Here is a 144,179-nt window from a genome sequence, read left to right on the forward strand (position 1 = left end):
TGGAGGCATCATCATGAACTCCCACAGCACTCAACAACCCTGTGATTTGTTTGAGGTCAGCTTGTGAGCATCCTTCAGGAGGATGAACCTGTGGAAAGCATGCAGCCCAGACACAGTACCTGTCTGAGTACTGAAGGCCTGTGCTGATCAACCAGCTGGAGTGTTTGTTGATATCTCTTATTTCAGCAGTCAGAGGTACCTAACTGCTTCTATTATATCGATCCCTAGGAATGTCCTAACCTGCCTAAATATCTCTCGTCCAGCAGCACTTACATCCATTATGGTGAAGTGTCTTGAGGAGGCTGGTAATGAAACATATCGATAAATAATGCAGTCCAGATCAAAGTGCACCAAGACCTTGACAAGTAACATTTGCACTATACAAGTGCCAGGCACAGACTGCAAACACAATTTAACTTTTGTTTCCACCTCCTGAACTGCATACATTGTAATGCATCGTAGGAAAGTGCTGAAGATGAGGTAGCTGTTTACAAAGGCTGTTGAGGACAAAATTGCTGTCAACAGGATGAGCAATGTAAATGGCACACAAAATCAAAAGGAGTGAATACAGGACTGAAGGTGTTATATTTGAATGTGCGCACTATATTGAATAAGGTAGATGAACTTGCAGCACCATTTGCAGTTTGGCATGTAGTATCTTGTAGGCAGTACTGAATCATGGCTGAAAGATTATAGATGGGAGCTTAATATCCAAGGATACACATTGTATTGAAAGGACAAGCAGGAAGGCAGAGGGGATAGCGTGGCTCTGTTTGTTAAAAAATGAACTCAAATCATTAGAAAGAGGTGACATAGGGCCAGGCAACACACATCAAAGTTGCTGCTGCGTCCACCAGCAACTTTGATGTGTGTTACAATAGTCATGGGGGTTTTAATATGCAGGTAGATTGGGAAAATCAGGTTGGTGCTAGATTCCAAGAAGAGGAATATCTAGAATGCCTACAAGATTTTTTTTTTAAAAAGAGCAGACTGTGGTTGAGCCTACTAAGGGATTGGGTGTCACACAATGAACCAGAATTGATTAGAGAGCTTAAGGTAACAGAACCCTCAGGGGTAAATGATCATAATATGCTGGAGAAGTTGTAATGGGGTCAAGGAAATGGCAGACAAACTGACACGAGCAGAATGGTGGAAGTTCCAGGTTTCAAGGGTCATGAAGTGTATGAAGTTACCATTACTAGTGAGATGGGAGAGAGACAGAATAAAGGAAATATAGGCCAGTTACACTGACCTCAGAGAAGGGGAAGATGTTGGAGTCAATTATTAAGGATAAGGTCTCAGGGTGTTTGCAGGCCATCAGCTTAGTTTCCTCAAGGGAAAATCTTGCCAGACAAATCTAAGGATTTTTAAAAGTATTATCAAGCAGGATAGACAAAGGAGTATTTGTTGTTGAGTACTTGGATTTTCAGGCCTTTGACAAGGTGCCACATGAGGCTGTTTAACAAGCTATGAGCCAATGGTATTACAGGGAAAATTCTAGCATGGATAAAGCAGTTTGACTGGCAGCAGAAAAAGTGGGAATAAACAAATTCTTTTCTAGTTGGCTGCCAGCGACTAGTGGTGTTTCACAGGGGTCCATCTTGGGACCAATTCTTTTTACGTTATATGTCAATCATTCGGATGATGGCTTTGTTGTAAAATTTGTAGATGATATGAAGATAGGTGGAATGACAGGTAGGTTTGAGGAAGTAGAGGCTACAGGAATAGGCAAAGAAATGGCAGATGGCATACAGCGCCGGGAGGTGTATGATCATGCACTTTGGTATAAGAAATGAGAGGATTGACTATTTTCTAAATGGAGAGAAAAATCACAAATCTGAATCGCAAGGGGACTTGTGTAGGATTCCCTAAAGGTTAATTTGCAGATTGAGTCTGTGGTGAGGAAGGCAAGGGCAATATTAGCATTTTTTCCCCCAAGAGGGCTAGAATACAAAAGCAGGGATGTAATATTGAGACTTTATAAAGCACTGGTGAAGCCTCATTTGGAGTATTGAGAGCAGTTTTGGGCCATTTATATTAGAAAGGATGTGCTGAAACTGGAGAGGTTTCAAAGGAGGTTCATGAAAATGATTCCAGGATTGAATGGCTTGTCATAGGAAGAGTGTTTAATGGCTTATGGGCCTGAGTTCACTGGAATACAAAAGAATGAGTGGTGACCTCATTGAAACCTACCAAATGGTCAAAGGCCTTAATAGAGCGGATGTGGAGGAGGAGGCTGGTTGAGTCTAAGACCAGAGGACCCAGCCTCAGAATACAGGGGCATCCTTTCAGAACGTAGATAAGGTGGAATTTTTTTTTAGCCAAAGAGTGGTGACTGTGGATTTTTTTTGCCCCAGGCAGCTCTGGAGACCAAGTCTATGTATAAAGAAGGCAGAGGTTGATAAGATTCTTGATTAGTCAGGGCATGTAGGAATAGAGAGAGAAGGCAGGAGACTGTGGCTGAGAGGAAAATTGGATCAGCCACTATGAAATAGCAGAGCAGACTCAATGGGCCAAGTGGCTTAATTCTGTTCCTTTATCTTATGCCATACTTCTGCCACAAAGCAACAAATTTCACAATACAACAGTGATTATAAACCTGATTCAGATTTATTGGTGTTATTTCCTACTTCTTCAGCAAAATGGAAACATTTCCTCAACTTCTTTTGTAATTCAAACAATGCCAATGGAAAGTAAGTTTTTCTTTTGGTGGTGGGGGGGGGCAGGGCAGTGGAATCAAAGGAGTCATTAAACAAAGAAAACTGCGCCTTTAAATTCTCAAATGCTATATTAACAGCTGTTTGAAGGGGCTCATACATACAACATAAACATAGAAAGATGGCAGAATCCTGACCTGTTTGCTACTACCAACAGCTGCACATTTTACAACTTTTACCAAGTTTGTTTTCACTAAGTTGCCTCATTTATGAAGTAGATTACTTCTTAAAAAAATGTACAATTAATGCAACTCTAGCCTCACCTCATTGAGGATATTCTTTTTATTCTATCCACCCTTCTCCCACACTGAAACATAAAATTTTGTTGTTTCTTTCTAGCTGTACCAAATCTGCCCATCTTTGGCCTGAAATATTTACTGTTTCTCTTTCAATAGATGCTGCGTGATTTACGGAGTGTTTCTACTACTTTGTTTCAATTGGTGCCCAAAATCTGGTCTCTCAAGTTTGAAGTGGCACTGAAGATCTACATGTAAGCAACCGTAATGTGGCCTTTTATAGAACCAACCGATAACTTCACCAGGGATAGTTATTGTTCTGTTCATCAATGAGGTTAACAATAAGCTAAAATGTCATCTTTTTGACAGGCAAAACTGATGGATTTCCCAAAAAGCCAATATCCAAAAGATAACCTTATTGTAATTATACAGAACAAAGTTTAACTAATAAAAATGTGGATGGAATTAGAATAGATGCTCCTTAAGGCTATTCATAAAACATTTACCTAAGCATACACAAACAATGCATTCATCACACCATGTCCAAGAATCACTAATATACAATACTGTGCAGAAGTCTTAAGCACTAAGTTTTTTAATATAAATTTTGTTTTATATTTTGGTTGTCAGTAAAAAAAAGAGCAAATATTAGGTTTCCAAACATTTATTTAAAAAAAAATTAAATGTTAGAATTTTGGTATTTCATTAAAGAAAATAACATCTAGTAATAGATCACTTTTTAAATAAAAACTTGATTACTCTATAGGTATATAGACCAGTGCATGATTAAATAAACAGGATGCTAATTATCAATGATAATGAGTTGAATGAACTAAGCTAATTAATTGAAACACAAACAGGTGAGAAAGAATCAAACTGGGCAAAAGGCAACCAAACTAAAAAGTGAGCAGATGTGTCAGTTTAACCTTCAAATCATTAATTCTTGCACCACGGCAAGAGTAGCGTAGCAACAAGATACAAGGTGGTCATCCTGCATCAGCAAGGCCTCTCCCAAGCAGAAAGGAGTTTCAAAATGTGCTATCCAAGCTCTTCTGAAGAACAAAGAAATGGGCAAGATTGAGGACCAGAAATGCAGTGGTCAGACACAGACATGATGTACATCAAACTAATATCCCTTCTAAATCAGAAGTCCAGCACTGTTATCAGCAATGAACTTACAGAAACCACTGGAACCGAAGTACACCCCGCTACAGTCCAGAGAAATCTTGTCAGAAGTGATCTTTGTGGATGAGTTGCTACTAAAAAGTCATCCCTCAAGTGGAAACAAAGCCAAGAGACTCACCTATGCACAAAAACACCAAAGACCAGGGTGCTGAACAATGGCAGCAAGTTTTCGGGACTGACAAGTCAAAATGTGAAATTTTTGGCTCAGACAGGAGGAAATTTGTCCACAGAAGAGCTGGATAGTGCTATATGGATGAGTGTCTGCAGCCAATGGTGAAGCACAGCGGAGGTTCCCTGGAGGTTTGGGGCTGCATTTCTGCAAATGGAGTTGGTGATTCAGTCAAAATTAATGGAATCCTCAATGCTGAGAATTACAAACAGAATCTCATCCATCAAACAATACCATCAGGGAGTGTCTGGTTCCAACTTCATTCTGCAGCAGGACAATCACTCCAAACACACGGCCAAGGTAATAAAGAACTATCTTCAGTGAAAAGTAGAACAAGGAGTTCTTTAACAGAATGTGTGGACTCCACAAAGTCCTGATCTCAACATCGAGTCTGCCTGGGATTACCTGGAGAAAACGAAGCAGGCGAGACAGCCAAAGTCTGCAGAAGACCTGTGGCAAGTTCTCCAAGATGCCTGGAACAACCTACCAACCTATTTTCTTATAGATTAGCCGTGTACCTAAGAGAATTGATGCAGTCTTAAAGGCAAAGGACAATCACACCAAATAGTGATTATATAAGGAGTTTTAAAAAAAACTAACTCTTTATAGTTTTTTTGATACTTAGAAACATTTAGTTTCATTATTTTTGAAAGCATCTTCACTTTACAGAATTTTTTTTTACATGTGCCCAAGACATTTGCATAATACTGTAGATTGTAGCCAAGTCCCTTATTTTCTACTTGGGTGACCATGGACCTTTAAACATATGAACATAATTCTTATACAAGAATAAAATGGACAGTATTAATTTATAAACATTTAAAAGTAGAGCAGCTTAAGATATTAATTTCAATCAAATTTATTCTGAACAACCCAGCATTTCCAACTATTTTACATTGGAAAAATATGCTTCTTTTCATTTCTATTCACTAATAGGAAGAATACTGTAATCACTTTACACCAATGAGGCATTGATTTACAAATGTATTGTATATCCTTGCAAATCTGCAACATCAGGATAACCAAAAGGGAAATCATATATTTCGCAACTAAAAACATTTCAAGAATGTGAGAATAAACATTTGTTTGCTAATTAATACTTCTCATGTTCATATATACTAAACACATTAGTGCTTTGTAGAATTCTCCTAGAGTGGAAGAATGTAAAGACTGAGCACAATTATCCATTTAACAATCAAGAGTGAGCATGGAGGAGTGACAGAGTTGATGAAGTGGTACAAGAAACTAGCCCAGTTTACCTTCCCAAAATTTCTAGTGCCCCAGATGAAAACCAGAACTCAACTGTCAGCTTTAAGGTGATTTATTTTGAACATACATTTCCTAGCAGTGGTTAACATTAACATCTACTAGTTCACTACAATTTACAAACTAACATTTATCATTACAAAAACTACATATCAATACAATATATATTCTCTGCATGATCCAAAATATTTGGTGGCCCCAAAAACTTTCTTCAAAATTCAGCAGCTTATCAAAAATTAAAAGCATGTTTCTATTCCAAATGAAGTTTTATCAAGTTTACACAGAAGCAGACATCCAAGAAATGTTGCTTATATTCATTGAAGGGGTTGCAGGAGAAGATTTCAAGGACACATTCTAACATCACATTACTTGTGAGTGAAGCTCTTTAAAAAAAATCCTTTGGTCATTAAAATTCAGAAAACTCCCATGCACAGTTGCAATTACTTTTCAATTCTAAAACTTACCATGATAGCTACATGTCTGTCAACACCTCTGACTAGCCCACAGAGTGTGACTACAGAAGTTCAAGAGACTACTGTCATCTCAAGTTGTTAGTTGTAGCAGGGAGTGAAGACCAAAGTGCCACTAAGCCATTACTGCACTTGTTTTGATACAAATATCATGGGACATTTACAGTATTATACTTCATAAATGTCACATTCAGCTGTAATAATGACAAATTATCCACAGTATGACCCCGTCTCATTCATCACAGGTCCCAATTACAATGAGGTAATACATAATTCAAGTTTACGTATATACTGACAAAACAGTTGAATGCTAATCTTTATGCAGTTTTTAGTTTAAAATCCATAAAGCTTTGTAGCTGCAGAATAGAACGTGTGGGAAATGTGTAAGTGAACACAACACCAAGTTCCATTTCAGGCTATGACCATATTTTCACAAAGTAAAATCATGTGAATTGACACAGTGGTATAAAAGAAAATTGACTTGAATCACCTATCATTGCTAAATAATGTACTGTTAGAACCATTCAAGGGGGAAGCTCAACCAGGAAAGAAAGGTAAAAGGCTTATATAAAAAGTTAATGCTGACCTGAGATTTCTACAACCAAAATATTCAAGTAGAAAAGCTACATCAATAGCAGCGGCTGTTTCTGCAAAGACAGCACACAAACAGCACTCCATTCAGTGTGAGGAGCAGACAAACTAAGCCGTGCTTTAGCATGCCAAGAAGGCAGATACACTGGAATGTGACAGACTAATTCTCATGACTCCCAACATTCTTCCTACACTCAAAAACCATATGGAACATCTACAGAACAAGCAACCATAATGTGCTGTATATCCCATGATGCATTTAGTTTGTGCAAAAAATGTATTTTTAAAAAACTTTTGATTAGAGTAAGGAACTATTCTGACAGAATCTATTTGTTCCTTTCAATTCCTCAGCAATATGAATGAAATTGAAGCTTTGTTTTACACCCATAAAAGGGTGGCTAAAATCAATCTTAATCATACATCAACAATGCACTGTGCATGCATATTTGAAAGTACTTCAGCCATTTCATTTTCAGTTTTTAAGTTTCTCCAGGAAGTTCACAAATTGACTTAAATCAGGGAGAGAAAAGGGAAATAAATATGTAATTCCATTTTCTATGTTAATGGGTGAGGAAGGTGGATATAATTCAACATTTAAAATATTTTGCATTCACTGTCTCCATTACAAGGTACAAACATACTCTTCAAAAAAATTCAAAACTTTAATACAAGCTACAAGAATAAAACTAATTTAAATGAATAGCATGATTCAGTGAATTAAATTTCACTGCACAAAGTATTTTTCTTACAAATATCTAACTGGATACTAAAATTAAAATGTTACAAATTCTTTGTTACAATATCTGATCAGCAGTTTTCAACATCACACATCTTAACAAGCTTCTCAAAACTCTTAATTTTAAATTGGTCACAAATAAAACTTTGCAACATCAACATAGAGAGAACATTTTCTGTAATGTTCTACATGTGGAGAGTGATTCAGCTGAGAGAACCAGGTGGCTACTACATCACCTGCTTTGATTTAACATCAGGTGCTTGAATGGCAAGAAACATTTCTCAACATGAAACATGAATTTGGTTTCCCTCTGCAGATGTTGCCTAACCTGAGCTTTTCCAGCATTCTCTGTTAAGTAATAGTTTATCAGAAGCTCAGTTAAGTGTGATATTGTAAAGTGCCACTCAGGCTCCTAATTTATTTTAGAAAAAACACATGATATTATATTTAGAAAAGATCAGACAAATGAATGAATGTTGCCAGCAAATTGTCCATTCACTCAAATAGGATTTTTGGCTTTTTATTACAATGGCATACCAGATAGGAGACCAGAGAAAAATATTACAATCATTTGCCATTTCCACACAAACACCAGAATGAGAAACAAGTAGTAATTCATGTAAATTTTCATTATGGGCTCAATTTTTAAATGAAGAAACAACAAAACTAAAATTGAAAACAAAATGCAAGGAGCAACACACTGTTTCCCCTAAGGTGCTGGAACGATTTGTAATTTAGGATACTACAAGCCAATTATGTAGAAGTTATATGCAAATAGAATTGGAGTTTTCAAACATTCAGATAAAGGTCAATAGGACAAATACATTTAAAGTATCAGACATAAGACTGTTCAGTATGTTTACACAAAATTATTGAATGAGGAAATAAATTTTTCATATCATTAGCTGTGGATTTCCACTCTATTAAAATGTATTAGCCCTAGCTGGACCTTAACAAAGATGCCTTAGTCTTTGAAATACTGCATTTAGATTAGTTATACTATTGTTCAAATTTGAATACTGCTAGTAAATGCAAAAAAATTATGCAAAATGTGCTTTGTGGGCATTACAGGTTGCCTGTCCAAAACACAGCATACTTCAACAGTAATTATCCAAGATTAGTGTATCTCATTGAAGTACCTCCTTGGATAAAAATTCATCCAACTGTTAGTGGATTCTCATGTAACAAGACGTTTTATGAACTTGCATGTTATTTTGGGTCTTTATAACTGACAAATATTTATTTAATTTCTCATGTAGGTCGTCTTATCAGCAGGTTAAAACTGTTAATAATTTTGTACTAAAGCATTTGAAAAGGTGTTTTAGCATGAAAATTATTCTTGGGTGTTAGAAACAAAAATTTGGAAGAACAGGGATAAAGGGAGAACAACAAGCAAAAACAAAATACTTCATTTTAGCAGGTATAGTTTAATATTACAATAATAAAATTACTCCTGATATTTCAAGAGCTACATTACTGTAATATTATAGTGTTTTCTTCAGCAAAATGACTGCCAGAGTGCCTGGAATTAAAGAATCTCAATTACCTAAATCTAATCGTTACTTTGTCTTCTCAAAAAAACCTTTATCCATGTATTTATAAATCTACAAAAACTGTTACAATTATGTAACTTGTATTCCTTACACCTGAACATTGAAGTGACTTAAGTCCAATTGGAGTTTTGTTAATGTTATATAAAGCAACACAAATCCAGTAGGAAATATTATATTCTTATTTAGGCAATATCTGACCTGAAGAAAATACTCTTTCATACCAGAAGCACATTATGCACTTTTTGGAATCAACTGAAGGTAGTGAGCAGAGAAAATTCTTTTGGTTGAAACCTATGAACAACATGCAAGTACATTTCTCTTAGAGTAGCTTCTAGTAGCAGCTAAGGAGCTGTTTTGTAATAACCTGAGCAATTATAAAAATCATTTATGAATTAATTGGCAATTAAAGTTCATTACATGCAAGTTTTTGAATCTGGCACTTCTGGAAATGGCCATGCAAGTTGATGGGAGCTTGTTCTACGGTTCAATTAACCAGCATAATAAAGGATTTGTATACACTAAGCAATCATTATGTCAAATTTGTCCAATCAATTTCCAAACTATGCAAAGGAATGTATAAATGGCATTCTTCATGCAAAGTTTTAAGGAAATGATAATCCACAATGCAATGCGAAGCACACCATAACTACAAAATTCCTTGCCACAATTTCAGTCACACACACACACACACACACACACACATTCATAAACATACACAGAAAGCCTGTGTTTTTCAGTGCATTAGTTATCCCAGTCATTGCACACAAAAACTTAAAAGCAAGCAGCAAAACAAAAAACAGCCAAACATTCAGTCTTGTGTAGCAAAATATGCAATGGAGGAAAACCTAAAAATATTTTTAAAAAAAGCTGTCAGGGCTTTTAAAGCATTAAAGTCATTTGCTGTATATCTTAATCTAGCCTTGCAGCCTCCAGAAGTAGTGCAGGGCTCCATACTCTGACCAGCAGAGCTGCTAATTTCCCTGGGGGGAGGGTATGTCCCATCTGAAAAAAAATTCTAACCATCACGGGATCAGACAGTTAACATATTACAAAAGACTCACACATAACAAAGGTCAAGTGTACCAGTTGGTTTTGTTTTCCACATTCACAGTACATAATAAAAAAATAAAAAAGATTTACAACAAAATACACATTATGGGGAAGGGGCAGAATTCAATGTAAAAGGATTTATTTACACAAAGGAGTATAGAAAGCAACATAAAGTGGAACAAATTAAAGGAAAACGGATCCATTCCTTTTGTACTCCTGCAGCTTTAATGGCACAAAGGGCCACCAATGTGCCAATTTTTGTTTCAAATATTTCAGATTGAAATTTTGACCTATCTCACTTAAGGACAGCTAAGCATCTCATGAGATCATGCTTTGAACAAAAATATTACCAATCAAGTCTGATTAAAACACTAAATAAAGCAAACCTTTCTTTTACACTTGTACATTTTCTTTATATGTTATATAATTATGCAGCTTTCAATTGCCTTACTACATAATTCTTTTAAGGAGGTTCTATAATTTCAATAGTATATAACCATGCAAGAAGCACATCACACTGACAGCACAGAGGCAACAGATTTGCATGGAGATTTCAACTTTCCACATTGTGCAGGTTACACACAATACAATAACAATCTTAACCCTAGTGGATCCTAACGATACTTCAAATCCTTATAAACTGGTTATACCTATGAATAACCTTAACAGAAATTAAAATCCTATATGAAAAGCCTTGGGGTATTTTACACAAAATCTATTCAGTAATATTGCTGAGCTGTACCACTAAAAAAAAATTCTTAGTGGGAAAGAAACCTTACCACTTCCACTCTCTATGATGCACGCATGCTAGCTCAATGTCTCACTAAACAAAGCAACCTTACTGCTAACCACAGTGAACCAAGTTACATGCCTGTACCTTAACTAGAACATGTACACTACAAAGATGTTGCTTAGAAAGAAAATTTGAACTAAGGCATTTTAACCAGTTACTTGTACTATCCTTTGTGTTTCTAAACTGCAAAACTATTTCAAAAGATATGTCAAACTTTAACCAATATGCACGTACCATCCAATGAAAAAAAAAACGTATTTTAGGATTTCCCAAGCTATTTTAGGTTGTTACCAATCACTTGTCATTCACCGTGACTGAAAATATTACTTAATCAGAAACTTACATTTTCATAGCTATGATTTTATGTAGGTGTTCACTATCTTGGAAACAAGCTGCTCTTCTGAATTGCCCTAACACTGTCATTTTTAGCTCTCCTAAAATCATGCATAAACCTATTAATCCCCAAGTGTTTCCTTAATTCTTACCTTCAGCCTTAGTTTGAATGCAAAACCCCTATGTCTCTGGCTGTCGACTTTTAACCTAATGATTATGATTTTCTCTCTGCAATTAAACCCACTTTTGAAGCCTACATTACTGCATTTGCTGCAGTTTCCCTTTGTCAGAACATGATGTTTATGGGTCAGATGTCTTCCTTTGTTTCTTCTCTTCTGGTGAAAAGCTCTAAAAAGAAGAGACAAATGTCCATCGAAAAAGACTTCAGGGTTTAACTTTCCCCAATGTCGACTGAACAGTGCGACGGCTAAACATCTCCCTCCCACCTGTCCCAGTAGGGTTGGGATTGTACTATATGTCCCACTGGTTTACCCTTCCCCCCCCCGTAAAGGGTAACTTTTTCCCTGGGTGCAGAGGCTCCCTATGGACTTCCCAGCTTGAATGACCTGTAAAGACAAAGAAAACTATTTTACCACATTTGACAAATACAAACATCAAATACTGTTCAAAGAACACATTTCAGAAATTACCACCAATATAGGTTGACAACAGCATACACAGCTAGACTCCATAATATGCTGCAAGGCGTTCCTTCAAAGGAGGTGGGAACTGGTCTGAAAAACGGCTCCAATTCTCATCCCCAATTTGATTTTTAAAGCCATGAAGTATCTAAAATGAGGAAAAAAATTTTGGAAAAGCAGATTTTAATAGTACAGGACCAAGTTCAGTAACAGATGTATTAAGAATTTGAGAGCAATATTTTGTTAGCCTCCCCAGCATCGAGGACATCTTCAAAAGGTAATGCCTCAAAAAGGAGGCATCCGTCATTAAGGACCCCCATCACCTAGGACATGTACTCTTCTCATTGCTATGATCAAAGTGGTGGTATAGGAACATGAGGACACACTCAATGTTTTAGGAACAGCTTCTTTCTCTCTGCCATCAGATTTCTGAATGAACAATGAACTCATGTACACTACCTAAATATTTCTCTTTTTCGCACTATATTTCTTATTGTAATTTAGTTTTTGTGTATTCTAATGTAGTGCTGCCACAAATTTCACGACATATGCTAGTGAGATTAAATCTGATTTATGACTGTTGGCGCGTGGCCAAGTGGTTAAGGCATTCGCCTAGTGATCTGAAGGTTGCTAGTTCGAGCCTTGGCTAAGGCAGCGTGTTGTGTCCTTGAGCAAGGCACTTAACCACACATTGCTCTGCGACCACACCGGTGCCAAGCTGTATGGGTCCTAATGCCCTTCCCTTGGACAACATCGGTGGTGTGGAGAGGGGAGACTTACAGCATGTGCAACTGCCAGTCTTCCACACAACCTTGCCCAGGCCTGCGCCCTGGAAAACTTCCAAGGTGCAAATCCATGGTCTCATGAGACTAACAGATGCCTATAGTCTATAGATTATGGCTAGCACAAGTTAGCAACCAGGGTTCAATCATACAATGAAGGTAGTTTCCTCTAAATGCCCTAGTTTCTTTCCACCACCTATTCCCAATGCCCACATATCAAAAAGACATACAAGTTGTATTCTAAGTGACCTATGTAAACTACCGTGATTGTGTATCTAAGTGGTACAATCTGAGCTGGTTAATGGGAAAGTGGAAGAATGAAAATAGGATTAGTGTTCAATAGTCAGTACAGACTCTGAAGTACTATTTCCCATCATGTATGGCTTTGATTTAAACAGATTAATTTGTCATTAACATAATGCTGAAATTTTGCTTCATGCAAGTTGGTTGTTACTTTTTCTCATAACACTTCAAAAGCATTCTTCCACTCTTTACAAAAGCTATTACATAGATTACCGTAAAATGTATTTTAAAATGTTTTCTTCAGTAAATGTCAACAACTTCCAAGTACCAAACAAAAAAAAACTGATTACCTTGTAGAACATATCACGGAGGTCATCTTTTGGACTAATCCAAGATGCCACTGCATCACAGAAAAAAATGAAGTCCTACAAGAAAAAGAAGAGAATAATTGTGAGCTTACAAACACAAATACTTATTTTTAAACTCATGGAAGACAAGTGTCCTTGGCAAAGTTAGCATTTACATCTGAGAGCAAACTAATTTTCTGGAATGGATGACACAACTTGTGTGGTGAAGATACTTTCCCACTGCCAATATAAAGTGCGTTTCCAATTAACTTGCTTTTCTTCCTATGTGCCTTGCTATAATGTCTCAAATAAAACTGATACAAATATATGTTTAATCAATCTGCCATCTTTTCACTTTACATTAAACACTCAGACTTGCTTCCAGTGGTTCATTACTCCCTTTGTGAACACATTATCTACGTAAACTAATCATCTCTTTTTTAATCTTTTAGTCAATTTTTCTTTTACATAAATTGGGAAAATACTCAATTTTCCTACAGCATTTCTGTTTGTGCAATTATATGCAATCTACAAATATTCAATCTACAAATGTTCTGCTGGGGGTTGTGAATCACCCCCCCCCCCACTGAATTAGATTTCTTGCTGGAAGGTATTTATCCAGGGCATTCTGAAGAATCTCTTTAAAATGTTTGCTGCTACACCTTGACTGACTGATTCCCCAACCTAAATTAACAGTTCCCTTTAGCTAGTTTAGTTCTCAGACCATCAAAATTGTTCAAATTTCAGCCTAGAATGCTAACTTTAGACCAGTATTTTCTCATTTAAAATGTGGTTTATATTGAACACTGCTATCTGGAGAAGTCTTAATGATTAGATAATCTCAGCACATTTCCAGGTCTAATACAGCTTCTTTCTGACTGGCCTCAGAATGTGTCGTTCTATCGAGATTTTACTAAAAACACAATAAATTCCTTAAATAAGGCCACCATGCCTACTTAATCCTTCCAATCTAATAACATTACCCCATCATTATTACTATATGATGTCCTAGGGCTGACAGGATTTGCCACATATTATCAGATTTCTTCTGGCCTTGCACTCTCACTGTCTTTTGTACTTTGATCAAATATTGGGTTAGGTGTTGCAAGGTCAATTATACACCCTCTCATTTCTGCTCTAGAATTTAGTTATTTTACTTAGACCAGGCTGTAGTAAGGTTTGAAACAAGTTGGTTAGAATCCAGCACGATCATAGTGAGTATGTATTAATTATGCTATCAACTAAGTATCAAAAATGCACTAAATTAAAACAAATAGGCAACTGGAGAGATCAATATTCAAAAATGTTTCCTCAAATCGTTTTGTACAAAGACCAAATTCAAACAGGACTAACAGCAATCAAATGCTCATTTTTGGTGTAAAACTAATTTCCTTGCAGACTGCAAATTAGGCTATTTTTATTCATATGATTGGAGCTGAAATATCAGTATTGATGTTGAAACCCACCAACTTCATCCAATAAAAAAGATAGCTTTTAGCATTCTTTTGGAAGTTTCAGGAAATCTACACGTTGATCCATTCAAGATCGGAATAAATGGATTTTAAGTCTAAGAGATCCACTACGCATCTTATAGAATCAGCCCATGATCTTTCTTCCCAAATGTGTTCACAACTTTTTTTTAAAACAAGCAACACTGCAATTGAAGAAATTGTGTAATTATACTACTTCTATTGTTGTGGTATGCCACCCACTTTTAATCTTATTTTACTGAAAACAGAACTTGGATTGCTACATTTCAAGGGTAAAGGCACTTTTAATTACCTACTAAGCTTGTGATACACCTTAAGTTCAAAAAGATCGAGTAAACATCTGCTGTAAAACCAGCATCTTTTTTTAAACTGCAAAAGCTTTTTTTCAATAAAATTGAGGGGTCCATGGTGGGGGGGGGGTGATTCGACATGACTTCTTTCACATCCCCTTCCAGTGGTGCTGTCACCTTCCTAGACCCATAATTATTAATTCTGCTATTAACAAAGGAGCTAGTTGTGGATTACAGGAGGAATGGAGACAGGCTAACCCCTATTGACATCAATGGATCTGGGGTTGAGAGGGTGAATAGCTTCAAGTTCCTCAGCATCCACATCACCAAGGATCTCCCATGGTCTGTAAATACTGGCTGTGTGGTGAAAAGGGCACAACAGTGCCTCTTTCACCTCAGACGGCTGAAGTTTGGTATGGGTCACCAAATCCTAAGAACGTTCTACAGGGGCACAATTGAGAGCATCCTGACTGACTGCATCACTGCCAGGTATGGGAACTGTACTTCCCTCAATCGCAGGACTCTGTAGAGTGGTGCGGACAGCCCAGCACATCTGTAGATGTGAAAAAAGGGCCCCCAAGGATCACTGGGGACCTGAGTCACCCCAACCACAAACTGTTCCAGATGCTACCATCAGGGAAATGGTACCACAGCATAAAAGCCAGGACCTACAGGCTCCAGGACAGCTTCTTCCACCAGGCCATCAGACTGATTAATTCACACTGATACAATTGTATTTCTATGTTATAATCGACTTCCTAGTGTACATACTATTTATTACAAATTACTACCAATTGCACATCGCACATTTAGACGGAAACAAAGATTTTTGCTCATGTGAATGATGTAAGTAACAAAGTCAACTCAGTTCTTCAGATTGCACTATGATCTTTGCAGCATTCTGTTCTTTAGCACATGCTGTATTTATTGTTCTATGTACACTGTTTATTCCAAGCCTTACATTAGCAAGAAATTTCTTTGTATCCTGATCTATAACAATAAACTAAGCTGAATCTGAACAATGCATCACTAATGTCTACTTCCTTCTGCTTTTTTCTTAGCATTTTAGTTTCAGTTTCTGTGGTAAATTATCTTGCTCTGGAAGCCACAAAAAAATGGCAAATCCATAAGTGTATGCAGGCTGGCTTAGGCTCTCCTTCATTCTCTTACAACATTGTGAACAAGTTTTATCATCCCATTTTCATCCCCACTCTTACTCTTCGGACCAACTAATGTCACACCATTAAGCATTGCATCCCACATACAAAATCTGATAAACATACTCAATTTCCATATTTCAAAACATATGTGTAATATCCTTTAAGGATATTGCAGAAATAAGTAAATTCACACGCATTGCTAGCAAATAGTTTTAAAACCAAAGAAAAAAAAAATTCCCAGGAAAACTGCTTATTGGGTTTTTAAAGTTGCTGGTGAACGCAGCAGGCCAGACAGCATCTCTAGGAAGAGGTACAGTCGACGTTTCGGGCCGAGACCCTTCGTCAGGGTGAAGGGTCTTGACCCGAAATGTCGACTGTACCTCTTCCTAGAGATGCTGCCTGGCCTGCTGTATACACCAGCAACTTTAATGTGTGTTGCTTGGATTTCCAGCATCTGCAGAATTCCTCATGTTTATGTATTGATTTTTAAAATCAGCCAAAATAACAGAAATTTGAGCCTTCCATGTGCAACACGAAACAACTTTAAAAAAATTTGCAGAAATATTGAATGCCACATTTAAGTGAACATGGCTTTAAACTCTATTGTAGATTCTCAGATGGCACCATGAACATCAAATCTATCTGTCTAACTTGAATACTTCTATTGCAGCGGTCCCCAACCACCGGGCCGCAAAGCATGTGCTACTGGGCCGTGAGGAAACTATGAGTCAGCTGCACCTTTCTTCATTCTCTGTCACGCACTGTTGAACTTGAACATGAACATAGGGTTGCCAACTGTCCCATATTTGCCGGGACAGCCCGTATATTGGGCTAAATTGGTTTGTCCCATATGGAACCGCCCTTGTCCCGTAATTCCCCGCCAAGGTAGAGCGTTCCTATGAAACCTTTCGTGCCGAAATGGCGTGAAGCGAAGAAGCAATTACCATTGATTTATATGGGAAAAATTTTTGAGCGTTCCCAGACCCAAAGAAACCTAACAAATCATACCAAATAACACATAAAACCGAAAATAAGTAACACTAACCTATAGTAAAAGCAGGAATGATATGATAAATACACAGCCTATATAAAGTAAAAATAATGTATGTACAGTAGTCGGGAAGATGAAGGCACAACCGATTTGTGGGGGAAAAAAAAATCAGCACGTAAGCACATGCGCACACATGTGCCCGTGCAAGGCTTCATGGTCATGGTAGTCTCTCCTGGGGTAAAGTATCCCGGGACTTGACTGCTACTTTTGTCCCTTATTTCGGAGTGAGAAAGTTGGCAACCCTAACTGTAAAAGACATGTTGAGGTGAGTTTAACCCTACTTGAACACCTCCCGGGTCGGCCGGTCCACAAGAATATTGTCAATATTAAACTGATCCACGGTGCAAAAAAGGTTGGGGACCCCTGTTCTATTGTATGTTCAGTGCACTGACAACAATATCACCCAAAACTTGATTTCTGCGAGGGCGAAAGAGAGAACAAATCAGACCCCATCTCTTATGCACCCCCACACAAAACCACCTCTCATTCAATCTCACTTTGACAGGACCTTCTTATCTAGATCTTCACACATCTTCCCTTTCAAGTTCTACAAAAGAAAACTATGCTTGTGTAAACCTAACAGGTATGCATCACCAAGCTACTGGATCTGGTCCAGGTCCGGTTGCCAATAGTGGTATTAAGACAATAGGAGATGTACACAAGGATAGAGCAACAAGGCTATAGAACTAGACGGTGTTACAAATATCCAAATATCTCTGGGCTAAATTTAAAAGTCTCTTATTCAAATGTCTGTGGGGTGTTTGCCATAACTGTAACACCATCTTAGGTCAATAACCTTGTTGCTCTATCTTCATGCATATCCCCTATTCAAGCACAGACATTTCCAGTGAAATCAAAGGCTGACATATATTTCACTTGGAGAAAAAGTAGCAGTGTTTTGTTACTAGCACATAAAATTATGATTAATCTTAAAAGTTTCGTATTTGCTCAAATCAAATATAGCATTCAAAATTATCAGCAAACCATTATGTAAACAACTTAAATCTTCATGAAATGAGGATACTACATAAAACATGTATTTTGAACATAATTTCACTTTATGTTCAAGGAAGAAGTTGCAACTTCAAATATACAAACTTAATGTTAATACTTTTAACGTCAATTTTTAAATCTTCATCAGAAACACCTCTGAAAAGTTTGTAACTTAACATTAGGTTTGTAATAATTAATTTCTCACCTGCACAACTCCTCCTGGGTTGACACCTATCATACTGCAAATGCCACGGAAAGCAGAATCCTTCTCTTCATTATCTCTTATGTTTCGTAGTGAAGTACACCTGTTCAATAGTTTTTAAAAAGGTCGTATGTAAACAGAGGTTAAGTATAGATTTTTCAATGCACAAAGGCACTGCATGTGACAAATCCAGGGCATTTAATGGAATTATGTTTATGGTCCTATTAATTTAACAGCTGAATTCCCTACATTACAAATGTGACAGTTGTCATCAGGAGAATAATGGCACTTTGTGAACACAATCTGATCTCTTAAGTTTTCCTGGGAATAGTAAATCAATGAAATTATAATTCTCAGTCTTGAAAAATTGTTGGAATTTCATTTCATTTTGGAAATATATACTTAGTCAATTCATTAATAAATTCACAAATGAACAGACAAGTTATTGAATTAAAATAATATAAAAATGAGATTGTGTTATGTACTATGCAACTTAATTATTCCATCAAACACCTTCAGACAAATTCCATTTTATAGAATTTCATACCTCAGTTAATCCATCATTGCAACAATGCCCCCTCTGTCAGAACTCAATTTTTCACTTATACAAGATTTATTTTAGCCATTCAATTCTAAGCAGCGTGTGAAAGACAAATGACTGACCAAACGACAAGGTGGAACACAAGCAGGTATTCATACAAGCTGTATTATATGTTTTATAATACAACATAGACTTTCACAGTTTGCAAGCATAAGATTTGACCTTAAAATTAATAAATTCAGAACACATTTCTCAGCCAACTGAGATTTATTTTTTTAAACAAAATTTTTGCATGCATTTATCATTCTGGTGAATAAATTTAAAATGCTTTTTAAATGTTCATAATCAAGCTTCTCAACACAGCAAGCATGTGACAATCTTATCCCATGCATCAGATAGTTGTTAGCCACAAAAAACTATACATATGACAGTGCTACTGAAAAAATCACAAACCTGATAGGACAAGATTAGTCACATGGTTGGCAATGGTTAAGGATTGTGAATTTGCAATCAACTGAAAACTATTGCTATAAGTGAAAAGAGATAGAGAAAGAGTGAAGAGGAAAATGAATTAAATAAAGATTGAATAATACACACCAGGGTCTTATAAACTGCTGTAGCATGGGGGCCACCTCTTGAGGACAAACGTAACCAAGACGACCAATTGTTATTGCTACGGTAACGCAATCACGGTTATACACCACCAAACGCCAACCAAGACATGAGCAAATGAGGGGGAGGAGAAAAATAAAGAAAAAACAACAAATAACTCAGAAACAGAAATCAACAGAATCTGTGTATGATAACAAAATTAAGATCATCTTTTTGTGTTGATTATTAGATTAACTACCACCCAGTAAAGGGAGGCAGGTTATGGTGCAATCTTTAAAAAAAAATAAAAAAAACACGTTAGAGGAACACTCCCAAAACACACCTGAATTTTAAACTAATCCTCAACTGCGCAAAGAGTAACCACCTAAATAAAAAGTTTAATCTTACTCATAAAAAATAGGCTATTTTAGCAAATAGTTAAGATTTAAGTGCACATCATTTACAATAATTTTAAATGTTACTGGACATCCTTCAAGCTTTCCTTACTATTAAGTCAGAGGTCTGCTACCATCTTGAAACCTGACTAACTCATTTCAACATACTCAGCTCTTTCTATTATACTACGAATTTCACTCAATACATACTGAAACTTTACTTAACTGAAAGGTAAATGTACACCATCATCAAATCTTGTCCCCAAGCTTCATGCTATTAAACACTTACTCGATCTATTCTAAACTAAGCAGGGAAAACACTGAAACTTAAGTAGCAATGAATGATTAATTAATTTTTTGATATTCCAATGAAAAAATAGTTTTCAAATTAGAAATTACATTATTGGTAATAGTATTTAATATATTGTTGCAAATAAATGTACCTACCCCTAAAAAATGATGTGAAGACTACAATAAAACTGATATTTACTGGTGGTAAATATTTTTACTCAAAACAGCATAAAAATTTGAAAACACGATTTTTTTCTTCAATGCAAACTCTTATATCCTTTTAAAAAGACCCTACAGTATCCATTTACATAATTCCAAAATAAATAAAAAAGAAAAAGTGTTTTAGAAGTGTTCCCCTTCAAACTCACGTAAAGTTATCATTTCGAAAGAAAAAAGTAATGGTTTAAGGATTAATCCAAGCTAACTACAAGGACATTACAAAAATCCAGCAGATTCATATAAAGCAGAGGAGGGAAACCTATGTTTAAGAGACACAAACTATGCAACATTCTCATTAAAACAAGCAATCATGAACAGTCTGATGAGACATGCAGAGAAGCAGATGAATGTTCATTCAAAAATAAAGTTCAATGTAGGATATACTGATCAAACCAAGTGGTATGCCAATTGAAATTAAACTTGCATTGTGCAAAATAGACATTGCACATGTAAGATTGTATATTTTACTGGACTTAGCAATCAAATTGTGTACACTGTCACATTCCACCAAAAAAAAACCCAAAACTGTATGGAGATGGTCTTTACAAAACTCAGTCTGATTTAAACAGTTAAAAAATATCTTTCTTAAGATTATGAACTTATAAAAATTACTTTATCATTGAAAGGATGAATTAGATTCTTTAATGTATTTTTAAGAAATGCAGGAATATGCGAAAGAAAGCAGTGACAGCTGATATATTTTATGATTGGCTGGTACATCAAAAATAATTTAAAATTTGATAATGCAACCCCATGTTATGGCTATTTTGGTAACGAAAATTTACTTTTGCAGAATTCACAAATCATGCCTAAATATTTGAGATACAAAATAAAATTTCCTTTTGTGAAATGTGTATAAAAGTAAATAAAACAACACAAAAGTTTATTTTTCTTTTCCAACTCTCACTGCTTGATCCATGTTCAAATGAATCACCTTCACATTATAGAAAAATCACAACATGGACTGTTTTCTAGGAATGAACCACCCCGCCCCCCCCTCCCATATTTACACAAAAAGTTGTGGGGAAAAATATTATTTTACTTTGAAACAAACTGTATATTTACGTAAAGAATTGATCAGTTATCCTTCATTAAACATACAACATTTTGTTCACATTTACTGCTGTGAAATGTGCAAATACTGTGTCTTACAGCACACCCCCATCTACTAATTTGAAGAACCCAAATAATGCATATATGCCAAGAGGAACAAACTTATAAATCAACTCCCCTATTCTAGGAACTCTAAACATCAATGAAGTCGGAAGTGTCAACATAACTGTCAAAAGATATATGCTAAAGGAGTCAAATGAACTCCATGTCAGATGTAAGTTCTGTACAAAACAAATGCAAATAGATTAATTACATTTCAACAATATCTACACTTCAAAATACTTAATTGGTATTAAATTGCTTTTGGGAGATACTAAGGTTTTTAAATGTGCCACGCAAGTTTAAGCTTTCTCTCCCCACTACCCCCCACACCGTTGCCAAAAAATGCAGGTTATTTTAAACATAGGAAATTTAGATACATATATTCTAATTGCATTTAATCACAAATTGTTCCACCTAATAAATGCAGATTACAATTATAGCTGAAATATCAAGTGCATACATAGCAGCTTCCCTAATACAGGAAAAATCATAAACTGGAAACATCCTAGCCCATAGTCCTAATGATACAATTTGCCGTTGAAAACCCAACAGTATATGGAAATTAATGTATGGCCTTTGGGAAAAATAATACTGAGATATTAGTTCAAATTTTGCCCAAGAGATCTGGGAACTTCGTTATTAAATCTGGAATTTAAACTAGATATTAATGTTAATGGATTTAAAAAACCTACCTCGTTCACTAGTATTCATTAAAAATCTGCTGTGCTTACTGCATCTAGCTAGCCTTTGTGACTCTCAGCATCATATTTAAAAATGGCTACACAACTGTTACAATCACCTTAAGGCAAATAAGGAATAATAAATGCTGGCCTTGCATAAAATGCCTGCACCTTGCACATAAAAACGTTTTGTATCTTAGGAAATAATTATGTCTTACATAGGTTGATATTCAAATCCAAAATGTCTCCACATAGCTTTCTATTATAATTTGGTTTTATTGTAATCGCAGACTATGAACCAGACTATAAATCTGCAAGGTTATTCTAATAACCATGTCCTCACAAGCCTCAATCTAATGTAATATTTCTAAGTATCTGAATTTAATCAAATTTGGTATGCTATTTAGGCAGTAAAATATTCAGCTACAATTTCCCCCGGAACAGATTAGAAAATTTTATAACAACTTTTGACACTTATTTCTAAATCTGATGCTTGTAATGATTCATTTCACCATCTATTAAATAGTGAAATTGTAATTAATGATAGATTCAAAGAACCCTCATCTATAGGATAACCCTGTTATGAATAATTAAACAAAGTGATCAAACTAAGTCTGGGATGTTACCAACAGATTGACATTTTCTTCACAATAGACGTGGTTAATGCTCATTTGTCCACCATAAAAATATTTACAGTCTCTTACAATATACTTGCTGATCAATCTACCTCACAAGTTATGCTACAAAATCATTACTTGAGTTACCTGTATTTTCCAGTAATGTTTTTGGTGTGTTAGGCCTATTGATGATCTCCACCAGCTGGGGCAAGACCAATGGAACATAAGGCTGCATTTCAATCCCTAGTAAAAAAAATAGTTGAATGAAGAGCTAACAGGCTAATTGATATTCAACACAGTTGTTTCAGGAGATGGCATTTGAAGGACAAAAGGAAGAAAAATATGTGTATGTCAATTCAACTGGAACAGCTCAGGGTAATTACATGTTTTCCAAAAGAAAAACATAAAAAGCCACACAGTTGCAATAAACACACTACTGCACATAAATATCCTACTGGGAGTATTTAAAAATCAGTCATCTAGTCCTCTTGATTATTCAGTTTCTAAACATCATTGTAAAAAGGGAGAAATATTAGTTTTTGATAACAAGGATGTGCCATTCCACAGAGAGAATACGGACTAAAGAACAATTCAAGAAAAAGAAATAAAAGCAAAGGAAAAAAGAGCTTTGGTCAGCCTCAGCAAGGACTGAAAATAGGGTCTCCAAAGGCCACGGTGAACCATAATTTACGCTCACTTAGGTATTTGTTACAACACAGGAATTAGTTACAGCAGTATACTGTTCAACCCCACATACCTGCTCCTCCATTCAAAAAAATTACTGACTTTTCCACATAAACCCAAATCCCTGAATGCTATATAACTTCAATAGGTTATATGTTATTACATGCAGTCCCAGTTAACATAAGGGTTCCATCCTGGAGAATTATCTGTAAATTTTCCCCGTCAGAAACAATTTCAATGAGCATTGATTAATATGAACATTTATCATCTTCCCAGATAGTTACAATGGTAGAAACAGAGTGTTCCACATCTCACTGCTAGCAGAATCTGATTCAAGTTCCTAGGTGTAACTATCACCAAACATTTGTCCTGGTCCTGCCACGAGGACACGACTGCCAAAAAAGCATATCAACACCCTGCTTCCTCAGAAAGCTAAGCAAATTCAGCATGTCCCTGAAGACTCTTACCAGCTTTTACAGATACACCATAAAAAGCATCTGATCCAGATGCATCACACTTAGTATGGACATTGCTCTGTCCAAGACCACGAACCTGCAGACAGACGTCCATCACACGAACCAGTCTCCCCTCTATTATACTTCCTAGTGCCTTGGAACAGCAGCCAATATAACAAAGACCCCTCCCACCTCAGTTATCCTCTTTTCTCCTCCCCCCGCACCCCCCCCACCCCCCGGCCATCAAGCCAGATACAAATGCATGAAAGCACATACCACCAGGCTCAAGGACAGCTCTCACACCGTTGTTATAAGGCTCTTGAATCAACCACTTTTGCATTAAAACTAATTCAATCTCTCATTCTACCTCACCATGACCTTTGCCCTTTATTTGTCTACCTGAACTATATTTTCTCTGCAATTGCAACACTTATTCTACATTTGCCTTTTCCCTTTTACTACCTGTCTGGGAGGAATTCAAACAAGCTTTTCACAAATATGAGAAAATCTGCAGATGCTGGAAATCCTGCAAAATACTGGAGGAACTCAGCAGGCCAGGCAGCATCTATGGAAAAGAGTAAACTGTTGACATTTCAGACAGACACCCTTCATCAGAAGTTTTTCACTATACTTTGGTACATGTGACAATAATAAACTAATTACCTTTTTTTTGACATAGCTCTGTCATTAGTTCCCACAAGGGTCATGACAACTTGCACTCTAATGCCCTCTCCAACCCTGAGAAGTCAACCTTTCTTTTGAACGTGCTCAGTTACGGAAAATATTAAACTTAAATATAAACAAATGTGGGCACTCATAGGGAACACGGAATCAAAGTTGACTAACCACTAATAATTGAGTTATTATCACTGTTATTCAAGGGCAACAGGTGGATAAATTGATCGAAGGGAAGTCTAATGAAAGTAGATCCATCTGGGTTTTGGAAGAACAACAAAATGGGAACACATACATCGGAAAAGTACTAAGGACATGGGTGAGTACGGAGAATGGCAGTCCCAAATAACCAATTCCATTAAAGCTTAATGCAGTGAGCTGAATGTGTACAATACCAATAGCATTCAGATCCACCTGGAACAAGTAAATTAGTGATGATAAAGTAAAGCAACTTTACCCTCACACATTGCTAAACCACTGATCAACAGCTTAACCAAGACTAAGAAAGGTTCGCCACTGGTCATACTGCCATTGAAGTTTTTTAAAATCCAAAATACACTCACATCTCATGCAAATAGTTCTTTCAGGTGGCATTCAACATAGCGATAACTGATTCACTAATCCAGAAGAGATGGGAGATGACAATCATTTGCTTTCTCATACATAGGTTTATCAAGAAACTATGGTGTTTCAAAGAGTGGGATTAATTTAAGCATCTGAATTATCAATGTTATGACCATCAACATTTTGTATCCAGTAAATTCTGTAAGACAATATGGAGGAGATACTATAATTTTGGAAGCATCACTGATGCAGAGGTGATTAAAATTTTATTATGCAATTTGTCCGCAAAATAAAGCATTTAATTAGGTAATATTAAAATTATGTTATCAAAGAATCAAAAGCATCAGTTTAAAATAGAGGATAGTTCAGAGAAATTTAAATGAAGTAAAAAAAGTAGTACAGATTCTGGAGATCCGAAACAGAAAGTGCCAGAAATACTAAGCAAACCTTAGCTGATGAAGTAACAGTGACCTAAAATGTGCCTACACAGATGCTACATGACCTCCTTTAGTGGTTCTGGTATTTGTTTTTAAGTGTAACTTATTTATTCACACAATGGCAACATCACAGTTGTAACAGTACATTTTGCCAATTATCAGCAAATACACCATATAATGAAAAATCAAAAACTGAAGCAGAAGAAAATGCAATACTAAATGGAAGGAATATGGTGATTACTTTTGGATTCCTCTTCCAGAAACATTACAGAAAGGTTTAATAATTTCTGAGTTACAACTCTACAAATACATTTCTTACCAAATCCACAGTTCAATGTGTATACATCAAATACTAACCCATTTGAATGGAAATCTCTCCAATTGCCCATGTAGCATTATTGCACACTGAAATAAACTCTGGATTCAAATTAGTTCCAAGAACTGGCATGAAGTCAGCTGCAAAAGGTTAAAGTCAAAATATATATGTAAGTTATTTTCTGTAATAGTTTTCCAATTGAAATTTCATATTATTCAGCACTGAAAAAGATATACAATCAAAAGTATGACATACCAATGCATGGTTTCACATGCTGAAAGCAAGCCTTGGTTAAGTCACCCAACAAAGCAAATGAACTCTGCCGTACTTCTGGCATTTTATCCTGTAATTAAAAGAAAACTTATGCTTCAGTTTCTCTTTGGGTATTATGATTAGTTCTGTTGCAATGAAATAATACTAACCTGCATACACTGATACATTAATGATAAAATATTACTCCGTGCTACTAGTTGCTCAATACTTCCTCCAAGACCTTCAGCGAGGCCACTCAATAAATCAAGTGCAACGATCATGAAATCTTTATCTGGGGCCTCACACTGATCAGGTTGAGAGCCATGCAACTGCAATACAACAAAATAATTTGGGTCAGAACAATGAATTTGTTTGCTTAAAATGCTAGATGCAATCCAAGCACTACGCACAAATACAAAATTAATTTAACCTTTTTGTCAAAATTCATTCAACTTCAACCGTGACCATGTTCTAAACCATAGGTCAAAAGACCTTGATTAACAATTTGCAAATTCCAAAGAAAATAATAATTCCCATCAGATCAAATTAAAGACAACATTAAATAAAGATGAGGAGGCCAAATACAAAAACATTTCAATGTTTGCTGACCACAGCTTTAAGTTAAAAGGTAGCCATTATTCATTCTAAATCAATTTAATATGTTCAAGTATTTATGGAGCATAAATTAAATTAGAGCATTTTCCATTCAGAATGGAGCATAGTAAAATGCTATTGAGTTTAAACTGCCTGCCTTGTTGATAACATTTTACATTTTTCCATCAACTACAGGTTGAGTATCCCTTATCCTAAATTCCAAAATCCGAAAACCTGCTGAGCACTGACATGATGTCACAAATGGAAAATTCCACAATGGACTGGGAAGGTTCCCAGGTGATGCAAGGTCTCTCAGTAAACATATGCTGCAAGTGAAACAAGCAAAAATTTTCACGATGAACGGAAAATGGAAGGTAATTGTGAATATTCAGCAAGCTGAAGTTTGCAGAAATTTAAGAAAAGGCATGGCATTAGATTCTTAGAAACTTAAACATAAAGCATCTGCTGATCACAAAGCAGCAGAGTAATTCATTGATGAGTTTCGAACATCATCGTTGATGAAAATCTAATACCAGGACAAGTCTGATGTTAATTGTTGATCAGGTTTTATGCAAGGTATAAGAACAAAAAAACCCCTAAAAAACAAGTAAAATACAAATATAGTACAGCAAATAATAGCCTGTAACTCCGCTATGCACTTGAAGGCAGTTTGATGTGGCAGAACTGAGGCAAGGCAGTGGACTTGTAGCTGAGAGTGAAGAAGACATGAGATTTGATCAATTTAAGCACTGGGCCAAATTAGAAAGGTCAGGTACAGGCAAATCAATGTGGCAGGATCCAGGCTCCAGAGCATACCAAAGCAACTGAACCAGAGATCTGGATGACGATTTAAGCGCCACACTGAATGGGAAAGTTCAGGTACAGACCGAATCAAAGCAGTGGGAGCCAGGCCCCAGAGCATATTGAGGCAACTGAACCCAATGTTTGGATGCTGATTTAGGTGTGGGGCCAGATTGAAAATGTCAGGGGTCAGGGCCAGAGGTGAGGGATGAACATAAGGACTAGGAGCAGGAATAGTCATCTGGCCCATCGAGCCTGCTCTGCCATTCAATAAAATCATGGTTGATCTGGCCATGGACTCATCTCCACCTACCTGCCTTTTCCTCATAACCCTTAATTCCCCTACTATGCAAAGATCTATCCAACCTAGTCTTAGATACATTTACTGAGGTAACCTCCACTGCTTCATTGGGCAGGGAATTCCACAGATTCATCACTCTCTGGGAAAAGCAATTCCTCCTCATCTCCGTCCTAAATCTATTCTCCCGAATCTTGAGGCTATGTCCCCTAGTTCTAGTCTCACCTACCAGTGGAAACAGCTTTCCTGCCTCTATCTTATCTATCCCACTCATAATTTTATATGTTTCTATAAGTTCTCCTCTCATTCTTCTGAATTCCAGCAAATACAGACCCAGACAACTCAATCTCTCCTCATAGTCTAACCCCGTCATCTCTGGAATCAACCTGGTGAACCTCCTCCAAAGCCAGTATATCATTCCTCAAGTAAGGAGACCAGAACTGCACGCAGTACTCCAGGTGCAGCCTCTACCCATGCTTATGGGTCACCCCCAACTCTATGCATCCTTATCTTATGGATAAGTCTTTTATGCAGCACCTTATCGAATGCCTTCTGGAGATAATGTCCATCTGTTCCCCTCTATCCACTGTGCTCATTACATCCTCAAAGAACTCCAGTCAATTTGTCAAACAGGATCTGGCTTTGCTGAATCCATGCTGAATCTGCCTGATGGACCCATTTCTTTCCAGATGCCTTGCTATTTCTTCTTTAATGATAGCTTCAAGCATCTTCCCAACCACAAATGTTAAACTAACTGGCCTAACGTTACCTGCCTTTTGCCTATCATTGCATCCATAATATCTCTCTTTGGCATTTTGGCCGTGTCTTCCACCATGAAGACCGGCACAAAATAGCCATTTAAAGCCTCCGCTGTTTCCTCATTACCCAATATTAATTCCCCCTTCTCGTCTTCCAAGGCACCTACATTCACTTTAACCACCCTTTTCCACTTTATACAATAATAAAAACTTTTACTATCCATTTTTATATTTTGTGCTAGTTTATTTCATAATCTGTCTTCCCTTTCTTTATTGCTTGTTTAGTGGTTCTTTGTTGCTTTTTAAAGTTTTCCTAATCTTCCAGTTTCCCACTATCCTTGGTGACTTTGTATGAATGAGCTTTTAGTTTGATGCCTTCTTTTATTTACTCAGTTATCCAAGGCTGGCTCTTCCCACCCTTACTGTCCTTGCTTTTAACTGGAATATGCTTTTGTTGAGCACCATGAAAAATCTCTTTGAAAGGCTTCCACTGTTCCTCTACCATCCCACCATACAGACTGTGTTCCCAGTCTCCATTGTTTAGGCATTGGTTTTAGATTGAACTACTCCACCCTCCATTTGTATGATAAACTCAATCATACTGTGATCACTCTTCCCAAGAGGATCCCTAACTACAAGATCATTAATTTTACCTGTCTTATTGCACAGGACCAGAACTAGGGTAACATGTTCCTGTGTAGGTTCAGCAGCATGCTGTTCAAGAAAGCCATCACCGATGCATTCTATGAAGTCCTCCTCAAGACTGCCTCAACCAACTTGATTCACCCAATCTATGTGCAAGTTAAAGTCACCCATTATGACTGCTGTTCCATTCTTACATGCCTCAGGTATTTCACTGTTTATTGCCTGTGCCACTATAACATTATTATTCGGTGGCCAATAGACAACTCCAATCAGTGTTTTTTTTCCTTTTACTATTCTTAATCTCTATCCAGATGGATTCAACATTCTGCTTATACCATCTCTCAGTATCACCCTGTTGGACCACTTCAACTCGCTGCTCCACAACATTTACTTGGCTCTGCACTGAACTATGGGTCTCAGACTCTTTTTATGGTCTTCAGTTCAGAATTTTATTTGCTTGCATGATTTGATTTTTTTTTCCCTGTGACATTGAGGTGTTTGACAGACTTTGGGTTTCTTTGTTTCAGGGCTGCCTGAATCATAAGGTTGTATAATGTATACATACTTTGATAATAAATGTACTTTGAATTTTGAACAGTGTATTGTAATATTTTAACCAAAACAAGGCATCGTAGGTGGAGACTGAAAGCCTGCCATCGTTTCTTGTTGCGTAACAGCTGATTCAGGTATTCTCCCGATGCTGCTGTGCTGCTTTTGTTACCCTGCACACATTTCGTAGTATTTTCATTATATTAACTGGTATGTAATAATTTTTTACTGTTAAGTACATAAGGGTTTCAAAGGTACATTTAATGTCAGAGAAATGTATACAATATACATCCTGAAATGCTTTTTCTTCACAACCATCCATGAAAACAGAGGAGTGCCCCCAAAGAATGAATGACAGTTAAATGTTAGAACACCAAAGTCCTCCCCAGCTCACCTCCCTCCTGCGCGTAAGTAGCAGCAAGCAACAATCTCCCCTCACTGGCAAAAAAAAAGCATTGGCACCCCTCACCGATCACTCAAGCGTGAGCAAAGCAACAGCAAAGACACAGACTTACAGTACCCCAAAGACTACTTGTTCACCTGGTATTCGACATACCACAGACTCTCTCTCTCCCTAATAAGGGAGAAAGAAGTGTCTCCATTTCACATATGTGATGAACAGGTGTAAGAATAAGTCTGCTGATTAGTAGCACATAAATTCAGAATTGGAAATGGTGATCCCAAGCAATTTTATTATATATTCCAAAAAAAATCCAATATCCAAAACACTTCCGGCCCTAAGCATTTTGGAGAATGGGTACTCAACCCGTATAGATTTCACTTCCTTTGCTGCCGCTTGTAATTTCTGCTTTTAACAAAGCTGTACCGTTCAGTACAATTATTCCCCTTTTCAGCAAAATCTTATAACCGTTATCTGTATGAAGTTTCTCTTGACTCTATCCTGAAGAATGACTAAAAGTTTCTTTATGAAACAGATGACTATATCTTGTGAAAGTTACATCCCAAGACAATAAGTAGCATCATTGTGCTTACCATAACTTGTGAAAGTGTCTTTTGGACTAAGTTTACACAACGCTGGTATACCGGTTCACAGTAGGGAAGAAAGCCAGACTGCAAGGCAGTGGCAACAGAAGACAGGCACTGGAATATAAAAGATTGATTTTAATACTATGCCAGTTTTGGTCAACTACAATTTAGAAATAATAGGCAAGAATAGGGAGGTACATACAACCGTTTCTACTTGAAATAGTTCCTTTATTAACCTCTCCTGAATAACTTCAATAAGTAGAAACTTTGGGGAAAAAAGTTTCAAAACAAGCAGGGATTACTAATTCAGTATAGTGCTATCTAGTCATCTCACTATAGGAAGGGTGGCTTTAGAGAAGATGTATTAGAAGTTTACCAGGATGTTGCCTGGATGAGAATGCATGTACTATAAGGGGAGGTTGAACAAATTTGTGTTGTTTTCATCAGACTGGCAGAGGCTGAGGGGAGATCTGATCAAGGTTTACAAGATTATGGGAGTCCTGGATAGAGTAGAGAGCCAGTATTTAATACCAGGAGGCATGCATTCAAGGTAAGAGAGGGTAAATTGAAAGATATGCAGGTAAGATATTTTAACACCCAGAGAACAGTGGGTGCCTGGGGTATAGGTGGATGCAAATACAATAAAGGCATTCAAGAGACTTTAGGTAAACACATAAACGTGTGTGAAGGAAATGAAGGGATGTGAAAATTGTGTGGGTGGAAGGGATTAGCTTAGATGAGCACTTGACTAGTTAAATTTGGCACAGCACTGTGGACTGAGGATCTGTTTCTGCGTTGTACTATTCTATGTTCTAAGAGATGGTAAGAGTGGGGGAGGAGCAGGGGCAGGGAGACGGTTGGGAGGTCGGGTGGTTATTTCTGATACTTATGACACTTTGCATTTTGCATCCACAAATTTGGACACCAAATACTTATTCAAGTATTTATTTTTTGGACTCCATTCACTTATTTAACAATTGTTATCCAATCATTTCACATAGGTTTTTAAAGAACAGACTAGTCTCACAATACACCAGTTAGTCTATCTGATATTATTGTTCAAGAATTTGATTAGCAGGATGCTTTGGAAAGCTACAGTGAAAGACATTTTTATATCTGGAAATAGATTAAAGGAGAGATGCACAGCAGATGGGCAACTATTACTCCATTAACATTGAGACATCCAAATTACAGATCTGCACTTCATACGTGCTTGATCCCTCAACACAGAGATTAAGTGAAATATTTTCTCTGCTATTAAATGGTAATGTTTACATAGAACATGTTTGATTTCTTATTTATAGTTTGAAGAACAACACAATAAAAAGGAAACATAGCAGTAAATGATAGGCATGATTGCTCATCACTAATATTACTCTTATACATCAAGAACTTGCATTATTGGCACCTTTAAGCATTTCAAACACTTCCAAGCAGCCTTCAAACAAGACAGGAAGTAGGAGATGAGAGGATTAGGCAATTGAAATCTTGAGACAAAACCCACGTAGCAGAAAAAAAGTTGACAATAATGGATGAAGGGAAATTATGATCAGAATTGGAGAAAGGTAGTCAAAAAAGACAGATGAAATCAGATGTTGGGAGGCACAGGGAATGAAGACTATAGGTTTGATCTTTCCAATACTTAGCTCTGTCAAACAAGCAACAGGACAAACAACACACATTCTGAAAAATGGACATTGACATGACTCCACACATGATGCCTGGCTCTCATCTTTCCAGCATTGTTTTCATTTGCAGAGTTGACCATCTCTTAAAAGGTAAACCATGCTATAATAGTTTTGCTAAACAGAAGACCTGACTTAACAATAAATGCAGTACAAAAATGAAAATTAATTTTTTGCAATGGAAATACAGAAATTTATTTGCAGTCTGAGCAGTAAGGCAAAAAGTATCAAAAAGGAAATACAAAGAATGTTTCTCTTTCAAATAAAATCAACAGTGAAGACATCCTCAACAAGCTGAAACATAATTCCTGTTATCCACAAGGATACCCAAAGATTTGAGCCTTAAAGGCCATGAGGTTCTCCTAATGGCCATTTTAATAGATCACTAAGATTATATAGCTAGAGAAAAGTTACTGAAAGCTAACTTTGTTACTTCTTGTAATTATAACAAAATTGAAAGCAGCATGCTAAATTATTCACAAAATTATTTTCAAAGTACCAGAACAGAACTAAAGAAAGGTGTCAACAAAAGATGCTAACACTTGAAAACTGATTCAGTGCAACATTAATTGAAGACTTGCAGATGTTATGTGGAGAACTAAAGCATGGATTACAGAAACATTATCAAAATTTAATTGCAAAAGGCAATATTTTTATAACAGAAAAGTAATATGATTAAAGCAAAAATGTCAAGTCATACCTGCCAGTAGGGGGAGATGATAAAACTTTACATACAAGAAATTGATTATTCTAATAGCACAAAAGTGACGAGTGAAAGCAACAGCTGAATCCTGAAATAGTGAAATGAATTCTTAGCCATTTCATTTGGCACAGTTATAATGCCAGATAAATTTGGCCAGCAGAGAAAGAAAAAAACCAACAACAAAACAATTTCATTAGAGTAGAAAGATATCAATACTTAAACTACAATGATCTGAAGAAACTACTGTTGGCAATGAACAATAATTTAAACAAATTGAATTTAACCTTGCTTATAATACCACATTAGGAGTAATGTCAATTATTGGTTAGCTTTGGAAAGACAAGTTGCTTTCAACATGGTGGTACAATTACTTACTATATTAATAAACAGAATCATGCAAGCAACTGAATTAGGAAGAAACTAATTTCAAGTTTGAGAGAAATATATGTGGGGGAAAAATAAAGACAAATTATTCTGATTCAATAATATTACAAAAAGCACAATAAAGGACAGGAAGCAGGGAATATACTGAACTTTTAAACTAACCACACTGTTAATCAAAAGGGAAAAAAATACAGGGTGCATCATAGAGTTGTACTTGATAATGACATTCACTATAAGGGTTCTTCAAAGGTTTTAGACGCGGGAAAGAACAGCAAGAAAAATCAGTGAGCCAGAAAATGAAATGGAAGGTAGAAGGCAAATGAAAAACATTTTCAAAATCAACAGAACAGAAAGGGATTAATATTACATATGTAAAACTAACACAAACTAGGAAGCAATCAGCAGCATTCTGGTGGACTCGAGACCTTTTTATCCATTTCAGGAAAGTCCACTTCTAATATCAATATTCTTGATACTAAATGTTAAATCTTCATGTACCTCAAGTAAGGGGAAAAGGTCTTTGTCTTCATCCTTCAACATGTTCCATTTCTGAATGAGTGGAGGCATCAACATCTGAATATACTCCTTGTAAGAAAGAAAGAAAGAAATAATTTTACTTCTCTAACAAAATACAGTAAATCATTTGCACAAAAATAAACTTCTATTAACTTGGCAAGGTCAAACTATGACACAAAGTTTACCCTGAACAATATCAGTCTATTCTTGTGACAAGGACAATCTTGATTTGATAACAACAATGAGACCATCACTTGTATTCTTTATTATTCAAAGATAAACCTGGACCAACTCCAGAAACCATTTAAGCTTAACGTGGAAATCGTTGTTATCAAAAATTCCATAGATCCATAAGTCTCAACAAAATTTGCTGACATTAAAATACAAGACAGGGCAAGAAGCCGGACTATTTATCTGATTATGAAGAGTAAATAAATACACAATAACAATGTTGCAATATCTCTATTCAAGTATAGTGATTATTTTTCCTGAAAAAACAGCATAGTAAGTTATCGTCAATGCTCCATGACACCTAGAATAAGCTTTCACGTTTTATTTGACTTGCGTCTCATTTCTTTTGATCCAATCTTTTTCTCTTTTACATCATTTTCTGTTCATTAGTAACTATAAACTACTTAACCTGCCCTTTTTAATTTAAGTTCCATTTTGAGGTGGAATTTCTAAAATTGGATAGGTTAAACAATTTGATAGCTGGTGCTTGACCTAATCAGAAAATATTTAATAATCTAGAATCACTGCAACAAATTGGAGGTGAGATTCCAGGTAAGTAATGATTCAAGTTAATTGACCATGTTGCAGCAGTTATCTTACTTGTTTATTTAAATGGTGTCCAACCGAGTCAGCAAGGGTTCCAATAGCATCATACAGAATAAGAAGATTCTTGTGCTGATATTTATTAAAAGCAAAAACAAGTGTATCAAGTATATAACCAAGGTACGGCACCAATTCTGTGCAGGCCTCTTCCTCTAAGGTAGCAAAAGCACTGGAAAGCAAAAAAAAAAAAATCATTATTTGTATTTTTGACAAACTATTTCCTTAAGAGATCATTAAAAAAAATCAGTCACACATGCTACTTATTCCTCCAATTTAATTAAACTATGTTAAAATTCAAGATTCACATCATAAACACTTCACAAAGTCACAAAAACACAACGTACTAAAAAACGTTCAAATACTGCAGTAATATTCTGTCAAAATAACTTTTTATTTTAAAACCAAGGTTCGGACTTGGTATCCCTTCGAGCTTTGTTTCAACTTCAACCAGGAAACACATCGTACTGCGGATTTGCTGAAAAGAAATGTGCACAAGTACAGCAAATTGAGCAGAGTTGGGAACAAAGCATTTAGAATGTTGTTTGGATGTAGCCACCATTTCAGAGCAGGGGACGAGGATACCCATTAGCCACCACAGGAAATTTAGTCCTGAAAGTAACTGGAAAATACACACATAATCTGTGGGATCTTTCATAGAATCCAGTAACAGCCCAGCCCACTACCTGCAAAAAAGACATAGCCAAGAGCAAAAAATATATTTGGCATAATTCCATTAAAAAATCCAGCTAGGTAATTTCTTAATGCAAGGTTTCGATCCAAAATGCTGCCAATTGTCCCCACTATTAAGATTACCAGGCAACAATCTAGTTACCAGCCTTTTCCACAAGAAAAATGCAACAAATTGTGGCTAATAACAGTGAAGTCTACTGACTGAATCCAGCACCAGCATAATTCACCCAGAGCCTCATCTGTTCTGAAGCTGATCAATAATGAGGATTTTCTCATCATAAATACTGGATAAAATTGTGCTGGGTGTGCTCGGCAGCTTTAGGCATAATCGCAGTCTTGTAGGGACTCATCTTCAGTATGGAAAACAGATCCTAGTCACTGAACTTCCACATGGAGTTGAATAGCAATACTGGATGGGAAGCTGAGAAATCCATCTCTGAAATGCCTCAACATCTGGGACATGCCCTCTTGTCACTACGTTCAGGAAGGAGATACATGGATCCTGAGGACCCACAATCAGTGATTCAGAAAGAGCTCCCCCGGCCCCACCATCAGATTTCTGATTAATCCATGAACACTACCTCAGTATTCCTTTTCTTACATGATTTATTTCATATCTCTGCACTGATAATAAACCTATTCTGATTCTTATGCCAGCCAGGCCTGGCAGAATATCAGAATCCTCATTTGAATTGGGATTCTTAGCCTGATAATTTGCAGGAAGCTAGCCAGTATCCATTTACTATTTTTTATTCTAACCCCCATCATTTCTAAGCATGCTTTTCATTATTTCAATATTGTTTTTAAATTAGAGCAAAACATTAACAGGTTTTAAACATCTATAAATATGATTTTTTAAAAAAATGTTTCCAGCATCGATGAGAGTTGAGTTCCTTCCCCAGCCTTACCTCCCAAAGGCTGACAAGGTATTCTAGGAGGATGGGCTCAGAAGAATGGGGAGTTAAACCTTATGTCCCATGTTATCTACAAAGATTTCAGATAGACTTGTAGGCAACAGTTAAACCTCTGAAATTCTCAACTACATCATATGCCACAGTCAATATGTTTAGTGCTTACAGTTGGCAGATAATTCTAAAGTACATGACCAAGCAATTGCCAACTGTTGAAACTATCCTCACTGTACAATTAGATAAAATATACCACACTGGCAAATAAGTGATCCGTAACTCCAATTTTTAAAAGCTAGAGTTCTGCTTAATTTGTTAAAAGATGCAATAAGACATAGGAGCAAACTTACACTGTTCGACCCATCGAGTCTGCTCCACTATTCAAATAATTGATTTATTTTCCCTCTGAATCCCATTCTCCTGCATAATCTCCATAATCTTTTACATTATTACCAATCAAGAACCTATCACCTTTGCTTTAAAATATACCTAATAAATTGGCCTCCACAGCCATCCATGGCAATAAATTCCAGATTCATCACCCTTAGCTAAAGAAATTCCTCATCTCTGTTGTAAAGGGACATCCTTGTATTGAGGCTGTGCCCTCTAGTCCTCGACTCCTCCACTCCATCCTCTCCAAGACATCTTCAAGGAACAGTGGCTTAGGAAGGCAGTGTCCTAACATTAAGGACACCCCCCCCCCACCCCCACAGGACATACTCATCTTCTCATTGTTACCATCAGGAAGGAGGTACAGAAGCCTGAAGGTACACACTCAGCGATTTATTCGGAGAAACTAACAACTTTTCCTATCTGCCACCTGATTTCTAATTGGACATTGAACCCATGAACATTAATGCATTTTTTTAAAAAATTCTGGCCTTTTCTGCACTATTTTAACTATTTAATAGACATATATACAGTATATTTACTTTAATTCAGTTTTTTCTCTTTATTTATCAAGTACTTCACTGCACTTGCAAGTTAACAAATTTCATGGCATAAACCCAATCCTGATTCTCGATAGACCTTTCAATATTTGGTAGGCTTTAATGAGGTCCCCACCCTCATTCTACTAAACTCCCACAAATATCAGATCACAGCAATCAAATGTTCCTCATACTTTAACCCTTTCATTCTCAGGATCATTCTCAAAAACCTCCTTTGGACCCTCTCCAATGTCAGCACATCTTTTCTTAGATATGGAGCCCAAAACTGCTCGTAATACTCCAAATATGGTCTGGCCAATGACTTATAAAGTCTCAGCATTACATCCTTGTTTTTATATTTAGTTCTCTCAAAATGAATGGCTGGACTTCTAATGAGATAATTTCAAACAAATCAAACTCAGTTTCAAATCTTTCTATATAAACATCGCTAGCCTTCCAAAAAGAAAAGTAGTTGATTACAAGTGGCTGCAAAAGTTAGATCAGGGTGTGAAAACCAGATCGATTCAAAATTGAAAAAGCCACCATTTATTATCAGAAACCACATGCAGTTTTCTCAGAACGCAAAGCCTATGGAGAGTAGATTTATATAACACTAGGATAATTACAATTACTGGTTCTTCCACAAAGATACACTCCTTAGAAATATTGTAAAACAATTTAAATACAGATGATTCATTGGGCCATCGATTAATGGGGGCATCTGCTTATTTGGGACAACAGTTTAAAGAAAAATTGAGAAAATAGCCAGGATTCTCTTTGCTACTATGCTGCTAATTGGGACATAAGACTGTTGCCAAATAGTTTCTAATAAACGGCAGATGTGTGCACTTCTGTGGCTGTTAGATACTACATTGTGCCAGGGCATCAAAGGGTATGGGGAGAAGGCAGGGGAGTGGGGATGACTGGAAGAACTGGATCAGCCCACGATTGAATGGCAGAGCAGAATCGATGGGCCGAATGGCCTACTTCTGCTCCTATATCTTATGGTCTTATGATCTTAAGAGTGAATAGTTTTTAAATAGTGTAAGTTGCATGTGTTTATGCTCAAAAAGCAGTGATTTTTGTCACTGACAGTTGGTGAGAAATAAGAAGCAAGACTATTCAGACCAGTCTTGCTTACTACAGTTAAGCATTCAGAATTAGAGATGCTAGAAATGGCTGACAGTGAAAATGAAAATTAATAAGTTAGGAACTACAAAGAATTAAGGTATGACAGTCGTCTTGAATGTTACAATAAAAATGAAGACGTGAAGTATACAATCATCGAAAGCATTGTCTGAAGGCAGTCCATTACTTGCACTAGACGTCTGCGCTGAGTTTGTTCATTTATAGCCAATCAGAAGAACACGGTAGCTAGCATACAATGGATGAATTCCTCTGTCGATAACTATTAGGAACTAATAACATTTCTATGATACCTTCGTAGTATTGGCAGTGTTTTAATTTGTTGCATATTTTATTTAAATACATAATTGGTTACTCAGTTAAACTCTTTTATACCTTCTTAACCATTTCATGAAACTTTGACTAATTGGGGCAGCGCTTAACTGGGCCAAATTATATTGGTCCTGATGTGTTGTAATTATGCAGAATCCACTGTATTCTGATTGGCACTCAGAAAAAGTAACAAACCTGCAGGCAGCTTCTTGTACTCTCTTATTGCTGTCCAAGATACGTTTCAGCAGTTCGGTCATTAATGGCTTTAAGTAGGTGTCTGCGGGCTGACTTACTACCCAATGTGCATAGCGGCTGAGCGTCCAACATGTAATAGAACGGACGAGAGCTTTCTTGTCAGAGAGGCACTGAATAAGGTGAGGGATAAGTTCTGGCAGATAAGGTATCATTCCTTGCATGCAACCTGCAAAACAAAATTAAAAGGTTTTTTTGGAAAGCAAATCTACCATGACATCCCTTTTTCCCCCAATTACCTCACTGTTATCCAGATAATTTTTGACTCACCAGTATCAAAACAACTTTTGAACATCATATTCTTTTCAACATACAAGCAACTTAGAATATTTCCATATTTCCTAAATATCTTTTGCAAGTTTTACACAGCAAAGTACTGAAGTGTAACAATCATGCAGGCTCCTTTAAATCATAGGGTAACTGCTGAGAATGAAGATCATGGGGAAAAACTTAGCAGATTAGGAACAGTCTGTGGTGAGGAAAATACAATACTTCAGTTCAGTGAGTTTGAGAACAGCAAAAAGGATAAATAAAAAAAATATATTTAAAGTTGCCTAGAAATGGGAAGCGGTGGAGACAAAGGGATGTAATGTGATATAATATCTGCAAAATACTTGTTGGGGGCGGGTAGGAAGAGAAAGGGGTCCTTTTATTTTTTGCTTTCCTAACTCACCAAACTCATGTAGATTGAGCTTACGCAGTTAACAAAGAAATAAAAAAAGGACTTAAGGGGATTCAGTTGAGAAACTTTTTCCAAAGGTAAAGAGGAGAAAGCAATAGCACAGTGTAAAGATAACCAGAATATATCTGGAAGGGTAAGACTGTAACAGTGCATGAGTAAATACAGTCTCAGTAAAGAAAACGACAAGGCAAAAAAAAAAATCAAAAATAAATTAATTCAGCATAAGGATTTTACTTAGGCTCATGAAAGTGGAAAGGAAAACCTTAAACTCACATGTGGTAGGTTGATGAAGTTCACTGATGTGTGTGTGACAACATGTAGTGGCAATAACAGAAACTTAATTCAAAAGTGGCTTATAATTTGTATCCAGATTCATTTAGTAGAGGAGAAAAATAAAAGAAAGGATAGCAGTACATTAAAAAAAATTACAGAGCTGGAGTGTAAGAATATAATAGAGCATAAAGAACAGAATCTGTTTGACTTAAATAAAGACAACATACTGCTGAGTGCACTCAATAAATCATCAAGAGGGAAGGATGAAGAGGAACACATATGCAGTGATATACAAACAAATGCAATAACTATTGCGTAGCTATAACAGAAGACTTTAATATTGCCAACATAAATTGGGACAGTGTTCAGAGCACAAAAGATAAAAATAACTTCTGAAGCATATCCAAAACAATATTCCAGAACAGTATGTTTTTGGTCCAAAGAGGAAGGAAGTGATGCTGGACCTGGTTCCGGGGGGGTCAAAGATAATTAGCTTCAGCAAGGGGATATTTATCCTACTAGCGTCCGATTTAGATCTGCTAAAATGAAAAAGAGAAATCCAAAGTAAATATAACTTGAGGAAGGGCTATTTCAATGAGTATGAATGGCTTAGGTAAATTTTGAACCAAAACTTGACAAAACTGAAGCAGAACAATTTCCTTCCTCCCACCAATGCCATTTGACCCACTGTGTCCCTCCAGTGGAATCAGTGTTGCTCCAGATTTCAGCATCTGAAGTCTTATGTCCAGGTACTACTCCCCAACTCTTTCTGTGGTGGTTTTTGCACCCGCACAAAACTCAGTTTTATTACCTTCTTCACCAACTTCCACCCTGCTCTCAAATTCATGTGAATCATTGCTGACATTTTCCCTTTTCTAGATCTCACCATTTCCATCTCAGGATAGAAACTATCTACTAATATTTATTATAAACCAACCTACTCCCAGTGCTATTTAGACTACACTCTTTCCATCTTGTCTTTAGTAAGGATGCCATTCCTTTCTCCCAGTTTTTCTGTCTCCACCACATCTGCTCTCAAGATGAAATCTTCTGTTGTAGAACATCTGAAATGTCTTCTTTTGTCAGGAAGTGTGCCTTTCCTTCTGTTGTGGTTGATGGAGCCCTATCTCTCATCTGTTTCTTGTACTTCTACCCTCAACCTACCTGCTCTCAAACAGGACGGAGACAGAACTCCTCTAGTGCCTACCTTTCATCCCATGAACTTCATGCAGCATTTTATCCTTCATCATTTCTACAGCTGCAAAGCAGTCCCACCACATCTTCTCCCAATTCCCTTCCACTTTCAGCAGAGCTACACCCTCCCCTGGCTGGGGCCATCCCTCCACACCTGTCTGTCCCTTACCCCTCACACTTTCCCCTATCCTTGCAGTAAATAGAACATTTGCCCTTGCACCTCCTCCCTCACCACCATCCAGGAACTTAAACAGTCCTTCCAGGTGAGGAAAAGGTTCACATGCATCTCCTCCAACCTTGCCTACTACATTCAATGCACTCAGTGTGGCTTCCACTACACTGGTGAGGCAAAGTCTGTGCTCTACCTCACCAGTGTAGTGGAAGCCATGCTGAGTGCAGAACACCAACAATCAGCTTGCAGCTTCAAACCATTTCATTTTCCCTTCCCATTCCCTCACTGACCTGTCCATCCTTGGCCTTATCTACCGCTAGGATGAAGACCAAAATAAACTGGAGGAGCAATGTCTTATATTTCACCTAAGCAGTCTACAACCCAATACAACATAATAAAATCTAAATATTTCATTCACTAATGTTCTCCCATTCATGGAATAACACCAGATTAAGGCAAAAAAAAAAGAAAGCACACAAAAGCCAAAAATCAATAGCTGAAAATACAAATCTTTAAAATAACATATTACTATAGAACACTTCCATTAAATACACATTATTATTTATTACAATAAATATTGCAATGTGTAGACAGATTTTTGAAGTTCACTTAAGGTTTTCAGCATTTAATTCTCCGACTGACCTTCAGCAATTGCTCCAAGCACCAGAATTCCAGACTCCTTCACCACCCAGTCTGGGTGGAACAGCAGTTCCTTCAGCAGTGGTAAAACATGTGGCAACAATTCATCCCGGAAAACATTAGCCAACACGTCCAATGCAGCAGCAGAACATTTTCCTAAATAAAATAATGTTATATAGTATGTGATGCCGTTTATTGTCATATAGCTCTCCACATTCTTAAATGCAAGTCAATTTTTAAGTTCATTAGTCAAAAAAAAACTTTGTGCTTCTCTTATTTATTTTTCAAACCCTGAAATTTATATGCAGAAATATAGAATCTCCAAACCAGAGATTGACAATCATGGAGAGGTATCAGCAGAATTTCTTCCTCATGGAGTAAATTAATTCACACAGAAAGCTCGTGATACTGGTAAAATGACCTTGATTTGAATATTCCCAAAAGGGCAGCATTGCTAGCATGGTGTGATGAACCTCCTTTGCTACACTGAGAATATGTTAGGCAAGAGAAGAGATTAAAACTGAAGTTTTTATTCATTAAAATGATATTTGGAACATCAAGCAACTACACTATACCAATGATTGATATATCGAGAAGGAATTGAGTCATCTAAAAAGACTGAGGATAATTTTATAGGATGAAAAAAATTAATAAATACTTGCAACATGTAAGACTTGGTATGAGTGCAATTTATAAACGTATGATTAGTTGACTTAATAAATCTAATCTCAATATTTCTCTAACACTATTATTTGAGGAACAGGTAGTGTCCAAATTAAGTAATTTTTTTTCCCCTACCCAAATATTCCATGGAACACTAGTTTTCTTTGGAGATCATATATGCAATTATTCATCAAAATTTTGAGCACAAAACACTTCACTGCAAATTTACCAATTTACTTTCGAACCTAAGAAAAATATGTGATTTCCCTTAGCCAAATTACAAAGGTAGGAAAAGGGAGGGGGCCCTGAGGAGAGAATAATGGGAACTAGACAAAGCTGAAAAGCATGTCCTCCAGAGTAGTAACCTCTGGATAGCTGCCTGTGTCATGTGCCAGGGAGGGTTAAGAATAGGCTGAATTTGCAGATGAATGCATGGCTGAAGAATTAGCTCAGGGACAGGGTTTCTGATCATTAGGGTCTCTTCTGGGGAAGATATGACCTGTACAATAAGGACAGGTTACACCCGAACACAAAGGGGACCAATAACCTCGCAGACAGGTTTGCTGGAGCTTTTGGGGAAGGTTTAATCTACTTTGGCAGGGGGATGGGACCCAATGATAAGCCTAAGAATGGGACAGTTGGTGCACTAATGTAAACTGCAGTCACTGAGAAGAGTTAAAGTGCAACAGGGGGCCAAAATCAAAAAAGGTGATGAATGGAGGACTGAAGGTGTTATATTTGAATGTACTCAGTATAAGGAATAGGATAGATGATCGTGTGTGCTGTTAGAGATTGGCAGGTATGATGCTGTGGGCATCTGAGTCATGGCTGAAAGATCATAGTTCGGAGCTTAACATACACATTGTATCAAAAGGACAGACAGGCAAGCAGAGGGGTTGGGGTGAAATCAAGTCCTTGGAAAGAGGCGACATAGGATCACAAGATATAGAATCCTTGTGGGTAAAGTTAAGAAACTGCAAAGTAAGAAGACCCTGGCGGGAGTTATATACAGGCCTCTGAACAGTAGTCAGGACGTGGGCTACAAATTACAACAGGAGATAGAAAAGGCGTGCAAAAAGGCAATGATGTGACAATCATGGGGGATTTCATTATGCAGGTAGATTGGGAAAATCCAGTTGGCGCTCAATCCCAAGAGAGGAAATCTGCAGAGTACCTATGACAAAGCTTTTTAAAGAGCAGTTTGTGGGAACTGCAAATCTGGTTTGGTTGTTATGTATTGTCCCAGATTTGATTAAGTAGCTTAAGGTAAAGAAACTCTTGGGAGACAGTGATCATTTTATTACAGAATTCACCCTGCAATTTGAAAAGGAGATAACGTTGAATCATGCCTGTCAAATTTGTTGGAATTCTTGGAGGAAATAACAGGCAGGATAGACAAAGGAGAGTTAATGGATGCTGTTTATTCAGATTTTAAGGCCTTTAACAAAATGCCGCATGTGAAGCTGCTTAACGAAAGCTCATGCTATTACAGGAAAAGTACTAGCATGGATAGAAGATTGGCTGACTAGCAGAAGGTAAAGAGTGGGAATAAAGGGGGCCTTTTCTGGTTAGGGGACAGTGTTTGGACTGTTTCTTTTCAAGTTGTATGTCAATGATTTGGATGATGGATTGATAGTTTGCAGGCAATATGAAGTTAGGTGGAGGAACAGGTAGTGCTGAGAACGCAGGGTGTCTGTGGGAGGACTTAGATTGGGGAAATGGTAAAAGAAGTGGAGATGGAATACAATGTAGGAAAGTGTATGGTCATGCACTTAGGCAGAAGGAATAAGAGTGTGGACTATTTTCTAATTAGGGAACAAATTCAAGAATCAGAGATGCAAAGGGACTTGGGGGTCCTTAAGCAAGATTCCCCAAAGGTTAAGTTGTAGGTTAAGTAGCTAAGGAAGGCAAAATGTATTGTTCGCATTCTTTTTGAGAAAACTAGAATACAAAAGCAAGGATGTAATTCTGAAGTTTTATAAGGCGCAGATGAGTATCACTTGGGAGTACAGGTGCACTTTCCTTTATCCGAAATTCTGAAATCCAAAAAGCTCCGAAAACTGCAGTTTTTTCCGCCAACAGCTGACGTCACTCAGGTGCGACGTGGCAGCACTAGCAGAGGCCGCCAGACGTCAGTTGTGGCTCAGCGCTCGTACTGGTTACATGTGCACTTGCTGTTCGCTGATATTTTGTGTTCACTGTTGACTTTGTGTTTAATTTCACTGTGATAATATCAAAAAGAGCTGCAGATACCCCTATGGGTAACAATGAGAAAAAGAGAAGGAATCTTCTCTATCAATAACACAAAAAGTGGAGTTATTGCAGAAGCTTGATCGTGCTGTGTATGTGCAACGTCTTACTGAAGAAAATAGTGACAGAACTACCACTGTATATGATTTAAATAAACAGAAAGACAAGTCACTGAAGTTTTATAGTGACAGTGACGTTCTACATTTATTCCAGTAAGTCATTTACCATGTGTTTGATTCGGTTCGTTTGAAGCTGTATATTTCTATGTTTTATTGAATATTTTGTTGGAAATAAAATTTCTTTGTCATTATTCCCTAAACAATACAGTATAACAATTACTTACATAGCATTTACATTGTATTAGGTATTATAAGTAATCTAGAGATGATTTAAAGTATACAGGAGGATGTGCATAGGTTTGGTGTGCCGCTGGGTCTTAAAGTCCACCGCACTGAGACAGGTTAAATAAGGGACTTGAGCACGTGTTTTTTGGTATCGGGGGTGGGGGGGGGGGGGTCTGAAATCCAAAAAATTCTGAATTCCAAAATGCAACTGGCCCTAAGGATTTTGGATAAGGGATTGTGGACCTGTACTGTGAGCAGTTCTGAGTCTGTCTTGCTGGAATTTAGAAGAATAGGCGGGGGGGGGGGGGGTGAAAATCTCATTGCAACCTACTGTATGTTGAAAAGCCTGGATAAAATCATGTGGAGAGGATGTTTCCTACAGCGGGGAAGTCTAGGACCAGAGGGCATAGCCTCAGAATAGAAGAATACCCATTTATAACAGAGACGAGGAAAAACATCTTTAGCCAGAGGGTGGTGAATCTGTGGAATTCATTGTCAGATGGCTCTGCAGACCAAGTAATTGGATATACACAAGGTAGAGTTTGTTTGGGTTCTTGATTAAACAAGGTGTCAAAGGTTACAGGGAGAAGGCAAGAGAATGGGGTTGAGAGGGATAATAAATCACCCACGATATAATGGTGGAGCAGATCCGATGGGCCAAATGCCCTAGTTCTGCCTACATCTTATGGCCTAAAATTGATATTATAATAGATTGAGTAGGGTCTGAAGCAACACCAAGTTTAATACTCAAAACTGAAAGAATACAAACAACACTGTATAATCATTACCACAAACTTCAAGTACTTAACTCATGCATTCATAAGCTCCCCCACCCCCATTTTCTGGAAATCTCTATGCCCTCTTCACAACTTATTTCTCCATCTTTGCGTCACAAGCAAATCTATCAACACTACCACTGGACCCCAGCAACAATCATCCTGAAACACCACTCAATTATTTCTTGCCAGCAAAAGAAAACCATGTTGCCTATTTTCCTTTCCCTGTTAGCTAGACAATCTCTTATTGATGCCGAATTTTTTCTCTGCCTCTATAAGCTTTTACTTAACTTTTGATGCAACACCTCATCACGTTTTCTGGAAATACAGTACGACCAATTCCTCCTTAAACACAGCATACGTTACTTCAAAAACTTTTCGCCACAATCATGTTGACTTTGCCTGATTACCTTGAATGTTAAAAGTCCCTTCAATAATATCTTTAATAATAGTCTAATATCTCCACTGTGATACATTAAGCTAACCAACCTGTAGTTTACGGCTTTGAATTTGTGTTTTTTTTAAATAAAAAGGTTAAATTTGCTACTTTCCAAACTAATAGAACTCTTATTGAACATAACGGGCACCTATTTAATTCACAGGAACTACTCAGTTTTGAATGTTCATAATAAACACAATTACCTCCTTCTGTTCCGCAACTCATTATAGTTTGATTCAGATAGTATTCACACACCAAAAACTTAATGGTTCACAAAGCAGTCCTTTTTCCCATTACTTAAGAAAATTTCAAAGATCCTGCTCACCAATCTGCAATAAAAGCTCCCAATTTTACTTCTCAGCAGATGACATTTCAAAAAATCTAATTCATATCCAAATATTAGCACATCACAAATGCTATACCGCAGCTTGGTAGATGTTTTGAACTATATAAATTCCAGCCTTTAAGATATGCTACCTGTACAGAAAGCAACAGGTACAGTAAACTGATGTAGTTTAAAATAACTATCAAGATATCTGTAATATCACATCTCTCCCCATTAAACAGTTGGAACCAAGCTGACTTACAATTAACAATTCCGCAGCAAATACCAAGCTCAGTGGTCCCCAACCACCGGGCCACAAAGATGAGCTACCGGGCCGCGAGGAAATGATTATGATTTGGCGATATGAAACGATATGAGTCAGCTGCACCTTTCCTCCTTCCCTGTCACGCACTATTGAACTTGAACACTCCACCCCCACGCCCCCTCCCCCAATCGGCCGGTCCGCAAGAACATTGTCAATATTAAACTGGTCCGCGGTGCAAAAAAGGTTGGGGACCCCTGACCTAGCTAACAGTGCTGTGCAGCTCAGCTCAGCTCATCTCATCTCAGGCATCTAGATATGCTTGACAAATGCAGGAATCAATGGATGAGCTACAACATAGTTACCTGAACATAACTGGACTCACTATTCAAACAAGTGTAATAGCATTGATATGCTGAGAAGAGGAAACAAATGCATTTTACTGGTACATGAAAAGTGACCATATTCATGTGAATGCGGCTGTTAACTCCAAATAAAGTTAAGTGATCAGGTTATTTAACTGCATTATATTTTAATTAGAATTTTAAGGGGATTCCATTTCTTCAAAAGATCTTTCTGAACAGTTTTTAGAATGTTTAAATAAGAGACATTCAAAATTAGTTCAAAAATTTTTTGTCACTAGACAAGCTGAAAAAGGCTATCAGGATGTTCCAAGAACAGGATCTCTTTGCTCAGTATGCTACACATCAACCTTATTCTGTATCATGGAATCCATCCCAGCTGGGGAAAATGAACCCATCTAACAGATTGCTCCAGAAACAAATCTGGATGGGCTTTGCAGAAAGTGGCCACACCTAGCACAATTAAATAATTGTGATAATAGGTTAATTCCCATCACTCTTGCATTCTTTAGCTAAATATGTGTTATGCCCTGGTTAAGATTATGCTGGAAGTATTTCATTTTAGCAGTTCTGTATGAGCAGTCTGTTCTGCTTTCAGCTTGTTCAGGTTTGAACTAAGATAAGAGGCTTGTTATTCAACTTAGGAATGTACTGTAGCCAATCAGGATAGTGGAATGGGGAGAAGGTTCTGGAGAACGCTGGGTTGAGGGTTTTCATTGGCAGGAGCTGGAAGACGACAGGCAGCAAAAATGGGCGAGGATGCCATCCCTGTTGCACAAGATGCTTTGTGCAGCTGAATGGCTTCAAGGAGGAAGAACCAATACTCCCTTGGGAGACCCATTTGTTTGAATGGACTTTGAACGACGTTGGAAGGTGGTGTGTGCTTTCATGCAGACCGTGAGTGACAGACAAGCTCAAGATGAGCTCCAACTTAAGTGCGCATTTGACTGTTTAAGAGTAATGAGCCCTTTTTGTGTTTTTTTTTTACTTTCTTTCATTTAATAACCGTTTGCTTAATTAACATTCTTAAATATACTTCTTTATAAATTGTATGCAGTGTACGACCTGTTATTTCTTGCCGGAGGCAGTAAATCACACAACATTCACACAGACAGGGGCTTGGGTAGGCGAGATGTCCCAACCTCATGGACATGGCAGGACCCAAGTTGTATACATCCTAGACATACGAAGCTGGAGAAAGGTGGGTTTATCACCAAGGGATCCAGTGGCTGTTATCGAGGAGCTGATGAGCTAGGTTTCCTGGGACACCCGAGAAGGGGGGGGGGGGGTAGTTTACATTTTCCCCACATTGGAACCCAATATAAAATATTGTCTTTAACATTACAAAAACACTTTACTTAAACCAGAATCATCAAATGTCATGAATAAGACATGGCAAATGAGAATTAAACTGCACTTTTGTTTAGACATACTTAAATTCCAATCAGAAATTGTATCATCATCATCTAGATCGTCGTCATCTTCCTCTTCTTCACCAATTCCATCTTCTTCATGCTGCTGTGCAACAGTTCTGGATCGGTGAAAGCGAGGCTTAATATCTTGCTCATTGTCAGGAACTGTTTCATCTTCTTCAACATCACCCTGGAAATAAAGATATTTGGATGGTATTTATGGCTTTAACTTCAAGACTACTCAGGTTCATAGCATTTTAACTGCTGGCATGTACAATTTGCACTTTGGAGGAATAAAACCCACATCTAAAATTTAAACTCACCTTAAGGAGAATAATATCTATTTCTGAATATTTCATCCCATTCACAAGGACGGGTATTAACCTGCAATTATCAAACAATTCTTGATGAAATTTGTTCATATGCAGAAATCACTGCAAGGACACAAATAAACTACAAACAATGCAATAGACTAACAGGATTTTAAAACTTGTGGTGAAATACTGGACAAGTTAGTTATCTAAGACTAATGAAAATCTGTATTGTTCAACGATGAAATATGTCAAGTCAGCCCCTAATCTTACTGTAAGCAAACTGGTTTCTAATGTGAATATAACGTGAATTAGCTAAGATAGACTGGCAAATGACACTTAAAGGATTGACGGTGGATATGCAATGGCAAGCATTTAAAGGTTGCATGGATGAACTACAACAATTGTTCATCCCAGTTTGGCAAAAGAATAAATCAAGGAAGGTAGTGCACCCGTGGCTGACAAGAGAAATTAGGGATAGTATCAATTCCAAAGAAGCAGCATACAAATTAGCCAGAGAAAGTGGCTCACCTGAGGACTGGGAGAAATTCAGAGTTCAGCAGAGGAGGACAAAGGGCTTAATTAGGAAGGGGAAAAAAGATTATGAGAGAAAACTGGCAGGGAACATAAAAACGGACTGTAAAAGCTTTTATAGATATGTAAACAGGAAAAGACTGGTAAAGACAAATGTAGGTCCCCTGCAGACAGAAACAGGTGAATTGATTATGGGGAGCAAGGACATGGCAGACCAATTGAATAATTACTTTGGTTCTGTCTTCACTAAGGAGGACATAAATAATCTTCCAGAAATAGTAGGGGACAGAGGGTCCAGTGAGATGGAGGAACTGAGCGAAATACATGTTAGTAGGGAAGTGGTGTTAGGTAAATTGAAGGGATTGAAGGCAGATAAATCCCCAGGGCCAGATGGTCTGTGTCCCAGAGTGCTTAAGGAAGTAGCCCAAGAAATAGTGGATGCATTAGTGATAATTTTTCAAAACTCGTTAGATTCTGGACTAGTTCCTGAGGATTGGAGCGTGGCTAATGTAACTCCACTTTTTAAAAAAGGAGGGAGAGAGAAACCGGGGAATTATAGACCGGTTAGCCTAACGTCGGTGGTGGGGAAACTGCTGGAGTCAGTTATCAAGGATGTGATAACAGCACATTTGGAAAGCGGTGAAATGATCGGACAAAGTCAGCATGGATTTGTGAAAGGAAAATCATGTCTGACGAATCTCATAGAATTTTTTGAGGATGTAACTAGTAGAGTGGATGGGGAGAACCAGGGGATGTGGTATATTTGGATTTTCAGAAGGCTTTTGACAAGGTCCCACACAGGAGATTAGTGTGCAAACTTAAAGCACACGGTATTGGGAGTAAGGTATTGGTGTGGGTGGAGAGTTGGTTAGCAGACAGGAAGCAAAGAGTGGGAATAAACGGGACCTTTTCAGAATGGCAGGCGGTGACTAGTGGGGTACCGCAAGGCTCAGTGCTGGGACCCCAGTTGTTTACAATATATATTAATGACTTGGATGAGGGAATTAAATGCAGCATCTCCAAGTTTGCGGATGACACGAAGCTGGGTGGCAGTGTTAGCTGTGAGGAGGATGCTAAGAGGATGCAGGGTGACTTGGATAGGTTGGGTGAGTGGGCAAATTCATGGCGGATGCAATTTAATGTGGATAAATGTGAAGTTATCCACTTTGGTGGCAAAAATAGGAAAACAGATTATTATCTGAATGGTGGCCGATTAGGAAAAGGGGAGGTGCAATGAGACCTGGGTGTCATTATACACCAGTCATTGAAAGTGGGCATGCAGGTACAGCAGGCGGTGAAAAAGGCGAATGGTATGCTGGCATTTATAGCGAGAGGATTCGAGTACAGGAGCAGGGAGGTACTACTGCAGTTGTACAAGGCCTTGGTGAGACCACACCTGGAGTATTGTGTGCAGTTTTGGTCCCCTAATCTGAGGAAAGACATCCTTGCCATAGAGGGAGTACAAAGAAGGTTCACTAGATTGATTCCTGGCATGGCAGGACTTTCATATGAAGAAAGACTGGATGAACTGGGCTTGTACTCGTTGGAATTTAGAAGATTGAGGGGGGATCTGATTGAAACGTATAAGATCCTAAAGGGATTGGACAGGCTAGATGCAGGAAGATTGTTCCCGATGTTGGGGAAGTCCAGAACGAGGGGCCACAGTTTGAGGATAGAGGGGAAGCCTCTTAGGACCGAGATTAGGAAAAACTTCTTCACACAGACAGTGGTGAATCTGTGGAATTCTCTGCCACAGGAAACAGTTGAGGCCAGTTCATTGAAGAGGGAGTTAGATATGGCCCTTGTGGCTACGGGGGTCAGGGGGTATGGAGGGAAGGCTGGGGCGGGGTTCTGAGTTGGATGATCAGCCATGATCATAATAAATGGCGGTGCAGGCTCGAAGGGCCGAATGGCCTACTCCTGCACCTATTTTTTTTAGTATTCAGAGTCGGAGGCATAATGACCAAACTTAACTACAAAGACAATGGCACAGTAATTATGCAACATATTTGCTACAAAAGCTACAAAATGCTGGGCAGTGAACAAAATCATTAAATGTCTTGAAGCTGTATTTGCTGAATAGTAAGATTTTGAGGCAAAATTTGCATGCTGGTATGCATGTTGTGGTACATCCATCTCAGATAAGAATCCCCTCAATCCAAACTCCTAATCCCACCAGTCACTTCACAAATGAGTAGATACATGCAATTAGACAGGTTTCAAAACAATAACATGGTGACATAAATATAATAATGACCACACTGAAGTTGCATCATGTACTGACATAACTGGTCTTTACTGAGGTAGCTTTAAAGAAAGGAGTGTGAACTTTAGTGCAGAAAAGACAACCTGAAAACAATCGCATTGTGAAACAAGATGTACACATCCACAGCTCTAGCTCCATACAGTAGTTAGCTGTGGCTGCAATTGGACACACCTACAGACACAGTCATAAGGGACACTCAAAGGGTCCTTAATTTTTCTCATTGCCCAGGAGGAGCACATCATGATCCAGGTTTGATCCTGACCTCTTGTCTGTGCAGTGTTTACATTGTCCTGATATGATCTCTTGGACTTTCCCTGGGTACCACAAACTGAGCTCCTTTGTTAATCCTCTTAATTGAAGAATATCAATCGTGCTAGAGCCCTTATTTCACTCCACGTATTACCGACAACAATGCAAAGTCTTTATCTTTGTTTTCCAATAAACTGTAGCAAATTCAGAATGAAAACCCAACTTGATTCTAATTCCCAATCACACTCTGAACAATTGCAAAGCCAGTGATTTTTCTAAAATGAAATGGGTCTCTGTTCTGGTGCCGTATTTGAACTATGAAATCCTTAAGACTCACCATCTGCCTGCTGACTGGCAAAAACCATTGAACCTATGCAGACCTCCACAAATTCCATACAACATTAACCTTCCCTCACAATGATCAGATTCTGAAGACCACTGCAGTCAGTGCACCATAGTGCACAAACCAGCTATCATCCATCTCTCCTCGAAGCCCACAATGAAAGGCAACTATTCCAATGTTCTCCCAGCAAGCTTCCATCCTACACCTATGCTAATCTGGTTTCCAGCTCCACCACATTATTAAAATTGCAATATGCTTTACAAACTTGAAGGCAACAAAGTCTTCCCTGTTCTTCTCAGCTTAGACAAAGCTAACCATTTCATTTTACTCTAATGCTTCTCATTCACTATCCAGCAAAATACAGTAAATTAATGCTGCTTGGGTCCATTCTTCCACGCAGTTTCTTTGCCAGGTTCAACCCACGGTACTTCAGGAAATACCCAACAATCAAACATTATCCCTGCTCTTTTCCACAGATAATGCCTGATCCCCTGAATGTTTCCAGAAAATTTAGTGCACTCTGTAGTTCCTATTATTTACCCATTACCCAAAAGTACCTCTTGGAAATATCAGATTCCACATGTACAGTGCCTTGCAAAAGGATTCTGCCCCCAACCCTTTGTTCACATAAATGAGTATTACAACCAGGGACTTTGATCAATTTAACTGAGAATTTGTATTTGTCAATCACATGCTCCATTTTTCACATTACAGCCCCAAAACAGGGAAAATTGTGAAGCACGAATAACTAAAATTTCAGAAACTGAAATGCCAGCAGCTCAAAAGTATTCATCCCCTTTGCCCAGTACTTAATTGAACCACCTCTTGACCTAGCTATTACAGTTAGTAGTGTCTATTAGTTTTGCACAACGTGATGGAACAAGGTTTGCCCATTGCAAAATTGCTCAAGCTGTGCCAGGTTAGTTGGGGAGTGGCAGCGGATAGTAATCTTGAGGTATGTTCAGTGCCTATGAGTACTCTTCTCCAGGCTTTTGCTTCCCCATTTATCATTTCCCTGACTTGTCTTGAATGATCATTTGTCTCAATTTGCTTTGATCTGTTGAAAATCTACCATATAGACCTTACAGAGAGAGAGGGTATTTATGCTGATGAATTCATTAAAATCAGGTCATCCACCAATTTTCTACATCAACAAACTGGTTGAGTTGGTAAGGTAATATACAGTATTGCACCTGAGGAAAGTTACTGTAGTTAGTACAAAGGGAATGAATACCTTTTCAGCCTCACAATTTTGGCTTTTAAATCTTTAGTAAATTGTTGACAGGTTCTTTTGATGCGACATGATGCACAATGTTTTGAATTAGCTCAAATAAAATCCTACTTCAATAAATTTTAAGATTTAGTTCAGACCACATTTTATGAGTAACTAATGCAGAAAACCAGATAGTTGCAAAGGGTTCACAAACTTTTTCTTACAACTGTACACAACTTATTTTTTCCTTCTCATGTCCACACCCCTTCAAAAAAAGTCCTAAAATATCATGGATCCCACTTTAATCGGCAATATTTAAAATAGTTGTCTGTTCATATCTGCACAAGATATCAGCACAATGTAGTACAATATTTCTTCCTCAATAAAATATAATATGCTCCTACACGAACAGAAAATCATGTGTAAACATTAGCATACATAATATTTGTACTGATAAGCTGACCAGACTGTTACTTACAGTGACATATGCCCAGAAAGTACATCTTTGCATATGGGCTGTTCAGCCAATGTTAACCAGAATTCACAGGCTTCTAATGCAACATTTTCATCTTGATCCTGTGTTCTCTGTAACATGTACTATAGCAAGATAACACTATCAGTAATACTAAACATGTTAAAGAAAAAAATTCATCTTCAAAACTTAAGGCACAATATTGAAAGGAACCATCAAATATAACACACTAAAATAAGCACATAATAGGGTTACTAAGAAAATGCGCTGAGGGTTTATACTATAATGTTAACAAGTTCCATGTAATTTTTAAATATCAGAAAGCAACTGTGATATGTAGAAATGATTGGTACAACTGAATTATAGTTTCAAAAATCAGATGCTCATTTTATGTTCCAATTCAACAGGGTGAAAATTACATTGAAAATTCAAGTAAAGATAGAAAGGAACTTAGATTACACAAAAACGCAAGGAAGCACAAGCTTTCAGCATCTCAGTACATCTCAAATACATCCTAATTAACATATTCCAATCAATGTGTAGTTTCTGTTGCAATAGGTGAAAGAAAAGGTTTTCACCTCTACAATGTTGTGCATCTGAGGAAGCAACCGATCCATTCGGACTTCAAGCAGCATAACAAGGGCACGGCAGACATTTTTTCGTACTTCAGCTTCTTCATCTCCAGCCAATGCAAATAAGTTCTAAGAGAAAAGTATTCAGTAATTAGAAATGCACCATTTCATATTATACAAGAGATTTTAGATAGTATTAATTCTCATCCTGTAAGCTTCACTAGGTCCGTAAGCTGCATTCAAAAGTCAACACTGTCAAGAGGACTTGCACTGTGATTAGAATTCCGCTTCTACCCCCTCCCCCCCTCCAAAGAAGTTTATAAAAGATTGTTACAATCACATATGTAGCAGGAGAACTGGGACGCTATCAGAGCGCAAGTTAGTCTTTAAAGTTTTTCATTTAGAGATCTAGTAAAATATCTTTAATGCCTGTATAATTTTTCATTAAGCACAAGTAGAAAATGCTGGTTTGGTTATTCTTAAAGTTGTCTATGAAATTCACTTGCAATTTGTAACAAGTGGGTTGAGCTTTTGGAATTGTTAATTCAGATAGATCTTGGTAAAACATTCATCCAACTACATGAAAAGTTATTTTCAGCTATCTAATACAGGTTAATTTAGGAAATGAAAGGAATTTTTCATGGAAAGATCCAAATGTGACACAAATACAAAATAACTTGTATTTAAATTAACAGTTTCCAAAGGCATACAATCAAAAATATTAATAAATAAAGCTCCAATATTTCCAATTTTTAAATTTGGATATACAGTTTCAATAGGAACAATTCTTTAATTGTTACAATCAACAGATGAAGCACAAGACTCCAATTTAAGATTTATCAACATTTAATAACTCAATTCAAATTACATATTGTAGTGAAATGTACTTAAAACTCATTGGTTCACACTTAACTAATTCCATAACCTACAGACTACTTAAAGGATTCTTTAACTTGTGTTCTCAGTATTATTTATTACTTATCTATTATTTTGTTTTACTTTTTCTGTTCTACACATTAGTTGTTTGTCCATCTTTGTGTGTAGTTCTTCATTTATTCTATTGCATTTGTTTTTACTGTGAATGCCAGCAAGTAGATTGATGTCAGGTTAGTATATGGTGACATATTCTATGTACTTTGATAATAAATTTTACTTTGAACTTTGAATAGTTAGATAAGCAGTGATTCAGGTTAACAAATTAATCATGAAAATTGTAATATTAGAACTCATTGTCACAAACTCTAATGGACTTAGTAGAGCAATAAATCTAAGGAGTTGCATTTTGAGTCCAAGTTCCCAGAGCTTAAATGTAAATGAAACCTACAATTCCAGTCCACTTTGCTATCACCATTTAACAAGCATCTGATCTGGAATTTCTCTAGTTATATAGCAGTGGTCCCCAACCACCGGGCCACAAAGCATGCGCTACCAGGCCGCAAGGAAACGATATGATTTGGCAATATGAGTTAGCTGCACCTTTCCTATTCCCTGTCATGGCCACTGTTGAGCTTGAACGCACGCGAGATCATTACGCATGCGAGGTCATTACCCACGCGTCATCCATGTCAGCGCGGGAAGGAGATCAACTCCTCAAGCTTGCAAATGACGGCGGGCTGAAAAGCATGTTTGATATAACATCTCTGCCGGCATTCTGGATCAAAGTCAAGGCTAAATATCCTGAGATAGCCACGAAAGCACTGAAAACGTTGCTTTCATTTCCAACATTTTTCTGCGAAGCGGATTTTTCTGCAATGAATGCAACGAAAACTAAATTGTGGAATAGACTGGACATAAGGAACTCCCTTCGAGTATCGCTGTCTCCCGTCACCCTTCAATGGGACCGCCTTGTTGCAGGAAAACAAGCCCAGGGCTCCCACTGATTCAGCGATATTGGTGTGTTGCTATAATTTTATAAGTTCATACAGGGAAAATATGTGCTGTGTGTTTAATATCCAAACATTACTTAAAATGTTATGATACTGTTGACTTACTTATATAACCATATAACAATTACAGCATGGAAACAGGCCATCTCTGCCCTTCTAGTCCGTGCCGAACGCTATAGTCCCACCGACCTGCACTCAGCCCATAACCCTCCATTCCTTTCCTGTCCGTATACCTATCCAATTTTTCTTTAAATGATAATATCAAACCTGCCTCTACCACTTCTACTGGAAGTTCGTTCAACGCTTCCCTCAAGCTCTCCTGATAATTGACTTATTGCTATATTCATGCGAGGAAAATATGCGCTGTGTGTTTAATATTAAATTCATTAGATAGATCCTTTTAGAAACGAAATTGAGTGTATTAGCCACTTATCACGTATATTCCGGTCGTGATTAACACCCCCCGCCGCCCCCGAAAAGCATTGCAAGCGATTTGCAGAAAAAAGATCGGCAGGTACACGCATGCGCACTGGTGCCCACACAAGGCTTCATGGTCATTGTAGTCTTTTTCGGGGAAAGCTCAACGTATCTGACTGCTACCCTTGTCCGTTGGCAACCCTACCCGCCCCCGGTCGGCCGGTCCGCAAGAATATTGTCAATATTAAACCGGTCCGCAGTGCAAAAAAGGTTGGGGACCCCTGTTATATAGCACAGAAGCCCTTTTTGTCCATCACATCTTTGCCAACCCTGTTAACTGTCTACATTAACCCCATGTGTCCATACAAGGACCAATCTTTCAAAGCCTTACATATTTAAATGCCTATCTCTACAACACTGCTTTCCAATTCTATAGTAGGCATTTGGCCATCTCCCAATAGTGCTCAGCTATGTTAGAGCAATTTGAAATAGGATAAACATACAGTCAAGGAAAATAATCTTATTTGGTGTGCTGAAAGAATATACATTTGCAGTGTATTGGAAACCAACATTATAGTATTTTTCCTCTGTTGCGAAAGACTCCAGTTCCTTTCTAGACATATTCCCCTCAATCTAAAGATTACCTCAAACTAGTCATATGAACATATAAAAAATTTAAATATCTGACATTCCTGCAAGCATTCCTACAGATCACTTACAAGTATCTTACACTTATATAGAATAAGACAGCAGAATTCATAGAATGGCTGAAACACAAGATCTCCTCATACTGATTTCATAACTAGAAGCAACCCACAAACTCATGTCCTAGAACACAATAGCACAGTATAGAAACAGGAGCTTCAGCACATAATGTCTTTGCCAATCACCATGCCAAGACAAAATAAGTATCTGCCAGCATGTGGTCTATATCTCAATTCAGAGTGTTCACATGCCTGTATAAATGCTTTTTGAATGTTTATTTATTCAGAGAAACGGTGAGGAATAGGCCCTTCTAGCCCTTTAAAATTATACATTTGCAATGTTGTCATCATATCTGCTTCCATCACATCGTTTGACAGCATGTTCCCAGCAACTACTATTCCATATGCAAAAATACTTGCTACATAAACCACGATTAAATTTTCACTCTCTCACCTTAAAGATATGCCCTCTTTTATTTGGCATTTCCGCCCTGTGAAAAAGACCATTTACTAGGACCTACAGTTGCAAAAAAGTTTGTGAACCCATTGCAATTACCTGGTTTTCTACATTAATTACTCATAAAATGTGGTCTGATCTTTATCTAAGTCACAATAAGAGACAAACACAATCTGCCTAAACTAACAATACTAAAAACAATTGTACATATTCTCATCAATACCAGCTACACCATTTAAACAATCATAATCTAGGTTCAAAAAAGTATGAACCAGATGTGGATACTATAGAAAGAGTGAAGAGATTTACAAGGAAGTTGCCTGGATTGGAGAGCATGCCTTATGAAAATAGGTTGAGTGAACTTGGCCTTTTTCTCCTTGGAACGACAAAGGATGAGAGGTGACTTGATAGAGGTGTATAAGATGAGAGATGTTGATCGTGTGAATAGCCAGAGGCTTTTTCCCCCCAAGGCTGAAATGGCTAACACAAGGGGAGCATAGTTTTAAGGTTCCTTGAAATAGGTACAGAAGGGATGCCAGAGGCAAGTTTTTCCACACGGAGAGTGGTGGGTGTGTGGAATGCACTGCCAGCAATGATGGTGGAGGCAGATACAATAAGTATGTTAAGAGACTCTTAGATGGGTACATGGAGCTTAGAAAAATAGAGGGCTGTGTGGTAGGGAAATTCTAGACAGCTTCTAGAGTAGGTTATATGGTCGGCACAACAGTGTGGGTCAAAAGGCCTGTAATGTGCCGTAGATTTCTATGTTCTAAGTGAACCTCTGCGGTAATGCCGTCTACAAAAGCTATCTGGAGTCAGGTGTTCCAATCAATTTGAGATTGGAGGTGTGGGTTGTAGAGGTGCCCTGCCCTATTAAAAAGGCAAACAAAGTCAGGTTATTAAGAGCCTGCTCTTCTCAAAAAGATCTTAGAAGAATTATAGAGATGCATGATGCTGGAATAAACATTGCTATGGACCACTGTTTATTGGTCCATAGCAAGAGAAATGGTCTACAAATGGAGGAAACCTAGTACTGTTGCTATACTCCCTAGAAGTGGGCATCCTGCAAAGATTACACCAAGGGCACAGTACGCAATGCTGAAAGAGGTGAAAAAGTCACGAAGGGTAACAGCAAAAGCCAGGCAGAAATCTCTAGCACTTGCTAAAGTCTCTGTTCATGTATCCATAATAAGAAAAATGCTAAAGGAAGAATGGTGTTAGTGGAAGAATAGCACAGATCTCAAAAAAAAACATTGATGCACGTCTCAAATTTGTAAAACACCAGCTGGATGTTCCACGAAGCCTCAGGGACAAGGTCCTGTGGACAGATGAGACAGAAGTTGAACTTCTTAGTAGAAAATGTATATTGCTATGTTTAAAGGGAAAAGGGCAATGCACACTGACACCAAAATCTCATAACAACTGTGAAGCATGGTGGAAGGAGCATCATGGTTTGGGGATGCTTTGCTGCCTCAGGGTCTGTCTGGACAGCTTGCAACTGTTGAAGGAACAGTGAATTCAAAATTATATCAAGACATTTTACAGGAGAATATTAGGGTAGCAGTCTGTCACTTGAAGCTTAATAGGAAGATGGATGATGCAACAGGGCAATAATCTGAACAGCAGCAAATGGACAGCAGAATAATTACGAAGAAGAAAATTTATGTTCTGGCATGGCCAAGTCAGAGCCCAGACCTTAACCCAATTGAGATCCTGTGGCATGAACTGAAGAGAGTTGTTCGTGCAAGCTAACCCAGAAATATTGATGAACTGAAAGAGTTTTGCATGGAGGAATGGTCTAAAATTTCTTCTCACTGTCTTGCAAGTCTGATCAGCAACTACAGGAAACGTTTGGTGGAGGTTATTGCTGCTAAAGGAGGATATACCAGTTATTAAATACAAGGGTTCACATAGTTTTTCCAGCCTGAACTGTGAAAGATTAAATAATGTTTTCAATAAGTACAATTGTTTGTGTGTTATTAACTTAGGTAGATTGTATTGGTCTATTATTGTGACTTAGATGAAGATCAGACCACATTTTATGAGTAATTAATGCAGAAAATCAGGTAAATGCAAAGGGTTTGCAAACTTTTTCTTGAAACTCTATCTCTCATTTGCAGTTTTCCATTCTGTTACAATTTCTGTATATCTAACAGAAAAGAACATCATCTTCTCAATGGATAATCAACCCTCAGGTAAATCTGGGAGGAAATTAGTTCCACATTCCAATTTGCAGTTGGGATGAAGTATTGACTTTTATGTATCTACATAAATTCTGAGGAATGTTTCTAGAAATAATGCGGCTCTGCAAAAAAAGAAACTGTATTATTGTTTCAATTGATGACCTTTCATCACAATGAGGCCAAGTTAGAAAACATGTAGCAAATTGTAGAAAAAAGGGTGGAGAGAACAAAGTGAATGTTTACTGTAGACTGAAGACCAAGAGACCGTGATACAAATTGTTAGTACCAGATAACAGGTTGTGAAAACCAAGATGAGAAAAATAACAATGGTGAAGCTAAGAAAGAACATAACAGTCACCAGAAATCTGAAATAAAAGAGAAATAATGAGCAGGCCAGACAGCATCCGGGAAGAGACGGAAAAAAAAACGAGCCCATGTCCTTGATCTATTTGCGATTAATGCACCTGTCTATGACAGTAATGGTAGACTTGACCAGTGCACAAAGACCCTATCTTTGCAGCCCTACCCTCAGTGTTGCTGGGGATGTGCAATGCAAGTGCCAAAGGGTGAAACTTACGCAACCACATTCAATCAGCATCCTTCCAAGATCATCACTGAAACTAGCACTCCAGAGCTAACCAAGAAGTTTCAGTAGTTAGACATCAGCATCCAACCCACCCACTTGGAAAATTGCCCCAGTACTGAATCTCCCATTTCCAAGGACAGATCCAATTTAGTTGATTATTATCCAATATACTCTCAACCACCAAACTGATGCAAGTTGTCACTGATAGTTCTAACAAGTGATATTTAGTCACCAATAACCTGATCACCAATGAGAGGCTTTCACTCAGGAACAAACCATATCTCAGCCATGCACAAAACATTGACCAAAGGATTGAATTTCCAAACATAAATAGAGAGTCATAGTCATACTTTACTGATCCCGAGGGAAATTGATTTTCGTCACAGTTGCAACATAAGTAATTAAATAGTAATATGTAAATTATGCCAGGAAATAAGTCTAGGACCAGCCTATTGGCTCAGGGTGTCTGACCCTCCAAGGGAGGAGTTGTAAAGTTTGATGGCCACAGGCAGGAACGACTTCCTATGACGCTCAGTGTTGCATCTCGGTGGAATGAGTCAATATTTGAACAAATGTGGCATCAAAATAAACTCATAAAACTAAAGGCAACGCATTACAAGGCCATACGATGATCGGAATCATATCACATACAAAAGATGATTATCATTACCAGTGAGCAATCAACCCAGCTGTCAGGGAATCACAGCATGAGCTCCTCATCTCCCCCTTCATAAACACAACCATCTTCATCTGCTTCATGAATGACATGCTTTCATCACAATGCCAGAATTGCTGATAAACACTGATGATAGCACAATGTTCAGTTCGTTTGTAATTTCTCAGCAACTTAACTAGTCCATAACACCATACAGCAAAACAGACAACATTCAGGCATCGTAAGCAGTAAAGATACATGCCAAAGAACAAGGGTCCCCGACCTTTTTTGCACCATGGACCAGTTTAATATTGACAATATTCTTGCGGAATGGCCAACCCGGGGGGTGTTCAAGTAGGGTTAAACTCACCTCAACATGTCTTTTACAGTTAGGGTTGCCAACTTTCTCACTCCCAAATAAGGGACAAAAGTAGTAGTCAAATCCGGGACACTTTACCCCAAGAAAGACTACCATGACCATGAAGCCTTGTGCGGGCACCTGTGCACATGCACCTATGTGCCGAATTCCCCCCCCCTCCCCAAAATCAGTTTTGCTTTCATCTTCCTGATTATACTGTACATACATTATTTCTCTTTATATAGGTTATTTATCATATCATTCCTGCTTTTACTATAGGTTAGTGTTATTTATTTTTGGTTTTGTGTTATTTGGTATGATTTGTTAGGTTATTTTTTGGGTCTGGGAACACTCAAAAATTTTTCCCATATAAATTAATGGTAATTGCTTCTTCGCTTCATGCCATCTCGGCAAGAAAGGTTTCATAGGAATGCTCTACCTTAGCGGGGGAAATTCAGGACAAGGACGGTCCCATATGGGACAAACCAATTTAGCCCAATATACGGGATGTCCCAGCAAATACGGGAGAGTTTGCAACCCTATGTTCAAGTTCAACAGTGCGTGACAGGGAATGAGGAAAGGTGCAGCTGATTCGTATCGTTTCCTCACGGCCCGGTAGCACGTTTTGCGGCCCGGTTGTTGGGGACCGCTGCCATAGAAGAGTTAGACAACAAACCTCTCCACCAAAGTGTCCAACCACTTACCTCTGACAGTCAATAGTATAGCCATCACACACATTGATCAGAAACGGGATCAAATACACAAATTCTGTGGATCAGGGCAAATCAAAAGCTAGATATCTTACAATAAGCAACTCCCCTTACACACCAAAGCCTACTCATAATCTACTTGCAAACCTGTAACGTGACAAAGGCTTTAAGTGTGTGTAACAGAATTATTTGCATACTCCCTTCCAAACTGTATACTACCCAATATTTTGTTCCTTCCTCACTGGACTCAAACCTTGGGACTACCTACTCAGCTGCAGCATGGAAGACCTCCATCAGAAGGGCCAAAATACAACTTGTAGAAAAGATTGACAAGGAGGATGCATGGATTGGAAGGTTTGCACAATATGGAAAGATTGGATGGAGTGTGTCTGTCTTCCCTGAGGTAAAGCAGGATGAAAGCTGTCATAAGAGAGGAATATAAAATTCAGAGTGGTTGAGGTACTTAGAATTAATTGGTGAAGTACAGTAATGACTTTTAAGAGACATCTGGAGAGAGGTTTGAATGAACAGATAGAGGGATATGGAATTAATGTAGACAGAAGTAATTAATACAGATAGGCAAGCTGTTCACATAGGTGGGCTGAAGTGCCTAGTTCTATGTTGTACAATTCTATAATTCTAAGTGAGTGGAGCTAAAGGATGAGTTGTTCAAACCAAGAACCAGTTCAGCCAAGTGAAAGAGAATAGTGGAGGAGAAGAATGATTGAGCATTTGTTCATGCAAAAACAAAGAAGCCTCAGGCCATCTTGGTGTGGGATGGAAGTGCCAGAGATAGCATGCAAATAGTGTAAGCACCTGACCAGACCAGGACTCTGGAAACTGTCAAAAGCGGCAGAGGATACAGCACGGAAACAGGCTCTGCAGCCCAATCAAGTCCATTCTAATCATGGGACTCTGCTAGTCGCAGCAACCTAGGTTCACCCCCATAACCATCAAAGCCCTTGCCTCCCATGTACCTCCCCTAATGCTCCTTAAAAGCTATTGCACCTGCTGGGTGCTCTTCCTCAATCTGTTCTCAGTTTCGTGTGAAATTACCTCTCACATCTCTTAAATCTTTGCCCCCTCTTATTTTAGACTACAAGACATAGGAGCAGCATTAGGCCATTTGGCCCATTGAGTCTGCTCCACAATTCAATCACGACTGATCCTTTTTTAACGTCCTCAGCCCCACTCCCCAGCTTTCTCCCCATAACCTTTGATGCCATGTCTAATCAAGAACCTATCAGTTCTGCCTTAAATACTCCCAACAACCTGACCTCCACAGCTGCTTGTGATAACAAATTCCACAAATTCACCACCCTCTGCCTAAAGAAATTTCTCCACATCTGTTTTAAATGAACAGCCCTCTATCCTGAGGCTGTGTCCTCTTGTCCTAGACTACCCCACCATAGGAAACATTGTTTCCACATCTGTGTCTAGGTGTTTCAACATTTGAAAGGTTTCAGTGAGATTCCCCCCCCCCCCGTCATCATTCTAAATTCCAGCCAGTATAGACCCAGTGCTATCAAATGGTCCTTGTACGATAATCCTTTCATTTCTGGAATCATCCTTGTGAACCTCCTCTGAACCCTCTCCAATGTCAGCACATCTTTTCTTAGACAAGGAGCCCAAAACTGTTCACAATACTCAAGATGAGGTGTCATCAGTGCCTTATAAATAATAAATAGTACAACCATGGCTGACGAGGGAAGTCAAAGCTATTGTAAAAGAAAGGGCATACAAAGCAAAAAATTAGTGGGAAGAGAGGGGATTAGGAAGTTTTAAAAAAACCTACAGAGAGCAACTAAAAAAAACATTAGAAAGGAAAAGAAAATATGAAAGCAAGCTAGCAAATAATATCAAAGTGGATAGTAAAATTTTTTTCCCAAATGCGTTAAAAATAAGAGAAATGAGAGTGGATATAGGACCGCAAGAAAATGAGGCAGGAGAAATAATAATGGGGGACAATGAGATGGTTACTGAACTAAAGGAGTATTTTGCATCAGTCTTCACTGTGGAAGACACTAGTAGCATCCCTGATGTTGCAGTGTGTGAAGGAAGAGAAGTGGGTGCAGTTACTGTTACAAGAGAGGTGCTCAAAAAGCTGAAAGACCTAAAGGTACACAAGTCACCCAGACCAGATGAACTGCACCCTAGGGTTCCGAAAGAGGTAGTACCAGAGATTGTGGTGGCATTAGAAATGATCTTTCAAAAATTATTGAACTCTGGGATGGTGCCAGAGGACTAGAAAATTGCAAATGTTACTCCACAAAGGAGGAAAGCAGCAGAAAGGAAATTATAGACCAGTTAGCCCAAACTCAGTGGTTGGAAAGGTGTTACAGTCAATTGTTAGGATGAGGTGATGGAGTACTTGGTGACACAGGACAAGATAGTACAAAGTCAGGTTTCCTTCAGGGAAAGTCCTGCCTGATGAACCTGTTGGAATTCTTTGAGGAGATTACAAGTAGCATAGATAAAGGGGATGCAGTGGATGTTGTCTATTTGGACTTTCAGAAGGCCTTTGACAAGGTGCCACACATGAGGTTGCTTACCAAGTTAAGAGCCCATGGTATTACAGGACAGTTACTAACATGGTTAGAACACTGGCTGATTGGTAGGAGGCAGCGAGTGGGAATAAAAGGATCATTTTCTGGTTGACTGCCAGCGACCAGAGGTATTCCACAGGGGTCGGTGTCGGGACCACCTTTTTATGCTGTATATCAATGATAGCTTTGTTGCCAAGTTTGCAGATGATACAAAGATTGGTGGAGGGGCAGGTAGACATTAAAAATATTGGCCATCTCCTGCGACTCCACACATAGGAAGTCCTAACGGTCTTTAAAGAGAACCGAGTCTCTCCCTGGTCGCCTTTTTAAGCTGTTAATACAAGTGAAGAACCTCTTGGGATCATCTTTATCCTGCCAGCCAAATGCATCTCATACCCTCCTGATTTCCCCCTTAAGCAATTTATATTCATCCAGGAATTTATTTGTACCCAACTGCTGAAAAGTGATGCACTTTTCCTTCTTTTTCCTGACCAGAGCCTTGATATCTCTCATCAGCCAGGGTTCATTGAACATGCTATGTCTATCCTTTACCCCTACAGCAACATGCTGCTCTTGGACTTTCACTTCCTGTTAAATAAAGCCCCACAGTTAACCCCAGCTAGATTAAAGTTGGCCCTGCTCCATTTTAGGACTGTAACATGTGGATCTGTTCTATTGCCCGCACCCGCCCCCCCCTGCCCATTACTACTTTAAAGCTAATAGGATTGTGCTCAGTGGACCTAAAGTGTCCATCAACTGGCACTTCAGTTACTTGGCCTGCCTTGCTCCCCAGGAAGTAGGAAGTTCAAAGGTAGAGAATGAACAAAAAGGAGAAAGAACACAGCAAGGTAGGAAGAAATAAATTCTCTGAGACAAAAACCATCTGAAAGACTTAAGGATACAGGAAGAGTGAAATTGCTGAATTGCCAAACTAATAGTCCAGAGCACTAAAATAACAATGCAGAAACTAATAATCAAATCTCACCATAGAAGCTGCAGAAATTAAATTTAGTTACCAATCTGGAAATAATTATGGAATTAAAATAAACTGTTATTAAAGACGACCACAGAACCACTGGATTGTCATGAACCTCATTCAGCTTGCATGCAACTGCAGAGTCACTGGCATAATTGATTCTTAAATGCTCTTCATAATGAATGAGCAAGCCATTCAGTGCAAGGACAATGAATTCAAATAATGCCAGCTACATCCAGAAACTCCTGCTCTAAATAAATCAAACAATGGATCGAGCAAAAAAGTTCAAATTGTTGATTTGGCAGAAGAGGGATGAGTTAGCAACCAATTGCCTTTACAAACATAAACAATGAGCTGAAAATAGTCAACAGATCACAAACTGTTTCAGGTCAATGACCTTTCATCAGAACTGGAGAAGTGAAATAAGTTCACTTTCAATTTGCTACAGACAGTAAGGAATAGGAGAAATGGGATTTTAGTTTATGTCCCTCAATTGTGTATTTCTATTCCATCAATATTCTCCCAATATATTCTATCTCAATACAGTTTCGGAGTTTACAATTTTTGAAGTCCTGAAAAATAAATTCTACTGAATCATCTCCCCATCTCTATTCTTCCATTTTACTCATGTTTACCAGAGATCAAGTAACACAAATGTCTAATTTTTCCTATTCAGGTCAATTAAAGACACAATGTCAACTCAAATTCGAACAGATACACACCAAGTACCATCAGACAAAGAAATATACAAAGTTATTAGGTAATATTCCTTTACAATGATTGAGCTATAGATTTGTCACTCAAGTACACATAAAATTAGGATAACCACATACAGACACACAATAAACAAGATGTTTCAGAACAAAGTTAATGCATTATCAAAGAGAAAGGCATTATTCAAAAAACTTAATTTACAGCACACCTAATGGTTTACAATAATTAAAATTGTTTGAGATTATAAGAATGCCTTCTGCAACCTCATTTATGTTTAGTCTTAAAACTTAGCTTTCACTTTACATAAATGGGGATTGCATGGGGATTTGAACACTGCACTGTCATTCCATTTACTTCTAAATATTAATAAAGCAATATACTTAGAAATAAGCCATAAAACTTCTGATGACAAATTTTAACAGTAAATATTGTGACAATAGTACAAAGATAATTGTATATTTGGGAGGTAAAAAAAACCATATCAACCTTTAAATGCGAGAGACAGAATATCTGAACCACCTGTCAATTTCTTTGTGCTCTTCAACAAAAGTTTTCACATTAGTCATCATTTAATTCACGAATTAAAATATTAAAAGAAATTATAATTTAGAAAGGTTGTGCCAGTTAATAACTGTAAAATTTTAGAAGTCATTCACCTTTTAAAAATAAAGGTTAGGACACTACTATCATTTTCGCCAGAGCAAAGATAAACATACCTCGATGAAAGAGTCGATATGCAACATCAAAGCTTGAGTTCTACTGATAATGAACTGGTTTACACAGGCAACAGCATGAGACCTAAAAGATTTACAACACCATTTTAATAACAGAATATTTTCCAATTCAGTTTTGATTTTGTTAAGATTACAAGCAGTTTGCTGTCATCCAATGTTAAAGAATTCTAAAACTGTATAACTCTTTGGAAAACTAGCTTTCAATTTAAATCACAAGTAATCCCAAAATAAATGCTAACTAGAAGACAAAGAACTAGAAAGCATATTGAAATATCAGAGCTACCAAATTATTTACATCTAGTTTATTCTGTAAAAATAATCAATGTGGAAAAAAAACACAACATCCCATTTGCAGCAACTGAAATGATCAGAGCGAACAGCTTCAGAATGAAAGCAAATCTATTCAGAACAGAGATGAACAGAAATTTCTGTACCCAGAGCGTGCAGAATCTGTGGAATTCATTACAACAACAGGCAAGTCATTCACTATATTTAAAGCAGAGGCTGATAAGTTATTGATTTGTTAGGCTGTCAAGAAGGCAAAAGAATAGGATTGAGAGGAAAAAAATAAATCAACTGTGATCAAATGGCAGAGCAGACTTGGCAAGTCCAACAGCCTAATTTTGTTCCTGTATCTTATGGACTTAAGAAATTATCTAGACTTTGAAATAGGTACATCATGGAAGCTGCATTTTAAAGCTATGCGAAGAAAGACAACTGAGAAGTTACAACATTGAATTTCTACCACTAGGGGATGCTCTAATATTTAAATTGCTTATAACACTTTGCAGCAGAAATCCAAAATGTTGATTTTTAAGGTTGTTGAAGTTCAATAATTACACCAGCATAAAGCAAGCTCAAAAATGCAAAATAACTTGTTCGAGCAAAGAGACTACCTCAACTTGGCTAAAAAAATACAGTTCAATCAGCATAACAATATCAAGTTATTTATTGTTATCAAGTGCTGCCGGCAAAAACAATTCACAGACTGCGCAAATTAGACATTTCAATGAAAAGGAATTGTAAGCTAAATGTATTCAAAGGTACGGACTAGATTTAGTACAGTACTGAAATGCTCAATGTTAAAAGTATTACACTGGATATTCAAATACAATTTTGTTTCATTGTGATTTCTTTCCCAGAATGAAGGAATATTTATTGGAGACCAATTGCTTAAAACATAGAAAGTTCCTTATAAAACCAAATGTGAGGCATGGGACAAGTTACAGGACAAGCCACCTTTTTACATATAAATTTGATAACATTTATTATACACCAAAGTTTTAACAGATCGATACTAAAGTTGGATGCATTGAAATAAGTGTAACACATTTATAATTCTGATCTTTCAAATTTCAAGTGGAGGAAAAGCTACATATTAAAGGGCACAACAATGGCATACCAAATGTTTTTATTGTGAAGCAACATCAGCTTAACCACAACTGACAATGTCCTAAAGTACAATGTTTTTTTTCTTTTCTTTCTTATAACATCATAATGAAAGTCAAATGAATGTACCTATAGTAAACAAGCAAAAAGCAAAAGGAAACCCTACCACCCCGTCTCCTTTCCCCTTCCTAGCCCTCCCCTCCCCTCACCCCTCCCGTATGTGCTGTTTAGGTCCTACCGCCCCCCACACTTAGTTCAGCTGTTGGTCTCTTCTAAATACAACAGTAATGGTTGCCAGATTTTTTCAAATTCCTTGAGTCTGTCCTTGATAACGCATCCTCTCTAGATGCAAAGTATCCATTAATGCAGCCAGCCATTGTCTGAGCGATGGAGTTTCCTCCTTTTTCCAGAACATCAGTATGAGTTTCTTTCCATTAAGTATGCCATAGGTCAGGAGTTGTTGCTGGATAGCATGGAATTTATTTCACCTCGCAGAAGTTCCAAAAATTATTAAAATGGGGTCTGGTATTATCTGAACCTTTAGTACCTTCGATAGGACCTCAAATATTTGCTTCCAATACTCTAGTATTCTGGGACATAAAGCATATGTATGCAACAAATTTGCCTCCGAGTACTTGCATTTCTCACACATTGGGGACACCTCTGGGAATATTTTATGAATCCTTACTTTTGAGTAACGTAGTCTATGTAGTCTGGCATTGATGGAACAGGAGTTAACATATTCCAAAGCCTCATTCGATATAACCTTCTCTATCTCTGTACCCAACTCCTTTTCCCACTCTTTTCTAATATTATCTATTGTTGTAATGACACTTGTACGGCATCATACAGATAGGCGAAATGGCATACCAAATGGAAGACAGAACAGAAGGCCACAAGCTTAAAACCAAAATATTTGAGAGGATGACATTCCATGTCAAGTTCTCACTTCCACTTCATGTGTGAACAGAAGAATCCACCAAGACTAGTACTGGGATTTCTTCTTGCCCTCTTCCTCCCTCTAATAAATACATTTCAGCATTTTATCTCAGCATACCACATGTGTAAAAAAAAATTATAGTTTAAGACCGTTCCATCTATAACTAACAAAGTGTTACAAACGGATGGCCCATTGTAAAAAAAATTTCATAACATTTAAGAGAAACATGCAAAAGGTTGAGATTACAAAAAACCTTTCAAACATAGCTATACGTTTCTGAAAAATTCCCAAGTATTTTAACCATAGCACAGCTAGTGTGACAAGATTTGTGAGGTTCATCAAGAACTCATGAATATTCCTTTTAACATGCCGATTCTAAAATTCTGAAAATTGAGGTCACCATGATTCTGTTAGATGAATCTGACTAAGATGAAGCTTTTCACAATCAGATTTTTAAATTCTGGGCCAACTGCTTCATTGCCTTCTTTGGCACTTTTATGCCAGATCTCATTTAAGAAACAGGACCATCCAAGATTGGCAATAAAATTGAACTAAGAAAATTTGCTTACGAATTTTTTTGGCGGCCTTATTAAACCACAGAGCACTGCAATATTGTTACATTTAGAAAGCACTCACACGACATAGGAAAAGGCTATTCAGTACGTCCAGTCCACACCATCTCGAGCTGCATCTCATCAATGCCGTATTCCCAATTTATTTTCCTTTAACATACACCTATTAACACCACCAATTCTCTTTGATTCTCCCACTCATCATCCACATAAATTTACATTAGATAGTTAACTGGACAATTAATGTATCTTTATAGATATGGAAGGAAATCAGAAATAGGTCCAGAAAAATCACACGGCCAAGGGGAAAATGGAAACTTCACATGATCAGGTCAGCACTGAACCCACACTGGAGTACCTGTAAGACAGCTGCACCAACTGCAAATTCATTGTGTCATCCAGTTCAGACTGCTGAATTCCAAAAATAATCCAATACACCAATAACACAAATTGAACTTGCCTTATCTTGGAACTGCTATGTTTAAAAAACTGCAGAAATTTAGGAATCATGACATTGAGTGGCCTGTCCAAGATATCACTGTCTAAAATCTCAGCAGAATCTTCACAAATCTTCTGAAGAGCACCAAAAGCTCCCTGAAAAGAGATGAAAACAGTGCAATAAGTAATCAACTGAAATTATATTTCTGGCATTCGGTGAACACAATAAAAAAGAAAAACCTCCTTGATTTCATTTTCAGCAAACTACTTGTTACAGGTATACCCAGGAATACCAGTTATGCTATTGGTATAGCATTACAACTGCACTCAACAGAAAAACTTCACGTGAGCATGCAAGAGGCACTAAAACAACAGTAGAAGCAAAAAAAAACCACAAATGAATTCTAACATAATCCCTAATCCCATGGATGTACATATTGATTGTGGACTTCAGAAAGGAAAAGTTGAGGGGGAAAACACAACAGTTCTCATCAAGGGATCAGAACTGGAAAGGGTGAGGAGTTTCAAGTTCCTGGATGTCAATATCTCTGAGGATCTATCCTGAGCCCAATATATTGATGTAATTACAAAGGTGGCACAACAGCAACTATATTTCATTTGTAGTTTAACAATTAGCATGATACAAATTTGTCATCGTTTGGAGGCTTGCAAGCTTCAATGATCCGGACAGCAATGTTTGCTGAAGTCAGGGCTTTATACTTTGGCTCTTGATAGGGTCATCCATGCCAAACAGGTCATAGGGTAGAGGCCAGACGAAGAGTGGTCCACAGGTCCTCCAGGTTCGAGGGTTCAGCTCGGGGCTAATCTTGACTAGTAAAATGAAACCCTTACGGAAACAGCAACGAGGAGTCCTTCTACATCTGAGTGTGATGGTATTTCTGAGCCTCCACCTGTGACTTGCATAGCTGACAGAAATGAAAACGAAGAGGAAGCCACTGGCATGATGAAGGAAGTCCTGAACACTGCTGGAGATGCAAAGCTCCTGGTAAGTGTCACAAACTAGGGTGGGGGGAGACCATGGTGATCCTCCCAGCAATTTTTACTACCCTCTGTAGAGTCTATACCCCACTAGTTTCCATACCCCACTGTGACGTAGGCAGACAGGACACATTCGATGGTATAAAGTTGTTAGAGTGGCACACCTGAATCTCCACAGAAAGTGTAGATGCTGCTGTGCCTTTTTGATTAGTGAGGCAGTGTTGTGGGTCCAGGTTAGACTGTCCGTATGTGCACACCAAGGAACTTTATGGTCTTCACTCTCGCCACAGTAGAGCCATTGATGTGCAATGGAGAGTGGTCAACCTGTGCCTTCCTGAATTCCACAAACATCACTTTTGTCTTGTCCAAATTGAAGCTCAGGTTGTTGTTCTTGCAACATTTGACAAAACTTTCTACCAGCTTTCTGTATGGAAAGCTGGTTTCCTTTAGTGAGTGAGTCTAAAACCAAAGGGCACAGCCTCAGGAGAGGGAGATATCCATATAAAACAGAGATGAGAAGGAATTCCTTTAGCCAGAGGGTGGTGAACCTGTGGAATTCATTGCCGTAGACGGCCTTGGAGGCCAAGTCATCGGATATATTTAAGGCAGAAGTTGACAGGTTCTTGGTTAGTCAGGGTGTCCAAGGTTATAGGTAGAAGGCAGGAGAAAGGGGTTGAAAGGAATAATAAATCAGCCAAGATGGAATGGTGGAGCAGATTTGATGGGCTGAGTGGCCTAATTCTGCTTCTATGATTTGTGGTCTACATTGCAGATTAGGCCATATTTGGCTATTGAGGTCTCCAGCACAAGAGGAAAAGGGATTTATTTGAATTGCATTTTTAAAAGCTTTATCTAACACTGCAAAGCAGTTGTAAATCAATGTTTTTAAATAAGTATTATTAGTGTGTCAAATCATTTTTAAAATTAAGTTTCAATTTGTGTGAAAATTCCTTTTATAATTATCCCCAAGGAACTTGCAAGAGTTTTGGAACTGCAAAAAAAAAAATCCAAAATTAATGACATAATTGATTTGGCGATTCTTGTGCTTGAGGTTTTTTTTGTGTTTGTATTGATTGGTATTATTCAAATACTGCCTGTACTATCAGTACAAATAATTAACCAAGGTTTTAAATCTGCAAACATTAGATAGTTGAGTTCAATTTTTAATTACTTCATATTTGCACTAAAAATTTTTAAATATAATCTCAATCAGGATGTTTTTGTTAACTGCAGTTATTGTAACTATATAAATGAATGGCGAGAGATAAAGCCTACTTTCAGTACTTATGGTGCATGGACTATATTTTGAAACAAAGTCTTGAAATGTCATGTTCTTAACACACAGAAAATGCTGGAGGAACTCAGTAGGTCGAGCAGCATCTATGGAGGGGCATGAACAGTTGAGGTTTTAGGCCAACACCTTTCATTAAGTTTGGAAAGAAAGGGGCAATAAAAAGCTGGGGGGGGGGGAGGAGTACAAGTTGGCAGGTGATTGGTGAGACCTGGTGAGGGGGAAAGGTGCTTGGGTGGGGCGGACGAATGAAGTAAGAAGCTGAGGGAAGTTAGGTGGAAGAGGTAAAGGACTGAAGGAGGATTCTATAGGAGAAAGGCAGACCATGGAAGAAAGGGAAGGAGCAAGGGGACCAGAAGGATAATCCACAGAATGGAGATTGGAAAAATAGAGGAGGGGGAGAAAGGGAAGTAATTACCAGACATTGGAGAAATTAATGTTCATGCCATTAGGTTGAAGGCTAACCAGACAGAATATGAGTTGTTGCTTCTCTTGCCTGAGCTTATCCTTAATATCAGTAGAAGAGGCCACGGACATGCAAGTTGGAATAGGAAGTCAAATTGAAATAGGTAGCTACTGGGAGATGCTGCCTTTTTGCATTGGACAGAGGAAAGACACCTGACAAAGGGGTCCATCAATCTGTGTTGGTGTCACTGATGTAGAGGAGAGAGCACTGGGTGCTCCGAAAGCAACAGATGACCCTGGGAGACTAACTGATGGAGTTTCATTTCACCTGGAATGACTGTTAAGCACCCGAGTGGTGGTGAGGGAGGTGATGTAGCACTTGTCACGCTTGCAGGGTTAAGTGCCAGGTGGGAGATCAATGGGGAGGGACAAGTGGTAAAGGGAGTCAAATAGAGTGCACTTCCTATGGAAAGCAGAGCGGAGAGGAAGATGTGCTTAGCAAAAGGATTCTATTGAAGGTGGCAGAGATTACAGGGAATGATATGCTGGATATGGAGACCCTTGGGAAGATAGGCAAGGACAAGGGGAACCCTATCCATCATCGGGAAGATACATGGGAAATGGAGAGATGCGATTGAAGGGAGCGCCGATGATAGTGGAAATTAAACCGTTCTTTGAACAAAAAAACATCTCAGATGTTTTAGAAAGGAAAGCCTCATCCTAAGAACAAATGTGGCAGAGACAGAAGAATTGAGAAGGGAATAGCATTTTTACAAGTGACAGGAAGAAAAATAGTCAAGATAACTGCGAAAGTCAGTAGGTTTGTAAAAGATGCCAGTGGATAGTCTGTCTCCAGAGACGGACAAGTAAATATGAAGGCAGGGTGTAAGCTGGAGGTAAAATTGATGAAGGTCATAAGCTCAGCACCAATGCAGTTGTCAGTGCAGTGGGGAAAAGGTTGAGGAGTGTAGGCTTGGAACATAGACTGTTCCATGTAACTGAGGAAAAGGCAGGTGTACCAGGTGCCAAGGCTACACCTTGGGTTTGGAGAAAGTGGATAAGCAGAAAGAGAAATTGTTGAGGGTGGAAACAAGTTCTACCAGACAGGAGATAGTGGTGGAGGGGAACTGGTTAGGTCTGATGTCCAGAGCTTCAAGTCCTTCCTGAAGGTGGATGGAAGTGTACAGGGACTGGATTGATCAGAAATATAATTTTGTCTGTACTGTTTAGCAACATTTATTGCTGTAGGTCTGTTTTTTTTTCCCAGTCTTGTAACAGTTTTATCTTGTTCAATCATCTATCAGCAAGTATCAACTGTTCTACAAATAAAGATTGAACAATTTAGAATGATCTCTGGGTATTTGGGTGTTATGCATTTGTAGTATGTGGTTGTTACTGAGGAAAAGGGTTTTTCTGCCATTGCTAGTTACTCTTTAGAAAGCTGGGATGAACTCATTTGAACCTTCAATCCTGTTTTTTGCAGTTACTCCTACAATGCTGTTAGAATCAGAGTAATACAGTATGCAAATAGGCCTTTCAACCCAACTGGTCCATGCCAACCACAGTATCCTCCCTGCTAGTCACAGATGACTAAGTTCATCTGATAATCTTCCAAGCCCATCCTGTCCATCTACCCATCTTAAATGTTGCAATTTTACCCGTTGAAATTAGTTTCTCTGGCATCTCCTTCCTGGTATCACTTTCCTGTTTGTGAAGAAGTTGCCCATCAGGCCTCTTTTAAATTTTGCCTCTTATCTGGGTATCTGTGTCCTCTAGTTTTGGACTTCTCAGTCCAGGGAAAAAACTGTACACCTTAACGATACACCTTGTGATTTTATAAACTTCTATGAAGTCACTTCATTCTCTTAAGCTCCAAGGAATAAAGATTCCAGAATGGCCAACCTCTTGCTATAATTTAAGCCCTCTAGCCCAAGCAACATTCTGTTTTTTTTTCTGCACCCTCTCCAGTTTGACCATGTCCTTCCTATAACAGGATGATCAAAACTTCACAATATTCTCAAGTGTCGTTTCACCAATGACTGTATAACTGCAACATAATGTCCCTACTCCTAAATTTGATGTCCTGACTGATGAAGGCCAGCATGCTAAAGGCCTTCACCACCCTATCTACTTATATGTTGCTTTCAGTGAACTGGGCACTTGTACTCCCAAGTCACTCTGTTCCACAACACTCACCAATGTCCTGCTATTCACTGTATAAGAACGCAAGACACAGGTCCTGCCATGGTTTAAATGTCCAAAATGAAAAGATGTTTGGGGTTTTGAACAATGACAGTAATGGAACAATTATGTAAAGTATGGCAACTGAAAAGGCTTTTGGGAGTTGGGAAATGAGTCATTTGTTACAGTTCAGATAGCACTATAGGATGTAACGAGGTATTTCATGTAGATACATAGATCCAGTGTCCCTGCAGGCTTCAAGACAGCCACCATCATTCTGGTGCCTAAAGGGTGACAATAACTGGCCTGAACGATTACCATATAGTGGTCCTGACTTCAATAATCATGGCATCAAAGCTCTCCGTTTCTTTCTGGACACCAGACCCAACCAGTACCCCTTCACCACCACTCTCCTCCTTTTAGTGGAACTTGTCCTCACTCTCAATAACTTCTCCTTTGGCTCCTCCCAATTCCTTCAAACAAAAAAGTGTAGCCATGGGCACTCACATTGGTCCCAGCTAAGCCTGCCTTGTTATCGGCTACATGGAACAGTGTGCAGTGCCTAAAAAAATATTCACCTCCTTTGCAAGTTTTAATGTTTTATTATTTTACAACATTGATTGGATTTACTTTGGCTTTTTTAACACTGATCAAAAGAAAAATACTCGTGTCAAAATGAAAACAGATCTCTACAAAATGATCTGGATTAATTACAAATACAAAATCACAACATAATTGATTGCATACATATACACCCCTTTAATATGACACACCAAATCATCACTGATGTGGCCATTTGGTTTCAGAAGTCAGTTAAATGGAGATCACTGTATGCAGTCAAGGTGTTTCAATTGATTATAGTAAAAATAAACCTGTTTCTGGAAGGTCCAACTGCTGGTGGGTCAGTTTCCTGGCAAAACTACATCAATAGATGACTTTGTTGTCAAGTTTGCAGATGATATGAAAATTGGAGGAGGGTCAGGTAATGTTCAGGAAACAAGGCGGCTGTAGAAGGACTTAGATTAGGAGAATGGGCAAGAAAGTGGCAAATGAAATACGATGTTGGAAAATGCATGGCCACACACTTTGGTAGTAGAAATAAATATGCAGACTATTTTATAAACAGGGAGAAAATCCAAAAATCTGAGATGCAAAGGGACTTAGGAATCCTTGTGCAGAACACTCTAAAGGTTAACTTATAGGTTGAGTCGGTGGAGAGGAAGGCAAATGCAATGTTAGCATTCATTTCAACAGGTCTAGAATACAAGAGCAGGGATGTGATGCTCAGGCTTTATAAAGCAATATTGAGGCCTCACCTTGGGTATCGTGAACAGATTTGGGCTCCTTATCTAAGAAAAGATGTGCTGGCATCAGAGAAGGTTCAAATGAGGTTCACAAGAACGACTTCAGGAATGAAGTTATCATATGAGGAACATTTGACAGCTCTGGACCTGTACACGTTGGAATTCAGAAGGATGTTGGGGGGGGGGGGAGGAAATCTCATTGTAACCTTTCGAATGTTAAAAGGCTTAGACAGAGAAGATGTGGAGAGGATGTTTCCCATGGTGGGGGAGTCTAGGACAAGAGGGCACAGCCTCAGAACAGAGGTACATTCATTTAAAACAAATGCAGAGAAATTTCTTTATCCAGAGGGTGGTGGATTTGTGGAATTTGTTACCACAGGCAGCTGTGGAGACTAGATCGTTGGGTGTATTTAAGGTAGAGATTGCCAAGTTCTTGATTAGCCATGGCATCAAAGGTTACAAGAAGGTGGCTAGGGAGTGGGGATGAAGAGGTGAAAAAAGGATCAGCTGTGATTGAATGGCGGAGCAGACAATGGGCCAAACGGCCTAATTCTGCTTCTATGTCTTATGGACCTCTCATCTTTAATAATGAACTCCCAACATCTTCCCAACCACTGGTCAAAGAAGCTTCTAAATTAACAATGAAAAACTTAGCATAAATCATTAGCACAACAGCTATATTTGCATCAAAACAAATTGACAGTGCATTTTTTTTCCTTCCTTGGGGAAGAAGAAAGCGCAGCAAGTTTCTTCTTACTGGATGTCTAAGCTATGCAGCTACAATATACAAATATTACACCAGTGAAAAGCTTTACTTATTAAAAATCGAAATCACCCAATTCAAACTACTGGCTTTTCATTCCTGTTACAGTTCCTGCACTGACAATAGCCATATATTTACAAATTTGGTGCTGGTAAATTAATCCTTGTAATTTATAAAACAGCTGTTAATGTAATTTTCTTGCTAAATTTGAATGGGAAAACTGCATTTCTTCTGACATTCTAAATTCAATTTCTTCTGACATTCTAAAATTTTCACAAAGGTAGCAGCAGTACCTCAATATTAGATACCCAATGTAAAGTGTTTTTTCAGTGTTACAAACTGATTGTTCCTGTTTAACATTTGAAATCTCCAAAATGGTTTTGGCACAGCACAAACTCAATAATGCTATAAATCATCACAGATCACACATTTAAAATGAAAAAATAATTGCATAACAAACACAAGTATTATTATAGTGAAGGTGGAGTTCACTAATTGTAACTCCAGAAGCATTCAAATCAATCATTTAAAGTGATGTAACACATTTAGATCAAGCTCATATCCCCCAAATGATAGTACCAGCCTCAAAAGCTTTCAGCATCAAGAATGAACATCATTCTCTTTCAACAAAGAAAATACTTCACAGCAGCTTCCAGTCCAGAGACAGACCACATAAGAAACAGTTCAGCAGCCAAGCACCCAAATACTCTATGTATTCCTATCAGATAAAACTGATCAGTAAGACGTCAGTACTGAAACATAAAATTTAGGAACACGGTAGAAACCTTAACCCCTGATCTGCTCCACCATTGAAGGTGGATTTGATTGCAGTCTCAATTCCACATTCCCATTCACCCAAATAGCTTTTCACCCTCAATTAAGTACTTGATTACCTCTGCCTTATAAATATTCAAAAACACAGCTTCCACCAACATTTGAGTAATAGTTTCCATAACTCTCAAAGCATACAAATACATTTCACCTGTTTTAAGTCGAAACCCCCTTATTTTAAGCAGACACCTTGCTCTATACTCTCCAAATACATACATATATATATATATATATATATATATATATATATATATATACACACACACACACACATACATATATATATATATACACACACATATATATAAATAAATAAAAGTTAGGTGCTAAAACAGTACTGTATTCATCAAAGTGGAGTAGAGTGCAAGTTTGTAAATCTGGTGGGAGCAAAGAGTGTTGGGAATGGCAAAAAATGGGAGAGTTGCGAGAGGGGTGTAGGACAGGAGGCAGCGAAGGACTGCCAGGTCCAGACACACCTAGTCCTGAGATACCAGGCAAAGGCAATTTAATTCCAAACAATAGGTTTATCGATCATTATAGAATGTCTCTCTGGTGCTTCTCACTCCCTCCCCTGTCCCATCCCCTCTTCCCATTCTCAATCCACAATAGAGACCCATATCAGAATCACGGTCATCAACATTCATGTCATGAAATTATTTTTTTCATGGCAAATGTACAGTGTAATACATTAAATTACAGTACTGTACAAAAGTCTTAAGCACTATATGTACACATTTTACATATTTGAGAAAAATGACCCAATATTACAGGTATTTGCTGGAAAAGTACATGAACCTCTGGGGTAATGCCTTCTACAAAAGCTATTTGGAGTCAGGTGCTACAATCAATGAGATCAGATTGGAGGTGTGGGTTGTACAGGTGCCCTGCCTTATATAAAAAAAGACACAAATGTCTGGTTACTGACAGAGCCTGCTCTTCAAAACAGATTTCTTTATGTGCACCATGCCTTGATCAAAAGAACTTTTAGACAACCTTAGAAGAAGAATTGTAGAGATGCATGAAGCTGGAAAAGGCTACAAAAGCATTTCTAAAGACCTGAGTGATCAGTTTGGACTTCGCACAATGCTAATCATATTGTGTTAATATGATTTGCTGCTATATTTCGACTGGAAAATTCCATTGTAATTATTTTATTACCTCAGACAGAGCAAAACATATCAGAAATAGTACTTTTACATCTTTTGTTCAGAATATCTTTTCAGTCACCCCAGTAACAAGATATCCATTACAATGTTTTCGCTACAAACTACTTGTCTTTGGTAACTGAATGAAATTTTACTTATCATTGAAAATTTTTTTTTTAACTGATTTAAGCTTACTCTGTATTTTGACTTTATGACAAACTTTGTCACACAACAAAAATAATTAAGGTACCCAAAGAACTACCACCCCCAGCCTAATATTTTTTTTTAGAATTTTCAGCAGTATTGGCCTGGTATGCAACTAAACAAAAATTCTGCAATTACTGAACTCTGCACACCCAAACTTACTTCACATGTATTGTAATCTTCTGAGTCCAAAAGCACACACAATTTGGGCAAGAGATCAGGCCAATTTTGTAGCTCACCCTTTGAGGCTATAGTTGTAATTAGGATTCCTGTTTTAAAAAAAAGTAGTAACATTTAGGTGAAGCTTCAACTGAAAAACAAGATAACAAAAATATAATTCCACAATTAGCACTATGTTTATGCAAAATACCAAGTAAACTTAAATGATATAATCATATTAATTCATGCAATGTACAATTACTCAACTTCCCATTTATAATCCACAATTTATCCATACTGCAAAATCCACAACTTGCGTTATTTAAAATATATATGCCCTGAGCTCCCAGTAGCACCAGCAAATCATACATATGAATGCACACCACACCCAGAGGGCAGGTAAGGAGGGGGGAGGGTGTGTGCACCCCACCACACTCATTCCTGAATGAATCTATGAGCAAAGAGACTAAATACTGTAAAATCTACAAGTTCTACAAAAACCATAATTTATATTAGATACTATCTATAAAACTTTGGCCAACTATGAGCAAATCAAAATGGCAAAAAATATTTGAGGTTCCTGCTTCTATATTCCAGCTATTCTGGGCTGCTGAAGTTGTACAGCCAGACTACCTGTGTGGGCCTTAGGCTAAGTATATTATATAATGGCAGAGGTCAACTAATTTTCTAGAAAGTCATGGGACTGCATCTTAGGATCATAGGCACTGGTAGAAGATACGCTGTCTCTCTCGAGCTTGTTCCACCACACGATCTCATAACTGATCTACATTTCACATTTAGATATGCATGCCTCTTCTTCATAATTGTTAAGGTCTGTTAAACTGAAGTATTACTACATGGATTTAAAATTACCCAATGAGCAATCATTTCAGATGAATATTCAATCACATTTGTATTTTAAGCAGTTTGGGCATGTGAGGAATTGGCCAGACTTGATTTCATTTGATATCTTCACTGTGTGGATGCTGGTAAGTGTACCTCTGAAAAAACTCCCAGCCTTGCCATAAACCAGCTAGTATTACTTAGTTAGTGGAGGGATTGAATAGAGATTAATTATTGAAGAACCCAAGATCAATGGTATTGGCCTTATGATAGAGAGAAAAATCAATGAAGAACTTTATGGCTAATTACATTTCCCCAAGGCACAATTAGAACAGTGTCTCAGAGTTGCAATGATTTGACGCCAAGAATACAACTTAGGTTGAACTCCATTCATTAGAATTAAAAGGAAAATACCCTGACAGCTGAATTTTGTCACACGTCCTATACTTGGGGAGATACTGTTCCTTTGTGCTCGCATCTGCATTCATTATTCCACATGCATGACCACTTGTGCACAATACTAACATTAATGCTGGATCACATCTGGTGCCATGCGGTTTACAGAATTTACAGTAATCATATAAAACTGAATTCATCTCACCGTACTATAATACACTGGAAGAACTAATTCACTGGCCTCTCTCCTCTACTCGTTCTCCCCAGTCCAGCATTTCTTTCCATTTAATTCTCCTTTGAAAATTTACACTAGTTCCATTTCTATTGCTTTTCAGACAAAAGCACTCTACATCAGAAAACAGTTCAACAAAAAATACTAATCTCCCCTTTAAGACAGAGAAAATAGGAAGCCACAGGCCAGTCAACTCAACAGCTCCCATTAGGAAGTTGGCAAAAATGTTATAGCAGGACACATAGAAAAACAAGATTACAGTAACCAAGTGAAGTTAACATGGTCTGTAAGAAGGATCTTTTGATCTTTTGAACAACTGGCATGTTTTGAAACAGTAATAAATGTTGTTGATAAAGGTGAACAGAGAGACTTGGATTTTCAGAAGGCATGTAATAAGATGCCACAAGGTTTAACAGAAAATAGAACCTTGTGATGTAGGAGATAAAATATTGACTTTTGTTTAATTCTTGGTGAACAAAAAATATAAACAGTGTTGATGAGACCAAATCTGGAGTACTGTTTATAGTTTTTGTCTCTTTATTGAAGAAGGCATGTTAACGCACCAGAAGCAGAATGAATGACAGAGGTGAGATATATATTTGAGGATTCTCCCCACCACCCGAGAGAAATCCCAATGCATATTCAATGGGTGTGGACAAATGAACCTAACAATTAAAATACAAGATTCTGCAAAGATAAAAACAAACTAAAACCAAATAAAGTCAGCACTCCATAACCACGGATTCAACCAACCGCGGATCGAAAATATTCGAAAAAAATTCCAGGAAGTTCCAAAAAGCAAAACTTGAATTTGCCACGCACCAACCACTACGCTGAATCCACACGAATGAAGTGACGTATAGGCATACCCTGCTGTAGCCTCCCACCATTTCACAAATCCTCAGTCTCTTTCCAGCACTTGTTGTTTGAGCATTGCTCGCCATTTTATATAAGGGACTTGAGCATCCACGGATTTTGGGATCTGCAGGGGGTCCTGGAACCAATCCCCCGTGGATACCTAGGGATGACTGTACTAGTTAAATAACTGGATAGTGTACAGCTTGAGCTATTAACTGAGTAGCAAAAAAGCTTAAAAATTCTGGAGGCCTCAGACTGGGGAGTCAATTTCAAGGGTTATGAATTTAAAAACAGGATTAAAAGAGTTGAAGGCATTTCTTAAAATATGAGCTGCTGCAAGCACCTAAGGGTTTGTTAAAAATGCCAGTGACCTAAAGATTATCATCTATTAAAGGGCAATTGAATTCATTTCAACCAGCAGAAAATAGAGAACTCCAGCAAGAACGGGCAGTGTATTTAATTTTGGCTTGATGGTTCATACCACGGAAGGAGGTGGGACAGGATGCAAGAGATGGGTGCTCCTTCCATATTATAACCTGCAGTTCTATCCAGAAACCACCAACAGCCTGCAGCAGACTATAGAGAATCCACTATCCAATTGTTCAGAAATCCTATGTTCAACTTCTTTCTCAGTGAGGCCCCATTTCCAACATCCTCTGGAATATTTATTTTAACTTTGCATAACAACTAAAAATGATGAACTAAAATATTTGAGTATTAACAGGAATAATAGCCTACAACATGGGAAATCTGATAATCTGACACAAAATCCTAAGGGTGCCAGATTTTCAGAACTTTACTATATGTACAGGATCTGGAGTGTATTAATAGATAACTTAAGCAGTTGATGGATACAGGGAAAACCATTTTACAAAATAACTAACCATGGTTAGTTTCGAAGACGTTAAAAATCTGAGTTATGTTTCATTGGAGGAACTCAGTTTACCCCATTTACTGGTTAATAAATCACTTGAAAAGTAAAACTTAAAACAGGATCAAATGCTTCTTTATGAAATGATAGATTCAGTGACAAAGATTATTTTCAGTTTATTTTGTGTAAGTTACTTCAGCTAAAAATTGTGAGTTGAAATTAAGTTTAAAATTCTTAATTGCATAATATTCACAAGAATGCTATGAACCATACTGTAGCAACTGAAAGCTTAAACATTATTGTTCTGCATCAGACAAAAATAAACAACGACATAGGATCAAGAAATGCATTTAAAACCTCTCATTACATCAGGAAAAATACCAACTATCTTAATGTATTGAGTTCAGATTGAGATGTTTTCTTGAAGGAATGGTAACTAATTTCCATAATCTTTCTTTCCATAAAATATGTACTTAAGGAAGCTTTGTGAATCAAAAGACCATAGCATTATAGTGACTTACCAACTGTGGCTCTTATTAAGGGTGAAGAATCCCCGATGTTTCTCAGGCACTCATTTTTAATGAAGTCAGTGACCCCATTTGGAAAGTTGTGTAAATGTGCTTTCACATTATTTTTCAAAATCAAACCACTCAGGGATCGTGTGGGCTCATCTATAATGGAACATATTGTATATACAAAGAAATGAATTAGCACTAGTACCTTTATACCGCGCACTATTTAAAACTCACCACAGAGATAAAAACAAAACCAACTGAAGAGAGAAATCCATTTATGCTGTGACTTTCATGTTATCACAATAAAACACATTAAGTTAAATGTAATCACTATTGAGCTGTGCAAATTCAACAGATAGCACTGGAGGCCAGGACTGACTGTGGGTCATTGAGGCAGCAATAAAAACGTTTCAATAAGTTCACTTCAAGTATTTGTTTTGTCTATTTAAACTCTCCTCAGACAGCAAAGCTTCTATCCCAGAAATAAATTTAGCTGGGTAGAGAGTGTAGTCTCACCAAGGCCACATATCATTCCTCTGGGATCTCAATATTCTTACACTCAAGGTCCTCTTGTAATATAAAAAAAGACCACATACCATTTGCTTCCTAATCTAGATCTTGCTGCCTGCAGAACTGGACTACTTCATTGACTCAAATGCAAGTCAAACAGAATATTGTAAAAAACTTACACTTGTGACTCTATCTTCAAAGAAAAAAATTAGTGATGAACCAGCCAAAGACTCCACACCCATAGGAACTTCAGTTGTGATATCCTAAAACTGAGATGAATGACTTCCAATAACCATTTTCAAACCACTCTAGTTCAATAACTTCAATCATTCTTTAATGCAACTAGTATTCACCATTCAGCATTTAAACCAACGATCAAACTGTCAACAACACCTTTCATCACTTAGTGATGATTTGAGTCTAGTCTGAGATAAATTAGATAGATTTGTTCCACATTTGGAAAACTAGACCATTCTGCATACTATCAGGGCAAGATTAATACATGGCAGAAGTTTTGAGTATAGTACCAGCAACGTGAACGCAAACCTTTACAGCAGAAGCCAGGGTAATATCTGGTCTTTCACCAAAGGGGAAGGCTTTAAGAATAACAGGCAAGAGATTTTGAGGGGACTGAGTGCTGGGCTCTATGATTGTGACAGCGTGGCGAGGGATAAGATAACGTCCAAGCCAAGGATAATTTATAGATCATGTGCATGCAAGAAAGATATTTGAAGAACATAATTTTCTCTTGAACAGCATAGGACTAGAGCCCTTTGGCATAACAAGACAAGGATGAAAATGAAGGATTCTAGGGTGACACTTACTAGTGGTCAGTTACTTTATTACTGGCCTTTAAGTGGACATTCTATTAGCCATTAATATCTGTACTATCGTAGTGTGATTGGTGATTGATAATACAAATAAGGAAATGTCTGTATAGTGTCATTTCTGCTCAAGCTTCAGAAAGGTGTGATGACAGGGACCACGCTGTTCCCCTTGTGCACAAGTAAATAAAAGTTTGATTGAAGAATGAGTACGAGTTTTCAGAGCCTAGTTTAAAAAATGGGGACAATGCGATCATCCTATTTCGTAACTCTCAGGTCAAAATCTTGAAATCTCCTCTTGAACACCATTAGCATTCCTCACTTTTCCTCCAAAAGGAAGTTGGTGCCAGAGACAAAACAGCAAATTATCTATCAATGCTACATACTCCAACATCCCACCATGCATCATTAGGGCTTTGACTCAAAGGATTCGAGATGATTTCAAAAGCATTATGCCAGATTCATAAGAACAGACAATAGCACATTACCAAAAATACAGGCCAATTCTATATATTGTTAATTTATTCAGTAAACACATTAATCCAGCTTTAGCTTCAAGACCTGGGCCCTATAACTACATAGCAAAAGTACAATTGTTTTCACCCAAATAGCAGCCCACAGTTCTTGTGCTCACCCCATCTCAAAATTCCTTCTATTTATCACCAAGCATAAAAACGCAATTCTCATGCCAATCTGCTTCATTTTTGCATCTTGCAGACAATTACTGTACATGTACAACTTCTCCAATTAATCCTTCCTCATTATAGTACACAGTTCACTTTTGTCACCCCTCATTTCTCCTTCCAACATTTCATCTTACCATTATATGTAAAAGACCCATTTTCCTTTTCAAAACCATTTCCCCAAATTTTTAATTCTCTAACAGGCATTCGGTAAATAAAAGTACATAAAATAGGTAGCAGCTGGGTTTGGTATTGGCTCAGGATTAGCAAGCAGAGAAGTAAAGACATGCTTTTAATATACAAGGGAAATTACTTCAAGATTATTAAGATGATTAATTATTCAATGAGCCATCACAAGTAATGACTGAATGACTTATTTTGTATTGCAACATTATACCAGAATAACTAGTATATAAAAAAAAACTGATGAGGTCAAGCTGGTACCGATTTTAGGAAACATTTAACAAGAGGCATGCACAAAATACTGGAGGAACTTAAAAGTCAGGCAGCATCTATGGATGGGAATAAATAGACAACATTTCAGGTTGAAACCCTCCAGGATTTTGTGTGCGTTGTTCAGTATTTCAAGCATCTGCAAAACCTTGCATTTAAAACTAGAGGCAATGTTCTGTTTGGAACAGAAATGACACCTTCAAAGCTGTGTAGGAGTTGAATGAATAATGAAGCAGAGAAAGAAAAATAGATGTCAAACAATAAGATAAAGGGGACTTGGCTAAGATGGATACACTTAGCAAAAATGACATAAAATCCTACAAATGTTTAGGATATCAATTTTCAACAAGGATGACTGGGGATGAAAAAGGATAATGAAATGAAAATTTGTAAATTTGAAAATTTGTCACAGGCCGAGATGATTTATATCTCGAGGAGTTAAGTTTTTCCCCAACTACAGGAAGTTTTTAAACCATAATTTTAAAAAAGTAGCAGAGTCCACGAAGGTATTTGATGATCTGTTTGCACATCTTGGATGTTTCCAGTGATAGCTGTGCTTGAGAGAACAGCCACTTAACTGGCTTGTATTAGCAGATTGTGAACTCAACTTATTTTCCTAGCAAACTGAATGCTTCTTTTTAAGCTGCAGGTTAATTCACCAAAAATAGCTTTCACATATTGGTTTCCACACCTCTCGAGGCAACATTATTTTATTAAATTTGTAGTGCCGCTGGAGTACCTGGCTGCTCTGACGTGTAAACATGCAAGAGGCAGATTGATAATAAAATCTAGGCTCAACCCTTGCTTTTTTTTTGGCCAGACCTCTTCCTTTCAAACTGGTTCACACCATTTAGAAGACTGCAAGAATGCTCAATGCAAATTAAACTTAACTCAGTACATGTTCATAAAAATCAAATTGGTAAACAATCTGTAATAAATTGAGGAACCGAGTTATAGGGATAGGTTGCACAGGCTAGAACTTCCTTTTTTGGAGCGTTGCAAACTAACAGTGATCTTGTAGAGGTGTATAAAATCATGTGCAGATATACGATGAATGCACTAACTCTTCCCTCTCCCCAAGAAAAGGTGGTATAGGAGTGAATGAGCTCTCAGAAGAGGAGGTCGAGGCAAGTACAGTAAGAACTTTTAAAGGACAGATGGACAGATATATGGAAAGGATATGTACTAAATGCTGGCAAATTTGACTAGCTTGGATGAAGCTAGCTTGCTCATCATGAACCAGATAGGCCAAAGGACCTGCTTCTATTTTGTTTATATCCATCTATGACTCTAAACATGAATTTCATTAAACCACTGTAAAACCCAGAAACACAAGCATCTCCTTCAGTTGACCTCAATAACTTCATTCAGGTGGTTAGGATTGCATTTCCCATTCTCATTTACCCAGTCATAACAGGTGTAACATTTTCAATATCCAAAATGCCATGACACATCATCCAAAGATCAATCCATACTTCTCAATGACTGAAAACCACATCTCTCTCTCCCAAAATTGTCTTATCTATAAAATGTTGTTTGGTGACAAACCTTAGCCAATAGATTATTCCAGAATTTAGTTTCTTCAACAATATGCTTTTGAATAATAGTTTCTACTGAACATCTGTTACGCTATGCTCAAAGCTCGTGCAGCCCTGACTCTCATTTTTCCTACATTTAAGATGACCAACAATGGGAGAAACATTTCCAACTAAATATTTGGAAGACTTAAACTATCATCTTCAGTTCAAGTAACAAAATTCATTTCATGACCACAAACACCACCCATCTCCTTGGCAACTAGGAAACGGTTCACAACCTTGATGTCATATGTTAAGAGGGATGAGCTTTAAATAACACATAATCTTGACTATAAGTGCCTATTTTTACCACCATGGCAAGGCCTGTTTCAATCCCTGCCTTGGTTCCTGCCACAAAATACTATTCCATACCACCTCCAGACCCAACTATCCCAAATTTAATTGCTCCACCACTAGGAACAATGTCTTCAGCTGCAAAGGTTCTAAAATGGAATCCAAACAGCTGAATCACCTCTTTTCTCTAAAATGCTCCTAAAAAACTTACCTTTTGAGCAAACTTTAGAACATCTGCCCTATTATCACATCTCCATGGTGAATTTTATTTGATTGTGCTTCTGTGAATGCCTGAAGTGCTTTAAGACAACTCATCTTACACAAAAACAAATTAATTGTTGCACATTAAAAGATGTCATTATATACAATAGCAAAATACTGCTTTGAAACATTAAATACACTCCAAAGTTTAATTAAAATGGAGTTTTGGTTTGAAAAGTGAAAAGATAGCAATGAGAGATTTACAAAGACAAACAGGAACTAAATGATATTTTACATAACTGCAGAAGACAAATCCAAGCATATTTGACACTTTCTAACCTACCTTTGATTGCAATAAAAGCCACACACCATATACTTTGTGGTTACAAACTACAAGCAGTCAAATACGTATACAAAAACTGAATGCAAGAAAGAACCAGGGCTTGATTTTTTTCTCCATCTTTTCCCAAAATCAAATCAGTAAATTATTCTACCACAGATTCAATATCAGTTCATTAACTGATAGCCCCCAATTTATACTTTTAAGTAGAAGACAGGAAAAATAATACCAGAATATGGAAGGAAAAGGTAAAAAGAGAGCCAAAATACCCACCACCTATAAAATGTTCACTCTATGAGTGCTCAGGACAATAATAAACACCTTCTGTTTTTTTTTTGTCTAGAGAATTGTGCCAGACAAAGCAGCTCCTCTAAGTCCCTATTTCTCAAGTCGGTTCATCAGACTATTCAATCATTACAAATGAACTGCACTGAACATTTCGCAAATGAAATCAATTATTTCAACAGAGCGAGAAATAGGGAATTTGGCACTAATAATGTTGTTACTGGACAGGCCTGAGCAAACAACCCAGAGACAGAAAATCAAATGCAAAATTAGAAAGAAAATACAGAAATATGAAATTACATTTTTAAAAAGGAGCTTCAGTAACTGACTACAAAACCACGTTATCTCTACTTGGTTCACCTGTATCCTTCAGGAAAGTGAACTTAGTATCTTTGCTTAGTCTGCTCTTGTGGCAGTGAACACACTACACTCTTCACTGTAATGGCTTTACAGGCCATTGAGCTGCATAAAAACCACTAGAATAAAATCACCATCCTTTCAATCAAAGTACTAAAATTGAAAGCAGGAAAATTGTTCTCAGTATCAATTTTGCAAGATTTTTCATATGTTCAAGTCGGAAAGATATACCACAGATAAATCAAATTACAGCCTGAGGTCCTGATTTTAAAGCCGCATGTATTACAGAAAGTATGCCAGATTCCATCGGAATACCTGAGAATATCCTATTCCACGCTGCCCTATATTGGGGAGCACAGTAGTTCGCGTAATGCTATTACAACGTCAGCGACCCAGATTCAATTCCACTGCTAAGGAGTTTATACATTCTCTCTGTGACCACAAGGGTTTCCTCCGCATCGTTTCCTCCCACATTCCAAGGACCTAGTGATAAGGTACCCCATGCAAAGCTTATTGAGAAAGTAAGGAGGCATGGGATCCAAGGGGACATTGCTTTGTGGATCCAGAGCTGGCTTAGAAACATAGAAAACCTACAGCACAATACAGGCCCTTTGGCCCACAAGATGTGCCGAACAAGTCCCTAAATTAGAAATGACTAGGGTTACCCATAGCCCTCTATTTTTCTAAGCTCCATGTACCTATACAAAAGTCTCCTAAAAGACCCTACCATATCCACCTCCATCACCGTTGCCGGCAGCCTATTCCACACACTGACCACTCTGCGTAAAAAACTTACTCCTGACATCTCCTCTGTACCTACTCCCAAGCACCTTAAACCTGTGCCCTCTTCTGGCAGCCATTTCAGCCCTGGGAAAAAGCCTCCAACTATCCACACGATCAATGCCTCTCACCATCTTATACACCTCTATCAGGTCACCTCTAATCCTCCATCACTCCAAGGAGAAAAGGCCGAGTTCACTCAACCTGTCTTCATAAGGCATGCTCCCCAATCCAGGTAAAATCCTTGTAAATCTCCTCTGCACCCTTTCTATGGCTTCCACATCCTTCCAGTAGTGAGGCGACCAGAACTGAGCACAGTACTCCAAATGGGGTCTGACCAGGGTCCTATATAGCTGCAACATTACCTCTCGGCTCCGAAATTCAATTCCACGATTGATGAAGGCCAATACACCGTATGCTTTCTTAACCACAGAGTCAATCTGCGCAGCTGTTTTGAGCATCCTATGGACTCGGACCCCAAGATCCCTCTGATCCTCCACAATGCCAAGAGTCTTACCATTAATGCTATATTCTGCCATCATATTTGACCTACCAAAATGAACCACCACCTCACACTTATCTGGGTTGAACTCCATCTGTCACTTCTCAGCCCAGTTTTGCATCGTATCACTGTCCCGCTGTACCCTCTGACAGCCGTCCACACTATCCACAACACCCCCAACCTCTGTGTCATCAGCAAACTTATTAACCAATCCCTCCACTTCCTCATCCAGGTCATTTATAAAAATCACAAAGAGTAAGTGTCCCAGAACAGATCCTTGAGGCACACCACTGATCACCGACCTCCATGCAGAATATTACCCATCTAGAACCACTCTTTGCCTTCTGTGGGCAAGCCAGTTCTGGATCCACAAAGCAATGTCGCCTTGGATCCCATGCTTTCTTACTTTCTCAATAAGCCTTGGATGGGGTACCTTATCAAGTGCCTTGCTGAAATCCATATACACTACATCTCCTGCTCTTCCTTCATCAACGCGTTTAGTCACATCCTCAAAAAATTCAGTCAGGCTCGTAAGGCACAACCTGCCCTTGACAAAGCCACGCTGACGTGTTATACCTCTCCAAATGTTCATAAATCCTGCATCTCAAGATCTTCTCCATCAGCTTACCAACCACTGAAGTAAGACTCACTGGTCTATAATTTCCTGGGCTATCTCCACTCCCGTCCCCATTGATGATGCAAAGATCATCACCAGAGGCTCAGCAATCTCCTCCCTCGCCTCCCACAGTAGCCTGGTGTACATCTCATCCGGTCCCGGCGACTTATCCAACTTGATGCTTTCCAAAAGCTCCAGCACATCTTCTTTCTTAATGTCCATATGCTCAAGCTCTTCAGTCGGCGGCAAGTCATCACTACAATCACCAAGATCCTTTTCCATAGTGAATACTAAAGCAAAGTACTCATTAGGTATCTCTGCTATTTCCTCCGGTTCCATACACATCTTCCCACTGTCACACTTGATTGGTCCTATTCTTTAACGTCTTATCTTCTTGCTCTTCACATACTCATAGAATGCCTTGGGGTTTTCCTTAATCCTGCCCATGAAGGCCTTCTCATGGCCCCTTCTGGCTCTCCTAATTTCCTTCTTAAGCTCCTTACTCTTAGCCTTATAATCTTCTAACTCTCTAACATCATCTAACTCTCTGAACCTCTTGTAAGCTTTCCTTGTCTTCTTGACTAGATTTACTACAGCCTTTGTACACCACGGTTCCTGTACCCTACCATAACTTCCCTGTCTCATTGGAACGTACACACATGCAGAACTCAACACAAATATCCCCTGAACATTTGCCACATTTCTTCCGAACCTTTCCCAATTTAAGCTTCCAGTTTCCTGCCTGATAGCCTCATAATTCCCCTTACTCCAATTAAACGCTTTTCTAACTTGTCTGTTCCTCTCTCTCTCCAATGCTATGGTAAAGGAGATAGAATTGTGATCACTATCTCTAAAATGCTCTCCCACTGAGAGACCTGACACCTGACCAGGTTCACTTCCCAACACTAAATCAAAGTACAGTCTCTCCTCTTATAGGCTTATCTATATATTGTGTCAAGAAACCTTCCTGAACACACCTAACAAACTCCACCCCATCTAAACCCCTCGCTCTAGGGAGATACCAATCAATATTTGGGAAATTAAAATCTCCCACCACGATAACTCTGTTATTGTTACACCTTTCCAGGATCTGTTTCCCTATCTGCTCCTTGATATCCCTGTTACTATTGGGCGGCCTATAAAAAAAACACCCAGTAGTGTTATTAACCCCCTCCTATTCCTACACTCCACCCACAGAGATTCCGTAGAGAATCCCTCCATGACGTCCACCTTTTCTGCAGCCGTGACAGTATCCCTGATCAACAGCGCCACGTCCCCACCTCTTTTGCCTCCCTCCCTGTCCTTTCTGATGCATCTAAAACCCAGCACTTCAAATGACCATTCCTGTCCCTGAGCCATCCAAGTCTCTGTAATGGCTACCACATCATAGCTCCAAGTACTGATCCATGCTCTAAGCTCATCTGCTTTGTTCACAATACTCCTTGCGTTAAAATACACATCTCAAACCGTCTGAGCGCGTCCCTTCTCTATCACCTGCCTATCCTCCCTCACACACTGTCTCCAAGCTTTCTCTATTTGTGAGCCAACAGCCTCTTCAGTTCGGTTCTAGTTTAAACTCTCCCCAGGAGCCTTAGCAAACCTCTCTTCTAGGATATTGGTCCCCCCGGGATTCAAAAGCAACCCCTCTTTTTTTCTACACATCACACCTGCCCCAAAAGAGGCCCCAATGATCTAGAAATCTGAATTCCTGCCCTCTGTTCCAATCCCTCAGCTACGCATTTATTCTCCACCTCATTCTATTCCTGTACTCACTGTCACGTGGCACAGGCAGTAATCGCAAGATTACTACCTTTGCAGTCCTGCTTCTCAACTTCCTTCCTAACTCCCTGTAGTCTGTTTTCAGGACCTCTTCCCTTCTCCTACCTATGTCGTTGGTATCAATATGTACCACAACCTCTGGCTGTTCTCCCTCCCACTGCAGGATATCATGGACATGATCAGAAACATAGAACCATAGAACCATAGAAACTACAGCACAGAAACAGGCCCTTTGGCCCTTCTTGGCTGTGCCGAACCACTTTCTGCCTAGTCCCACTGACCTGCCCACGGACCATATCCCTCCATACACCTCCCATCCATGTATCTGTCTAATTTATCCTTAAATGTTAAAAAAGAAGCCGCATTTACCACCTCGTCTGGCAGCTCATCCCATACTCCCACCACTCTCTGTGTGAAGAAGCCCCCCCCAATGTTCCCTTTAAACTTTTCCCCCCTCACCCTTAACCCATGTCCTCTGGTTTTTTTCTCCCCTTGCCTCAGTGGAAAAAGCCTGCTTGCATTCACTCTATCTATACCCATCATAATTTTATATACCTCTATCAAATCTCCCCTCATTCTTCTACGCTCCAGGGAATAAAGTCCTAACCTATTCAATCTTCCTCTGTAACTGAGTTTCTCAAGTCCCGGCAACATCCTTGTAAACCTTCTCTGCACTCTTTCAACCTTATTTATATCCTTCCTGTAATTTGGTGACCAAAACTGAACACAACACTCCAGATTCGGCCTCACCAATGCCTTATACAACCTCATCATAACATTCCAGTTTCTTATACTCAATACTTCGATTAGTAAAGGCCAATGAACCAAAAGCTCTCTTTACGACCCTATCTACCTGTGACGACACTTTTAGGGAATTTTTTATCTGTATTCCCAGATCCCTCTGTTCCACTGCACTCCTCAGTGCCTTACCATTAACCCTGTATGTTCTACATTGGTTTGTCCTTCCAACGTGCAATACCTCACACTTGTCAGTATTGAACTCCATCTGCCATTTTTCAGCCCATTTTTCCAGCTGGTCCAAGTCCCTCTGCAGGCTCTGAAAACCTTTCTCACTGTCTACTACACCTCCAATCTTTGTATCATCGGCAAACTTGCTGATCCAATTTACCACATTATCATCCAGATCATTGATATAGATGACAAATAACAATGGACACAGCACTGATCCCTGTGGCACACCACTAGTCACAGGCCTCCACTCAGAGAAGCAATTCTCTACCACCACTCTCTGGCTTCTTCCATCGAGCCAATGTCTAATCCAATTTACCACCTCTCCATGTATACCTAGCGAATGAATTTTCCTAACTAACCTCCCATGCGGGACCTTGTCAAAGGCCTTACTGAAGTCCATGTAGACAATATCCACTGCCTTCCCTTCATCCACTTTCCTGGTAACCTCCTTGAAAAACTCCAACAGATTGGTCAAACATGACCTACCACGCACAAAGCCATGTTGACTCTCCCTAATAAGCCCCTGCCTATCCAAATGCTTGTAGATTCTGTCTCTTAGTACTCCCTCCAATAACTTACCTACTACTGACGTTAAACTCACCGGCCTATAATTTCCCGGATTACTTTTCGATCCCTTTTTAAACAACGGAACAACATGAGCCACTCTCCAATCTTCCGGCACTTCACCCGTAGACAGCGACATTTTAAATATTTCTGCCAGGGGCCCCGCAATTTCAACACTAGTCTCCTTCAAGGTCCGAGGGAACACTCTGTCAGGTCCCGGGCATTTATCCACTTTAATTTTCCTCAAGACAGCAAGCACCTCCTCCTTTTCAATCTGTACAGTTTCCATGGTCTCACTACTTGATTCCCTCAATTCCATAGATTTCATGCCAGCTTCCTTAGTAAATACAGACGCAAAAAACCTATTTATCTCCCCCATTTCCTTTGGTTCCGCACAAAGCCGACCACTCTGATCTTCAAGAGGAGCAATTTTATCCCTTACAATCCTTTTGCTCTTAGTATACTTGTAAAAGCTCTTTGGATTATCCTCCACTTTGACTGCCAAGGCAACCTCATGTCTTCTTTTAGCCCTCCTGATTTCTTTCTTAAGTATTTTCTTGCACTTCTTATACTCCTCAAGCACCTGATTTACCCCCTGTTTCCTATACATTTCATACAACTCCCTCTTCTTCATCATCAGAGTTGCAATATCCCTTGAGAACCAAGGTTCCTTATTCCTATTCAATTTGCCTTTAATCCTGACAGGAACATACAAACTCTGCACTCTCAAAATTTCCCCTTTGAAGGCTTCCCACCTACCAATCACATCTTTGCCAGAGAACAACCTGTCCCAATCCACGCTTTTTAGATCCTTTCTCATTTCTTCAAATTTGGCCTTCTTCCAGTTCAGAACCTCAACCCTAGGACCAGATCTATCCTTGTCTATGATCAAATTGAAACTAATGGTGTTATGATCACTGGAACCAAAGTGCTCCCCTACACAGACTTCTGTCACTTGCCCTAATTTGTTTCCTAACAGGAGATCCAATATTGCATCCCCTCTAGTTGGTCCCTCTATATATTAATTTACAAAACTTTCCTGAACACATTTTACAAACTCTAAACCATCTAGACCCCTAACAGTATGGGAGCCCCAATCCAAGTATGGAAAATTAAAATCCCCTACCACCACAACTTTATGCTTCCTGCAGTTGCCTGCCATCTCTCTGCAGATTTGCTCTTTCAAGTCTCGTTGACTATTGGGTGGTCTGTAATACAATCCCACTAATGTGGCCATACCTTTCCTGTTTCTCAGCTCCACCCATAAGGACTCAGTAGACAAGCCCTCTAATCTGTCCTGCCTGAGCGCTACTGTAATATTTTCCCTAACAAGCAATGCTACTCCCCCGGACCCTGGCACCTGGGAAGCAAACTACCATCCGAGTTTCTTTCCTGAGTCCACAGAATCACCTGTCTATAGAGTCCCCTATCACTACTGCCTTTCTCTTCCTTTCCCTACCCTTCTAAGCCACAGGGCCAGACTCTGTGCCAGAGGCATAGCCACTGTTGCTTCCCCCAGGTAGGCTGTCTCTCCCCCACCCCCCCAAAAGTATTCAAACAGGAGTACTTATTGTTCAGGGGGACAGCACCTCTAGTACCTGACTCTTCCCCTTCCCCCTCCTGACTGTGACCCACTTGTCTGTCTCCCATGGCCCTAGTGTGAACACCTGCCTATAACTCCTTTCTATCACCTCTTCACTCTCTCTGACCAGACAAAGGTCATCGAGCTGCAACTCCAGTTCCCTAATGCGGTCCCTTAAGAGCTGCAGTTCGACACACTGGGATAAGGCCGTCTGGGAGGCTGGGCGACTCCAGGACTTCCCACATCTGACAATGAGCACAGAACACTGGCCTCACACACACACTTCCTTTCTGCAATTAACACAGGTAAACCTACCTCGCCTCGTCCTGTTACCGCCAAAGCCCTATCACTCTACTACCCTCTCACTCCGCTGCCCATTGGATATGGCGGTCTTCTTATTAAACTTCTCCCACTCTACTGGCTGACGTCACGCGCCTGCACAGTCTGGCCTCTCTTTACCCCGAGTAGTAAAATGCCATCACTCTGAAAATCCTTAGCCGTTCCTCTCACAGCCTTCTTGCTTCGAATCACAGCCTTCTGGCTTGCCCACATTAGATAAAGAGTGGTTGTCGATGGGCCATATTCTGTGTGGAGGTCAGTGACCAGTGGTGTGCCTCAGGGATCTGTTGTGGGAACCCCACTCTGTGATTTTTATAAATTACCTGGATGAGGAAGTGGAGGGGTGGGTTAGTAAATTTGCTGATGACACAAAGGTTGGGAGCGTTGTGTATAGTGTGGAGGGCTGTCAGAGGTTACAGCAGGACATTGATAGGATGTAAAACTGGGCTGAGAAGAGGCAGGTGGAGTTCAACCCAGATAAGTGTGAGGTGGTTCATTTTGGTAGGTCAAATATGATGGCAGAATATAGCATTAATGGTAAGAATCTTGGCAGTGTGGAGGATCGGAAGGATCTTGGGGTCTGAGTCTATAGGACAATCAAAGCTGCTGCACAGGTTAACTCTGTGGTTAAGAAGGCATACAGAGTATTGCCCTTCATCAATCGTGGGATTGAGTTCAAGAGCCGAGATATAATGTTGCAGCTATATAGGACCCTGGTCAGACCACTTGGAGTACTGTGCTCAGGGAGCATGCCTTATGAGAACAGGATGAGAACTTAGTCTTTTCTCCTTGGAGTGACAGAGCATGAGGTGACCTGATAGAGGTGTACAAGTTGATGAGAGGCATTGATTGTGTGGATAGTCAGTGGCTTTTTCCTAGGGCTGAAATGGCTAGCACGAGAGGGCGCAATTTTAAGATGCTTCGAAGTAGGTACAGAGGAGATGTCACTGGTAAGTTTTTTTTAAAAAACACAGAAAATGGTGAGTGTGTGGAATGGGCTGCTGGTGGTAGAAGTGGAAACGATAGGGTCTTTTAAGAGACTCCTGGATAGGTACACAGAGCCTAGAAAAATAGAGGGTTATGGGTAAGCCTGGGTAGTTCTAAGGTAAGGACATGTTCCGCACAGCTTAGTGGGCCAAAGGCCTGTATTGTGCTGTAGGTTTTCTATGTTTCTATGGGTTAGTAGATTAATTGGTCACGTGTGTAATTGGGTGGCATGGGCTTGTTGAGCAGGAAGAGATTGTTACCATGTTGTATCTCTGAATTAAATTCCACCAGTAGCACAATCCTATTAGAGTGATATACAATCAGGAACAGCAGGCTCACAAGTCCTCAACTTTGGCTCCAGAAATAGATTCATGGAATATGGTCAATAAGGACAAAAACAAGTACTCCTTCCCTCAGTCCACCCCTCTGTCTTCCTTCAGTTAATAAAACTGCAAATGTCTAAATTGAACATTACCCACAAGCAGAAAATAACCACCAGCCTAGAATATACTCTGAATGGCAATTTCACATTGATCATCAATCATTGTTCAGCAGTACCATCTCACAGAGTTCTGTAGAAAATTGTTTCCTGATCACATCAATGACAAGTCGTTATGGAATCATGGCAAGGGGTAAACTAATATAACCACATCCTTCAACACACTATATAACACTAACACTGCACTTCACAACTAGTTGTGTCCCAGAATTCATTGAGTGCAGAAGGGAATGCCAAGAACACCAGGCTAGCCTAGGAACAAGGATTCAATCAGAGTTACATACTAACTATACATGCACACTAAACAGCAAAAGTTGCATGCCATAGACAAGAATTTTTTTTTTAAAAAAAAGAGCAGCTCAGGGAACTCAGAAGGTCAGGCAGCATTTGTGGAAGAAAATGGACAATCAATGCTTTGGGTCAGAACCCTTCACCTGGACTGGTCAACAGTTCTATTAAAGCAGCCATTACTTATCAATAACCTGCTCATTGAAGTTTAGGAATGCTATGGTCTACTGGTCACAACCTGCAAACCCAAGGAAGGAAGGATTTACCTTCATTCTTTGCTTTCTACCCAATAACCAATCCATCACCTCACCTTCTGTCACCAACCCCAAGCACTCCAATATCTTCTGTGAGAACTTGGCAAAATACAGACAAAAATCCAAATAACCAAAACTGCCTGTTTCCCCATTTCAATGTAGATTGTAGTAGATCAATGATGACTGTTCAGTCCTTTTTTTTTTTAAAAGGTATTTTGCTTTTATTTCTTTCAGCATTTCCCCTATAACTTACATGAGGATAACATACAAGTAGATCCCAATTTACTCTCTCCCTCATTTTTAAAAAATATTGCGGCCGAACACACAATGTTTTATCCATGAGACCAAAATAAATGGTGTCAACCTTTACCACAATTTTGCCTATCCCACCTCACTTTCAATAGCAGGATGATACATCCAATAGAGGCAGTTAGCACACGCATTCTTATATCTCTAGCTTAATTCAACAATATGCACCATCACAGAAGCTCTAACTTCCATAAATCCCAGTTTCCTAAAACACAGTTCCCTCTTTCTCACGTATTGGGGGATAACTGCAAGTAAACAAGTTATTCAAGGAGGTATGTGCCATTACTTCATAATCTTCTTAGCCTGCTAGCAGCAGGACTTGCACATTACCTTTTAGGAATTTTTGCCATGCCAGGTAACAGAGGAGAGCATGCAGCAATAAGTGCATCTGGCATTAGCCACCATTCAGTTCCTTATCAAGAACCATTTACCTACCTACCTGAATTCGTGCTCTAGCTTAACAGGTTATTCTTTTTTTAATTGAAAAGAAAGTTCAGTGAACTAGATACACACACCTCTACAACACACACAAAATGCTGGAGTGATCAACAGGTCAGAAAGCATCCATGGAAATAAATAAACAATAAACATTTTGGGCTGAGACCCTTCTTCATGACTGGAAAGGAAGGGGGAAGATGCTAGAATAAGAAGGTGGGAGGGAGGGGAAGGAGTACCAGCTAGAAGGTGATAGGTCAAGCAAGGCAGGTGGGAAAGGTAAAGGGCTGGAGAAGAATGAACCTGATGGGAGAGTGGACCATCAGAAAAAGGGAAGGAGGAAGAGCACCAGGGGCAGGTGAGGAAAAGAGGCAAGAGGTCAGAGTGGCAAATGACAGAAGAGAGAAGGAAGAAGAAAATTTTCTTAACCAGAAGCAGAAACTGATGTTCATGCTATCAGGACGGAGGCTACCTAAATGGACTATGAGGTGTTGTGTTGCTTCTCCACCCTGAATGGCCTCATCATGGCAAAAGTGGAGGCCAAAGACCAACATTTTGGAATGGGGATAGAAATTAAAATGATTGGCCACCGGGAAATTCTGCTTTTGGTGGATGGAGGGTACATGCCCAATTTATGTCAGGTCTCAGCAATGTAGAGGAGGCCATACTGGGAGCACCAGATACAATAGACGACCCCAACAGATTCGCAGGTGAAGTGCTGCCTCATCTGGAAAGACAAATGAGGAGGTAAATAGGTGAAGGCAGCATATCTGTTGCGTGCAGTGATATGTGCCAGGAGGGAGATTAGTGACAAGGGAAAAATCTCTGATGATTCCACAAGGGATTGCTCCCTGGAGAAAGGGGAGTTTTGGGAGGTTGGTAACGATATGCTTGGTGATAGGATCTTGTTGAAGATGAAGGAAGTTGCAGAGAATGATCTGTTGGATGCAGAGGCTCATGGGGTGGTAGGTGAGGGCAAGCGGAACTCCATCTCTGTTAAGGTGCCGGGATGATGTGGTGAGTGCGGATGTCCAGGAAATGGAGATGTGGGTGAGGGCACCATCAATGGTGGACAATGTTTGTCCCTAATTTTCTCAATTCTACGACATTGCCCAGGGCCCTGTCATACACTGTACAAGTTCTACTGTACTTTATTGTCCCAAAATGCATCACTTCATACTTTTTCCAAGTTGAACTCCATCTGCCATTCCTTGGGGCCCCACTTTCCCAGTTGATCTAAATCCTGTTATAGCCTGCTTGCTTTAGAATACATGCCAACATTAATCATACAAATAAAAAAAATGCTGATACAAAAATTTCACATGCATTTATGTAAAAATCCACGGCATTTGTCTGTGATCCACTATCCTAAGATATATCCTTCAAGGACCCCTGGAAGGGGCAAAAGAAGAGAGGGGAAAAAAAGGAGATCCAAGGAAATAAGAAAATGCTCACTCTCAAAATTAATAAAGAATTTCAATGCCCAGATACATTTCTGCAGGACCATTAACCATGCAGGCAAAGAAATAAGAGCAGAGATATATGTCCTATGGTCCATCATCCACCCATTTACACTAACTTCATTTTTAAAAAATTCTCATCAACTCTCTCCAAATTCCACCACTCACCTATACACCAAGGGTAATTTAGCAGCCAATTAACCCACTAACCTTATTGCAAGATTCAGAAGTGAGGATGCAAGGAAGGGTATGCTTTTAAAGAAGCTAGAGTGATTACAAAATAATGAGCAGTTAGATCAGCTAAGAGCAGGTTCTGCAGGTGCTTACTGCGATTCTGATGGCTCTTAAAGCCAATCAGCTAGATCTAGTGGTGAGTGGTTAAACAACCCATCTGATTCATTCATGTTTGACCATCAGGGCTGAAGGCTATTGCCAGTAAAATGATCAGAATAATAATTATTTTTTAAAATGGGGACTACTGGTGAGCACTGTGAGGAAGTGATCAAATACAGGACCCGAGGTTTAGCCATATGGATAACTCAGACAGATATAAGAGGTGACAAGAAATAGAAATTGGGTATTTATATGGAAGTGTAGCTTGAGACATAATAGAAAACAAATGAACTTTAGACAAAGCAAGGCGGATGGAAAATTTTAAAATCAGAAAATAGGAAGCTGCTTGGGGCAGATGCTGAGACAAGAAACCAAGTTGTCCTTGTGAGTTGCATTTTTAAAAACTAATCATACAGAAAAACTTTTTTTTAAAAAAAAAGTGGAACAAGTTGAGAAACTAGAGAGCATATTGCACTTATATGTAATTTGGTGTCGAAAACCTTATGGACATATCCCCCATCCACATGCAGCAATTGGTGACACATATACCAAACAGTGGAGGCGAGGTGCTATCACCCACAATCCAGATTTCAATCGACACTATGCAATTATTACAATAATTATTGACAACAGAATTATTCATTACGTGGACAGACATCTTAGAGAAAGATGCAGAGGCATGATGATTAATTGGCCACTACTAAAATCTGCAGGGTGCAGGAAACTTGGACAGGAAGGAAATTGGCAAAATCAGGCCTATATGCATGCTTGCTGAGCAGGAAAGCAAGTAAATGTGTACACTGGGTCAGTCAGGGTTGCTGCTCAAATACCTAAATAGGTCATTCAGTGGATGACAATTATATCACGGGAATAAAAGCATACAATTGGAATGGGTTTTAGAAAGTGTCCCTAAAGGAGACAAATTGAAGCAAGGTATCACAGAAAATGAAAGGGAAAAAAAAACACTATGAAGTGGTAGAGTTGGCAGATCAAAAATAGCAAACAAAATGTAGACAGGATATTATGTACAAGTATACAGGCTTAGCTATGTAGAAAATAATGCAAAACACAAAATGCCTGCTTTTAAGCTACTTCTCTTAGTTTCAGCACAAAATAGACAAGCAGCTTGTGAAGATCAAGAAACTGTAAATGCTAAGGAAATGGACTAAAAAGGAAATGATGGAAACAGAAGGTGAGGCAACATCTAAAGAAAGAGAAACATGGTTAATATTTCAATTTGAAGACCTCTGTCAGAACACAGAGAAAGCAAGTTAATTTCAAGATGCAGAGGGTGCAGGAACCATGAGCATGGTTGCCATGGTGATAAACTGCTGATATCCAGCAGATAGAAATTAAAGCTAGTTTACAATCTTTCCTAGTTCTGGCAAAGAACCTTTACCTGAAATGTTAACTGTTTCTCTTTCCAGATACTTCCTGACTTGCATTTCCAAGTTTTACACAGAGAATTTAATCTTGTATTGAGTGGAGAGTTTTTAAAAATTCAACAGGAGTTACACACATTTTCCCTGACTTCAATTAAAATGAAACATTTCATTATGCAACATTATCAGAGTGAATCTGATGGATGAAATGTTACTGCAGTTAAAACTAGTCTGTCAAAATCCAAAACGGACCAAGTCAATTTAAACCACTTGTTTCTTTTACTGCCCTTCACAGTTTAAAAAATACAAATGATAATAGATATCTACTTCTCCACAGTTACTATAATTTTAAACTCAAATTTACTTTTAATCTATAGGTTGTACAATCTCATTAAATTTAGATGCATTACTGAAAACTGAGGCGGCCAGGGATGAAACAAGATGCATAAACATCAGCAAGTAGTAAGTCACATCAAAGATGATTATGAAGTGCCCCAATAATGCTGTAAGAGTGCTGGGAAAGGGCATAAAACAATTTTCACACTTTGAATTTGTAATAAATCTGCAAATTTAAATATACATCATATCATGCATTATATACATTGTGCTAGATTTTCTTTTTGCTATCTTATCATTCATATCACCAAAGCCAATGCACCTACCTTCTGATTTCAACTTTGTAAGAACAAAAATCAGATAGTTATTGAAATCCGGATATTGATTAAGTTGCTCCAGTTTCTTTGAGAAATGCTAAGGAAACATAGAGCTGAAGAGAGTTTCAAATAAAATGCTATTTAAAGATAAAAATACAGTAAAATTAACTTCAATAAATTAATAAATAAGAAAGCGTGGTCAACTTGTTTTCAGATTTTTAAAAAATAGATACAGATGTATTCAAATTGAAGGAATGGATAACGTCGCCGTAACAATTGGAGGAACGTATTACGATATTCACCTCACCTCCCCCAATGGGCAATTTATACAACGTGAGACGCATGGCGATGGTGTGTTAGGCATACATTCGAGTTGAAGCACCATTTAAAAAAATTCAAGATTCCAAAAATTGAATACGTCATAGACTTAGCCTTCATGGCCGCAGGCTGCATTGATAATAAAATCAATTGAAGAAAAGAAACCTTCAAAAGGCATTCACAAATTTTTCAATTTAGAATAATTAAACAGACGTTACTGTATGTATTTGTGTGGGTGCGCGCACGGCGGGGGGGGTGCGTATGAGGAGGAAAGTACCTCTCGGCCTCTCCACCTCAGGCAGAACCCCAGATTGTTTCATCCCGATTCTTCGCATCTCAAACAAGGCAAAGAAATATTATTCAGCCGAGCACAGTTCGATCAACGATTTTCAGGGGAAAAAAGTCAGGTCGGCCACATTACCGAACCTGCGGTTTTACAAAGGATACTTGCTGAACAGATCTCTGGATGGCGGTGTCTGGAGATTGTGATTCTTTCAATAGTTGTAAGATCTGCTGGAGCCCTTGCTCATCGGGTTTCCACTCGTACTCCATCTTGGTTTGCTGCAATGAGAGATAGGCAAGCGAGACTAAACACAAGAAGTCCGGTCAAACGCCACCACTTACTACAGATTCAGCACATAGCGTTCACCATTAACAGATCTCTTTAGACCGCAAAGTAAAATTAAAATCCACGTTTCCTAAATTATGACAAACTAAACGCACCGAAATTGTGTTTTTGTTAATCCTCCGTTAGTCAAACGTGACAACAATCTGTCTTAACACCGCACTGCCAAGGCCTAAAACGACAGACTCATGGCGAATTTGCAATCCAGTCAGACAACAGAAACTCGCTCTTCACTGGGTCCTAATGCGCAACGGGTCACACGTCCAATCCCGAACTTGCCAATCACGTTCTCCGGGTCCTAAAAGGAAATAACTTCTACTGTCAGCGTTTAAGGATGAAAATGACTTTACAATCCAATCTCAGAAAAATCCCTATGAATATGCAATTTTGATAGCATTTGTTACATGTTTGTAAACTAAAAAGCTACTGCTTTGATGTTAACGGCATAAAGGCACAGAAGTAACTAGTCGATTCTAACAACATCAGTAACTATTTAGGCCTAACATACTAAATTTATTAATGCACAAATATATAAATTACATATTTTCTCTCAATTCTTTCTTCCTCATGCTTGGATTAGGATTATGTCAACAGCCTTCAAATTGCTTTAAATCACTGAATTCTACATTAAACATAGCAGCTTTGTGCTGGATTGCCAATTCGCCAACCTTTCTTCCCTTTTCATAACACTCTTTTTTACTTTTCAAAATGTCTCTATTTTTAAACATTATTATATACTAACATGATCACCATTTATGGTATGACATTCCAAGTCTCATTAATCCTTTCTTAATGTCTTCAATACTTCAAAGTTCAAAGTAAATTTATCAAACTATACACTGTAAATATAAATAATAATAATAAATAAGCAATAGATAGAGAACATGAGACGAAGAGTCCCTGAATTGAGTGTATAAATTGTGGGAATATTTCAATGATGGGGCCCTTTGGTTCAAGAGCATGATGGTTGAGGAGTAGTAACTGTTCCTGAACTTGGTAGTGTGAGTACCTTCCTGATGGCAGCAGCTAGAAGACAGCTGTGATGTAGCCAGTCAATACACTTTCTACTACACATCTATAGAGATTTGTCAAAGTTTCAGATGTCATGCCGAATCATTGGAAACTCCTGAGGAAGTAGAGGCGCTGCTGTGCTTTCTTTGTAATTGCACTTACATGCTGGGCTCAGGACAGAACAGATCCTCTGAAATAATAACACTGAGGAGTTCAAAGTTGCTGACCCTCTCTACCTCAGATCCTCTGATGAGGACTGGCTCATGGACCTCTGGATTCCTTTTCCTGAAGTCAATAATCAGTTCCTTTGTCTTGATGGCATTGTGTTATGGCACCACTCAGCCAGATTTTCAATCTCCCTCCTACAAGCTGATTCATCAACACCTTTCATTTGGTCTACAACAGTGGTGGGATCAGCAAACTTGAATATAACACAGGAGCTGTGCTTTGCCACAGAGTCATAAGTGTAAAGTGAGTAGAGCAGGGGTAGAAACACACAGCCTTGTGGTGCACCTGTGCTGATTGAGATTGTGGAGGGAATGTTGTTGCCAATCCAAACTGACTGGTGTCTGCAAGTGAGGAAATCAAGGATCAATTTGCACAAGGAAATATTGAGGCCAAGGTCTAGGCTTATTGATTAGTTTTGAGGGGATTATGGTATTCAATGCTGAGCTGTAGTCAATAAAAAGCATCCTGATGTATACGTCTTTGTTGTCCAGATGTCTTAGGTTTGAGTGAGGAGCCAACAAGATGTCATATGCTGTGGACCTGCTGCTCCGGTAGGCAAATTGGGGTTGGGGTGGATCTAAGTCATTTCTCAGGCAGGAGTTGATATGTCACCAACCTTTCAAAACACATCACCCCTGTGGATGTACTTCTGGTAAAAAAGTACTGTATCACTCAATGACTAATGATTAAATTTTGAATATGTGACTTTTTTTTTGGCAAGGTGTCCCAGTTTATTTACTCTTCCTTTTTGTAGCCTTTTACTCCCTGTTATCACCTTAGCATACTGTTCTATACTCTCCATTATATTGATATCATTTGGAAAATAATATATGCAAAACTGGACACATTTTAAACAATAGCCTAACCAAAGCTATAGCTTTTGTATTCCATGCCATTTTCTTAGAAATATTTCTGCTTCATTTGACCAAGTCACAAGTCAATCCAGTGATTGGAGACATAACTCTCATAAAAGAAAAATTGCTGTGGTTGCTGGAGGTCAACCCAGCTTTGGTACACAAGAAAATAGCATTTTTGCCCCTCAAGCCTATTCTACAATTCAGAATGATTATGGCTGATCTAAACAGGCCTCAAATTCTCTTCTCTGCCAGTTCCCCCAGAGCCTTTAAGTCCCTGAGATCTTCCACAAATTTATCCACATCCACATTAAATATTTCAAATGATTTGGCTTCCACACTTCACTGGGATTGAGAATTTCCAGAGACAGAACCTTTTCCTTGTGGAAGATAATCTACACACCTCAGTTTATCTCAAATATCTTCTCTCATTCAAAACTTCCCCACTAGTGAAAAATACTCAATTTCTACCCTTCCTGCCCCTTTAGGTGATGTTTCAATAAGATCACCCCTCGATCTTTTCAGAGGATCAAAACTCTGCACAATATTCAAATCATAATACTCTACACATTTGTAATAAAACTTCCCTATTTCTGAATTCCACCCTCTTGGCAAAAAAAAAAGACAAATGCTGTTTGTCTTCTTACCTTCTGGCTGCTCTTGCCTGCTAACCTTTCATGCTTCTTGGATTGAAGACCTAGATCCCTTTATACAGTACTGTCTATCCAGTTAGCTAGTAACTTGCCTTTTCATTGAAGTGCATGACCTCCACATTGAACTTAATTTGCCAATCCTTTGCCCATTCACTCCATCTACATTAGTATCCCATTTTAGAATCGCAATAATCTCAAAGTAACGTGCCTTTACACCAATTTTGTGTCATTGCCTTACATCCTACCTATTCCTCTAGGTTATTATTTATTGCTGTTCAGTCATTTAGTCGAGTTCGACTCCTAATGACCTCGTAGACCATAGGGCTGATATTGCTGCTGCCCAGATTAGTACCTGGGGCTGGGTTTGAATTCAGGCCCATCTGCCTTGAAGTGCAGTGCTAATGCCACTACACTACCAACCAGCCCCGGATTATTAATACTAGTGGTAATTTCAACACATGATTTTAGTACATGACAACTCATTTTCAATTCATGTTATAATTTCCTCTAGCCCCATAAGCTTGTACACTATCCTCTTATATGATATCTAGTGAAATGTATTTTGTAAATGTAAAACACATGTCTATAAACTTCCCTCTATCAATTCTGCCTGTTAGATCCTCAAAAATAAGTCAAGCAAATTTGTCACACTATTTCTTTCATAAAACCATGTTAACTCATTGGTTGACAGGAGTGAAGGTAGGACCGATTAGAGATAAAGGTGGGAAGATGTGCCTGGAGGCTGTGGAAGTCAGCGAAGTCCTCAATGAATACTCCTCTTCGGTATTCACCAATGAGAGGGAATTTGATGATGGTGAGGACAATATGAGTGAAGTTGATGTTCTGGAGCATGTTGATATTAAGGGAGAGGAGGTGTTGGAGTTGTTAAAATACATTAGGACAGATAAGTCCCTGGTCCCTGACTGAATATTCCCCAGGCTGCTCCACAAGGCGAGAGAAGACATTGCTGAGCCTCTGGCTGGGATCTTTATGTCCTCGTTGTCCACGGGAATGGTACCGGAGGATTGGAGGGAGGCGAATGTTTTCCCCTTGTTCAAAAAAGGTAGTAGGGATAGTCCGGGTAATTATAGACCAGTGAGCCTTACGTCTGTGGTGGGAAAGCTGTTGGAAAAGATTCTTAGAGATAGGACCTATAGGCATTTAGAGAATCATGGTCTGATCAGGGACAGTCAGCATGGCTTTGTGAAGGGCAGATCGTGTCTAACAAGCCTGATAGAGTTCTTTGAGGAAGTGACCAGGCATATAGATGAGGGTAGTGCAGCGGATGTGATCTATACGGATTTTAGTAAGGCATTTGACAAGGTTCCACACGGTAGACTTATTCAGAAAGTTAGAAGGCATGGGATGCAGGGAAGTTTGGCCAGGTGGATTCAGAATTGGCTTGCTTGTAGAAGGCAGAGGGTGGTGGTAGAGGGAGTACATTCAGATTGGAGGATTGTGACTAGTGGTGTCCCACAAGGATCTGTTCTGGGACCTCTACTTTTCGTGATTTTTATTAACGACCTGGATGTGGGGGTAGAAGGGTGGGTTGGCAAGTTTGCAGATGACACAAAGGTTGGTGGTGTTGTAGATAGTGTAGAGGATTGCCAAAGATTGCAGAGAGACATTGATAGGATGCAGAAGTGGGCTGAGAAGTGGCAGATGGAGTTCAACGCAGAGAAGTGTGAGGTGGTACACTTTGGAAGGACAAACTCCAAGGCAGATTACAAAGTAAATGGCAGGATACTTGGTAGTGTGAAGGAGCAGAGAGGTCTCAGGGTACATGTCCACAGATCCCTGAAAGTTGCCTCACAGGTGGATAGGGTAGTTAAGAAAGCTTATGGGGTGTTAGCTTTCATAAGTCGAGGGATAGAGTTTAAGAGTTGTGATGTAATGATGCAGCTCTATAAAACTCTGATTAGGCCACACTTGGAGTACTGTGTCCAGTTCTAGTCACCTCACTATAGAAAGGATGTGGAAGCATTGGAAAGGGTACAGAGGAGATTTACCAGGATGCTGCCTGGTTTAGAAAATATGCATTATGATCAGAGATTGAGGGAGCTACGGCTTTACTCTTTGGAGAGAAGGAGGATGAGAGGAGACATGATAGAGGTGTACAAGATAATAAGAGGAATAGATAGAGTGGATAGCCAGCGCCTCTTCCCCAGGGCACCACTGCTCAATACAAGAGGACATGGCTTTAAGGTAAGGGGTGGGAAGTTCAAGGGGGATATTAGAGGAAGGTTTTTTACTCAGAGAGTGGTTGGTGTGTGGAATGCACTGCCTGAGTCAGTGGTGGAGGCAGATACACTCGTGAAGTTTAAGAGACTACTAGACAGGTATATGGAGGAATTTAAGGTGGGGGCTTATATAGAAACATAGAAAATAGGTGCAGGAGTAGGCCATTCGGCCCTTCGAGCCTGCACCACCATTTATTATGATCATGGCTGATCATCCAACTCAGAACCCTGCCCCAGCCTTCCCTCCATACCCCCTGACCCCCGTAGCCACAAGGGCCATATCTAACTCCCTCTTCAATGAACTGGCCTCAACTGTTTCCTGTGGCAGAGAATTCCACAGATTCACCACTCTCTGTGTGAAGAAGTTTTTCCTAATCTCGGTCCTAAAAGGCTTCCCCTCTATCCTCAAACTGTGACCCCTCGTTCTGGACTTCCCCAACATCGGGAACAATCTTCCTCCATCTAGCCTGTCCAATCCCTTTAGGATCTTATACGTTTCAATCAGATCCCCCCTCAATCTTCTAAATTCCAATGACTACAAGCCCAGTTCATCCAGTCTTTCTTCATATGAAAGTCCTGCCATCCCAGGAATCAATCTGGTGAACCTTCTCTGTACTCCCTCTATGGCAAGGATGTCTTTCCTCAGATTAGGGGACCAAAACTGCACACAATACTCCAGGTGTGGTCTCACCAAGGCCTTGTACAACTGCAGTAGTACCTCCCTGCTCCTGTACTCGAATCCTCTCGCTATAAATGCCAGCATACCATTCGCCTTTTTCACCGCCTGCTGTACCTGCATGCCCACTTTCAATGACTGGTGTATAATGACACCCAGGTCTCGTTGCTCCTCCCCTTTTCCTAATCGGCCACCATTCAGATAATAATCTGTTTTCCTATTTTTGCCACCAAAGTGGATAACTTCACATTTATCCACATTAAATTGCATCTGCCATGAATTTGCCCACTCACCCAACCTATCCAAGTCACCCTGCATCCTCTTAGCATCCTCCTCACAGCTAACACTGCCACCCAGCTTCGTGTCATCCGCAAACTTGGAGATGCTGCATTTAATTCCCTCATCCAAGTCATTAATATATATTGTAAACAACTGGGGTCCCAGCACTGAGCCTTGCGGTACCCGACTATGGGAGGCAGGGTTTGAGGGTAGGCACAACATTGTGGGCCGAAGGGCCTGTACTGTGCTGTACTATTCTATGTTCATTGATTATCTGAAGCTTTCTCAAATGATAATTGGCTTGATTGCCCTAAATGATTATCTGATTATTGACTTCAGCATCTTGCCAACAATAGATGCCAAAATAAATAGCCTATAGAATCCTGTCTTTGGTCTTCTCTACTTGAATGAGGAAATCATATTTGCTGTTTTCTAATCCACAAGTACCCTCCCAGAACTCTGAGCTTGCAAGACTTCAACAAATGGGTCCTCCATCTCAGCAACTACTTGCTTTAAAATCCTAGTATGCAAACTATTGGATCTGGCAAATTATCTGCCTTCAGTCCCACGGTTCTCCTTCGTGACTGGAATTTTTGTAATTACACCATGCTATTTGAAACTATATCAGCCATCATCTTTGGAAATGTCCTCCACATTTATGCAAAATTTGGTTCAACACACTGCCATTTATTTGTTTCCTCTTATTAATTCTCCAGCCTCATTCTCTAAAGTTCCCACTTACTTTAACCACTTTCTTTCTTTTAATGAATGCATAAAAATCTTACATTTTGTTTGGTATTGCATGCAAGTTTTCTCTCAAAATCAATTTGTTCCTTCCTCTGAGCTTCTCAGTCTTTTGTTGCTGGTTCCTGAAAAATTCCCATATCTCTCATCTAATATTAGACCTTCCACTATACATGTCCTATTTTTGATTTAACATTATTCTTATCCTCCTATACTAACCACAGGTGTTTCCTCTCTCACGGATTCCCTCTTTCTAATGGGGATAATCTTTTGCTGAGCTTTATAAATGATTTGTTTAAATATTTGCCATTACTCATCCACTAACCTATCTCTTAGTTTATATATCCAGTCCTAGATAACACAGTGTCTAGACAATTCAATTTTCATAAAATTATAGTTGGCCTTAATTAGATTGAGGACACTGGCCATGGACCTGTGCTGTTCACCTTCAAACTCTATCTGGAATTTTACCATCCTGTGATCACCACTTCCTTGTGTCTTAAATTAATCCTTCCTTACTACAGATGACCATATCTAAAATAACATGTTTCTAAGTAGGCGTTATAACACACTGCTCGAAGAAACCATCCCTGAGACACTCTACAATTTTTCTACAATCTGATTTTCTTATCAGATTCGCTTGACCAATTAATATGCAGGTTGAAATATCTCTTGATAGTTACTGTTTCCCTCATATAAAACTTCAATGTTTCCCCATTTACGCTTTCCCTTATAATTGGCCACACTTAGAAGCCTATCGATTACTCCCATCCATATCACCTTTTCCTTGCTATTCATTATTTCCACTCAAACCAACTCAACACCACTACCACCATAACTACATATATCACAACTCAGCATTGCTCAGATACTCTTTCAATAACAGCATTATCCCTTCTCATTTCCATTTCAGGGGGTTGTAAAACTTGGAATATTGAGCATTCCACTCTTGACACCCTGCAACCATATTTTTATGGTACATCATAGTCACGTTACTATTTGTGCCATAAATTCACCTATCCTGTTGCACGTGCTAGTGCGTTCAAATAAATAGCCTTATGTTTAATCTTTTTTTTAAAAAAAGGAGTTTTTACATAATCCAGGTTGACCTTTGGTTGCAAGTCTTTGTTTACATTTTCTGCCACTTTCTGTCATGATTTAATTGTTATTCCCCCTCTCATTCTCCTGCAGTAATATTCTCCCCTTGCAATTACTTTAAAGCCTCTTTTCCAATCATATTTGTGATTCAAAAGAGAAACAGAGTTTCACAATTTCTCATTGTTGGTGCTGTCTGACCCACTGAGTGCTTTCAGCTTTTTGTTTTTACTTCCCTAGGAAATGAAACAGCTCATAAACATGTGCAACAAAGCTTGGATAACATTCAGCCATAGCAAGAAAGATTTATGCATTAAGCAATGACTTGCTCTAATAAGGGACTCTAACCAGCTACCTGTGACATTGCCATCACCCAGTTTACTATCATCGACATCACCAAGCAAAAGCTTAATTGCACAGACACCTAAATATCATGGCTACAAATGTGGGTGAAAGACTGGGTATTCCATGCAAGTGAATCACCTCCAGAAACGCAAAAGCTTTCTACTGTCTTTATAGCACGTCAGGAGAATGACAGAATACTCTCTTTTTATCCAGCTCCAGTTCTAAATATTTGCCCACCACCTTAAGTATCCATACCTTCCACAGTCAGTACAGTAACTGTAGGGTTTAAAACATGTCGTCACTTGCATAGACTACTCAGACAGCATCTGACAAACCTGCAACACCTACCATCAAGGATGTCAAGGCAGCCGAAAGACATTACCAGAAGTTTCCTCTCCAAGTCACATACCTATACCGACTTTGAAATAGGCCACCAATCATTCATCACTACTGAGTCTAAATCTTTTTAGAGTCAGAGTCACAGGAAAGTACAGCACAGAAAAAGGCCCTTCAGCCCATTCAGTATGTGATTAAACATTTAAACTGCCTACTCCCAGCGACCTGCACTGGGACCATGCCTTCCATACACCTGCCATCCACGTACTTAACCAAATTTCTCTTAAATGTTGAAGTTGAACTCGCATGCACTACTTACACTGGCAGCTTGCTCCACTCTCTCATGACCCTCTGAGTGAAGCCATTTGCCCTCATGTCCACTTATAGTTTTCACCTTTCAGCTCTGCCTTTAATACCATCATTCCAAATAAACTGATTCCTAAGCTCCGGAACCTGGGACTTAGCGCTCAGATCTGCAGCTGGATCTTCAACTTCCTCACAGACAGGACCCAGGCTGTGAAAATAGGGGACAAGCTCTCCTCTACAATCACTCTGAGCACCGGTGCCCCACAAGGCTGTGTATTCAGCCCCCTGCTGTACTTACTGTACACCCATGACTGTGTAGCAAAGTTTCCATCGAACTCAATATATAAGTTTGCTGATGACACAACAATTGTAGGCTGTATCTCGGGTAATGATGAGTTTGAGTACAGAGAGGAAATTAAGAACCTGGTGGCATGGTGCGAAGACAATAACCTATCCCTCAACGTCAGCAAGACAAAGGAATTGGTTGTTGACTTCAGAAGGAGTAGCGGACCACACGACCCAATTTACATTGGTGGTGCACAAGTGGAACAGGTCAAAAGCTTTAAGTTCCTCGGGGTCAATACCACAAATGACCTGACTTGGTCCAACCAAGCAGAGTTCACTGCTAAGAAGGCCCACCAGCGCCTTTACTTCCTGAGAAAACTAAAGAAATTTGGCCTGTCCCCTAAAACCCTCACTAATTTTTATAGCTGCACCATAGAAAGCATTCTTCTAGGGTGCATCACAACCTGGTATGGAAGTTGTCCTTTCAAGACCGAAAGAAGCTGCAGAAGATCGTAAACATGGCGCAGCACATCACACAAACCAATCTTTCATCTGTGGACTCACTTTACACCGCACGCTGTCAGAGCACTGCTGCCAGGATAATCAAGGACACGACCCACCCAGCCAACACACTTTTCGTCCCTTTTCCCTCCGGGAGAAGGCTCAGGAGCTTGAAGACTCATACGGCCAGATTTGGGAACAGCTTCTTTCTAACTGTGATAAGACTGCAGAACGGATCCTGACCCAGATCTGGGCCGTACCCTCCAAATATCTGGACCTGCCACTCGGTTTTTTTGCACTCTTACTTTCCATTTTTCTATTTATGATTTATAATTTAAATTTTTAATATTTACTATTTTTAATATCTTTAATATTTAATATTTGTATTCCAGGGAGTGGGAAGCACAGAAACAAATATCGCTGTGATCATTGTATGTTCTAGTACCAATTGTTTGGCGACAATAAAGTATAAAATAAGGTAAAGTAAACCATGAGCTCTCGTTGCAGTCCCACCCAATCTGACAGTACTCCATACATGACGGTACTATGTGGATGCACCTTCATCAGAAGGACTACAATAGTTTAGGAAATTCTCAAGGCCAATTAGGGATCGACCATAAATGCTGGCCTTGCCAGCTATGCCCAGGTTCCATAAAATGAATAAGTTTATTCTGAAATAATTTAAATACTAAGTTAGATGTTTACTATTAGAACTAAAGTAGATTCCCATCGTCTATCTCACTTCAGGACACATTTCATTCATCAATAATAAAACACATCTACAAACTCTGAAACTCTCTGCATCACCAGAAGCAGACTACAGATGTAAAAGCCAATAAACTAATCAAGATTTAATGATTAATCAAATATCAGAAACATACTGCATACTCTCAGATGCAATACCTCTGATGTCAACTCGGATTCTAACTTTAATTTAACAGTACATTAAAAAATTCATATTTACAAAGCTATTTTTAAAAAAATATTTAAAAACCTATGGATCAAAGGAACAAGGACATCTTCAGTAAAGATCATTTTGGAAACTGCTCTCTGGGAATACCAATGTACAGGAAAGGAGTTGAGGTCAAATATCAGATCAATGACAACGCTAGAGCAGGTTGAGGGTCCAAGAGGTTCCTCCTTCCTAAGTGAAAGGCTACAAGTGATTTTATAAATGGTATTGTGGTTAAGGGTTGGTATAGTTTACTTTATACAAGATTCAGATGATAAGTAAATTTCAAGTTATAGGGATAGACAATGATCAAGTGAACCCAGATTAAAGCTCCTGCTTTATAAACTGAACAGAATTTAAGAATGCTCATTATAATCTCTAATATTGAAGCTGGCACTTAAAAAATATTGCTGCAATTATATTAATTGTCAGGAAATAGATTATGAAATGATAATAGCATATTCTGGCCGTTGAGCTTACTTGCAGTACAAGGAATTAATGTGTCGCTCTAAAGAAACTAAAATACCAGTTTCAGCCTAATTTGGAGATATAACTGAATACTATCATAATTCTTCCTGCAAACAAAAACTGAAACACAAGTCAAATGTTCTGTGCAAAGGAAAATGAAATCAGACAGATAGGTAAATATCTACAGATATAGACCAAAAAGAAAAAAAATCTAAAGGGGCCAGAACACAACTGTTCTGTGTATCACTCCACTCTATTTTTCTTTGATATACAGTGTATAGTTCAAAAGTACTAGGAGTATAAAGGGTACCAAATTGGAGAGGCTACTTGGGAAATGAAATGAAAATTAAAACATAAAAAGTACAAAATTTTACTCCACTATAGAATTAAAAACAATGTTTTTTTAAAAATGAAGGGCATCACTATCCTTAGCCAATACAAGAACAATTGTTAACACTGCAAAATATTACAAAGATAGATTTAGTATCAGTACTCATTATTCTTTATATTTTACATAAATAGTAGAAACTGCAGTTCCTACTATTTAGTAGATAGAAGAAATGCCTTTATATTCCTATTGTCATGTCTGATATTCAGAGATCCTGAAAGCAGCTGAAATATAAAATGTGAATATGAAGGAATGGTGGAGCCAAGAAGATGAACCTTGGTCACCATCCCAAAAGACACTTCAAACAACATTCCAAGACTGATATAAATAACCTTCAACAACCACAACCAGGCATCCCAAAACCTTTCCATTATATAAAATACAAAAGTCAGGACTATGATGGAATATTCTCCATTTGCCTGAAAACATTCCTCTTCACAACACATAAACAGCTCAACACAAAGCAGGGTGAAAACATTCCTCTTCACAACACATAAACAGCTCAACACAAAGCAGGGTAAACGAATTCGTTCAACCAGCATCCATCCCAAATACTTACTCCCACTATCAGCAGCTCACTGCAGTAGTTAGAAGGTACATTGCAGATACATAGAAGCTTCTTAGCATCTTCTAAATGAAGATCCGTCAGAGGTTCCCAACCTGGGATCCACCACCCATCGGTTAATAGTAGGGGTTATGGCATAAAAAAGGTTGGGAACCCCTGATCTAGAAGATAATGACAACAGGTGCATATGAACGTAACTTTCTACATTTCCTTTTCAAATCACACTACATTAACTTAAGTTTCTAGTCTGCAATTCAATTCCTATTGTGATTCTACATGTTGGATTGAATTCCTATAATTTCTCTTACCACATAGCACTGTGAACAGTTCAAGAAGTGGTTTCCCATTGTTTAAGGGTGATTCAGGATGGGTTTTTGATACTAACCTTGCCAGCAAATCCATATCCTCTGTATGAAAAGCAAGTCTTTTTCCACTCAATCAAGGCAGAGCTAAAAAGATTTAGTTATGATTTCACACCTTCCCTATTTTACCATGGTTAAGTTGACTGCACTTTCAAATCGGAGTGGTGGGACATTGCTGCACGGGAAAATTTGTGATCAAGGAGATTGCTACATAAGTACAAGTCTCTTTTTCCTACACCAGTGTAATCAGTTTTTATTCATCTTCTCCCCACTTGATATTTCTAGTATCACTTGTGTCCTATTTGCCATCATCCTAGCAGTTTTTGTTCTAGAGTTTTAAATATCATAATCCGATCGGACTGATCAAGAACATATTCCTAAAATGAATTAAAAATCCTTATCTTCATTACTTAACCTATTCACAGAATAAAGCATTTTACTCATCCGTTAATAGTCAGATCCAGGTTCCACCTTGGGTCATAAGGTAGCATAACCATTACACTCTTCTGTGACACTTATTGTTAGCAGGCAGGGTAAACCACTCCCATGAAAGGTAACCTGCATGGAATACTTAAGAGCAACTGACACCACTGAATCACAAATAATGACAGTTCTACACTTCTGCAGGTGCTAAATATAACTTATCAAGTAATGGAGACAGCAAGATTTTATCTTCAGCTCTATTGCTAGATATTAATAAAACATAAGCTGCATATTTCATTTAATGTTCATTTTTAAAATCATATAAAATATCCTGAATGTTATTTGAACCACTTTCAATTGAACCTGCTATTTTTCTTCCATGATACAAGACAGTAAGCCACTACTGAAATATATGTTCTTACTAATGCCCAGTTTGTGTTGTACTAGGGCTACATGACACCACAACTAATTTTTGGCATTAGAGTTCCAGAATCAAGGCAAAAGTAATTGCCACTGACAGAATAATGTCACTCTGTTACATAAGGCAACAAGGAGCCTTGGTAAAACAGAAGTCAATTGTCATGAAGGTGGAAAAACACCATCAGTTGGAGACCTGTCCTTTCATCTCAGTCTGCACTGGTCCAACCACGTAGGTGCCATGGTGAAGAAAGCTCACTAATGTCTCTATTTTCTCAGGTGGTGAAAGAAAATTGTCATATCTTCATCAATAGTGACCAATTTTTAATCAATTCGCCACAGAAAACATCCTATCTGGGTGCATCCTGGTTTGGTATTTCACATACTCTACCCAAGGCTGCAAAAAAAAAAAAAACTGCAGAAAGTTGTGGACATAGATCAGTGCATCACAGAAACCAACCTCTCCTCCATGGACTCCAAGTCTGCTAGCATTAACCAAGATCCTACTTACCACCTACCCCGGACTCTCTCTTCTTACCTCTTCCATCAGGCAGAAGATACAAAAGACTGAAGGCACATACTAGCTTAAGGACAACTTCTATCCCATATATTGAATGGTTCTCTCGGATGATTAGATAGACTCCTCACCTCATAATCTACCTCACTATGATCTTGCACCTTATTATTTACCCCACTGCAATTTCTCTGTACACTCTATAATGCATTTCCTATTGCTTTACCTTGTACCCCAGTGGTCCCCAACTACCGGGCCGCAAAGCATGTTCTACCGGGCCGTGAGGAAACAATACGATTTGGCGACGTGACTGTGTTGCTGACTTGCCAGTTGGCACCTTCTTGCCCAGACTCTTGGCCGCAGAAATATTGCCAAATGTAACTGACCAAAAAATATTTTTCTTAAAGCAAAATGTTTTAGAAAAAGGATGGTATGTAATTTTCATGTAGATAATTTTAGCATGTAGAAAAGCCAGGAAAAAGCCAAAAAGCCAAATATATTTTCTGAGGCCAGCTACACTGGAAAAAAGCCAGATTTCTGCAATTTGCCACAGAAAAAGCCAATCTGGTAACCCTGTAATCAGTCAGCCGCACCTTTCCTCATTCCCTGTCACACCCACTGTTGAACTTGAACGCACGCGAAGTCATTACACATGCATCATCCATGTCAGCAAAGGAAGATCAACTCCTCCAGCTTGCAAATGACAGCAGGCTGAAAAGTATGTTTGACATAAAATCTCTGCCAGCATTCTGGATCAAAATCAAGACTAAACATGCTGAGATAGCCACGAAAGCACTGAAAACGTTGCTTCCATTTCCAACATCATATCTCTGCCAAGCGGAATAGACTGGACATAAGGAACCCCCTTCCAGTATTACTGTCTCCCATCACCCCTCGATGGGACCATCTTGTTGCGGGAAACAAGCCCAGGGCTCCCACTGATTCAGCAATATTGGTGTGTTGCAATGATTTTATATGTTCATATGAGGAAAACATTTGCTGTGTGTTTAATATTAAATTCGTTAGATAAACCCTTTGAGAAACAAAATTGAGTTTATTAGCCACTTATACGTGACTTACAGTTGACTTATCACCTATATTCCAGTCGTGATTAACACCACTCCCCCTACCCCTGTCGGCCGGTCCGCAAGAATATTGTCAATATTAAACCGGTCCAAGGTGCAAAAAAGGTTGGGGACCTCTGTCGTACCCTCTCAATGCACTGTGTAATGACTGGATCTGTATGAACAGTATGCAATGCAAACATTTCACTATACATCTGTATATGTGATAATAATACTGACAATAAGCCATAAAAATAGTAGACCCAAAGACAATTTCCAGGCAAAGCAGACTGGATAGTCACTCAGCAGAGCACCAGCACTTGGTGTGCAGGAGTGACCCTGAGCTTTCAATTTGCAAGATGCTAATTAACTATTCAAATTTCCATTGTGACCTCTGTCTGTGGCCTCCACTATTGTTACAATGTAGTACAACCCATGTTTGAACAACACCTCATCTACTATCATGGTCTGTTGCAGCCTGCAGGAGCCAATATTGGATTACAGATCTCTCCCTTCCTCTCTCTCTCTCTTTCTCTCTGCCCCCCCATCGATCTCTCCCCCTCTTGATCTCACCCACTCTCTCACTCAGCCCTCTCAATCTCTCCTCTCTCTCGGTCTCTCTCCCTCTTCCCATCTGTCACCCACTCTCTCCCTATTTGCCTCTCCCCCAGACTCTTTCTGCCCTCACTCCTCTCTACCCCTCCCCCTTCCCACCCTCTCTCTCTCTCCCCCCCCTTACCTCCCTCCGTCTCACTTTTTCTCTCCTACTCCCATCTCCCTTTCCTTCCCTCCCTTCTCCTGATCCCCTCTTCTGTCTCATCCCCTCTCTCCCCCATCTCTGTCCCCTTTCAGTCTCTACACCCTCCCTCCCACCTCCTCCGCTCTCTTCCTCCCCTCCTCCATCACCCTCTCCCCTCCATCTCCAACCTTACCTCCTTCTCAATCTCTCCCACCCTACCCCCTCCAAATCTCTCCCACCTCTCTCCTTCCCCATCTCAATCTCTACCCTTTCTCCTTCTCTCTCTCCTTCCCTCCTTCTTCCTCTGCCCCTCTCTCTCCTCTTACTCTGCCTCTCCTACTCACTCTCTCCTCCCTCTACCCCCAACCCTACCCTTCTCAGTCTTCCCTCCACCTCCCTCTCGATCACTTCCTCCCTCCCTCTCCCTCTCTCCCACCCCCCTCACTCTCCCTTCCTTTCGCCCTCTTTCCCCTGGCTCTCCCCTTCTTACTCTCGCCCTCTCCCTCTCAGTGTTCTGTTCATTTGGACTATGTAAGCATTTAGTTTGGATGTTCATTTTCCCTGTAATGGGCATGTGCAGGAGGGTGGCGGGGGATATATGAGACAAGAAAATGGCATCCTAGGGTACTAAATCTGAAAAGAGGAAGTAAAGTTCTCAAAATAAAAAACTTTTCTTTGTTGTTTGAATGCAAGCATTGATAGCAGAGGATGGCTTCCAATTGTAGGATCCTACTGGCACTTGACAAGAGCAAGCCTCGCGAAAGCTGGAAAAATGAAATTGGAATATGGACTTGGGTTACTGAGCTCAAGCAGGCCTGTGCAGTTGTATTGCTGCTTTTCGGAAGAGCAAGAGAAAGGGAATTTCAATGAAAGACTTGAACAAAGATGATAGTATGAATATGCTAATAAATACATTGGCTCAGTTTTTCTAAAGAACAAACAGAATCAGATTTATGAGGTATATTAAGACTTTAACAAAATTTCCAGAAACAATTCTCAAATATTGCTGATTATATTACTGATTTTGAACAAAAGTATAGTCGCATGCATAATTACAAAATGGAACTTCCTGACGCAGTGTTAGCTTTCAAATTGTTGGATACTGCATGTCTAGACATAAAGGACAGATAGCTCTTGTTAACTGCATGTACAGAACATACATTTACATCTATGAAATCAGCACTGAATAGGATTTTTAGAGAAAAAGGCCACCAAGACAACAATCAGAATTAGTGAGAGTCAGGAAACGCTGAGCAGAAATGAGACATCTATCCAGATCCTTCTCTTGAACTATCTCTAGATCTTTCTCTCTCTCAATCTGTTTCAGCCTAGGTCTCCCTTCCCCTGTGCCTGCCTCTCTCTTTCCCTTGCCTCTTCCATACTGTATCTCAATAAATAAAGAATGACATGTCAACTGATCCTACAGTGCCAGCAACTGTGACTGGTTCTCACTAACTCACATTGGGCCAGCTTTTGTTTCTCCCACCCAATGGCTTTGCCTGCTCATCCTAAAGCCTGGTTTATACTTGTGCATACAGGCTACGCTGTAGGCCTGATTTATACTTTTGCATACCCCTACGCTGTAGTGAGCATGCGTAGTTGTGTCTGCGTCACTCTGCAATTCACTGCCAAAATGCTAGTTGGCGGTGGGGTTTCTATGCCACTGTGTTGAGTTTCTTCGTAAGAGACATGGACGAGGAAATGCATTTCAGATGTCGGCAAGTAGGTTTGACGATTTGGTTCATCATCTCCAACCATTTATTTCGCATCAGTGTACAGACATGGCTGAGAAAAGCAACCGGAAATGCGATGCTACCAAGCGAACCAATCACAGTTGTTGCGGTCTGTGTTGCCACAATGCGCGAGTTACTTTTTTGGGTAGAGGTGCACGTCACCCTACGGCATACATTTGATGCAGAAGTATAAATTGGGCTTCAGACTTCAGCTTTGTATGAGATACTGGTGTCTTGGTCTACAAATCTCAAGGTTTGCTCTGTTTTAAGACTAAGCTAAGACTTCCAGTTTGACTTTGGACATGATAATTTAGGTTTAGGCAAGTCTGTTGAATCCCCAATTGCACACTCTTCTGCCACTGTCAAGCAACTCTGTTAGGTCCTTAGTTACACTCTCCTCATCCCTGTCTGTGCTATGTGACATTATGCCAGGTAAGTACTTTCCATTTTTTTGTGTCATTCTGCATAGAGTTCTGATAGTCTTCAGTTTGTGCTTTATATAGTCTGGAATGATGCACTCTCACATCTGTACCTCCACATCTCACAAATACCTTAACATCAACCCGACCAATGACAACTTCAGGACCTTTCCATTCTACACAGTCTACCCTTGTAATACATTTTGTTCCCTGTGATATTTGTCATTTGTAGGATAGACTTGTGCCCTCAGTATTTTTCTAATTCTCTCTGAACACTCTGCTTCAATGAAAGCCTTCCTTGATGCACGCAGTGCTGAAATATGTTTCCCAACCCATTCACTCCTTGTAGTGTCCTCTAGAACAGCTGGTCTGTCAATCAGTACAAACAAAAGGTTTGGATTCTGGCCAAACACCAATTGATACAGGCTATAGCCATGTGCATGGTACAGGGTTCAGTCCAGGCCTGTGTTCCAATCACAGCCATTGCTTTTCTTTCCTTTCAGCACTATTTCAGTAATCGTTTGATTGTGTCACTCCAGAAGTCCATTACTCCAAGGACTGTGTGCCACTGTTGTCTTTGTTTCAATGTTAAAAGTTCTCTGCCATATCTATGAATTCATCATTATTAATTTCACCACCGTTATCACTGAATACTTTCCGAGCTAGGCCATGCACACTTATCCAGGACTGGATGAATTATTTTTTTTTAAAAAACTATCTCTTGGGGGTCTCTTTGTATTTACAATGCTACCAGCTCTGCAACATGGGAACTCAATGATGTGGAGATACCACACTCTTTGCACCAGTTCATGTATGTCTACGGCTACTGTTTCATTATATTCAGATGCTAATGGCAGTCCATTGCTGGCTAGGGTTTGGGCTTTCGAAACTTTGGCGTGTCTCACAGCTGTTAATTATCTGCTTTAGAATGAAAAAAAAAATCTGCATCTTTGTTTCCTGAACTCCTGAGCAGATTTTGAAGTCTATCAATTGGAGCGTGTCCAAAAATGAAGTTTGAGCAACACTTTGCATTTCTCATCTATAGTCATGTTTTGTGTGTCAGTTTGTACTTCATTCTCAGTAATGTTTATGTCTGGAATGTCGAGATAATGTCCGGAGCTGGTGAGCTCAAGAGACACTGGCTGTTGAAACATCATTGCTGGTCATTCTGCATACCTAGTACTGCTGCTGCATTTTTAGTGGCATTCGACTCAAGAATATTCACTGGTACCACATTGGGTTCAATGTAACATTTTGTCTGCCTATTTTTGTGGGAATTTTCACTCTTGTTGGAATGTACAATCTTCTCATCTCCAAATTTGCATGCTCTGTTACTAGGTATATCTGCATTCACCAGTTTCTGTAATTCATTCTCATTTAGTTCACTCACATAGCTTTCAAGCCATTTTTCTCCACATACTGTGCATGCACACACGGTATCGATAACAGCAGATCCTATGAATTCTATCATCAAAATCTCTGCCTCAGATGTCTCTGCATTAGTAAGTGATTCCTTCACAAACAATGTGATATGGCACTCTTCTACATCTTCATATTTGTTTTTTTCTCAGGTAACCTAATTTGTTAACCTAACCTAACCCAGGCCTGTACCAGAAAACCAGGTATGATTTGCGGAGGGCTATGTCAAGGGCGAAGAGACAATTTTGAACGAGGTTGGAGGTGATATCAGATGCACGGAAACTCTGGCAGGGACTGCAAGACATTACATCCTACAAAGCGAAACCCATTAGTATGAGTGGCAGTGATGCTTCACTACCAGATGAACTCAACACCTTCTATGCACCCTTTGAAAAGGAGAACGCAACTACAACTGTGAAGATCCCTGCTGCACCTGATGACCCTGTGATTTCTGTCTCAGAGGCCGATGTTAGACTGTCTTTAAAGAGAGTGAACCCTCACAAGGCAGAAGGTCCTAATGGAGTACCTGGTAAGGCTCTGAAAACCTGTGCCAACCAACTAGCGGGAGTATTCAAGGACATTTTCAACCTCTCACTGCTACAAGCAGAAGTTCCCACTTGTTTCAAAAAGGCAACAATTATACCAGTGCCTAAGAAAAGTAATGTGGGCTGCCTTAATGACTATCGCCCGGTAGCACTCACATTGACAGTGATGAAATACTTTGAAAGGTTGGTTATGACTAGGCTGAACTCCCGTCTCAGCAAGGACATGAAGCCATTGCCTATTGCCACAATAGTTCATCAGCAGACTCAATCTCAATGGCTCTCCACACAGCTTTAGACCACCTGGACAACACAAACACCTACATCAGGATGCTGTTCATCCACTATAGTTCAGCATTTATTACCATCATTCCCACAATCCTGATTGAGAAGTTGCAGAACCTGGGCCTCTGTACCTCCCTCTGCAATTGGATCCTTTACTTCCTAACCAGAAGACCACAGTCTGTGCAGATTGGTGATAACATATCCTCTTCGCTGACAGTCAACACTGGCGCACCTCAGGGGTGCGTGCTTAGCCCACAGCTCTACTCTCTGTATACACGATTGTGTGGCTAGGCATAGCTCAAATACCATCTACAAGTTTGCTGACGATACAACCATTGTTTGTAGAATCTCAGGTGGTGACAAGAGGGCGTACAGGAGTGAGATATGCCAACTAGTGGAATGGTGCCACAGCAACAACCTGGCACTCAATGTCAGTAAAACGAAAGAGCTGATTGGGGACTTCAGGAAGGGCAAGACGAAGGAACACATACCAATCCTCATGGAGGGATCAGAAGTGGAGAGAGTAAGCAGCTTCAAATTCCTCGGTGTCAAGATCTCTGAGGATCTAACCTGGTCCCAACATATCAATGTAGTCATAAAGAAGGCCAGACAGCGGCTATACTTTATTAGGAGTTTGAAGAGACTTGGCATGTCAACAAATACACTCAAAAACTTCTCCAAAGTATAACTATAGAGCATTCTGACAGGCTGCATCACTGTCTGGTACGGAGGGGCTACTGCACAGGACCGAAAGAAGCTGCAGAAGGTTGTAAATCTAGTCAGCTCCATCTTGGGTACTAGCCTATGAAGTACCCAGGACATCTTCAGGGAGCGGTGTCTCAGAAAGACAGCGTCCATTATTAAGGACCTCCAGCACCCAGGGCATGCCCTTTTCTCACTGTTACCATCAGAGATACAGAAGCCTGAAGGCACACACTCAGCGATTTAGGAACAACTTCGCCCCCTCTGCCATCCGATTCCTAAATGGACATTGAAGCCTTGGACACTACCTCACTTTTCTTCTTTTTTTTTTTTAAATATAGAGTATTTCTGTTTTTGCACATTAAAAAAAAAATCTATTCAATATACGCAATTGACTTACTTGTTTATTTTATCTATTATTTTTTCTCTCTCTGCTAGATTATGTATTGCATTGAACTGCTGCTAAGTTAACAAATTTCATGTCACGCGCCGGTATTAATCAACCTGATTCTGATTGTTCGGTTCAGTGTGGACATATTCTTGCTCAGTGGTAAACACTTTGGCATACCACACGTTTCGATCTCCTACCATAATAGTTTACTGGATTTGTGCCAATAATGGTACCCTTGTCTGGTCCCTCTGGGATTGACGTTTGCTATACTCTTGTTTCTGCTCAGTGAAGTATGCTATTTCCTGACTCACACTAATTCCAACTGTTGTCTTAGCCAATTCTCCAAAAATCCACTTCAGTGCTGATTTCATAGATGTAAATGTATATTCTGTACTTGCAGTTAATGCCAGCTGTTTGTCCTTTATGTCTATTTGAAAGCCAATACAGCATCAGGAAATTTCATTTTGTATTTACACATGCAACTGTACTTTTGTTCAAAATCAATAATATAATTAGCCATATTTTTAGAATCTAAGCTTTGTCAAGGTCTGAATATGGCTTATAAATCCAATCCTTGGCTTCCTTCAGGAAAAACTGAGTCAAGTGCATTTATTAGCATATTCATGCCATTATCTTTATTCAAGTCTTCCACCAAAATTCCCACCTCTCACTCTTCCCGAAAGCAACAGCCAAAACTTGCTTCTTTTTCTCCAGTTCCGTAACACAAATCCATATTCCAATTTCACATTTCCAGCTTTTAAGGCTTGTTCTTGTCAAATGCCAGGGTGATCCTATTATTGGAAACCATCCTCTGCTACCACTGTTAATGCCTAAACAACAAAGACACATTTTTCGTTTAAACATCTTTACTTTCAATGTTTCAGTTAAATACCTGAGGGTGGCCACCTTTTCATCCCACAATTCCCCCCTTTTCCCTCCGGCACACACGCGCATAACAGGGAAAGTGTGCATGTCTACTAAGTAAAGTCCACATGAACAGATCTCAACATCCCTCTCCCCACTCTCAATCTACCTTTGTCTCTCTCTATTTCAAGATCACTCTCTCATGATCTCTCCCCCCCTCGCGTCTCTCTCCTGCTCTTGATCTCCCTCTCTCCCACTCTCTAGCTCTTTCATGATCTCTCCCCCTCTCTAGATCTCTCTCTCATGATCTCTCCCCCGCTCTCACGTCTCCCTCCTGCTCTCGATCTCCCTCTCTCTAGACCTCTGTCCCCCTCTATCCCTCTCCAGGTCTCTCTCCCTCCCTCACTCCCTGTCTGTGTTCCTCTTTCCTCCCCCCGCCCAGTCTCACTCTCCGTCTCTTGAGGATTGTCTCCCTCGCTAGACCTTTCTCTTCTAGATCTCCCCCTTTCCAGCTTGTCCCCTCTCGCTCGATCTCTCCAGATCATCCCTCCTCTCTCCCTCTTGCTCTAGATCGTACCTCCCTCCCTCTTGTGCCTCCCTCTAGATTGTCCCTTCTTCCCCCCTAGATCATTTCCCCTCCCTCTACATCACCACCCCCAGATCATCCATCCACTCCCTACCCCTCTTCTAGATCTCTCGCATGAAGATTATCCGTTTCCCCCCTCCTCTTTTTCCCACCATTGTCTGGCCTGTTGGGCATATCCCAATAGACGTGATCCAACATGAGCAACATATAACAAAGATGCATAACGAGCTTTAATTTGACCTTAATTGCCCCTTCATGGCTATGTTACTTTACTCCATTAGAAGAATTCCTGCTGGTCTACCCATCTGCACCAACCCAACCTTTTCTTAATTCTCTTTATTTTAGGAAAGATGAAGGGTCCTGGATCCAAACTATTGATTGCTTCCACAAATTTTGCTTGAGCTCTTTAGTTTTTACAACAATGTGTTTTACCTGAGCCTCTGCCTCTTCATGCCAAAGCATCAGGCCAATGCCTTAACTCTCCACTCCAACACTTAACACTAATCCACAATGGCTGCTCCAAAATAGCCACTCTGTTTGACTCCATCTTCTTAATTTACTTCTGTGAATTAGCCAATTAACTAACAACATTAAAATATGCCTTTTCTAGGGTCCTGTTCAGTGAAACTTACCAATGTCCTGACACCCAGCTCACTTACACTATCATGCTTCTCACTCCCAGTCCTGATTAGTGAGACCTTTCAGTCAGTCCAGAAGAGTCCCAAAATGTTGACAGTCCATTTCCCTCCATAGATGCTGCCCAATCCTGTGAGTTTTTCCAGAGCCTTTATGTGTTGCTCCTGATCTCTAGCATCTGCAGTCTTACGCTTCTACTCAATTTCCTTTTAAAATTATTAGTGTTCTCTGTTTCCACCGTCTTGCATAGGCAGCCAGTTCCAAGTCATTATTAATCGCTTCACAGAAAAAATTCCTCACCTCATAAACTACCCCCTCCTTCTTTTACACCACCACTCTCACTGTTGCATCAAAACCTTAATTTTGTGCTGCTTAATCCTCATACTTTTCTTTGCCTATTAGTAAACTTCTGTCAAATCTTTCCTCAATTTTCTAAGCTCCGGAAAATCTCTAAACAGTCTAACTTCTTTAACAAACCATGAAACTAAAATTCCTCATCCCTGGAACTATTCTGCTAAATCTGGGCCAAATGGGGTACCTGGCCGAGTACGGAAGATCTGTACTGTTCAACCGGCTGGAATGTTCTCTGATATTTTTAACCTCTCGCTTCAGCAATCTGGGGTACCCACCTGCTTCAAGCAGGATTCAAATATAGCAGTGCCCAAGAAAAACATGGCAACCTGCCTTAATCATTATCATCCAGTATCACTTACATCCACTATGATGAAGTGCTTTGAGAGGTCCTTGATGAAGCACATCAACTCCTACCTGAGGAGTGACTTGGATTCACACTAGTTTGCCTTCCACCCCAACAGGTCAACAATAAATACCATTTCTTTGGCTCTTCACTCAGCCCTGCAACATCTGTACATTGAAGATGCCTACATGAGGGTGCTCTTTATTGACTACAGCTCGGCTTTCAATACTGCCATCCCTTCAATACTAACCAATAAGCACCAAGAACTAGGCCTTAATACCTCCTTGAACAACTGGATTCTCAATTTCCTCACTTGCAGACTCATCAGTTCCAATTTGCAACAACAGCTCCTCCACAATCACCATCAGCACAAGGTGCACCACTCTGCTCTACTCACTTATGAATGTGAAGTTAAGCACACATCCAATGCCATATTTGTTTGTTGATTACATAACTGTCATTGGCCAAATCAAAGGTGGTGACAAATCAGCATATAGAAAAATCTGGCTGAACAGTGCCACAACAACTTCTCACTCAATCTCAGAAAGACCAAGGAGTTGATTATTGATGACAGGAGGAGGAAACTGGGAGTCCATGAACCAGTCCTCATCGGGGAATCAGAGGTGAGGAGGGACAGCAACCTTAAATTCCTCAGTGTTATCATTTCAGAGAATCTGTCGTGGGTCCAACAGGTAAATGGCATTAAAAGAAAGCACAGCAGTGCCTCCATTTTCTTAGAAGTTTGCAAAGATTTGGCATGTTATCAGAAACTTTGACAATAGATATGCAGTGGAGACTAAACCAACTGGTTGCATCACAGCCTAGTACGGAAACACCCATGCCACTGAATGGAAAAGCTTATGAAAAGTAATGGATACAGCCCAGTCCATCGCCATTAAAGCCCACCCCACCATTGAGTGTATCTACAAGGAGCACTGTTACAGAAAGCAGCATCCATCATCAAGGACCCTCACCATTCAGGCCATGTAATAACAATATTTTTTACATTTTATTTATTATTTTTCCTCTTCTAGATTATGTATTGCATTGAACTGCTGCTACTAAGTTAACAAATTTTATGCCACATGCCAGTGATAATAAACCCGATTCTGATTATGACGTTCTCTTCTCACTGCTGCTATCAAGGAGGTACAGGAGTCTCAGGACCCACACCAGCAGGTTCAGGAATGGTCATTACCCCCCAACCATCAGGCTCTTGAACCAGAGGGGACAACTTCACTCAATTCACTTATCCAGAACCCGTGGACTTAATTTCAAAGACTCTATCACATGTTCTTAATATTTATTGTTTATTTATTTATTATAATTTTGGTTTATTTCCCTCTATGTATTTGCAGTTTGTTGCCTTTTGCACCATGTTTTTTTGTCTGTCTTATATGTAGTTTTTCATTGATTCTATTGTGGTTCTTTGTATATGCAGACATATGTTTACTTAGAGAATAAATTTACTTTGAATGTTGAAATCCCATCTGCATCCTCCCAACAATCTTCACATTCTTACAAAGAATGGTGACTAGAATGGGCTTGAGTTATGAACGAAACCTTAAAAAAAAAGTTCAGCGTAACTTAAATATTATGTATAATACCTCAAATTATTAAACCCAAGATCTCACCTGTTTTGCTACCTACTCTCTCATTATACCTGACCATCTTCAAAGATCTTTGCAAAATAATCCAGTCCCTCTGTTCTTGCCCACATAGACAATGGCACATTTCCTATCTTGTCCTTCACATTCTTTCTTTCAAAATGCTTCAAACTTCATGCTTGTCTTTATTAAGTTCAACTACCACCTGTTAGAAACGCTATTGAGACATGCCCAGCCACAATCAATTATTATCATCTTTACTGCTGCACACCACCAGGTTTGGCTTTATCGTAAATTCTGACATATTCCTTTTATTCTACTATCGAAGCAAAGGTATGGCAGGCTGCTGTTCTTGTGAACTGTTTATCTTCTCAACATTTCTCAGAGAGAAGACATCTGCAATACAGCAGCAGCCAGAAAATTCATATTGCCAGTCTCCCAAATGCTCATAGCTATATATGGGCTGTCTGTAAGTCAAGTGTTCATAAGCTGGTGAGGCAATGACCACCAAAACTCCAATAATCCTCTATCCAACTATTAAGAACTCCTGATGGTTTGGCATCTGGCTTATCACTTGTTGCTTGCTACACTCCTTTCTCTTTCACCAGGACTTCAATGCCCGCACTCCCCACTCACCAGAGCCTGCATTTCCACATTCTGTAGTCCCTTTATGTTCACCAGATTCATTGGAACATTTGTTACACAGTGGAATACTATCTAAATAAAATTAATTTTATTTTATTAATTTTATTTAGATGTTCAATCCTCTGTTACATCAACTGGAAAAAAATGGATTAGGCCAGTAAAACATTTTATTATTTTACAAATCCACTCCAACTCTTATTTATTGCTCAGACCTCTTCAAGTACCTGTTAATATATTTTCCTAATTTCTTCACCTCCTTTGGCTTTTCCTAAGGGTCAAAGATCATTGTTCCACTACAGTTCTCTCAACTCTGTGTTGGTTGATGAGCTGAATGTAGATCCTACAGTCTATGCAACAACTGGGGCAGATGCTGGACAGGGGATTTTTGCTGGGCTACATGTTCTTGAAGGGCTCATTAACAACTTTTCTATCATGAAAAAGTATTACCACAGATGCTTTTTTTCCACCACCCCCCCCACCCCCACCCCCATGGAGGCTTTAGTATACCTGTGAATTATTTCCTGCTTCAGGAGTATAGTTTTCCAGCATTTGCTGAAAGCAATAGTGAACGTCATCAATATACCTCTTCACAGAAAGAACATGCTTGAGATATGAGAAACCGTCCACATTTTCCAGGGTCTTGTCAGGGAACTTTATAGCCAGTGGACATTTATTTTTGTATAGCAAGCCAACTTGGTAAACAACTTTCTTTTTCGGATGAATTACTTAGAACCCATTCTCTGGTATGCTTTATAAATGAACCAGTGACTTTGACCTCAACTTCTTAAATATGTGCATACACAAATGTCACCAGCACAATGCAACTCGATGACTAAAGTTGGAATGATCTTGGTTCTGGAACGGATGTGAAAATTGATGAGTTTTATTAGCTCCACTCCCATTGAAAGCATTAGAGCCAAAGTGCAGGATTATGGCAAGCATTGCAGCCATTCCAAAAGGTGGCCTAATACAGGGATGCTAACATGGGAAAATACACCAAAACACTAACATTGGTTTACCTTTCCTGACAGGGAGGTTGGAGCATTTTCCAGAGAGTATCAGTGGACAAAGACCACAAGTTTGACTTATTTGAAGGTCAAGACTGCATTCTTCTCACCAGTTAGCCAAAGGCTATTGCTAGTGCACTAAAAAGTTGATTAATTTCAACACTGACACTTTTCCTGAGAGGTGCCTCCAAAGAAGAGTGAAGTAGGCCAGTCTAGTTTTGAATCTTTATTTTCAGTGTTGATGTGGTACAAAGGGGTAAAATTACAAGACCTACATTTTGCAACAAGGCTTCAATGGGTTGGATGGTCACTCTTACCTGAGGGTTTTTCCCAAACACTTGGTCCACTTCATTTCACAGAACCAGATTTAAGGATAGCTCTTTACTGGTTGGGCCCAGAACACAGAGGTCAAGGGTATTCTCCTGAACATACTTGAAGCATGCTTCCCCCTCCTTTCCCCTTATTCTAGTATTCTTCTAATAGAAGTATAGGTAATTGAATTTTCCTTTCAGCATCACTCTGGAATCCTTACGCATCTTTAATTTCCCTGCAGTTTTTCTTCTATTTAAAATATCTATAAGTATATGCAACACAATCACACCTTTTCTGCTTCTCAAATCTAATCCAATGGATTCTGGAGTTGCCTGCTTAAGGACATTTCTTCCAAAATTACTATGTCTTCAATGATCAGTACCAAGCTCCTACTTAATTTTTCCCCTTTCTTATATCAAAGATTAAATACACATCCAGTCCACTCCAATTAAAAGCCCTATTTCCCTTATTGCCATTACACCATATTCTCACATAGGGATTTTTGTTTGTATCCCAACTCCTTTCATCACATCTTGTGCACTTACATGCATTATACACAGGTGTTTGTATTCATTGCCATCTTTACTAATCTACATCTACTTGTAAATTGTAGTAAATTACAGCGTACTATTAATAACACTAACAGCACAACTTCCTTCTCTATTGCCTGCCCCTCACAATTCCTCTTTTTGCATATTGGCTGATGTCAATTCCCTATTTAATTTAAACCCTTCCTAAATCACAACAGTGAACTGCTCCAAAAGGCATTATATTGAGCCCTATTGAAGCACAACTCATCCCTTTTGAATGGATTCCTCCTACCGAAGTACTTGTGCCAATATTCCAACATTTCAAATGCTTCTCCCCCTGCAACGCATTATCTCATTTTCTTACTTCTACCATCACTGCTGTGCACCATTGGGCTTGGTCCACAGGTCCTACATTTCAATTTCCTCACTTACTCCCCAAAAAAAAAAAAAAAAAAACTTTGTGCCTCCCTTTTTGATGCTATACCTTCTGGTTCACTCACTCACTCCTGCAGAATAATCTGCATTCTCTTAATATTTTCTTTAACTGTGTTGCAATGTTGTACGTTTACTCTTTCACCAACGAGATATTGCATCATGGAGGACCCAATGATCACAGAGATACTTCTGTCCCCAGCCAACGATGCAATGTCCAGTGTAGGTCTCATTTTGATTACTTTTCTGATGTCCCCCATACAACCCCTTTCTTTTTGCTATCATGGTCCTCATTGCTGAGAACCAGTCTGAAATAAGCACACCAAGAACAAACCTTACTTTACCATTTTTTTCTACTATTTTAGATGGCCTCTATTTACAGTCATAAATACTGAACCTGCAGATTTACCATTTCCTTGAAAGTATTATCCAGGAATTAATCTGATGCTGTACAGCAACGTCATTTCAAGCCAAATCTGCGATTTGGTTTCTTCATGAGGAATCTCTCAAGCTACTATAGAAGTGCTATACAAAGTATCCTGACAGGTTGTGTCTTACTTTGCTATGGTAACTGCTCTGCTGTGGCAGAGTGATAGACAACACTGCTCTGTCCATCGTAGACTCAGTACTTCCTTCCATCCAGTCCATCTTCAAAGTATGTTGCATCAGGAAGGCTAACAATATTGTCAAGGATGCCTGTTATCGTAGACATTTGCTTCTCATCCTTCTACCTTTTAGAATATACAGGAGCTTGAAAGCCCAGATGACAAGACTCAAGAACAGTTTCTTTCCCCACTGATTTCAAACATCTGAATCAACCAATTCTTTCACATCCCCTTCCTGGTGATGCTTCCACATTCTTGAACCCTTAATTCTACCTCATACATAACTGTCATTTTAGCATTTCTTTTTGCACTACTAAACTTTGAACCATTCCACTGTTTTGCACCTGTTGCTATATTTATTGTCATGTTTGTCAGGCGGGAGGAGAAGATGGTGGCGCGCCTGTGTGTGCACAGCCCTCCGGTGAAAAATGATATCGTACCTGTTAAATAGGGGCCATGGACAATTCTGATTTGATGGAGAATGGATGTGAAAGCACAGAGGAACATCTGGAGAAATTTCTGAAACGCCCATTCGCTGCTGTCGTTACTGTGTGGTCGGGAATCTTTCAGAGGGAAGGCCTCAAAATCCCTGGCCTTGTCTGCTTTTGGTGACTGAGAAGGAGGTCGAATCGTTCAGACAGAGATGGCGCTCAGTACTCAGTGTCGGAGAGCTGATCAGAGCTCGAAGTTTTCGAATGACTCAGAGTCGGATTGTGGTCGGCATGGCAGGGAGAGTTTTTCTTCCTTCTCCCCTCTGCGTGAGATGTGGGACATTTGAGAGACTTTGAACTTTTACTGTGCTCAGGGACTTCTTCATCAAGTATACTATTGTTGCACTGTTGTAACTATATGTTATAATTATGTGGTTTTGTCAGTTTTTCCAGTCTTGGTCTGTCCTGTGTTTTGTGATATCACACCGGAGGAAATAATGTATCATTTCTTAATGCATGCATTACTAAATGACAATAAAAGAGGACTACGTGTCTTCATAATCATAAAATCATGTTTTGTATAGTGTGAGGTGCACCACTCTTGAGTAACAACTTGTTTAAATTATTATTTTTTAATTAAGATCGCTAGCCTCAGGTTTTGCCATTTCCCCATATTGTCTCAGACAATTCCTTGTTTTATCAGTAACAGAGTAACATTTTAGCCTCAAGCCACCAAATTCTGTACTTAGTATTCTGTAGAATCAGCACAGGTGACCCCTGTATTACAGAAACAGCCCATATCACAATATTCAGCAATGTGAAGTTACATCATCTGTGCATGTGTCAAGAACCAAGTTGAAAAACAAAAAATGTGTTTATTTACTTTTTTCTCCCCCACATAAATTTCACAAATTTTGGGGGCATGATTTGCAGATGAATTTCCATTATCCAAATGGCTGCAATATGGGAGTCACCTGTAGTCTATCGGACAGAATTCCATGCATTGTGAGAAGAATTCCTGCTGCAGTTGCTCAAAGTTGTTCACAAGGAATAACAGATGACTACAAAGATTCACTTCCTATTTTTTCTTTTTTAAAAAAAGAGGGAATAGACAAAATAGACACCACCCTGCTCCGTCTAGCGGAATTAGTCCTTAATCTTAATAATTTCTCCTTTGGCTCCTCCCACTTCCTCCAAACTAAAGGTGTAGCTATGGGCACCCGTATGGGTCCTAGCTATGCCCGCCTTTTGTTGGGTTTGTGGAACAATCTATGTTCCGTGCCTACTCTGGTATCTGTCCCCCACTTTTCCTTCGCTACATTGATGACTGCATTAGCGCTGCTTCCTGCACGCATGCAGAACTCGTTGACTTTATTAACTTTGCCTCCAACTTTCACCCTGCCCTCAAGTTTACCTGGTCCATTTCCAACACCTCCCTCCCCTTTCTAGATCTTTCTGTCTCTGTCTCTGGAGACAGCTTATCCACTGATGTCTACTATAAGCGTACTGACTCTCACAGCTATCTGGACTATTCCTCTTCTCACCCTGTCTCTTGCAAAAATGCCATCCCCTTCTCGCAATTCCTCCGTCTCCGCCGCATCTGCTCTCAGGATGAGGCTTTTCATTCTAGGACGAGGGAGATGTCTTCCTTTTTTAAAGAAAGGGGCTTCCCTTCCTCCACTATCAACTCTGCTTTTAAACGCATCTCCCCCATTTCACGTACATCTGCTCTCACTCCATCCTCTCGCCATCCCACTAGGAATAGGGTTGCCCTGGTCCTCACCTACCACCCCACCAGCCTCCGGGTCCAACATATTATTCTCCGTAACTTCCGCCACCTCCAACGGGATCCCACCACTAAGCACATCTTCCCCCCCCCCCCCCGCATTCCGCAAGGATCGCTCCCTACACAACTCCCTTGTCCATTCGTCCCCCCCATCCCTCCCCACTGATCTCCCTCCTGGTACTTATCCGTGTAAGCGGAACAAGTGCTACACATGCCCTTACACTTCCTCCCTTACCACCATTCAGGGCCCCAAACAGTCCTTCCAGGTGAGGCAACACTTCATCTGTGAGTCGACTGGGGTGATATACTGCGTCCGGTGCTCCCTATGTGGCCTTTTATATATTTGCGAGACCCGACGCAGACTGGGAGACCGCTTTGCTGAACATCTGCGCTCTGTCCGCCAGAGAAAGCAGGATCTCCCAGTGGCCACACATTTTAATTCCACATCCCATTCCCATTCTGACATGTCCATCCACGGCCTCCTCTACTGTAAAGATGAAGCCACACTCAGGTTGGAGGAACAACACCTTATATTCCGTCTGGGTAGCCTCCAACCTGATGGCATGAACATCGACTTCTCTAACTTCCGCTAAGGCCCCACCTCCCCCTCGTACCCCATCTGCTACTCATTTTTATGCACACATTCTTTCTCTCACTCTCTTTTTTCTCCCTCTGTCTCTCTGAATATACCTCTTGCCCATCCTCTGGGTCCCCCCCCCCTTGTCTTTCTTCCCGGACCTCCTGTCCCATGATCCTCTCGTATCCCCTTTTGCCTATCACCTGTCCAGCTCTTGGCTCTATCCCTCCCCCTCCTGTCTTCTCCTATCATTTTGGATCTCCCCCTCCCCCTCTCAAATCCCTTACTCACTCTTCCTTCAGTTAGTCCTGACGAAGGGTCTCGGCCTGAAACGTCGACTGCACCTCTTCCTACAGATGCTGCCTGGCCTGCTGCGTTCACCGGCAACTTTGATGTGTGTTGCTTGAATTTCCAGCATCTGCAGAATTCCTGTTGTTTTAATAGACAAACTATTGCTGCTTTGATAGGAAATTAGCACAATTTCCTGTTTAGAGTCCTGTACTAAGCTGAAAGCAACTGTCACTGTAGTGAAAAGTAAGCCTTGCTCTCCCCCCCCCCCGTGACTACCACACAAAATCTACAACTTAAAAGTGGATTTTCCATTTCTGTTATTCCGTAAGCGCAATTTCTTCGTAAATACCACTATACTTAAAATGTACTTAAAGTAACAGCTGAAGAAACACAGCAAAAAATTCTCTTCTGATGATGAATAGTATCCTGATGGATTATTTGATGGCTATCAGTAAAAAAAATTAAGTATCGTTGGTCCACATAAAAACACAATAGAAAGAGTAAGCTCCTCAGCCTATGCTCTGCCATTCAATATAATCACAACTGTTCTGTGTTGGCCTCAACTCCTCATGTGTCACTTCCCTATAACCCTTAATTCTTCCAACTTTCAAATATTTATCAATGTCCATCTTAAATATGCATATTTATCTAGCTTCCATCAACCTCTGGCACAGACAATTACAGATATTCACTGCACTCTGAGAAAAGTTTCTTTGCATCTCATTCTTAAACGACTAGCCCATTTTTTGTAGCTATATCCATCGTTTCTCCACAAGTGACATCTACCCTGTCAAGTTCCCTTAGGATCTGATATGTTGGATTGAAGTCATCCCTCATCCTTCTAAATTCCAAGGAATACAAACCACAACTGGCTAGCCTCTCTTGAAAAGATAGCCCTCTCATCCCAGGAATTACCCTAGTGAATATTCTTTGATTAGTCTCCACTGCTGCTATACCCTGTTTTCAGATAAGGAGCTCAAACATGGGCACATTACTTTCCAGAATTTACCAACACACTATAAAAGAAAGCCTTCCTGTTCTTAAACTTCAGTCTTTTTGTAATAAAGGCCAAAATGAAACTGGTCTTCTTACCAAGTTGTTGGACCGATCTGCTAACTTCTTATGATGCATGCACTAAAACTACACACATAAGCAACCACTCTCTTTTTAAATAGTAACACATCTATAGATTTTTCTCAAAGTGCATGATCTCACACTTTCCCCTATTAAACTCCATTTATGGTTTTGCCCATCTATGACCCAATATAGAATCATGGCAGAAATGTGGCAAATATTCAGGGAACATTTGCATGGAGTTCTGTATAGGTATGTTCCATTGAGACAGAGAAAGGATGGTAGGGTTAAAGAACCATGGTGTACAAAGGATGTAGAAAATCTAGTTAAGAAGAAAAGCTTACGAAAGGTTCAAGAAACCAGGTACTGTTAGAGCTCCAGAAAATTACAAGGGGCCATGAGAAGGTCTTGGCAACCAGGATTAAGGAAAACCTTAAGGCATTCTACAAGTATGTGAACAGCAAGAGGATGAGCTATGTGAGAATAGGACTAATCAGGTACTATAATGGAAACGTGTGCATAGAGTCGGAGGAGGTGACGGAGATACTCAATGAATACTTTGCTTCAGTATTCACCAGGGAAAAGGACTTTGGCAATTATGGGGATGACTTACAGTGGACTGAACTGCTTGAGCATATGGACATTATGAAAGTATATGTGCTAGAGCTTTTGAAAAACATTAAGTTAGATAAGTCGCCAGGTCCGGGTGAGATATACCCCAGGCTACTATGGGAAGCAAAGGAGGAGATTGCTGAGCCTCTGGTGATGATCTTTGCATCATCAATAGGAACTGGAGAAGTATCAGAGGACTGGAGGGTTGCAAGTGGTGTTCCCTTGTTCAAGACAGGGAGTAGAGATAACTCAGGAAATAATAGACCAGTGAGTCTCACTTCAGTAGTGGGCAAGTTGTTAGAGAAGATCTTGAGGGGTAGGATTTATAGGCATTTGGAGAGACATAAGTATGGCTTTGTCAAGAGCAGATCGTAACTTACCACCCTAATTGAATTATTTGAAGATGTAACAAAATACATTGATGAAGGTAGAGCAGTGGATGTAGTGTATACGGATTTCAATAAGGCATTTGATAAGGTTCCCCATGCTAGGCTCATTCAGAAAGTAAGGAAGAATGCGGATCCAGAATTGGCTTGCCCACAGAAGGCAAAGGGTGGTTGTAGATGGTTTGTATTCTGCATAGAGCACTGTTCCACAGGGATCTGTTCTGGGACCCCTCCTCTTTGTGATTTTTATAAATGATCTGGAGGAGGAAGTAGAAGGGTGGGTTACTAAGTTTGCTGATGACACAGAAGTTGGGGGTGTTGTGGATAGTCTGAAGGGTTGTCAGAGTTATAGTGTAATATCAATAAGATGCAGAACTGGACTGAGAAGTGGCAGATGGACTTCAAGCTAGATAAGTGTGAAGTGGTCCATTTTGGTAGGCCAAATTTGAAGAATAGAATATGAATGGCAAGACTCTTGGAAGTGTGGAGGATCAGAGAGAGATCTTGGGGTCCTGGTCCATAGGACACTCAAAGCTGCTGCGCAGATTGACAATGTTGTTAGGAAGGTGCTTGCTGTGTTGGCCTTCATCAACTGTAGGATCTAAAAAAGATTTTGCTTAGCTGTAATGATAAAGTTTAAGGGAATGGGGGATTCTCAGATTCCTGTAAACAATGGGTTAAGTACCAACCGTGTGTATTTTGTGGGTGACTGCAATGGGTTTGAATAATGTCTCACAGCTGCTTTCTTTGGAGCTAGATAAGGGTTTAAAGTTCATCCAGATCTACATAAGATGTCTCCTGGCTTTTCATACCTTTTGATTTTGACAAAAGGTTGTACCTGATAGAAATTGACAGGACATTCTTTTCTTACAACACACATCAAAGTTGCTGGTGAAGACAGCAGGCCAGGCAGCATCTCTAGGAAGAGGTACAGTCGACGTTTCAGGCCGAGACCCTCTGTGTTGCTTGAATTTCCAGCATCCGCAGAATTCCTGTTGTTTACATTCTTTTCTTAATTATCTTTTACTTAGCTGTTACCTTTGTAATTAAGTTGTGGCTCCAACAAACCAGGTAGGACATTCCTTTCTTTAATTAAGGTGGCTGGAGGGTCTATCAGACAGATTGTTCTTTTGTATCAATAGTCCATTGACTTGGCTGGAATGCTTATCAAACTGATGGTTCTTTTGTATCAGTGGCCTTATAACTTCTAACAATTCTGACATCAGGCAATGAACTTGTTGAACCGCCGGAGAGATGAGAACGCTTTTCTCTCTCTCTGATGTCGGGACCAAGTTCACTCGCCGGCTGAGCTCAAAGAAATAAACAGGTGAAAAGTAATGATCTTTTTGTGCTGTCGTTATTGATCCAGCAAATTTACATTTACAGTAACATTACCCCACAGCCCCTGAACTCAATCCCACAGAGTACTGTGTTCAAATCTGGTCACCTCACTACAGGAAGAATGTGGAAACTATAGAAAGGGTGCAGAGGAGATTTACAAGGATGTTGCCTGGATTGGGGAGCATGCCTTACAAGACTAGGTTGAGTGAACCTGGAGTGGCAGAGGATGAGAGATGACTTGAGAGGTGTATAAGATGATGACAGGCATTGATTGTGTGGATAGCCAGAGTCTTTTACCCAGGGCTGAAATTGTTAACATGAGGAGGTATAGTTTAAAGGTGCTTGGAAGTAGGTGGGGGAGATAAGTTTTTTCACACAGACAGTGCTGGGTGCGTGGAGTGCACTGCCAGCGATGGTGGTAGAGGCGGATACAATAGGGTCTTTTAAGAGACTTTTAGATAGGTACATCCGCGGTGGCATCCGTTAGTCTTGCGAGACCACAGATCTGTGCCTGGAAAGTCTTGCTTCAGTCTGTGTTGGTAGAGCAGCGTCTGTTGTGGCTGTAGAGGCCCACACGAGAGTGACAGTCTCGGCTGCAGCGACTGCACTTGAAGGCGCTGTCCTCCAGTGTTGTCTTGGTGCTGTTTTTCCGACGAGTGCGCTTTTCTTCAGCAGCAAGCCTCAGGTCCTCCTCTCTTTTTAGACCTCTGCGTATTTCCAGCCTCCAGTGAGAGCAATCGCTTGTGATGTCCTCCCACCTCTCAGCGTTCATTTTCAGTGACTTCATGTCTCTCTTGCAAACGTCTTTGAAACAAAGATGGGGCTGCCCTTGTGCTCTCTTGCCGGAGGCCAGTTCCCCGTACAGCAGGTCTTTCAGGATCCTCCCGTCTGACATGCGGTGTACGTGGCCCAGTCATCAGAGACAGCGTTGCTGGAGCAGGGCGAAGAGGCTGGGTATCTGGGTCCGGGCCAAGACCTCATTGTTATTGACTCGGTCAGTCCACGTGATGTCCAGGATGCGTCTCAGGCTGCGAAGGTGGAAGGCGTTGAGACGCCGCTCTTGTCTGTAGTAGAGGTTCCAGGTCTTGCTGCCGTAAAGCAGTGTGCTGAGGACGCGGGCCCTGTAGACTGCAACCTTGGTGTGCGTCGTCAGCTTTCTATTCTCTCAGACTCTCTTTGTCAGCCTGGTGAATGTTGAGGCTGCTCATCCAATCCATCTGTTGATCTCGGGGTCTAGGGAGAGGCTGTCCGTGATGGTGGAGCCAAGGTATGTAAACTCCTGAACTACCTCCAGCTCGTAGTTGTTGATGGTAATGGCAGGGGAGTGCTCAACACCTTGGCTCAACACGTTGGTCTTCTTCAGGCTGATGATCAAGCTGAAGTCCTGGCAGGCTCTTGAGAAGCTGTCCATGAGGCGTTGCAGTTGCTCTTCAGAGTTTGTCGCCAGTGCCGCGTCGTCTGCAAACAACATGTCCCTGATGAGTACTTCGCGAACCTTGGTTTTTGCCCTCAGCCAGGACAGACTGAACAGCCTCCCGTCCAATCTGGTGTGGAGACAGACACCATCAGTTGATGTTCCAAAGGCGTGCTTCAGCATGACTGTGAAGAAGATGCCAAACAGGGTGGGGGCAAGCACACAGCCCTGCTTCACACCGCTGCGGATGTTGAAGGCCTCCGAAGAGCCGTTGAACTGAACGACACCCTTCATGTCTGTGTGGAATGACTGAACTATCCTGAGGAGCCTCAGGGGACAACCAATCCTGGCGAGGATTTTGAACAGACCGTCTCTGCTCACAAGGTCGAAGGCCTTCGTAAGGTCAATGAAAGCGACGTAGAGTGGTTGTCTTTGCTCTCTGCATTTCTCTTGTAGCTGTCAAAGGGAGAAGATCATGTTGACTGTGGAGCGTTCTGACCTGAAACTGCACTGAGACTCGGGATATACCCTTTCGGCTGTTTTCTGCGGTCTGTTCAGGACCACGCGGGCAAAGACCTTCCCAATGATGCTCAGCAAGGAGATTCCCCTGTAGTTGTTACAGTCGCTTCCGTCCCCTTTGTCCTTGTATATGGTCTGACAAGACCTGTCAACCTTGTCAGCATCTATGCCCCAACCCTCTACTCTACACAAGACACAAAGGACGAGTTCTACGACCAGCTCTCAATGATGATACAGGAGATTCCAAGTCAGGAACAGTTACTGCTACTTGGTGACTTCAACGCCAGAGTGGGCGCCGACCACGACTCCTGGTCAAGCTGCCTAGGGCGGTATGGGATTGGTAGAATGAATGACAACGGGCAACGACTGCTCGAGCTTTGTATACTCCACGAATTGGGTGTCACTAACACCTACTTCCAGACCAAAGCTCAGCACAAAGTGTCTTGGCGGCATCCCCGCTCCAAACACTGGCACCAGCTAGACCTGACAATCACAAGACGCCATCACCTGAGAAGCGTGCTCATGACTCGCTCCTTTCAGAGTGCCGACTGTGACACGGATCACTCTCTGGTTTGCTGCAAGATCAGACTTTGACCGAAGAAGATGCACTGAGCCAAGCCTCCAGGCAAGCAGCGCATCGATGCCAGTAAGACACAACACCCAGACAAAGCTGCAGAGTTCATCAAGTCACTGGAGGATGCTCTCCTTGCAGACCCACCAGGATGAGATGCTCAGCAGAGGTGGGACTCTCTCAGGGACACCACAGCACTGCACTCAAGGCCTTCGGGAAGAAACGGGGCAAGACACAGGACTGGTTTGAAGCGAGCTCAAGTAAGCTCACCGCTGTCATTGAAGTGAAGCGTGTTGCACTACTAGAGCACAAACGCCACCCCACCCAGGCAACACTGCAAGCGCTAAGAACAGCAAGAAAATAGCTAGACGCTGTGCAAGTGACTACTGGCTACAACAATGCAAAAGCATTCAATCATCATTTGACACAGGCAACATCCGTGGAGTGTACAAGAGGATCAAGAAAGCCATCGGGCCAACCCAGAGAAAGACAGCACCATTGAAAACCATAACAGGCGAGTCCATCAATGACAAAGGCAAGCAGATGGAGAGACAGGTGGAGCATTACTCTGAGCTCTTCTCCAGAGAAAACAGCATCTCAGACAGTGCACTAGACGCCGTGGAATGTCTGCCTGTCATGGAGGAACTTGATGCATTGCCGACTGCCGAAGAGCTGAGTAAAGCCATTGACAGCCTGCCCACTGGGAAGGCACCAGGATTGGATGGCATTCCACCAGAGGCCATCAAATGCGCAATATTGCTAAACTACCTGCACGAACTACTGTGCCAGTGCTGGATAGAGGGAGTAGTGCCGCAAGACATGAGAGACTGCAACATTGTCAGATAGGTACATGGAGCTCAGAAAAATAGAGGGCTATGTTCAATATCTAATGAGGATGTCATGAACAGAACAAAAACAGGAGAAATAATGTACGAGATCATGAAAAGGCAATGTAACTTCATTCGACATGTGATTAGGAAAGAGAAGTTAGAATGCATGGTAATTATGGGAAAGATTGAAGGGAAGAAAGAGGAAGACAAAGACAAATAATGATGGAGACAGCAGCCAGAGAACTGGAAATGAATACCAATGAATTGATCCACTTGACCCGAAACAGGAGTGTGTGGGCCATGGCAGGCAAAGCTCAAACTGGGCGCGGCACCCGATGATGATGATGATGCCGTAGAGAAATTCTAGGCAGCTTCTAGGGTAGGTTACATGGTCGGCACAACATTGTGGGCCAAAGGGCTATAGATTTCTATGTTCATATTGCTTGCCTGTTTGGTCTTGCTTCCAAGACAGGACCAGGACAGAAAGTAAAATGACATTTTTTTTTTTAAAAACAGGTTAAATATATCAGCCAATCTATTGATTCAATAACAACATATAGAGATCTCAGTAAATACTGCACCTGGAGCTATTAAATATCCTCTGTTCCAGTGGTCAAATATTGCTGTACGTTTAATCAGTAGCTACAAGATTCTTCTATTTGATGTGACAAAGGAGAAGAACTTTTGAAACCAAATAAAATCGAAAATCATATTTTTATTAAAATACCTTCCTCCCCCCCAATTGGGAGTTTGTAGAGGATGAAACTTAATTATTTCTTGCACTCTAGTCTCGAAGATACCACATGAAGCAAAGCTAAATCAGTCTACCGACAGTACGGGGGGTAATTGATAAGTTCGTGGCAAGGTAGGAGGAGTCAATTTTAGAAAACCTAGCACAACTATTTTTTCAACATAGTCCCCTCCTACATGTACACACTTAGTCCAGCGGTCATAGAGCATACGGATCCCTTCTTTGTAGAAGTGGTCCATAGCAGGGGTGATTGATAAGTTCGGGGCCTTAGGTAGAAGGAGACCAGTTATCCAGCTCTTGTTACATGCACGTGCAGTTCAACTGAGTGAAAATGCAGAAAGTTTGAAGTTAAGAACTCATTT

At 39.5% G+C, this 144,179-nt stretch overlaps 1 protein-coding gene across 6 annotated transcripts; it reads right to left on the bottom strand.

The window, feature by feature from the left end:
- Positions 1–5,189: 5,189 nt before the first annotated feature.
- Positions 5,190–104,627, bottom strand: tnpo1 (transportin 1). 6 transcript variants are annotated; one of them, XM_072257934.1, is made up of 25 exons: positions 104,476–104,627; positions 104,200–104,313; positions 103,444–103,519; positions 84,183–84,332; positions 80,465–80,571; positions 71,202–71,335; positions 67,823–67,904; positions 54,921–55,043; positions 54,349–54,467; positions 49,278–49,338; positions 48,976–49,144; positions 42,125–42,277; positions 39,105–39,330; positions 34,922–35,093; positions 34,073–34,159; positions 30,809–30,916; positions 26,341–26,499; positions 26,174–26,261; positions 25,960–26,058; positions 22,935–23,030; positions 19,437–19,512; positions 18,302–18,401; positions 13,116–13,190; positions 11,777–11,888; positions 5,190–11,665 (listed from the first exon to the last, which is right to left on the bottom strand). In XM_072257934.1, the coding sequence occupies exons 2-24, from the start codon at positions 104,302–104,304 to the stop codon at positions 11,781–11,783; spliced, it is 2,673 nt and encodes an 890-aa protein (XP_072114035.1). In that variant the 5' UTR covers positions 104,305–104,313; positions 104,476–104,627; the 3' UTR covers positions 5,190–11,665; positions 11,777–11,780. The 6 variants fall into 6 exon arrangements, with proteins under 6 accessions (XP_072114035.1, XP_072114036.1, XP_072114034.1 ...); XM_072257933.1 differs by having other exon boundaries at positions 5,191–11,665; positions 11,750–11,888; XM_072257935.1 differs by lacking the exon at positions 104,476–104,627 and having other exon boundaries at positions 11,750–11,888.
- Between the last annotated feature and the right edge of the window lie 39,552 nt (positions 104,628–144,179).

Source organism: Mobula birostris, chromosome 5 (assembly GCF_030028105.1).
Source record: "Mobula birostris isolate sMobBir1 chromosome 5, sMobBir1.hap1, whole genome shotgun sequence".
NCBI classification, from domain to species: Eukaryota; Metazoa; Chordata; class Chondrichthyes; order Myliobatiformes; family Myliobatidae; genus Mobula; species Mobula birostris.

Bases quoted from the DNA above. Each gene is read 5' to 3' on its own strand.
- tnpo1 (XM_072257934.1), bottom strand. From the start codon at position 104,304: ATGGAGTACGAGTGGAAACCCGATGAGCAAGGGCTCCAGCAGATCTTA. The intron at 80,572-84,182 runs GTAAGTCACTAT...TTTTTAAAACAG, and splicing joins CTTAATAAGAGCCACAGTTG to GAATCCTAATTACAACTATA. The intron at 26,059-26,173 runs GTATGTCATACT...AACCTTTTGCAG, and splicing joins GCATGTGAAACCATGCATTG to CTGACTTCATGCCAGTTCTT.